The following is a 144,179-nucleotide window of genomic DNA, read 5'->3' on the forward strand; positions in this document are numbered from 1 at the left end:
CGGAGGGACGGACTAGGGAAGAGACAGAAAGGAAAGGAGGACATGGGAGGCGTAGCTGATGGGGAAGGGGCGTGCCAGGCACGTGTGCCACGTCAGAGGAGGCGGAGAATGGAAGAGACGTACCAGAGGGTTTGGGAGTAGAGAGAAGAAGGGGAGGAGCAGAGGGACGGACAGGGGAAGGGTCAGGTGGGGAAGAGGAACCTGGGAGGCGAAGCTGACGGGGCAGAGAAACGCAAGGTGCATGCGCCGCATTAGTGGAGGCGGAGTCAGGCGTCCAGCGGCAACTAATGGCGGCTTGGGTCCGCGCGCGCCCGTAGGGGTGACACGAATGGCTTGGAGGAGCGGGGACAGCGGTCAGCAGTGGGGAACGCCGCCGGGGAGCCTGAACGGCTTATAAAGGAGGCGCTGGACGCGGGCATACTCCCAGCGCGGATCCTTACAGATATATAATAGGAGCATGTGCTGTTGTCTGCTACTGCTGATATTAGGGTGGCTCAACACCCCTATACTACAGAAAAAATACAAGAAAAACAGCGCAATACGCAATAGTGAAGCATGTACAGATAATAAAATTATATTTATAGGGTAATAATTCTGCGTACATCAAGGATTAAAAAACAAGCATTCCGTGTACCAAGACACGGGTTACCATACACTGGAACAGGGCTGATGGAATCACTCTCTCTCCACCCTCGGTATGGCAATCGTCAGCTTCTAGAACTGTGGGATGCACCTCAGGTAGGTGGGTGACCTCTCATATGATGACATCATTCGGCCTCCTTGGTGATTAGTCCCCTTGAGCTTGGTTCCTCTCTGTGATGGCAACAGTCTCTTGTAGTGTGGAAACAACGTCCAAATTCGCAAGTGGGCATGGACCCCCCTTCCTCTAGACAGCGTGCGTGCCGATCGAGGAAACTGCCCGCAAGTCAGGCGTCAGAAGATGACGTCACAGGGGTTGACGTGATAGGTAAACACTCGGTACTGTTTACCATCTGGGTTCACCAGGTATACTGCATATACACAGCGATTCAGTTTTCTCACCTTCTACACGCCCAGCAATGGCGATCGGAGCAAAAGAGATCTAGTTACTACGCTGGTTTGGAGTATATCCTGGAAAAAAGCTTCAGTGGTGCCCAAATATATGGGATTTAAGCCTTTAGGATTCAGTATTAATAAAGGAAAATCCAACGTGTTTCATGGCACAAAGCCACTTCTTCAGGGAATATTCAAAATACAGATGGACTTTCACACCAGGACAGTCCCATTGAACCAATATCCTCAAGACACATGCTAGTTAAACCGCCGGACAAGGTGATCGTAACACAGCCTTCAATTTCAGTAGGGGAGGTGTGATGGTGAATTTGTTAACCAGGCTTTATAATAAAGGTCAAGCCCACTTGGTTAACCCTGACCCGTGTGTTAGGGGCTTAGAGTGTCAGCTCTGGGACCCAGATGTCGAAAATGTATTAATGCAACTGTATACTAATTTTGCGACAATAAAGAATTATGTGATTTTTGCCTTTACTGGGATGCTGGGAGAAAGTCTTTACAGAATGTGTCTATGTAGTGGGGTTCCGGAGTTATGGGATACCCCAAAAGTTATATCTGGAGATTGAGTCATATCTTTGGATACAGCTAAGCACATTACTCCGCCAAACTCGGTCTCTGAAAACGTTCTTATGACTCACCACCAGGATCCCTGCTGCAGCATCTTAGAGACAAGGTAAATGGGTATGAAGGGGTTAAAAGATATCTGCAGGTATACACAGAGTCCTTAGTTTAGCAGGGGTTCCCCAGTATAGCAGAGGTACCACATACATGCCTGGGTATCCTGAACCTAATTTAGGGGTTATGGGGCTGCTCCAGCTAGGTTATAAAGCTGAGCAGGTTTTAAAGTGTTTAAAAGTTTTGAAAGTATTTTTCTCATGTGTGCCAGGAATGAGGCTAGTGAATTTAGGGAATATACACTCACTCCATCCCTGACACCAGGATAGGGACTCATAACTTTTAGCACACAGAAAACAGGACACCATATATTTTATTAAATGGATATAGTTTAATGTGTATATACAGTATATTGATAACTTGTATATGAACTGAGGGCTTTCTAAGTCATAGATTCCAGAAAACCCAGCTGGCGACCTAGCTTGATGGCTCTGTGTCTGTCCAGAGTCCGTACTTGAAAGGCTCAGGGATGCCAAGGTGTTAGAACAGGAGAGGCACTGCAGTTATCCTTGAGTACCCACGTCCTGGCCTAACACATGGCTATCCGATGACCATTTGCCAAAATCCAGACTCTGTGGAGCCTGAGCAGAGGGTGGGCTCAGTATACAAAGAGGCAGAGGGGCCATGTTAGCCCATGCCACCTTGCTACCTGAGAAAAGGTGCCCACTCGCTTTACAATACCGGCAAATTGGTGATTGGCTGTCAGGAGAATTCCCACGCTCTGATAGGCTGGTCAGGTTAGTGAATGAGAGCCTGAAAGCTTAAGAGATCCTGCAGCCAATGGGGAGTGCAGATTCCAAGCGCCAAACCCACAGCTTCGAATTCAAAGATGCTCAGAACTGAATAGATGCGAGCCGGCTTCAAGGATTTTAAAAGCAGAAAAGTTTCAGCTTTTTACAACTTAGCGGTCGCAGCGGGCATTGCATGCAGAAAACAGTTCAAGGACTTTTTTGAGTAACTACCGGTCATTGGAAATTGCTCTAAAAAGGTGATCTTAAGGAATTTCGTTCCGGAAACAGATTTATTTGTTAGCCCCATTCCCAGTAAGTGTGTTAATCTTGAATTGTGTAACTTTGTGTGTCTGTCTTTTACAAGAAATAAATGACCATTTATTTTACCATCTTGTTTTGCTCAATCAAATGATCCCGGTTATAAAAAGGTGTTGTAGAACTTGGTCTCCCGTGACTGAAGAACACTGGCTAGGAAACATAACTTAACACTGCATGAGATTGTGACAGGTAGACCCATGACAACAGGACTATCTAAAGAATTATTAGTTAAAGACCTACAGTTGTTATTTCAGATGAATGCATTCTTAAGTATTGTCCGAGACTAATGATAAATATTCAGTCTCTCCATGCACAGGTGAAAGACATCCAACCGGTACCTAAAGATACCAAAGCACAATAGTTGGAACCAGGAGACTGGGTCTTGACAAAAAACTTACACCACAAACACTGTTTTATAACCTCCGTGGGAAGGACCATTTCAGATTTTACTCACTTCCATTAAAGCAGTGAAAATAGAGGGAAAAGACTTTGGGAAACATGTATCCCAAGGCAAACTTGTCCCAGCTCTTTCTTATGACCTTTGAGCAATGGTTAGCTTGGAGACAGCAAGTTTGAAAACAATTGGGGACAGTGAACTATTCTTTGGTTATATATTTTTGTTATTTTTCTCTGCACACTGATATTCTGTTACAACTCGGCGTGTAAGTGACGAGAATGATGTTGTTTATATATATTTTCTGTCTCTTATTGCTTTCCCCTCTGATATCTTGTTTGAAGAAGGAAATGAATGGAGAATGTTTTCCTCAAACAAGAAATTATGTATGCAAAGCAACTGAACTGAAGTAATTATTGGATATGCAGCGTCATATCTATTAGTGAAGGTTACTTTATTCCTTTTATAGGTGTTCCATGGATAGTGAGAAGTAGATCAATAACACCAGTAGTTTCCAGTCTTTTTGACGTAAACGAGAGACATCATATTATTGAGAATAAAATAAGTAATGATTTCTTTATTACAAGCAATTGCATGGAGACCAAATTGACAAAATCTCACAGGCTTGGTCTGAACACTCAAAACATTAAACAATTTGCATGTATCTAAATCACCAGATATATTACCATAAAACTAAACAAATGTAATGCCCATATAAGGATTATGAAAAACACCTATATGCCAAGCTAAACAGAATGAGCTTTTCACCCACTAATCCTATGATAACAACTGTAATCTTGTTATTGGCATATGACCCTGAAGTAGCTCACAGTAACCCTTCTGTTTTGGTAAACAATCTTGTCTAGAGTCTCCACACAATCTCATGCTCCCCGACCTCCTCATACATTCCTTACTAACTGTTCAAAACTGATTAACCCTTTATTCACCATTGTCACCAGTGTAGTCTTAGTATACCATAATGTCTGTGAGACCCCATACCATAATTCAATTCTCAGGCCCAATTTCAACACTACCAAACACCTCTTTGCTGCTAGCAGATAGTCTAATGCCATCCTATTTTTAAGGGCCACCATGCGGATTTGTTGTTGATCACTAGATCGCCACTGTTTAACTCTAGTAGTATGATTTAAAACACTTATAAAAGGTCTGTGAGGAGACCTCATGGTCTCAACAAACAAACATTTGACAAACAACATTAGTTACAATGTTCCCTCCTGCTGAGGCCATGAGGTCCTTACAAAAGATACAGGATGTCCCGAGTCGCAGACTAGCTGCAGTCTTATCGCCTCCGTGGATTGTGGTGCCCCACTTGATGCTCTTGTCCGCACTTCCAGTATCGTCCATCAGGCAACAGTAGAATCAGAAACGCCTCTCACTCACGATTTCTGTACTTAATGCGTTTCCCTGCAAAGTAGCTTCCTCACATTGACTCCTCACATAATGTAGGTTGCATATACTCTACCAAGTTTCTATGAGTTAAGTGCATTGTTATTTTGTTCTTGTTTGAGAATAGTAACTATTCAATTACTGCCCTTGTTGTAAAAATGCAATTTAATTCACTGAATTCTGTTGTTCCTTACTGTGGCGGTGAGAGGGTCCTCAGCTCTCTAATGAACGTTAAGCCCTGCTGCGGGCCATTAACCGTGTGTCCCCAGTAAAATAAAGTGTCTCATAAACTGGGGAAAAATGGTCGTATATATTACAATGCCTGAAAAAGAATATAAGTGTCGCTTGTTTCCCTTTTCTCTGTTCCCTGGCCAGTGAGATTGCTGGGGATTTATATTATTATAATTATTATAATATTATTATTATTGAAGTATTTAAACTTTATACTGATTACTTTATGTGTTTTGTCAATTGGATGTACCATTGGGCACCCCTGTCTTTTGTTGTATACATTTGCCACGCTCAGTAGCATTCTTTTTGACATAAATATATATTCATGATGTGGTGGGTGTGGGAGTTTGAGCTAGCTGGGAATGTATGTTAATCAATTTCTGACTGGTAGCAGTTGTAATGGAGGTAATGGCACCTCCCCCCAGAGCTCACTCCTCCTGACCTTTTTCACTTTGCTGCAAGAACATGATCTACTATGGTTGCTTCCCCTCATACAGAGGTAAAGGGAAGGGTTCACAGTGTAGTGTAGGACCTGCATTCATTTTGGTTATACCTTGACGTGGTATGCAGGCTTACGACGCTTTGGCGAAAGAGTTTAACTAAATAACCAAGTACATATTATTATTATTATTGAAGTATTTAAACTTTATACTTATTACTCTATATGTTTTGTCAATTGGATGTAGCATTGGGCACCCCCGTCTTTTGTTGTATACATTTGCCACGCCCAGTAGCACTCTTTTTGACATAAATATATATTCATGATGTGGTGGGTGTAGGAGTTTGAGCTAGCTGGGAATGTGTGTTTAACAGACCAAAAGGTTTTTTTCAAATGCTCCAAGTGTAAAGCATGCCAATTTTACAAAGGCAAGACAGATTCTTTCTGCTCAAATAATACCAAGAGACAATTTAAAATCGAACGATCTATTAATTGCAAAACTAACTTTGTGGTCTACCTATTATATCCTTGTGGTTTACAATATGTGGACCAAACTACACAAACTCTAAGAGTTCGGATTTTAGAACATATTTGTAACATAATTGTGGGACTTAAAACCCATAATGTTTCTTTACATCTTAAGAAATTCCACAAATTCGATTCTACCGGCTTATCTTACATTGGGTTAGAGTTGGCATCTCCCAACATGAGAGGGGGTAACAGAGTTATGGATCTTTTTTGGAGAGAGTCCTTTTGGATTTATACTTTAAACACCCTCCATCCAAAATGACTTAATATCAATATAGATGTCAACTCTTCCATTAACTAATATATGTTTTTACTTCTTCTCTCATTAATTCATTCATTTGGAATTTGTATCTGTATTTTTCTGTATATTTATATATTGATTTTCATCTGTATATTTATACATTGATTAAGTTTGGTATTACATTACATTATAATATCCTTTCTGTTATGATATCTCTGCTCTCTACCACCATCGTGTGGCTATTTGTCTAACTACTTTAAGTGATCTTTTTACCTTTTTAATATCTATTATCTAATATCTATTCTTATATAGTTTTAATATATATATATATATATATATTATGTATAAATGTAATAAATGGTAGCTGTTTACTTCCATTGCGCTCTATGCCAACCTCAAGGTCATTAATAAATAAAGGAAAAGGGGAGTGGACTGGGCGCTTCTAACGTGATACAAAAGTGATATTAAATAAATGTGATAAAATGCAAAGTGCAAGGTGAATAAAGTTTAAATGCGTGATCAATCAATATCTTTCACCAACCCATAGTGAAAAGTGATAATGAAACAACATATATAATGAAAAATAAACTTGCTCAACATTCAAGTGGGACTGTTCTTTGTCCCAAGGGTAACAGATTTCTTCTTTGGGTAGAGGAAGCAAACAAGTGAAACGCGTAGAGTCAGAGTGTTAGTTTGGGAGAACTGGACCTTGGAAGCATGGGCATTCGGAGCTTTACGCAGAGGCAAGATATCCTTCCGCCCACACGTGTGACATCGTCCGGAAGTGACGTATGCGGAAGGGTTAGCTGAAACGCGAGCGGGTTACACAGCTGTCTCCACTGTGCAGTGCTCCATGATATCGGTGGTTCTCTCCCATGAATTTTTTTTTTTTTTTTAACAATCTTTTTTCCTTTATTGGAGACAGATAAAAGTTGGTACATTCAGGGGTTACAATCAGTACAGTATTTAACAATCGGATAGGATTAAGTTGACTTGGTTGTGTTCTATGGAGACAGTCTCAATAAAGCCTTTTCTCAGTTTTGTGTCAAAAAAGAGATGGGAAGGGGGAGACTCAGGTTGGGGGGGGATAGATGGGAATGACAAAAGATGGGTTGGGGGGGGGCAAGTTTCGGGGAGGGTCGGAGGAGGGGGGGGGGAGGCGATAGGGAGTTCCTCTCTTATTATCAGTGCCGGGGGGTAAGTGAGTGGAGATGGGTTATTTTTTGTAATTGGGTCTAGTCTGGTGTCGAGATTCCTAGACTTATCCATGGTTCCCAGGTGTTGTGGAATTGTGGCATTTTTTGCCTGAGCATTGCTGTTAGCCTTTCCATACTCATGACTAGGTTTATTCTGTTTACTACTGTCCTTCGTGAGGGTGCTTTCAGTTGTTTCCAGGCTGCTGCAACTGTACATCTCGCGGCCGTGAGTATGGCCGACATCAGTCTGGCTTCGGGGGCCGGGATGTCCTCCATTGGGCTGCCCAGCACGTATGTCAGAGGGTCCAGCGGGACCTCCAGGCCCAGGGTCTCGTCCAGCAAGCTCTGGATTCTAGTCCAGAATTTCTGGATTTCGGGGCATGTCCACCATATGTGGGCCATGTCCCCTTTCTGTCCACATCCCCTCCAGCACAGGTCCGATGCGCCGGGGAAGATCTGGCTCAATCTACTCGGGGTCCGGTACCATTGAAATAGTATTTTGTATATGTTTTCTTTTGTTACTGTGCAGATTGAAGTTTTGGGGGCTGCCTCCCAGATGTCCTCCCACTCCTCGAGGTCTAGGGGTACGCCCAGGTCTATACACCATTTTTGCATATAGGCATGTGTGGGCGAGGGGAGGGAATTTTCGAATATTCTGTAAATTGACGTAATTAGTCCCTTCTGGTATTCTCTCACTTGGCAGAGGGACTCAAATTTGGTTATGGGGGGGAATTTTGAGGACGCGGACAGAGCTCTGAGAAAGTGTCGTAGCTGTAGGAATGCAAAAATGGGGAGGTGGGGGGCCGCTAATTTGTTTTTGAGCTCCTGGAAGGACAGAGCTTCATTATTCTCCAGCAGATCCGCTACCGTGCTAATATGAAGGTCCTGAAATAGACCGATTTGGGCTTGGGTGCATCCCGGAGGGAATTCAGGGTTCCCAAGTATGGGGGTGAGATGGGAGGGGGGAGAAGTTAGGCCATATTTCCCTCTGTTTTTGGACCAGATAGACCACGTGCATTTCATTGCTCCTAACTCAAATTTCTGGGGAGGTTTTCCTTTATATTCTGGGGACCATAGCAATATAGGGAGGGGGAGAGGGGATATATAGCTAGCCTCCATTTCTAACCAGCAGGTTGTACTCGGGGAGCTGTTCCAGACTACTGCTTGTCTGAGCTGGGTCGCGTGGTAATATCTGACCACATCTGGTACTCCTAGTCCACCCCTCGTTTTAGCTGCTAAGAGCACTGACCTCGGGACTCGGGGTTTCCGATACTTCCATATAAATTGCATTATTTGCTTTTGAATATCTTTTAGGTCGGCTAACGGTATTGGGATTGGAAGGGTTTGGAAATAGTATAACAGTCGGGGAAGGATATTCATTTTAGCGGAGACGATTCTGCCGAACCAGGAGATCTGGTATGTATTCCATGTCTCTAGGTCTCTCTTGATTTGACTAAATAGGGGGGGATAGTTTGTTTTATATATCATGGAGTACTTTTTAGTGATTTTTATTCCTAGGTATTTTATATGGGACAAGTTCCATCTATATTTGTAGTTTGATTGGAGAAGTTTCCATGTGGCTTCGGGGAGGGATATATTCAGTGCCTCAGATTTGTCCCTGTTTATCTTGTAGTCTGAGGCCTGAGTAAATTCATCTAATAATTTGTGGAGATTGGGCAGGGAGATATGAGGGTTAGCTAGGGTCAGAATGACGTCGTCCGCGAAAAGGGATATTTTGTAGTTTTTGTCAGCTATAGTTACACCTGTGATGTTCGGGTCTGCTCTAACTTGGGCCGCCAGTGGTTCTATTGATATTGCGAATAGCAAGGGGGATAGGGGGCAGCCCTGTCTGGTTCCGTTTCTAATGTGGATCGGACTGGATTGTCCTCCCGGTAATTTTAAGTATGCCGTGGGGTTCTGGTAGAGTGCTCTGACCCCCTCTAGAAACGGGCCTGAGAAGCCGAATTTGAGCAGGGTTTTGTCTAGGAAGGTCCATTTGATCCGATCAAAGGCCTTCTCGGCGTCTAGACTGAGGATCATGGCTTGGAGTTTGTTGAGATGCACGTGGTCAATGATATTAATAATCTTGCGGGTGTTGTCAGAGGCCTGTCTTCCTGACACAAATCCCACTTGGTCTATATGAATTAGTCTGGGGAGAATAGGATTTAACCGGTTTGCTAGGATCTTGCTAAAGAGTTTCAGGTCTGTGTTAAGCAGGGAGATTGGTCTGTAGCTACCGCATTGCAGCGGGTCCCTTCCTTCCTTGTGTATAATTGCTAGGTTGGCAGCTGTAATTGTGCCTGGGATCGGGGCTCCTTCTAGGAAAGAGTTGAACATATCGAGTAGAAAGGGGGAGAGCGGCATGCTAAATTTTTTATAATAGGCGTTTGAGAAACCGTCTGGACCAGGGGTTTTGGCTATCTTAAGGGTGCTTATGGCTTGTGCCAATTCCTCCTGGGTGATCTTACCATTTAGGGCTTTGAGTTCCTCTTCCGTGAGAGATGGTAGATTACATCTTGCTAAAAATTGCGAGATATAGTCTACGTCTACTGGGTCTTGGTTGGGGGGGTGGAGATTGTAGAGATCTGTATAATATTTTGCAAATTCTTGGGCTATTTCTTTTTCGATATAAGTGGTGTGGCCTCCTTTAGTGTGGATTCTAGGAATTTGGCCCCTTGTTTTTATGCCCCGAAGTTTTGATGCTAATAGTTTATCAGCTTTGTTGCCTTTGTCATAAAACTTCTGGTTGGACCATTTAAGTTTTCTCTCCACCTCCTCTAATTGGGACTGTCTTAGTTCGGTCCTAGTTTTTTCAAGTATTCTGAGTAGTTTCTTGGAAGGTGACTTTTTATGCTGGTGTTCCAAGGTAGTTATTTTTTCAGTTAGCTCTTTTTGCAATTTTAGTTTCTGCTTTTTTTTATAAGATGCTAGGGAGATTAGATCCCCTCTGATTTGAGCTTTGTGGGCTTCCCACAGTGTTGACGCTAGGGGGACTGACCCTTTGTTTTGTTCAAAGAACATATTTAGTTTGTGTCGAATCGTATCTACTGTTTGGGGGTCGTTCAGTAAGGTATCATTAAGTTTCCAATTATAGGAGGTGTGTTTCACAAACGGGAGAGTTAGGGTCAAATCTATCGGGGCATGGTCAGACCACGTTATTGGTCCTATATTGGAGTGGGAGGACGCCTGGAGGACATTTGTGGAACCTATGAAATAGTCGATCCGCGAGTATGATTGGTGCGGGGCCGAGAAGAACGTATAGTCCCTCTGGCCGACGTGCTGGGCCCTCCAAATATCTGTGAGGGAGAAACTTTTTAAGACCTCTCTAAGTTTCGTCGCTTTTTGTTGGGTCTGGGCTACATATTGGGTGGACGGTTGGGTGGTTCTATCCTGATCAGGGGATAGGGCCATGTTGAAATCGCCAACTATGAGCAACGAAGCTAAAGCTGATTGATCAAGGGAGTCTAGCAGGACTTGGATAAATTGAACTTGATTTTCGTTTGGGGCGTATATATTTATTATAGAAATAGGGTTTCCAGAGAGGGAACCTTGTATGTGCAGGTATCGGCCATCTGGGTCTCGGTTAATCTTGGAGAGGGCAAATGAAACACTGTTCCTTATTAGAATGGCTACTCCTCTTTTTTTAACCTGGGAGGAGGCGTAGTAGGCCTGGGGAAAGGTCTGCTTGAATGTGTTTGGGGGATCATTAGAGTTGAAATGTGTCTCTTGTAAGCATATGATATCGCTCCGGAGTTTTTTAAGTTCCTGGAGTGCTAACTTACGTTTTTTAGTTGAGTTGAGTCCTTTAACATTTAGGGAAGTGATTTTAATTGATGACATTATTGTGGGGTCGTGCTTCCAGGATTGAGAGGCCTGGACCCCGTATTTATCCCATGACGGGGGTTGATTTGTTTATTATTGGGGGGGGGTTGGTTGGGGCGCAGCTTGGTTCGTGAGTCATTGTGTCCTGAGGAGCTCGGGAGGGGTTGGGTGGGAGGGAGTTGGACGGGGAGAGGAAAGGGGGAAGGGGGTGGGGGCACACAAGAGGAAAGTAAGAAGTGGGCTTTCTGAGGGCCCATTTGTTTTCCCCTGTGGCACCTTCGTGTCCAGTGGTTGAAGGGGGAGTCCCCGGGAGATCCTTCCGTGACGTCGATCGTGGAAGACTTCCTGGATTGGAGGTCCGGCACCCTCCTCTTAAAGGTTGGCAGGTGGGGGTGAGGAGGAGGGGGGGGAAGGGGGGTATTGAGGTTGGGTATGGCCTTGGGGAGAGATTTGTGTTCTCTAGTTTGAAGAGCTTTGTGGAGGTGTGGGGGGGGGACAGGGAAGGGTGGGGGAGGTGAGACGGTTGGGGAGGAGGGAGGGGGAGGGGGGGGGAAAGTGGGGTGGGTGTGAGGGGGAGGGGAGGGGAAGGAGGAGGATGGGGCAGGTGAATGGGACGTTAGGGTGCAGAGGAGATCAGGGATATCTCCCATGACCTCCTCGCAGTTCCCTTCGTAGTGATATATCCTTTATAGGTTTGCATTACTAGGCACCTATGTTTAAAGTACTTATCAGACGTCTGTTTCACTCTGTCTTAGCCATTGCCATGATGGAGTGAGATTTCGGGTACCAAGCGCGTGTGTAGGTTTTCTACTGTGCTTTATCTGGGCAGGGGGTGGGTAGGGTGTATGTGTGGAGGGAAGGGGGGAGGGGGTGGGGTAAGGGGGGGGGAGGGGGAGAAGGTAGGGGGGAGAGGATGTGGAGTAGGCGGGCTGGGTGGGGAATGGTGGGGGGAAGGGGAGTGAGGGGTTGGAGAGGGGGGAGAAGAGAGCTTTGGGTTTAATGATCCGTCTTATTACATCGACACTTTTCATTGCAGTACAATATACAGATTACTGGATTACATTGTTAGGCAAAAGCATAAGAAAAAAGGAAAATCACAGCAGTGTGTATCTCCAGACACTCATTCCCTCGTTATTCCTCTTGGTAAGCTAGGGGAGATCATGGGTACCTTTAATGAGAGCGGTTCTCTCTTCGGTGTGTTAGTCGGGGGGGGCAGGAGGTTGAGGGGGGGGATGGGAGGTTGGGGGGGAGGGGGGGAGGGGGTGGGGAAGGGGGGGGTAGGGGGGGAGGGGAGGGGGTGGGGTAGGGGGGGGAGTGGAGGGAGGGGGGAAAGGCTGTGAAGTAGGCAGGCTGGGTGGGGGGTGATGGGGGGTAGGGGGGATGAGGAGGAGTGTGGGGGGGAGGGGGAGAAGGGAGGGGGGAGAGGATGTGGAGTAGGTGGGCTGGGTGGGGGGTGGTGGGGGGTAAGGGGGGAGGGGTTGGGGGGGGGGAGGAGAGAGCTTGGGGTTTAATGACCTGTTCCATTTCATCTACACATTTCACTGCAGTGCACTATACAGACTACTGGGTTACATTTCTAGACACAGGTAAGCGCAGAAAGGAAAATCACAACCATGTTTATCTCCAGACTCTCATTCCCTCGTTATCTCTCTTTTTTTGTCAGAGAGGAACTTCAATCTCACAATATTTGAGAAATACATTTTGACCGGGTGTGGGTGTGCATATGCTGTATTTAAGAGCCCGTTGCTCTGAATGCTTATCCTGAGAGGGGAACCGGGGGGAGTAGGAGGGGGGGGGAAAGGCAAGGAAGGGTGTAGGTGGGGGGGGGAGCTGGCTTATCTCTCTAGGCGCAGGTAAATTTTTCAACTTATGGGAAATCTTTTTGGTCGTTTGTGAGTGCTGTAAACCCTTGTTATGAGTGTTTATTACTCATTATTTAACCAACTATGGGTCTTTGTCGCCCATTACTAGGCATTATATCGGTTGCGAATTCTGTTCTTTCAGGGGGCGGGGGGGGGGGGGGGGGGCAAGGGGAGACATCTGGTTACACATTTGGGTTTGCATATCATGTTGTTAGGGCATCTCCTATATGCGGCAGTTCGCGACCCCATGAGGGGTGAATTGAGTTCTTGCCGTTGATCGGGGCTTCAGCAGTTCTAGGGTCCCAGGTGTATCGGGGGGGGGGGAAAGGGGGGGAGGGGCGCTTGGGTGAACATCCGCGGTACCTTAAGGGGTTGTCGGGGGGGGGGGGGAGTGGGGGGGAGGAGGTGAGGGTGTTATTTTCATACGACCTGTCTCTTGGTGGTTTCAGCTTGGGAGGGAGGAGAGGGGGAGGATTCCAGTGCCCAAAAGGAGTTCAGGGGGCCCTGTCCGCGCGGGCGCCTCGGTGCTGAGTCTCCTGGCTTTCGGGATGAATGGCCGGGGGGGAGAAATAGTATGAGGGGGGGAGGTTTTTTTTTCCCCTCCTTTTTTCCCCCCCTCGGTGGAATTGCGCCATTGCGCACTTGCGGGCCTTGCCGTCCTGTTCTTGGGACTCGTTCCTTGGAGCTGATGACGTTAGCGACTTCTCCCCGGCCCATGGTGGGCCCGTTGGCGGATGAATCTACTTTGCTATCTCAGCGGAGATAGGCCCGTCCTCTGCTGGCTTGTGGTGGGGCTCCATACGGCTCGGGGCGGACAAGGTAAGGATAGGGGAGGGGGGGGGAGTGGGGGGTGGGGGGGGAGTGAGGGGTGGGGGGGGAGGGCAATAGGGAGTGGGGGGAGGGGGAGGCTTGGGGGGAGGGGGATGCTTGGGGGGGGGGAAAGTGGAGGGGGGGGGGAGCGGGGGGGACTGGGTTCTAGGGGGGAGGGGGATGGGGGAAATTCCCGGTGCTTGTGGTAAGGAGGGTTGAGGGAGGGTAGTGCTGGAGGGATAGACCAAGTGGGGCGAGAGGTCAGTGTGGTGTGGAGGTTTGGTTGAAGCACGCGGGTCAGCCATCTTGTTCTTGCGAGGCAGGCTTTGTTGCTCCCTGGGTCTTTTGGCTGGCGATTCGTTCCGACGCTCTTGGTGTTTCCGCCGGGTCTGCTCGTAGTGCTCTGGGGGGGCTTCTCTCTCTCTCCCAGTCTCTTCGGCTGGGGACTCCTATCGCCTCGAGGAACTCCTTGATGTCATCAGGATCGGTGATGGTGAAGAACCGCCCGTTCCTCGGGACAACGAGCTTGAAGGGGAAGCCCCAGCGGTAGGGGATTCCGCGATCCCTGAGAACTGTCGTGAGGGGTTTCATCCCTTGTCTTTTCAGGACGGTCCATCTGGAGAGGTCGTTGAATACTTGAATCGTGTAAGTATCCGTTTTGATGCCGCCATCCCTTCTCGCAGCTGCAGAGATCTTTTCTTTCACCGTGTATGTGTGGAACTTCATAATGACATCCCTTGGGCGCTTTGGGTCTGGCGATTTAGGGCCAAGGGCTCTGTGCGCCCTGTCGAGTTGGAGCTCGTGTTCTGTGAGGTCAGGAACCAGCTTTAAGAAGACGTTTTTGAGGTAAGTTGGTAGTGATTCTGGGGGGACCGTCTCGGGGATACCTCTGAACCGCAGGTTCTGCCTGCGGTCCCTATTTTCGTGATCTTCAATGGTGGATTTTAGCTCGGCAATTTCGTGGCCCATTCGCGCCATGTCATCCTCCAAGGGGAGATGTGCCTTTAAGATGGCCGCTTCCTCCTCTGCAGCCACGTGGTGGGACGAGCAGCACCTTCAGTGAGAGGGTACTCTCCCAGTGCTCTCCCCTGCCGGGATCGCCTGATGGGGTGTGGAGGTAAGTTTATTGATTATTTGTCTCGGGGGGGGGGGCACGCGGGGACCGCAGCGGAGCGATGCTGCTCAGGCTTCCTCGCGGGGCTACGGGAGGCTGCCGCAGACGCGCCTCAGGCACCGCTCACGGGGGGAGGGGGGGAGGTTTCCCCGAACACCTCAGTGAGACCGGGCACCACGGGACACCCGGAGCTTAGCTCCACCGCCCCTCCTACCTCCCGCTCCGCTTCTCCCGACGGCTCCTCCGATTTTGTGTGTGGGGCAGGGGGAGACTTCCACCGGGGGTCTGGGCTCCCAGGAGGCCTCCCAGAGCGCCGGCAAGCCCACTCCAAATCGCAGGAAAAGCTGAGTCCTGTGTGCAGCTAGTCTTTGGGGTTCTGGGGTGTAAGGTTTGGGGGGGGATTTGTTTATTTAAATGCTTTTTAAAGGTTATTCGTTGGAGGGGCCCTGGAGCAAGTCTCTCAGGCAGCCATTCCTCGTGACGTCACAGGAAGTCTGACCTCCCATGAATTTTTTAATATGGAAAATATGAGTTTGTTACTCTTTATCTTATATCTTTGAATATATCTGGTGAAACATTACACACGATTGTGGCATCTTTCTCTCATTGTATATCTGATGACTACAAACCATATACACTGAGGGATATCCTGTGACTACACCTTCTCTAAACAAAAGGGCTCCAGTCAGAGAGATAAGTATCTCTGACATACTCTCTTTATCTGGAAATATTGTGAGTGCAATCTCATCAGAGCTTTATTATCTTCCCAATCACTGGCATATACAATCTGCACTATTGTGTTTTCTTTCATTTCACATTTCATTGGATATATTCAGCGCTCCTCCACCCAAATAAGACATCCATTAATAAACAAGTTAGAATGCATGGGTTCCAGTACCATCCTTAAGTTACTCCACACACAACTTTAGCCCAACCTGAAAAGGTTCCATTTATTCCAACTCTCTGTTGTCCAATTTCCTTTATTTTATACACTAACGTTGTGGGGCATTGTATCAAAAGCCTTTGCAAAATCTAAATAGACCACATCAACGGGATTAACCTAGTCTAAAATCCTGCTTACATCCACAAAGAAACGAATAAGTTTAGTTTGGCACAAACTATCCTTCGGAAATCCATGCTATTACTAATAATTTTGTTATATTGAATATTATCCCATACTAAACCTTCAAGTAGTTTCCCCACTATTGATGTCAGGCTTACAGGTCTGTTATTCCCCGGTTGTGATAGAACTCTTTATAAATATAGACAACACGTCTGTTTTATTACAAACTTGTGGTAATGAGCCTGTCGAAATGGAGACCTTAAATATTAAATGTAATGGATTGGCTATTACAGAACTTAGCTAGTTAAGAACACTAGGGTGCATGCCATCAGGGCCAGGTGCTTTATGTATTATAATTGTATCATGCCGCCTATGCACTTCTTCCTCAGTTAACCAATTGTTTGTTAATATAGAGTTGGTGATGTCTCAGAGGCCGGCACCTTTTCAGGGACGGGCAGGCTGTAATGGTGGTAGAGCTACACTGGCAGCCGCTTTTATTCTTCTGCGGCCTTTTCCCCGCGATTTTAAAAATCGCGGGCAAATCGGGGCAAATCGCGGGATGATGCGGCCCGTTGCCATTGTTTAGCGCTAAGCGCTTTCTTTGTCTAGCGCTATTAGCGCTATCAGCTGTTATGAGCTGTTCCCGGGCCGCTTTCGGGCCGCGCGTAGGAAAAGGCCCGTGACCATCAGCAAACATGCCCGAAAATTTTCGGGTATGTTGTAGGATAAACGTGGTCGTAGCAGAATGGGAGGGCCAGTTGCCCAACCAGGAAGTTAGGTTCTTGACAGATAATAAGGGCGTGGTGGAAAAATCACCCAAGTTGTTGCACTGTTAGAATTTGTGTTGTGGTTTTTCTAGATGAACTTTGTTTTTTATTCTAGGCATGTATCAGGGGTGGCTAATTAGATTGTGGATTCCTTGTTTTGCCTGCAGTTTGCTGAATTCAGTTGACTGGCTCTGGAAGCATATCAATGTGGTCAACGTTGCCCTCCAGCACTGTGGGATCGGGAAGTGGTTAATGGATCTTATGCAGACTCCAATTTCTCCTTGGTACATGGGTGACATAGGTTGCGGCATAGAGGGAATATGTTGGTTTTGTTTAATAGAGCGGTGAGAGGTTGAATAACACAGGGGCAATGATGTATGTTGTATTGCAGCTAAGGGACAGTGGATTGGCAAATGATGTGGTTGAAAGAAAGTTGACTGTGGTGTCATTTTTTCAAAGGTTGCTCGGGTTGGTGGATATATCAAGGATTTTCATGGTTCGAGCCTTGACAGGGTTGAAAAGATTGTAGCTTCTGGGGATGGGAAGAGGCCAATAACTCAAGTTTTGAATGGCTGGTGAGGCCTACAGAGCAGGTTAGTTTATCTCAGTTTTAGAATGAGCTATTTAGTTTAGCTTTCGCGCTGGCATTTTATGATGCGTTTACAGCAGCAAATTGGTTTGTGAATCAAAGAGTGGGTGGTGATTTGGTACTGTGGATGTGGTGCTGGGATCTGATCAGGTAAGGATGCTGATCAGATGGTCCAAGACGGATCAGTTGGAGAAAGGGTGTTGGCTAAAGATACATGGCTTAAAGCAAAGTAGCATTTGTCCAGTCAAGGTATTATGAGCCTTTTTGCAGATAAGAAATTTGTTCGTTAGTCCTTTCTTTGTCCATCAGTAAGCTGAGCCACGTTCCAATTTTGAAGGTGTTCCGTAATGACGGGGGCAAATTGGCCTGGGTAAAAAAAGTTTGAATGCACTTATCCTGTTAAGGGCTGAGTCCGATAAGTCTAGGCCGGTGGGTGTCCAATCTCTATCAAAGCTACTGTATGGGTAGCTGGGGTGATTGTAATACTTGTTAGTGGTGTGTAATGGTTTATGTTATTTTTAGGTGGCACAGACTTGGACATATGGATAATTGGAGCTTTGTACTGTATATGCACTGGACTGCAAAGTGGGCTGAGGTTTGCCCGCATGGAAATAATATGATTGAGCATAGCAGAAGTAAAATTAATAAAGAGGTGGTTACATTTGTTAAGTGGGGGGTCGGGTCATTTGCCATACATATTTCGATGCAAGCAATGTGAGCCTCTATAGGATACATAAAGAGCATCTTTCAGATTTTGGGTTGTGTTCAGTGTGATGCTATAAGACGCGTTGGAAAAGGTGCTGGTGATGTTGGGTGCACAGGAGCTATTTAAAGGGGATTGAATTGCCCCAGTTCTAGTGGCAATTTGGTTCAGGTTTTGGGATAAAATCCTCCCTGAGTGATTATTGGTACATTGTGCGGTCAATGCTAGGCAGTAGGTGAGTGGGATATGTATCCACTGTACAGGGTGGTACATGGTTCTCCATCAGTTGGATATGGTTATTTAGAAAGCAGCAGAGTGGTGGATGTGACTGTGTTGATAGGACCATGATAGTGCGCCACTGGCCTGTTAACATGGATGGGTACAATACAAGAAAAAGCGAGTCAAAAACAGTTTGTGTATTTCAATTTATGGTTTCATAAGAACTGCGGCCATTTAACTTCCAGCTCAGTGTTGTGTGTTTACTGTATATTATGGGTTTGTTGATTGTTAGTATGTTGTGGAGGAAGATAGTGTGGAGTAGCTTTACTGAAATGTACTTTAGCAACGTCTACTCTGGAATGGTACATTTGGTGTGCCATTTCACTGTGACCAAATTACCACCAGGGTTCGACCGCAAAGATCCTCCGCCACGGCAGAGTAACCATTGGGACCTCCACGATTGAATGCTTTTACAATAAGGTCAGTTTGAGGAGTTTTATCGGTTAGAGTACGGGGTAGTATTCGTATTGGGGGTTAACATTTGGAGGATTTCGGTTAAGGTTAGGGACTTAACTTTGCTTCGAAGCAGCCGGCGCCTAATGGTCCTGGGGGTGAGGTGACTGGCTGCCAATCACCGGTGGTCATTTGGTTGTGCGGAAAAGCCACAACCAAATGTCCTAGGCCACATCTACTGCTACACATTAACTTAACCTAATGCCATTGCCACAATCAAAGTTATCGGTTTTACAAGATCTCAATAAATACATACTGTCTTGGATCTTGGTGTGATGCTGTGTTTAATAGCTCTTTTCATCAGCCGTGTTTCATTACAGTAGATGCATATACAGTATGCTCTCTGTTGTCGTCTGAAAACATAGCTGATAGTAGAATAGTGTTACCAGCTTGAATGGAACAAAAGGAAGAGTAGAGGCTCCACAGATTTTGAAAAAAGGTAAATATTTAGTTGGCTGAAATGTTGGAACATTCTGGCTATCTAAGCATCTTTTGTCAATGTATGCAACTCCTTGACAAAGGCTGCCTGAACAGCCGAAATGTTGGAACATTCTGGCTAAATAAATATTTGAATTTTTCAACGTTTGTGGAGCCTCTACTCTTCCTCTTGTTCGGAACGCAGCAGGTCCTCCTATACTGATTAGAGTGCCGGTAGAAGTAGATGTTATATATTTTTACTGCTGGTGTGCAACATTTATCTTTGTTGTACCAACCCGAATGGGACAACAATCGCGACCAGATGGCCACTGATGCTTTGCCGCAGATGAACCCTCTGCCACAAACAATTCGCTGCCGCCGCCAGCCGCTTCTAAGGTAAGTTTTATTACTGGTTAGGGTAGGGAGTTAATTTAATGGTTTTAGCGGTTAGGGTAGGAATTGATTCAAGTGTTTTAGCAATTAGGCTAGGAGGTTTTATCATAAGGACTTAAGGTTGGCAGATTTTAGGGTAAGGGCTTAGGGTAGGTGGGTTTACTTACCTTAGTGGCAGGCGGAAATGTGACCAGCGGCAGCAGCTTCTGGCAGCAGAGTGAGACACGGCAAAGCACCGGCAGCCATTTGGTCATGGTGAAACGGTCACAACCAAATGTCCTAAACCGTTACCAGCGCCTTCCTAGCCAATTTTAGTATCCGCTGACCTATTTCATACGAGTTATTCACTTTGTTTGACGTAACCTTTAGTTCTAGTGAATTGCCCATGTGTGTTGGATTCTACACATTTCATCAACTAAAAAACAATAGATTCCAAATCATTCAATGATTACTTACTGTAAGTAATATGGACCATGTTGTAACCAGTTTGATACTAAATATGAAATACCATACTACTGTTAATGTACATGATATAGCTGTTGTGGACTATGTATAATAACTAACAACAATATATTATCAGAATTCTTTTTAAAAATACAATGCAATACATTTCTTTTTTGCTTCTTTTTTTATAGTAAATACAGTACATCAAAACTATACAGAAATGGTGCTGAATAATAGTAAACTAGTATTACAATTATTATCTCTTACAGCAAAATACTGTATGTTTGATTGGCCAATGATTATTGTTTTTTTTTTTACTAAGAAATAACAGTAAAAGACACTTTATTTGACAGAAGATTCCATAAGAGCCTTAAACTTTTCCATATCACATCCACTCATGACAAAAGCCTTATTTTTCTTTTTCAGTTCATCAATGATATCCAACACCATCATCCCCCGAGTGAACTTGCCACTGATCTCCACAGTTACTGCACACTCAATGACATCTGTAACAGTGGTCTCATCAATGGCAGCGGCCATAGCGTAAGAGTCACAGGAGACGAATCCGGGTCCACCCACCAAGACCTTCAACTCCTTCTCACTTCTAGAGTACTGCAAGCTGTGAGCGTAAATCTCCTTCATGAAGTTTGCTTTCTTTGTCCCCACATTAAGCCACTGATCATACCATTCCTGGATGTACAAAGTCACATGGGGTGTCATTTAATTGCATCACCGCTGGGTATATTTGTCACACAGATACATTGTGTATGAGTCACTTTTTATACACTCTACCAAATAAACTGTGGGTGTGGGGGTGTATTATGTGGGTATGCTGGTATGGGTTGGGGGATATTGTGTGGGTAGTGGTATTGGGCGTATGGTGTGGGTATTGTGATGGTGTTACTGTGGTTTGGGTGGTGTAGTGTAATTGTGTGGGTTTTGTGTTTGTGTGTGGGGGGGGGGGGAATTGTGTGTGTGGGGGAGGAGTAGAGGGGGAGGGGGGAGAATTGTGAGTGTGTGCCAGTACTGCAAAGGGTTTAAGAGAGAGAAGGGGGCAGTAAGAAAGAGAAGGGGGCAGTGAGAGAGCAAGAAGGAAGAGGAGGGAGGGAGAGAAGGGAGGAGAGGAGAGGAGGAGTGAGGGAAAGAAGGAGTGATGGAGAGAGGGGAGTGAGAGGAAGTGTGTGAGATGGGGTGAGTAATCAAGAGAGGGGGAGAGTGAGAGGAGAGTGAGCGAGATAGTGAGAAAGTCTGAAAGAGGGTTGGCCTCGCATGGCTGTTGATGGGGTGGGGGGGGTAGTGGAAACTAGCTCTGGGGCCTTGGAAAGCTGTCGGCGGCCCTACCTGTATTGATATTTTTACACATGCCTTCACCTCTGTCCCTCCTGGTAATGTTGGGAGTACACCAACCAAAACTATATATCTTATTTTTACTTCATGCAGAAAAGCGCAAGGCATTTACTTGTTATATGCTTTCTGAAGTTGTAAATCCTAAAAGATTAAAATGTGCAAGAAATGTTTCCTTTAAAGTGTGATGAGCTGGGTCTTATTGTACGTGTAAAGTAGCAGTTTAGAATTTTGTACAGAAATGTTAATGCAGAGACAGTGTACATGTGCATGCACATTAAAAGTTAAAGTGTTACAAGGAAGTTATAATTCATAATGAATGTTCTCAGAACGTACTGTAAAACGCCTATACATACCCATGAGAGTTTGTGGCGGCATGAATGCTCCCAAGTTGCAATGTAGGTTTTACAATGAAAGTCATTCAGAACAATGTAGGCGGCTTCTGGATCTGCTAGGAAGTTAAACTCCCCACAAGCTGTGGTGTTTCCTCTTGCTAGAAAACAAAATGGGCTAAATTAATGTAATGTCAAAGACAATATGGCAATGAATAATATAAGGTTTTTTTTTTTTAGACATTTACCATATGGACAGATAGAACATACAATGTTAACCGGAAAGTTTTGGTAATCTGCCACATTCATGCAATTTTACTGTGAAACCTTCGGGGGGTTTTGATCACGTTTTTTGGTTTAAAGTTTTGTACTTGCACAGTACAAGAAACAAGTAGCATACACACAGTTTATATTCATGAGTAAGTGCGAGAAGAGAAAGGGGTGAATGCAAAAAAAGAGTAAAGGGAGAGGGATAAGGGGAGGGACGATGGACACCGTGGTTATTACATTCATGTAAGGTGTACATACTGTATCCATTGTTACATAGTTACTGCCTGGAAGATTTTGAACAGTACTATTCATTCATACTGTATATGCTAGCATGGTATTGTCTATTTCTAATTTCAGATCAACAAAGGTTCCCATGTTCTATACAACGTAGACATTGTCATTCACATAACCAGTCTCTACATCTCCAATACAAAGAAAATCTGTTTTTAACATTAGTGAAAGTTTTCAAAACCTGGCAGTCACACATCTGTGTGGCCAATAATATGAGATATAAGCTGGTTCGTTGCTTTATCTGAGGTTGAAGATATTTTACCTAGAACTAGTCTTAAAGGGGCTCGAGTCAGAGTGATCTCAGTAAGGGAATGTATAGATCTAAAGACCCTATTCCAAACATGGTACATTTTAGGGCACTGTGACCATTTACTGTATACTCATTTTTGTATGTTCTTTTTATGCTGCATTTGGTAGAAAACAATAACATTTAGAGAGGATGCGAGATAAATTGACCCCAAATTATTTTAGAAACCCTTTGTCGCATGAGAAACAAAAATAATAGTACAAATAAAAGGGTGTGCATTATGTTGTATAGTTGTACCAGTTGGAATCTTGTTGCTTAGCAACTCCCAGCTAGTATTTAAGCATTTGGGGCGTGCTCAGGGCTACAAAACAAATTAAGCCGTGAAAGATTTTTATGTGAACGATTTAATAGGCTCCCAAAAAGTTTATCTACCTGCCCAAGGACAAAATTATTTTGGCATGTATCAAAGTTATGGCTTAATAGGTGTCTTATATATGATAAGAGAAAACAATCGGCAGAATGGCGCATTGAGAGGCACAAACTTTAATAACCCCAGGGGGTAAAAACTGAATTAAAAAAGTACACGATAATTTAAACGCTAAAAACAATGCGCAAGGAAGAGGGGAATTAACTGCTGATCATACAAAAAGGGTCCGGACCCAATATAATTACGTACCAAACAGCAGGGAACCCACGTTCTCCAACACAGCCTCCACCGGAGCAAACTCAACAGGGGCAGCTTCACGTGACCTCTACGCGTTTCGCACATAGTGCTTCGTCAGGAGGTCATGTGATAGCTCTGCCCATGGAATTAAATAACAAACTGCAGCCAATAGACGCCAGAATGGAAGGCGTGCACTGTCCAAATACACTACCAGCTGCAGAAAGTTAGTATGACCATGGAGCTGCCAAAGGCAGACTTTAGACACAGGATCAAGTAAATAATTTAACCCTGTCATGATACAATAACAATATCCTGAGTATAATAATACTCAATGTGCCTAAATAATTTAACCCTGTCATGATACAATAACAATATCCTGAGTATAATAATACTCAATGTGCCTAAATAATTTAACCCTGTCATGATACAATAACAATATCCTGAGTATAATAACACTCAATGTGCCTAAATAATTTAACCCTGTCATGATACAATAACAATATCCTGAGTATAATAACACTCAATGTGCCTAAATAATTTAACCCTGTCATGATACAATAACAATATCCTGAGTATAATAACACTCAATGTGCCTAAATAATTTAACCCTGTCATGATACAATAACAATATCCTGAGTATAATAATACTCAATGTGCCATTCTGCCTGTTGTTTTCTCTTGTCTGTGAGCTCCCATCCAGGAGCTCACGCTTTTAGGGGGTGTGGAGTCCCTTAGGCAGACGGCAGCAAGAGGGCTCATTTTCCATTCAAACAGCACCAGCGTGGAGTGACTATCCTGTAGTCTTATATATGATGTCGTTTCTTAGTAATTGTACTACGAAATATATACTGATACATGTTATTATAATTTATGTAAATTATCTCCTCACAGCTGTAGTCACTCTACAAATCACAAACGTACACAGATGATCAAAGTGGATGAAAAATACATTGGTCATTATTTGAGACATGTTCAAAATATCTCTGGAAGTGTTCATTTTACAGCACAATAGACATCAGGATTCCCTTGATAATTTGGTTTCAGGTTTGCTGGCTACACAGGTACGGTAGACAGACACTGCATAATGGTTTCATAACAAAACATACAGTACACATACTGTAGAAATATACAATACATACATTCCATATTTCCTCCCATTATGTACAAGCACCGAAGTTTCTCAGGGAAAGTTGGATCCATTCTTACAGCCATAGCCAAGTTGGTCAGTGGGCCTGTAGCTACCAAAGATATCTAGAAGGTAAGACGACCGGTTTGTTTTTACCCCACTTAATACTTCGTTCTCAATTGATTAAAATTATACTAAAATTAACACATTTAGAAATACAGAGTTATTGATCTCTGTCTAACAGTCCTGTCAGCTTGCACTATCTCATTTAACCATTTGAGTGCAGGAAGACTGGTGGCACCCCAGAGCCACCAGTCTTCCAAATCACTACCAAATTCACAACAACAACAACAAAATCAGATTGATGGCAACATAATTTTCAAGTGTAATGCCTATGGTATGACTATTTAGCCCACAATATAACAAATCACAGTTTACTGTTTACATACACTTACAATAGCACTATACATACTGTAATGTAAAGTTCCAAAGGCATTTAAATATATAAAAATGTCTAATTGACATACAGTATATGTACAGTATACAATATAAATCTAGAAAATAAAAGTTGTTTTAACTATTTAGATACACTGTACATTAACAGCAGTACTACTGTACAGCAGATATCTAGCTGTCATTTGTATGGATGCTATCCGTTGACGTCGGGACTACATCAGAAGTGCTTGTCAGTAAAGGATTGACTGGGTTTATCTGACTTGTGTTTCTATTTTATCCCAGTCCGTCGTGCTGTATAACCAGTTACTTATCTGTAATTGTTCTTCTCTGTCCATATAAGGACAAAGCAGTACGCACAAATACTGGTTGTGCTGTTTCATCAACTTACAACGCTCTGAATATTTTAGCCCCTAAGTGGACTAATGCTCGACGTGCTATAATTTGTAACTAAACTTCTACTGTAACTATCTGGTTCCAATTCATTTTAACTTATACCAATAAATGGATTTTAAGTTAATCAGTTTCCAATACATATACTGTAGGACCAGTACTTTGCTTCATACTGCACATTGGCTACTCAGTTAGGTACTATCTCCCCACAGACACAGAGTGCATTTACACTGGCGACACACTTTATTCGAGCTTGGCTAGTCCCACGAATTCGGGTATACCCGGGTGTATTGAGGTTTGTGACTGTTTTCTGCCCGAGTGCATTGAGTTATTTTCCAAGCAGGGATTGAAGCATTTTATTCCCGCTGGCTGCAATACTGCACAGTATATATATATATACTGCATTACAATTCATGAATTTATGCCATCTGGTAGACACGCGAAGCATTGCAGCCTATTAAATCCTAATCATTATCATTTAACAGATCAGCCGCCCGTCAGCCAGGCATGAACCCAGGCTGGGAAGGCAAACGCAACGGGGCTTGTCAGAGGTGAGGAGTGGCGCATTCCAGGTATCTGCCAGGTACATACCGGGTATTTGCTCGAATAAAGTGTGTCGGTGCAGTATATGGACTTATCCAGATGGTAGTGCCTTTGCTCCATCTGGTGTTTTTTCTTTCTCCCATTGTTCAGTCATTTGCCCTTTTTGCAGCTGTCTGTATTTCTGACCTTTGGTCATAATAGGTAGAGCGGGCTCAGTCTTCTTTTGCTCTAAATCTGTATGTACACAATCAATATTACGAATAAACAGAGCTCTTATAAGATACTGATATTACACCCTAGATTTCTTGTTTTTGAATACATTTAAAGCTTACATACAGCACTGCATCACATGTTTTCTAAAATGCAGGGGCTATTATCCCCACACTAAGTTAAATGTTACCTGGCTAGGATACTGACATGCCAATCTCCTCATGGCATCTACTGCATGTTCTTTTTGAATACATTCCACTCCTGGAGCATCTAGATCTGGAACATCCCCCAGACCATCTACTCCATGGAAATATGATGCATTTCTACGATCTCCAAGTATTGATGTGGAAGCGCCTCGATACACAGGAATCTAAAATGCAAGGGAGGTTAATTAATTATGAAACCGGTTTAAAAACAAATGTAGATTCACTGTAAATAGCTGGATTAAGATCAGACTTGATATTGGATGTTATTTTGTACACAGCTTTAGAAACTTGACAGGTGCGGGTCTTCCTCAAGTCTACTGAATAGTACATTATACTTTTTTTTTAACTCAAAAGTCTCTTCTTTAAGTGTCATTTCATGTATGAGGTTCCATGCTCCCATGTTGGTCCCCTAAAAGGTATCTCAACATATAACCAGTCTACACTTCTCCAGGACCAACACGGCTTCTACTGTAGAAATGTAACTATTTTAAGAGCAGAGACACAGTGCCACCTAGTCTAGTTATTTCTCGACTTGACAAGAGTACACTTTCATCTTTCCAAAGATCATATTTTTTTTTACAAGTTTTGCTCATGAAATGTATAACCAGGGTTCCAGGTAGTTATTTAATGAGAACAGTCTAGACAAAAATGAGGTAATGTAACACAGAAAGACAATCAAAACATTTGGCACCTGTGAAACCCTTTGAGAGGGGTTATGACTTTATTAATAAAGTTCATACTAAGGGATAAGTACAATAGTTTTGTTCGTTCAAAGTTAACACCAACACCATTTTTCAACAGGTAATTATTTTTTTACATTACACCATAGAACCAAATTTCAGGTCAGAAGCCCCAATATTCTCCAGCATTAACCAAAATACTTTTAAAAGAGCTACTCCTACTCCCACAAAAGTATAATGCAGTGCTCACTTGAGGAAAGTTCGTACTGTTGGACCAAAACGTTAGTGTAATGAGGAAATAAATCACAACTAAAGATGTATTATCTTTGACAGTAATACATTTACCTGATCATTGTTCATACCTGGTGTTTACTCAAACTGAAGGAGAGAAGCTTATCCTATGTTGCCATCTGTTGTATAAGCAACACAAGAGCAAAATTTGAATTAACAGGAATAGGAGAAACAGAAAGGATGATACGAGAAGAAAGAAAAAGGACAATGTGAAGACAAAACCCTTTATTCAATATAGTGAGAATGGGACTAAGGGCTCTATGCAGTAAGCGCCGAAAAAGTGCAATCGCAAAGGGTTGCCGATAGGCCTTATTTTGGCGATTTGCCCTCGCAGTATTCAGTAAGGGCCGAATCCATGCCGATCCCTGCCGAATCACTGCGAAAGCAAAACTGCCGATGAGCCTGTGCCGAAACAGCCTGGCTCCCGATAACCTGCCGATAGGCCGTTTCTGCCGATAAGTGTTTGCAGCAGAGAGAGACCAGCCGCTCTCTCAGCGCAAACATCGGCAAAATAAAAATTATTTATTAACAACTTTGACTCCTAGTGTACATGTGCAAGTGGTCTCCGGAGCTGAACCGCATTGGTTTCAGGTCCAGGGACCCCCTGCTTCCCGTGAAACAGGCCCCTTTATGAGGTGTCGGAATCCCTCTGCATTTAAAGGTCCCGATCACGTGACCGCGGAATGTAAACAAAGCAGAGGGATACCGGCACCCTATAAAGTGGCCTGTATCTCGGGAAGCAGGGGGTCCCCGGACCTAAAACCAAAGTGGTTCAGCTCCAGAGACCCTCTGCACATCTACACTATGAGTAAAACACATATATCAATAAACACTCGTTCCTTACCTTTGCGGCTATGTGCTACGGTAACGAAGCAGCATGAATGTATTTTTAATAATAGTGTACTGTGAGCAGGGGGTCCCCTGAGCTGAACTGCTTTGCTTTGTGGACCAGGGACCCCTGCTTCCCGAGTTACAGGCCCCAGTATGTGTCATCGGGTGGCAGTGTCGCCGCCATCTTTATAGCGTCCCATTCGCGCTGTGTCCGCTATAAATATGGCAGCGACACTGTAACCGATGCCCCAAACCGGGGCCTATAACTCGGGAAGCAGGGGCTTTCATTGCCTTTAAGTGACGTCATCATTTTTTTTTTCTCGGCCAAAACACATGGTTTTTACGGCCCAATCAGGGCCATGGGAACCGTGTCGAAAATATGACGTCATAGGCCTTTAAAAGCCTATGTCGTCTCATTTTGAAGCAAGACGCCGAGGAGGAAGGACCTCCTACAGAAGAAGAAATCCAGGGCGTGGCCGTAGAAGACATGAAGACCCCGGAAGAGAGCCGCAGAGAGAAGAAAGAAGAATACAGATGAAGATGGATTACAAATAGAAGACCAGTGGATTGTTTTGGATTTTTATTTTAATGTTTATTATTTTATGGTTTGTTATTTTATGGGTTCCTGTGCCTGGTGGATTGGTTTGAGAGTAAGCTGTTCAACGGGAGTTGGTGAGTGGGTCAAGTAATGGTAAGTGAACTAAAGAAATGTATTTTAATGAACTTGTTCATTTTTTTAAAAGCTTTTTTAACATGTGTATTTATTTATTTTTGGTATATCATTTCTTGCCACTGTATGTATGTATGTATGTATGTCTAGATCGATATATACATACAGGGTAAGAAATGATGTTGTTTTAAAAGCTTGATTTGCTGTGTTTTAAATTTATTTGGCTATGCTGCTATGCATAAATGTGTGTATAATGTATCGTAAAATTAGATAGATGTAATTGTTGCTATTGTATGATGTACTTTAGGTCAGGGTGAGGCTTGCTTTTGTATATTGTATTCTTGTTGGGACTTATATTTTTTCACAGGATAACTTGTTCTGTTCAACGCTTGAATTAGTTAATTGTTTAATTGTTAGGGATGGAATGTAAATGCTTTAGGGATGTAATTAATGAATGCTAATTGATTTATGTTGACTGGATTGGTTTAAATAGTATACTTGTTTGGATGTATTGGTATTTTGTTTTGAATATGTTATTGTTAACATTCATTTGCAGAATGTATATGGTGCATAGATTGTATGCATCATATATACAATGTAAATGCAATGTTTTATTGTCATTTGAGGTTTTTGATTGCCATTTGAGGATTTTGATTGGAAGAAGATCAGATTGGATTATTAAAGGTAATGGATTTTACTGTAGTGTGTCTGTATGGAGAAGTGTTATTTGTTGTACGGCATGTTTTTGATAACCCTTCTACATTTATTTGTATATTGGTTCATCATGTGTGTGTCTATATATATATATATATATATATATATATATATATATATATATATATATATATATATATGAACAATATTAAAGACAGCGCCCTTTTCACACCACACCCAAATTGCTGCAGTACTGGTAACGTGTGGCAGATACTGGATTCAAAACCATCCTGGATATCGTAGAGCGGAGGTGACCGTGGAGTCTTCAGTTGGTGCATGGGCTGGTCCCATAATATGCCTTATTTTATCAGACAAATTGTAAGTGTGCAATTGTCTTGTCCGTGATTTATTAAATTGTTCATCAGATTTTACACAAGGATCGGGCGCTTTTTCTCTTTTTTTCTCTAAAATATATATATATATATATATATATATATATATATATATATATATATATATATATATATATATATATATAGTTGCATGATGAAGCCACTGTACAAATGAATGGGTGAAGGGTGGGTATCGGGCCAGTGTGGCTTAACCCCTTAATTACCTTTGCAGTATTATCCGATAAGGTGTTTAAGAGGTTAATTGATATCTGAATGTAATTGCAATGTATTGGCTTTGTATTGGCTATGTATTTGGTGGGCAACGAAAGACAAGGATGTTGCTGGCGACGGGGCTTCTTATTGATGAGGTCAGTAGTACTTTATTTATTTTAATATGCTAGTTAATGTGTTTGATAATGGGCAAATAATCTATTATCCGTATCTGGATAATAGTTATTTTGCACATTATTGTACTTTTGGTGTTGGGGGGGGATGTATGTATTGAATGTATAGGCCAGGTTTATTTTTTTTACATTCACGGTTGGTTTCTTGGTTCTGCGTGAGACCTCTGGAGACCACCTGCGGTCTCCTCGGGTATCTCACGGGTATGGTGGTTCCACGGGTGACACCTGCGGGGATGAAGCAGTGGCCTCACATCTGTGGGGGCACCGCGGACCCGTAGTCTGCGGGGATGAAGCGGTGGTCCCACATCCGTGGGGGCACCGCGGACCCATAGTGTGCACTCGTGAGTTTCCCAGACCCCCGTGGGAACCACCCGAGGCCCCGCAGACACCTGTGGGTCTGACCCGGGGCTCCCAGACATCCGCGGGCCTACCGTGGGGACCCAATTGTGGCCCACGGTGCCCCAAGGAGACCACCTGAGGGCCATGGCGCTTGGTGGGACCCACCAACAGGCCTCCAGAACCTGTGTGAAACAAGTTGCTGGTACCCTGTAGGTCTAGCAGGTGCCCTGCCAGCCCGCCGGGACTCGCGTGGGGCTGGTTTATGAACCCTGTATGTAAAAGGATAAATCATGTATTTATGGGGGGGGGCACAGGGGGTGGGTAATGTATTTAATAAATAGAATAATGTTTATTGTGGGGCTGTGGATTGTTTTTATTGTGGGTACTGGGGTGGGGGGAGGGGGTATTGGCCCCAATGGTATGTGGGTAGGCCTCCCTTGTGGGTAGTGGGTGAGCGTGGTTAGGCCTCACGGGGTGGGGGGTTAGTGGGGGAGGGTATGTAGGTGTCCCAAGTGGTGGGTGAGGGTGGGTTAACCCCTTAATGACTGTAGCGGTTAATAACCGCTATGGTGATTAAGGGGTTAGGGGACATTACATTGGATGTTTTCATTCTTGTGTCTGTTTTGCTGCAGTGGATGGGGCATGGCCAGGATGAAGATGAGGATGGCTTTCATCGTGGCAGCCGGACATGGGTGAGTACTATATGTATTTTATGTATTTATTGGTGTTTATGTATTTAAAATGGGCACATTCACTATTATCCATTTGTGGATAATAGTAATTGTGGCCATTACTATACTTTATGTGTTAAGGGGGGGGGGTTATTTCTTTAGAAGTATGTATGTGTTTTGACATTAATTTGGGGGGGGGGCACATAATTGGTACTGCAGGCCTGCGGGTAACACCCGAGGGCCCCCGCCAGCCTATAGTATCATTGATGTGCATATATGTGTATGTTGGTATGGGGTTGTTGGGGTTATATATATATATTTATTTATTTATTTATTTATATTCATTTATTTATTTATTTATGTCGATATATTTATTTATTTATTTAGTGTGGGGCTGGTGTGTGTGATTATTTTTTATTGCGGGTAGCGGGTTTGGGTGAAGGGGGTATTAGCCACAACGGTGGTTGCTTAGGGCTTGCGGGTGGGTAGCGGGAGGGCTTAACCCTTTCATGACCGTAGCGGTATTAACTGCTACGGTCGTGAAGGGGTTAAGTGCACCCGCAACCCCCCCCCCCCCCCCCCGCAAGCCCTAAACAAACAACAAGGGCCAAATACCCCCTTCACCCACCCCTGCTACCCACAATAAAGCTGGCACGGTGGGTTAACCCCTTCATTACCTTAGCGGTTAGCCGCTAAGGTAATGAAGTGGGCTGTACATGTATTTTTCCTGCCTCGGGCATGCCGGGGGGCTCCGGTGCAGGTATCAGCTCCAAAGACCCCCGGCATCAATCACAGACAGGAAAAAGGGCTGATTTTTTCTAAGTGTCGCCCTTGCCGATGCTTCTCCTCCACCAACTTGCCAACTTTAGTTGGCGGGCTGGATTGCCGAAAAACTCTCCATTCTGGAGTGCCGATCAGCAGCGAAAAGCTGATCGGGCCTACCTGAATTCAGCCGAGTTCAAAAAGTGCCGATAAGTGGCTTAACGGTACCCGGTTGCCGATAAGTTTTTATCGGCAACAAAAATTGCCGATTTTTCCCACTTATCGGCGCTTACTGAATCGGGAGGGCAAATTTGGCGAAAAAATGGCAAAAAACGGCTTATCGGCGCTTACTGCATGAGGCTCTAAGACTATTATCAATACAGGCATACCCCGTTTTACGTACACCCGCTTTACGTACACTCGCAAGTACGTATATTTATTTTTAGTTGCACCGTGCTTCGCGAGTACGGACACCAGGGGGCAGCGTGCGCACCTCAACAATCCCGCAACCTCCTTCATACTTGTCTTTATTATGGTGCGCTCGATCTCCCTGTTCCCTCTGCCCTTCCATCTGTCTCCGTTCCCCCTGCACTCATGCTCCATAAATCAGCAGCTAAACAAGTGATTCTGCCCGCACGCCTCGGAGCCCGTTACTCTGCTTCCTCTGCTCTCCTCCTCTTCCCCCCTCCTCCTCCCCCCTCCTCCCTCCTCAGAGCTCGCTCCTGTCTGCTGCGAAACTTTCCATGTGATGTGAACTACGAGCAACAGTGAGGGGGAGAAGATCTTCTGCTGCAATCTTTCCGTGTGTGTGTGTGTGTGTGTGTGTGTGTGTGTGTGTGTGTGTGTGTGTGTGTGTGTGTGTGTGTGTGTGTGTGTGTGTGTGTGTGTGTGTGTGTGTCTGAGTGACTGTGTGTGTGTGTGTGTGTGTGTGTGTGTGTGTGTGTGTGTGTGTGTGTGTGTGTGTGTGTGTGTGTGTGTGTGTGTGTGTGTGTGTGTGTGTGTGTGTGTGTGTGTGTGTGTGTGTGTGTGTGTGACTGAGTGACAATATGTGTGTGTGTGTGTGTGTCTTTGTGTGTGTGTGTGTGACTGAGTGAGTGACAATGTGTGTGTGTGTGTGTGTGTGTGTGTGTGTGTGTGTGTGTGTGTGTGTGTGTGTGTGTGTGTGTGTGTGTGTGTGTGTGTGTGTGTGTGTGTGTGTGTGTGTGTGTGTGTGTGTGTCTGAGTGACAGTGTGTGTGTGTGTGTGTGTGTGTGTGTGTGTGTGTGTGTGTGTGTGTGTGTGTGTGTGTGTGTGTGTGTGTGTGTGTGTGTGTGTGTGTGTGTGTGTGTGTGTGTGTGTGTGTGTGTGTGTGACTGAGTGAGTGACAATGTGTGTGTGTGTGTGTGTGTGTGTGTGTGTGTGTGTGTGTGTGTGTGTGTGTGTGTGTGTGTGTGTGTGTGTGTGTGTGTGTGTGTGTCTGAGTGACAGTGTGTGTGTGTGTGTGTGTGTGTGTGTGTGTGTGTGTGTGTGTGTGTGTGTGTGTGTGTGTGTGTGTGTGTGTGTGTGTGTGTGTGTGTGTGTGTGTGTGTGTGTGTGTGTGTGTGTGTGTGTGTGTGTGTGTGTGTGACTGAGTGACAATATGTGTGTGTGTGTGTGTGTGTGTGTGTGTGTGTGTGTGTGTGTGTGTGTGTGTGTGTGTGTGTGTGTGTGTGTGTGTGTGTGTGTGTGTGTGTGTGTGTCTGAGTGACAGTGTGTGTGACTGAGTGAGTGACAATGTGTGTGTGTGTGTGTGTGTGTGTGTGTGTGTGTGTGTGTGTGTGTGTGTGTGTGTGTGTGTGTGTGTGTGTGTGTGTGTGTGTGTGTGTGTGTGTGTGTGTGTGTGTGTGTGTGTGTGTGTGTGTGTGACAGTGTGTGACTGAGTGACTGTGTGTGACTGTGTGACTGAGTGACTGTGTGTGACTGAGTGACTGTGTGTGACTGAGTGACTGTGTGTGGCTGAGTGACTGTGTGTGACTGAGTGACTGTGTGTGACTGAGTGACTGTGTGTGACTGAGTGACTGTGTGTGACTGAGTGACTGAGTGTGACTGAGTGACTGAGTGACAGTGTGTGTGTGTGTGACTGTGTGTGACTGAGTGACTGTGTGTGTGACTGAGTAACTGTGTGTGACTGAGTGACTGTGTGTTACTGAGTGACTGTGTGTGACTGAGTGACAGTGTGTCTGAGTGTGACTGAGTGACTGTCTGTGACTGAGTGACTGTGTGTGACTGTGTGTGACAGTGTGTGACTGAGTGACAGTGTGTGACTGAGTGCGTGTGCATGTGTGCGTGACTGAATGCGTGTGTGTGTGACTGAGTGTGTGACTGACTGAGTAAGAGTGCGTGACTGACTGAGTGAGAAAGAGTGCGTTACTGACTGAGTGACAGACAGACTGAGTGAGAAAAAGAGAGAGAATGAGTGAGAGAGAGACTGAGTGAGTGAGAGAGACTGCAAGAAGGAAAGAGAAAGACTGCGGTAAGGAGAGAGAGACTGCGAGAAGGAGGGAGAGACTGCGAGAAGGAGGGAGAGACTGCGAGAATGAGGGAGAGACTGCGAGGAGGGAGAGACTGCGAGGAGGGAGAGACTGTGAGAAGGAGAGAGCTGCTATACAGTACTGACCCGCATGCGCACCTCTCATCTCCTTGCTTGCTCCCATTCATTTTATTTGAATAAAACCTAATGTATTTATTTTGGTTACAAATGTGTTATTTACATCAGTTATGCACGTATATGACGATTGCAGTACAGAACATGCATTGTAAAGTGGAAAAAAGGCAGTGCTTCACTTTAAGTACATTTTCACTTTACATACATGCTCCGTTCCCATTGCGTATGTTAAAGCGGGGTATGCCTGTACACCCCATTTCATTCACTTGAATAGAAGTTAATGAATTGTTAACTGTACATTTACACACATTCCCCATATATTGAAAGGGGAGCCAGAGAGAAAAGAGGACATAATATGGTGTAATAAGGGGAGAGAAAGTGGCAAGCAATGATGAATGTAGAAGGCAAGCATTGAGGGTCACGGTTCAGCTGCCTTTTGGTCGGGGCTGGTCTGGCTGGGCTTGCAAATTGTGTTTACCAAGCAGTGCAGAAATCAGTTACAGCTTCATTTATAATGCAGGAAACGGTAAGGGGTTTTGCAACAAAAAATTTAAATAAATGACATTATTTTGTAGGGGGTTGATGAATTTCAAGGTCCTCTGCGCCACCATAAAAAATTCTTCAGTTACGTACATTCTATACAGTGTAATTGTTTTGTTTTTTTGTATATTTATTTTCAAATCTTTTATATAACCCCATAAAAGTGTCAAGCTAATTATATGAAACTTCAATTTCTCCACCTAGTGGTGGAAACAGTAAAAACATGAATACAAACCATATCTGACAAATGAAAAACTAAATTGAAGGATTAGAATATAAACTCAAACTTATTTGCCACATTGGTTAATATTTTGGGGGCAGTATCTACAATATTTTTAAGAATTGTAGCAGGACCAACTGTTCAACAACTAAGAAGGTTACTTGTGTCGTGAGTAATGAACAAGGGGAGCCCCAGTTACAGACAAGCGTACTGAAGGCTTTCCTATAGGAAATAGAATAGGTTGGCCACGTGTTATGTCCACAGTTACCAAGAGCTCCAACATTGTCCTGGCACCAACCCACGGGCTCATCATAACATATGGACTTGGGAGAGACATTGGGACACGAGTGCGTAATGTTTAATAAATACAGAAATAATGTGAATATGATCCTACGATTAAGGATCACTGTTATGTCTGTATATCTGTGGCAATAAGGGGTTTCGGTAAATACGTTTTAGATACAGGGTTCCCTGCACTCATGGTATAAAAAGTCAGTGCAAAAGAATTCTTTGTAGAAAAAGTATATTTTACAATGAACAATTGTATTATAAATATAATTTACTAATAAACACATACTGTGTGCAAAAAAAACTCGATCAATAAAATAAAACAGATATACACAGTGTCAAAGATTGGTGTCCCCCAAGTATCCAGACACAGTATATGGTATATGTGGATAAAGAGCCCTCTTAATGTTATGAACAAAATCTAGGTCTCCATAATGATAGTATCAAATGTTAACATAATCCATGATCTGAAGAACGAAGCAACATGAGAAATATTCATATACCACATACTCAATGGGGGGAAAATAAACCCCATTGACACAGAAAGATGGTACGAAGAATTGTGTGAAAAAACCTACCACAAAAAGGGCAGCAAAGGACAGAAAAATAGTCCATAGGTCTGTAAGGGGGGCAACATTTCAGGGGTATCCCCTTTCTCCAGGCCCGTTCCCATAAAGACAAATAGAAATGTGGTACTTCCGTTAAAATAAAAAATGATTGAAATGAAGCTCCTACAATCAGGCTCTCAGCAGATACTGTAGCTTGCACTCCGTGTTATGATACATGGATGCAGAGAGGTGCCCCGTGTATATGGCCATGTGACATCTGACATCACTAATATCCATCCATTTGAGGTTCCTCCTCCCAGTAAAGGTAGCCTAGGAGGATCAAAAAAAGAACAAGGCAGAGACAATAGTGTATCAACTTGATATTTGTGTCGGATATGTTGGGCACATGGGAGAGACTACTCAACTGGTAATGGACAGGATTGAAATGCACAAGGCGCCTATATGCAGGGGATTGGGGGGGATCTGGAAGCACCAGTGGCCCATTACTCACTTGATATCCAAGGACCACAATGCTAGTCAGATGATGTTTCAGGTAATGGATGGGGTGGAGAGGCCAGAAGGTAGGGGGGGGGGAATAGGCTGAGACTATTGCTTCAATGAGAGGCGTAGTGGATTAAAAAATAATAAACACTATAGACTCCTATTAATATGAACATAGAGCTTGTTCTCAGTTGATTTTTCCAAATTCTGACACACTTTGAGATCATGGGCATGTGGGCGCCATAACCCCACTATATGTACTCTATATTACATGCACTTCAAAGGGGGAGTATAGATATTTGATGCTCCTCGGAATTTACTTCTAACACACCGTGACACCAGAGAAGTCTGTGTGCCTGGTACTTTATACATATTAGCAGGGCTCAACAAATTATAAAAAATGCTACTCGCCAAATAGAAAAGGGACTCAATGAAGAGGAGGACTGAAGAGCGGAGCGGCACCGAAGAAGATAGCTGGCGGCGCGAGACGATGACCACCATGTCAGCAGATCAGACAGCATAGGCTTTACATGGCGGGCGGTGGCAGCAGGAGGAGAATAGCATTGGCACCATGTGAAAGACAGGAGAACAGCCGGAAGGAGTGCCCCCTAACAGTCCGACCCGAAAGTCTCTACTGACTTCCAGTGTCTGCTGCTGCAACAGCACAGCTCCTACCCAGCTGTTCTCCTGTCTCTCACATGGTATCAATGCTGTTTTCCTCCTGCTGACACCGCCGCCCATCTGTGCAGTCTGATCCATGTGTGTCCTCTCTTACAGGTACTCCCTCATTGCTCCCCATCCTACGATGGCTTCTGCCGTGACTTGCTGGAAAAAACATGCATTCTGTTGCGTTATTCCACACCTGGATTTCTCCACTGTGATCCTGCCCTTCTCTCCATCTGGTTTCTAGCCACCTCTGGGTGGATTCCTGTGGATGGTGCCATAATAAACAAAATTGGAACAATGATTGTATATATAGCAATAATCAAATGCATGCGATCATAAACAAAATGAATAAAATACAATACTATCCAATGGTCATCTGCTGCTCGACCCAAAAGGGAATCTTCCCAAGAATCCCGTGGAAATGTTGCAGTAGAGTGCGGGGAGCGCAGATTTGTTCATGGAAGATATAGAAATAAAAGAAGAAATATATGGGCAAAGTATACAGACATGCACATCAGATATACATGTGCAAATGGTGTTCCATGCTACAAGGTGCAGCGTAACACCGAATATTGTTGGGTGATGGATATGGATAACTATATATGTATGCTACTCACACATATGAGAGCAGGTGCCCTGAGAGGTATCTTTGAATGAGAGTTTCTCTGTTCCTCGTTCGTTCAGGCATCCCCTGTGGTGGAGTGGATGTTGTTCTCCTTATAGAGGTGCCAGGTGCAGTAAGATAACAAACACGGAAAAGTATATTGTGAAAAATAGTATTTATTTAACTTAAACAAGTGCAACAATGCACTTACATCAAAGGCTGGACTGCGAAGGCAACAGCTCTGACTCCTGTGGCACAGTTGGATCCCTTCCTTGTCCAGCATGCAAGGCTTGGTCCCAGCTCATTCGGAGGGCTACAGCAGCCGTCGAGGGTCAGAAAAGTACACGTCTGTGCTGGAACAATGCGTTATGCATCAGCTGATGCTTCATCATGTTCAGGCCTGGTTGTATTGTTATGTATGTGTTAACTAATAAAGTTCAGGATTAACCTGGTATTACAAGAGGGGACTATGATGATAGGAGGCGGCTTACAAGCCACTCCCCTGGGAAGGAGGGGGTTTCCCTCTAGAGGTTAGAGCAAGGGTTTTGGGAGTTAGTTCTGTGCTGCACTCCCTGCTATGAGGAAGCAGCAGTACAGCTCTCTGAATAGGAGTTGGCAGAGGCCTTGCCCTGTTATGGGGTAAGGTATGATGAGGAGGGGTGCTCAGGGCCTCAAGCCTGGGGTACTGCCTTCAGGGCATGGAGCCTGTATGCTGTATTCAATAAAACCCAGTTATATCATCCCTGGTGTGATGTCTGGAGTGTGAACACTAAGAAGAGTTGCCTATGAGGTTTATCCTGGATTCACCAGGATTCTCTTGGGCTTGAGTTGCTGAACTGATTACAGAAGAACCATCTCTGAGAGCCTATTTTGATGCCTCCCCATACAACCGCAGAGTTCTCTGGCCTCCTGTTCTACCAAACAGGTATGCACCAGCACCAGAGTACACCAGTAGCTACATATCTCACTTAGGGTGGGGGGAAATGTGCTACACACATATTCAGTATACAAAAAGGAACTTATGGTTGATCTGCTCCCATATTTTGTGCTCAAACGACATTCTAGATCAGGGGTCCTATGATTGCTAGTGTAGCGATCACGATTCTCATCTGACCCTTGATAGGATTGCGACCTTCTCATACTGAGAATTGATGTCTCTATATATCCCCTAGATACAAACAAACATTCCATTATGTTGGGGCAATGTCATTATGCCACCAGAATTGTACCAACTATGGCACTGAATATACATCATCAAGGGGCAGTTGCAGGGTTACATTCTTGTATTTTAAATTACTTGAAGAGATCCTAAATGGAATCAAATTTGGTATTCAATAAAGAGATTCAGAGCATATCAGCTCTGATGGTCCTTAAAAACCAAAACGTTGACAGTCACAGTATGTAATAAACTTCCATCTATTTTTTATCTCCATGGTGTACTCTTAATCCATGTATATAGTATTTTCCTTTATACATAGTTGGTATGAACATATAAATGCAGATACTGGTAACCATTTTTTGTATTTTTTGGTTGCTTGAGTGCTACTTGTAAGTTAATTAAATTTGTTATTCCTCATTGTGGTAAGGTTATACTGATGTGGCTGAGACTCTCAATCCTTCAATTAATCATTTTTTTTAGTGCAATGACTACCCAAGTGATTTATTGAAACTTTGGAAGTTGGGATCTTTGATAGGGAATTTGTTCCAAAGACTAGGACATTCAGACAAGATGCTCTTTTTCCAATACTTGTGCATTTAAATTGAGGAATACAGAGCAGAGCAATGTTGGTTGATCTGAGTTGTCTGGTTGGCTAATATGGGTAATGAGCTCAGAAATGTATGTTGGTGGTAGGCCGTGTGTGAGCTCATAGATGACTTTAAACAGATTGGTAGTCAGTCAAGTTAGGTGTCCACAGATGTTGTCATGCCTTTGCATGTTCATGATAATTCTAGCTGTAACATTCTGAATTGCTTGCAAACGATTGATCTAGTTGTTTGGCAAGCCAAGATAGAGTGAGTTGCTATAGTCAAGTCTACAGGTAACCAGAATGTGGTTGACCTGCCCTAATGAGAAACTTAAAATCGCCTGATGGAGCAGAGGTAATAGAGGACAAAGTTTGTTTGTTTGTTTAACTTATTCTTCCATTATGGGATTATTGTGAATGGTGATGCGCAGGTTTTTCACTCTTAGTGGGTTCTGTGGAGTGGTCTTAGAATTTGTATGTTTTACATGTCCTTCAGTTTTTTTATCTTGGATCTAGCATCGGGCTATAATGATAGTCTCAATCTTGTCTATGTTTAGTCTAACCCAACTGTCATCCATCCATCTTAGTCATCCACAGTGGCGAGAAAATGTTTGCTAACCCCAATGATAATTAAGAAAATTCCATGATAATCTTCTTGAATCAAAACCAGTATTTTCTTAAATATCCCATAATGTTTATATTTACCAATTCCGTGTCTTTTGAAAATAAATGATGTTTGAATTAGACAAACAATGAGTATTTAAGTGTCGAGGTATGTGCAAAAGTAAGTGAATCCTTAGTTTAATCAGCTAAATTTAAGGGGATAATTAGAATCAGGTATTTAAATAATTAGGTAGATCTTCAGGGGTGAGAAACTTTGTAAATTTGGTCTTCACCATACAGGTGTGTGGAAACACATCATGCCATGATCAAAAGAAAGCTGAGGACCTCAAAAAAGCCGTTATCAATGCTCATCAGTCTAGAAAAGGTTACTGTCCTAGAATAAGATTGGACGTTTCCCTGTTCTGAGGCTGCCAGCACTCCTCAGTCTAAGTTTGCTACAAATATTTCTTCCCTTGTGGATTCTCAGCCAGTTGCCTTGGTAACGCCCCTTCTCTCAGCTAGTTGAGCTGTTCCTTGCTCCCACTGCTATGCTTTCACATTTGGCATAATCCTTTGCTTGTTCCTACCTGAATGTTACGCCGGAGTAGCCCGCAGACCAGACCTGTCCCTAGAACTGAGGTGGCAGGTATGAATACACAGACAGAGCGAGGGACGTGTCCGGGTTGTGGTATTAGATGGGGCCAGGCCAGATGGAGAGTATTGCGTGTATACTTGCCGGTACTGTTTTTTCTAGAAGAATGGTCGTTGTCGTTGCCGAGATTAGGGGTGGGAGAAGTACGGAAGGATCGAGGTGAGAGCCGTGGTCGAATGGAGCCAGAAGGTACTGTGACATAGTCCAAAGATGTTAGGCAGCTTTCTGCCCCGTTTTAGGTCAGAAAGTGCAGGAATAGTTAAAAATGATCCATTCCACAGCTTCACATTAACTCAGGCTGCTGGATGGAAAATCCAGACCACAGATTACAATGGGTCTAGTTCTCCCTCACCTGCTCTTCTAATCACTTGCACAGGTATTTAGAGCAGAGCGGTTTGCATTTCAGTCTCTCTCCTTAGAGCCTGGAGGCTGGGGATATCGCTGCTCCCCGGAATCCAGTTCGGGGTGGACGGCACCTCCAAGTATCACAGTACCAGAGGATTTGCCTTGACACTTGGGACCATGTTCCCATCACGAACAGACAAGACAAAACAAATGTTTATTGCTGTTGCTAAAAGACTGTGCTGTATCTAGTGACCCTAAATGAGAGGGCATTGTTTTAAGCTGGGGAACCAGGTTAGTTGGTCCAGTTAGTTCGCAGTTAGAGGCTGATTCTGATGTGTAGTTAGTTCCCTGAAAGGGATAGGATTTCTTTATATGATTTGGTTTTTATTTCTTAAAAGTGACACTGTGTGAAATGCTATAACACTGATATGAGTAAACCGCTGAAGGTTAAATGTCTGAGTACCTCGTGCCTACACATGTTAAAGCTGCAGTACCTTACTTGGATGAAAATAAAGCAGGCAGAAGCCTGAGTTAAGCAACGTAATACTTTGCATGTTCCTGTTGTATAAATAACCCTAGAAGACTGTGTCGGGAAGAACCCAGACAGACGTCAGCGCTACAAAAGAGGGGCGTTTGTCACATATGGTGAAGAAAGCGGGTCGACACTAAAAAGTCTGTGGGTTTGCAAATAAATGCGGGGGTTTAAAATGGCCGCCCAGCTGAACTAAAGTACAGATGCTATGAGTGAAGTCTGTCCCACTGTGTATATCAGTTGTGCTTCTAGCATACACAGAGAATGTGCGAAGTGTGGATGCAATAGCACCCTGAACCCAAACAGAAAACCAAAATGTTTTGCTGAAGAAAAAAAATTTGCATCTAGCAAGTGCTGTTTGTAAAGCTAATGCCTTTTGCTGAAGTGAGCGAATTTGCATCTAGCAAATTGTCTCTGCCGGGTTTCTAAAATGGCCAACGTGGAATGTTTGTTTTGCAATGCACGTAATCTTGAAAAACAGTGTCCCTTCAGGCCATACGATGATGATGACGACGACTCGTATGTGGCCCCGGGAGGAGAGCCGTACCCACAGATGAATTTAGTATGCTGGGCCTGTCGTGAAGTAGGTCACATGGAAGATGTGTGTCCCAAAATTTTCAAAGACAAACAGCTGCAAAAGCAAGCAACGCCCTGTGAGTGCAAGCAAGATGTGGAAGCTACCAGTGAGTGTGTGCCCAGTACCACTAATATCTCTGGAGCTAATAAAGCAAAAAGAAAGAAGAAGAAAAAGAAAACTGTTCCTCTAGTCACAGGGGAAGTGACCGAGCCACTTGAACCTGCGCTGTCAGGACATGCGTCAGAAAGGCGCCGAGATGAGCTGCAGACCTGAGTGACCTGCAGAATTGTCACGGGAACAGTGGCAAAGGAAAAGGAGGAACAAAGGGAAGCTGAATCCTTGAACCAGGATAAAGAGGCTTTGGTTTCTGCACTCTAAGCTGCCCGCCATAATTATGAAGTCCTGTGGCAGGATTTGGTGAAGGAGCGAGAATGGAGCAAGAAGGAGCGAGAATGTTGGATGAAAGAGCGAGAATCGAACGCCGAGTTACAGAGGTGTATACTTCCAGCTTTACAGGAGTACGAGGCTTTGAAGAAAACAGAGTCTCTCCCACGGAGTGAGATGGAAGAGGTGACGACTAGTCTGGAAAAGGCCAACACCGTAATTGCCACCATGGATGGAAAACAGATTAAGTCTGACAAATCGATTGCTATCCTAAAACAGAAATAGGGGAAGGCTCTATAAGAGGTTCACGCGCTCAGCACAGAGGTGCAAAACTCATGCCTGGAGGGCCACGGTCTGAACACAGAGCTGGGAATGTTGAAGCAAACCCATGAGATTGCCCTGAGTGAGTTAGAGACAGTAAAGCAAGAAAATGAGACTCTGAAATTGAAAAATTCAGATTTGACTGACCAAGCAGAAAAAGTAAAGAAACAGTTGACTCAGGAAAAATTAGAAGTGCAGGAAGCTCTACAGAATGCATTGATGCACACTCAGAGCCAGCACCAGGAAGACATGAAGGCTCTGAGAACAGAATTGCGACATGTGTGCACAAAACAGAATTTTCTCGTGGAGGAACTTAACGTTTTGAAAAAGGAGAACAGCATTAGAATAATTCAGAAGCACTGCAAAGCTCTTATCCAAGGAAGAAGGGAAAGAGAAAATTATCGGCGTAAACGCGCCGTAACTATCATCCTACAGGCTGCCTACAGAGGGATGAAAATTCGTCAGTTTAATCGCCAGAATAAAGCAGCCTGTGTTTTTCAATCATTCTACCGTGCCCGCATGTTCCGTAACAGGTTCCTCATTATGAAAGGAGCAACTATAAAAATTCAGTCTCTGACTAGGATGACACAGAACAGGATTCGCTATCAACCCCTGAGAAAGGCGTCACTGGTTATCCAGCGGTACTTTCGCCTGAATAAATGTAGGCCTCAGGAAAGAGAGGCCCAAGGCTACATGCCTGCCGGCTGCAAAGGTAAAATGCCACACGGTACAGCCAGAGTTATTGAGAGCCCCATCAAGGTGAAGGTGCTCCAGGTAATTAGCGCTTCATCTTCTAAGTACCATATAATTGCCCCAAAGGGAAAATCCCAAATCTCTAAGAGTGAAGATGGTTGTGAGAAAATACATGGCAGTAAGAAGTACCATAAAGGTTCAAAGGTTGCAAAGCAAAAGCAACGAAGGTCAACGCTGGCCTTGAATTTATCCAGATCTCGCCACTCTGGGCCACAATATAAAGACAAAGACTATCTGGCCCCAGAGTTCCGTCAGAAGCTAAAGAGACAGTGTGACCATGTGCAAGAGACAGAAAGCGTTAAAATTAACTCTGAGGATATAATGGACTGGAAGTCAAGAGAAAAAAAAAGTAGTGGAACTAGCCAATTGGGTTACACGTGCGGACTATCTCACTTAACTTCGCAAATAAGCTAGTGTAGTTATGCTATATTAGGACTCTAGAATAAGTGTTGAAATATTGCAATGTTATTTTTTCTCTTCATTGAAAATGTAGGTAAAACTACAAATTAATATACAGGGTTGATGGCCCTTAAGATTACAAGGCTGTAGTATAAAAAAAACAAAAAAAAAACAATTTTGGTAGCTTACAATATAAAAAACAAATGCCCTTTTCGGTTGGTAAATATATAATGAGGTTCATATTATAGAGTAGAAAAACCCAGGGAGGTAATAGAAACTGTCTGGTTTTGTGAGTATATTTAGCATATCCTGGGTTATAAGAATGTATGCTAGACATTTATTTTTCAAAATAGTGCCCTAATAGAGAGCAACAAAATATGTTTGCCAAGTATAGTCTCTTATGACAAAAACTATTTTTCCATAATTGCCGTGAAAAAAAAAGTTAATATTCGTGTCGTGAATGCTTAATATTGTGCTGGGGAGATAGCTCAAGTATTTCAGGTAGGACGCTCACCCCAGTGAGGTCCATGGCCGCTCACCCCAGTAGGTGTGAGCTGGGGAGGGGGATATGTGACATAGTCCAAAGATGTTAGGCAGCTTTCTGCCCCGTTTTAGGTCAGAAAGTGCAGGAATAGTTAAAAATGATCCATTCCACAGCTTCACATTAACTCAGGCTGCTGGATGGAAAATCCAGACCACAGATTACAATGGGTCTAGTTCTCCCTCACCTGCTCTTCTAATCGCTTGCACAGGTATTTAGAGCAGAGAGGTTTGCATTTCAGTCTCTCTCCTTAGAGCCTGGAGGCTGGGGGTATCGCTGCTCCCCGGAATCCAGTTCGGGGTGGACGGCCCCTCCAAGTATTACACAATACTAGGCAGTTTAACTTGTTCCCTTTTAAATGCACATAGAGTCCTTCTATTCTCTGCTACTTTACTGGAAGGGAGTATACAGAACATAGAATAGCTGGGGGGTGACACTTGTGAGTGGAAGGTAAAATATCAATGCCTTGTTCTGGAAGCAGTGAGAAAGGGATGTTTCTCACAGGTTGTTGATGACAAAAGGATGCATCCTTTCCTGTTCAGTGTTAGGAATGTGAGCACACAGCGCCACAGGCGGAGATCACGACTCTCTCCTTACACTGCTCAGACAGAATTTTATATTGTATCATTATTTTATTGTTACAATATGATTTCAGTTCCCTATAGGCCTGTGTCTAAGGAAGTAGGGTTAGGTTTTCAGTACCTGCTTCATTTTGTTTTGTTGTTTTCATTTTTATATGGATGTTCATTTATTAAAGTTTTCCTTATTTATTGAATGTTTTTCTGTGCTGGAATCTACATCCAGACACAGAATTTAGTTTTGTTGAAAACCGGTTCCGTGGGAATGGTGACGTCAGCAAGGTCCCACTCGCGCAAGTGCTTTGTGCCATTGGGCTCAACTGAGGGAAGATAGGGAGTTTCTGATTCTGCCCTTGGTGGATTCGTTCAATACGCAGTCGCGGTTCAGCATGACGTCCTCGCGCATGTGCAGGACGCCATGACGTTGCCACGTTTTGGCATAAAATGGGGATTTTTTAATGTTTATTTAAAGATTGTTTGTATACTCTATGTGAACTCCTAGATAAAGTGCAACGCGCACGAAATGTGTAGGAGGGTTGCTTCACCTTCGTTTTTTTAATATGGACCAATAAAGTAATATTTTTTATATCTATTTCGTGACCCACTCTCTTGGCTGTGCAACATATTCCTATTTTTGTCTATCCTGATCAAACTACTGGCAGCACGTTCATTTAAAAGGAGGCACAGGACAGAGGTGCATCATTATGTGAATGTATCATTATATACATTACCAAGTAATCTCTTTTTATTATAGTGGTCCTGGGACTATCCCAACAAGGTTTTGAGGAGTGGGTTCCAAACCACTAACTCTTACCTTCAGGGTATATATGTCCCTTCATGGACCTCATACTTTCTGAGAATACCTATTGTTATCTTTACTGATTATACATCACTAGCCTCATGCTCTGTGCCTCTGCTTATGCATAGTATTAAGTTTATTTACATTTACAGATCAGGCGCTGGAGCACTTAAATCATCTCAAACCCCTTTTCTCTACCTGCACTCTGGGAAAAAGCCCAGCCGGGCGAAACGCATCGAGTGGGTCAGACGGGGACCTCGTTTTATGATTATGGACATTGTTTACTCCTAAAGGACTTTTCACTGTGCTAGACCAGCACCAACACTCCATCCAGGAAGTAATATCCCTACCAGGGATTTTCACGTTTCAATGGCTGAGTATTGCTTTACCCATACAACTATTTGAGCTTTATTCAGGACATTTCATTCAGGACTTTGTACCGTATACTTCCATCCTAGGGTCTAACATCTACTTATATGCATACTCTTCTTTATATGAGCCTAATTTGGGTTCAGTTCCCTGTGATTACATTTTTGCAATCTATAGACCTGTAGGGATATATAGACTCAGACATTTGCCTATTTTGTATCCATCATGCTGTACATTTGTGCTATGTTATTTACTTCTTGTAGCATTTCTATAGATACTGGTTTATATTATAATATGGTCTGCCAGTAGTAGTATATCAGGGATCTGTTCACCTTGTGTGACTATTTGTCTACATGACCGGCTGGTCGTGATTTCATTGGGTACCTTGTCCCCAATGTTATCTTCTATTCATGTGCAATTCCCTTGATAGTTACATTTTTTCTAGTACCTTTATGTAATTGTCTGTTATTTATATTGTATTCAGGAGGTCTTTTTTGTTCTGGTTCCATGTGTATGTTATTTTAGTTTTTATGTTACAGTTAGATGTGTTTGATTAGAATTAAAATTATTTTATACTATTTTGGACACATTTGTAGTTATATATTCATTTGATACATCCGAGTGCTTGTTTAGAGGGTTTCTTTGTTTCTTGGGTTTCTATACAGCAATATGAGTGCATCATCATTTACTTTCTAAGTGCATAGAGGCTGCTAGGGGCTACAAGTCTATTTATTGAAGAAGCATGTTGCAGACAAACACTGGAACTTACAGTAACACGCCCCCATAAGGGAGATCACTTAGCTGCATGATTGGTTCTTTTTTAGATCAAAATGTAAATTACTTACATCTAAAATAGAAACTTATTCGATATTGGGATTTTCTTGGAGCATACTACGGGGCAGATTTACTAAGGTCCGATGCAAGATATCGCAGCCCGATCCAGTGTTAACTGCCACTCTATTTAATGGAAATAAACCACAGATTGTGGTGCAATTCCCCAGTATCGGACAATAGTAACTCCAAGCTTATATTTGTGGCCTGTGATGGTGGAAGATAAATGAGTGGAAATATAACCAAAATGAAGAGGTGTATAGAGGTATAATTTATTTTAAATAAAGGACGACTCCCAGTTGCTGGTAAATTATATAGACAATATTTATGGACTACAGTAATTCTGTGATCATAATTTATTTTCCCTCCCCCTCCTCCTTCCCCTTGGAGGTTCGAACCTCCCACAAGAGAACACCTACCCCACCCCCTCACACCTAAACAAAAAAAACCTCTAGATGAATAACATACAGCCCTATTGGCCAAACCCCTGTTAAATGTAAATTGTAGGGACCATTCAGTATCAGCCCTTGTATCAGCGTTGGCAGGGTTAAAATGTATTTCTACTGCTTGGAATAAAAGTGACATACTTGTTTATTTTGGAGTGGAAGTTTATCTGGAATTGTGCCAGCTCTTTAACAGATGTATTCCTTCAATTTCCTGCGGCCTCACATAAACCATTGCAGAAATACATTTATTTTAAAAGTGGGTTAAACAGGGTGAAAATATTTTACTGCACATGGTCTATATGAACATCTGCTTTTAAATATTTTTTTCCCTCTAATATGTTCCTTCTCGTTTGAGTAGTTTTATTCATTTTAAGCTTTATTTGCTTCCTGAATGTTTTTCATATTTCAGCGATCACTGAAACTATAACAATATTGAAGTGATGTAGCAAAATACTGTACTTGTATGTGTATGGTATATTTCATTAAACTTTTACTCATGTGTAATAGTCCAATCTTTTTCCTAAAGAGGTTCCCTCCTAAGGAAAGATTACTGATGCAGAAACTAAACTAGAAAGTAGCGACACTCCAGAAGTCTTTGCAAAAAAATCAGTTTACATTTATTGTTGGTGGATTTTGGGTGTACCACGTGGTATACCTCACAATCCAATTGGTGGAAGTACCATGGGATGGCAGCCATTTTTTTTTAAAGGATGTGACATCATCCCTTTAAGATGATGTCAGATCCTTTTAAAAAAATTGGAAGTTGTCACATAGTGCTTCAACCAATCCGATTGGGGATGTACCATGTGATGCTTGTATATCTCACAATTCGATTGGTTGTAATACATGTATGACAACCGTTTTGTTTTAAGGATGTGACGTATCTCCCTTGAAGAAGACATCATATCCTTAAAAAAAATCCCTGTCACATGGTACAGCATCCAATCGGATTGGGGCTGTACCATCTGACACTCAAATGTGACATCACAGGCCTTACATAAGGCCTGTCTCATCTCATTTGACTTTAAGATGAGATGGGACAGCATCCACATATTGGATTACAATGTACAAATGAAGATTAAGATAAAGAAGAAGGGCACCTGCTGCTGAGGAGCATTGCGCCGTGTCAAGAGGTTCCTGCTGGACTCGGAATCTGAGGCTGAAGACGTCAAAAGTAAGAAAAACATTGATTGTATTTTTTTGTGTGTTCTTTTGATGCTTGATTTTTGTAATTGTGTTTTTTTGGGTGATTGTTTTATTTATTAATTGTTGTGTATTATTGGTGCTGTTTTTTTTTCCATTGACTGCCAATGAATGGGTAGGGGGGGGGTAGTTGCCCTGGGGAGGGTGGTTAGTGGGGAAGGGGGTTAACCCCTTAATTACTATAGTGGTTACTAACCGCTAAGGTGATTAGGGGGTTAGTGGCCATTAGTTTGTTTTTTATTCTACTGTTGCTGCCCACGGAGGACGGTAATGAGGATGGCCTTCATACTTGCAGGGGTAAGTAGAATTTTTATTTACTTTATGCTGGCTGGATAATGTTTTATTTTTAATGGGCAAATTAGCTCTTATCCAGATCTGGATAATAGTAATTTTGCCCATTTTTGTACTGTATGTGTTGAGTGGGGTTGTTGGGGTTAGAGAAGGTGGGTAGTAGGGTTGTTGTATTTTAATGTTCCTATGGGGTAGAGGCATTGGGTGAAGGGGGTAGTTACCCCAAGGGTGGGTGGTTAGGCCTGTCAGGTGGGAAGCGGAGTGGTTAACCCCTTCATTACCCTAGCGGTTACCACCGCTATGGTAGTGAAGAGGTTAACTCCTCCCTCAACCTTCCCGGAAGGCCTAAACATCCACCCTGGGGCAACTACCCCTTTCATCCACCCCCTTTACCCCCAACAAACCGGGTATTCATTTTTAACCCCTTCATTGCCTTAGCGGTTAGCCACTAAAGGTAATGAAGCTGTTTTTATTTAAATTGTGATTCTAGTGTACAGGAGCAAGGGGTCTCCGTAGCTGAACCGCATTAATTTCAGGTCCAGGGACCCCTGCTTCCTGAGTTACAGGTCCCAGTATGAGGTGCCAGTATCCCCCTACAATGTTTAAATCTTCCACATCACATGACCGGGACATTTAAATGCATAGGAGATACCGGCACCAAATACCGGTGCCTGTATCTCGGGAAGCAGAGGGTCACCGGACCTAAAATCAATGAGGTTCTGCTCTATAAACTCCCTGCTCCTGTATACTAGTATTAAAATGTAATTACAAAAAGTGTGATCGCCTCTGAAAGCTGTGCAGGGAGATGCGGCTCTCTCTGTGCAGCTCTCTATGAAGCTCTTACAGACTGCGGCCAGATCAAACGGGGGAGAACTTTGAGAGAGACTTAGGTTAAAACGCTGCTACGCCGAGAGGTATTAGCATTTTCCTGCCTCACGGTTTGAGACTTGGGGAAATGGTTTCAGATTCTTTCTAAATTCTGTGATAGCCCAAATGACAAACTGTTCGGTGGGAACATGCCACATCATTCGAGATGGCAGCAAAGTTATCAAACCTACTAGAATAGGCCCCTATGTCTCATGACAGCAGATTTAAAAAATAAAATAGAAATAAAAAAAAGTCCTGCTGTATTGATTTTTTTTTTAAAGAAAGAAACGGAGTGAAGAAAGCTGAGCACTACAAGTGGAAAAAGGTGAAAAGAGAATAAAGATAGAGATGCGCTACCATAAAAAAGTGAGCACTTATTGGTCATCAAACGGAGGTGTATACAATCCACCAATGCCTTTCATGCCATGGCGCTTTATCAAGGGTAAAATATTATTCTATTTAAGGGCTCCTGCCACCTATCGATCTCAAACAGGATGACGTAGGGCGTGTGACATCAGCTTGCCAACCTACACATCCACTTTAACAGACTACAAAATACAAAAGTCCTCAAGTAATGACAAAGGAATAAAATAGCGCTAATGTCACAAGCCCTATGTCATCACGGGGCTTCACTTGTTTGAGATGTATAGGTGGTGTCAGCGGGCGGGAGACCTTAAATTGACTCATTTTACCTTTGATAAAGTGCTACGGCATGAAACGCATAGGTGGGCTCTATACCTCCGTTTTTAAGATAACCCAATACATTTCACTTTTTTATGGGAGCGCATCTCTCTGTATTCTTTTTGTCACTTTTTTCCCCCACTCGTAGTGCTCCGCTTTCTTTACTCAGTTTTGTGCTTTAATATCAAGTGAGTTGCACACACAATACCCTAGGACCCATGGGATGGATGTTCGACACTGTACTATGGAAGTAAGTCCATCTGTGGTTACTCCACAGCCTACCCGGTCTCCCTAGATGGCTAAAGGAAGGTATGGTAATTTGATGTGTGCGGTTATATCTGGACACTGGATGTGTTAACCTCTATAACTGTGATATGAGAGAGTCTCCAGGCAAGCATTTCCTCCCTTCCTACATAAGCCTACATATAATGTATGTACATAAGTACATACATTAAGGATATTTCTGGTTGGAAATGCATATATGTTTTTTTACATGTCTATTATTCATTGTTTTGAGTATCACACAGTTTCCGAACATTTAATCTTTTTAGTTTAATTATTCTCCCACAGAGAATCTAACTCAAAGCTTTATTCACTAAAACTTAAAGCAGGTAAAATATACAGTATGCATTTTTGTCATGCTTGTAGCATGACATGCTAATTTGCATACAGTATATTTCAATCTGTATTTATAAAGCACAAAATACAAAGTCAGTGTGTTATGCTGTAGGAAATCCTAACATAGCCAAGTTGTCAGAGGCTTGCTTGTAGATTCTGAGTAGAGATGTGAGCATGTTTTTACATGTGCTTCGCAAAATGTCAGACTTTTTTTTTTAATATATGAGTTATGCATTTTGCAAAATGTTGATTGCTCGGAATTTCATTAATATTTTGCAAAAATGTCAGCACTTTGTGACTGAATTTAGTGAAAATAGCAGCCTATGAAGGGACCTTGTACATTTTTTTTTGTCATGCATTAAAAATTCAAAGTGTGAAGAATGCAGGTTTTCACTTTTGTTTCCTAAAAAAGAGCAAATTTGCCTGGTTCATGAACTTCACTCGGGCTATCAATATGGCGGCTTTAAATTTCCCACATCCTGTGGGCCAATAGGGTAATTTAACAAATAACATTTCAGGGTAGCAGCCCTTTCTTCAGATCAACCCTCAGTGGTCATTATTTGTTCCTTTTTGTTAGCTAAGCTTCATTAAAAAGCCTATAATTTTGTAGCTTATTTTACCTCCTCTGTATAAGGAATATCCGAAACGCACGTCAGGAATATCATAATAGTGATACCACGTGATCGGGCTGAGCTGTGGCTCAGAGAGGCAATGCAGACAGGTTGCAGGCTACAAACAGCTTCCCAGTTGGAAGAAACAAGATTTTGAATCAGCTACAAACAGGTTTTTTTCAGCCATCTTTAAATTCTCTCACGTCACGGCCCACGTGACTGGGACATTTAAACAATGCAAGGGATACCAGCACCCCATAATAGGGCCTGTAACGTAGGAAGCAGGGGGTCCCCAGGGCTGAAATTAATGTGGTTCAGCTCCAGAGACCCCTGCTACAATACTGTATTATCAAAATAAAAGCACATTCAATACCTTAGCAGCTAGCCACTTGGGGTAGAGGGGATGGGTAAAGGGGGTAGTTGCACAAGGGTGGGTGGTTGGGCCTACCGTGAAGGTTGTGGGATGGTTTAACCCCTTCATTACCTTAGTGACAGTAACCTCTAAGTTAACCCCTCCCACTTCCCACTCTGGGGAAACTACCCCCTTCACTCACCCCCTCTACCAGAAATAAACATTACAATACAAACACCAATACATTGAATAACAAGCCCCACTCTCCTCAACACATGCATTAATGGGCAAAATCCCTCTTATCCATGTCAAGGGAGACCATGTATTTACACCTTTATACTGGGATCATATCACTGAGCAAAACCAAATGGTAAAACGAATTGTAATTTATTCCATAGAAACCGATGGTAGGGGTGGTCCGGGACCGCCATTCATCCCAGGACGTGGGTACTTGAGCATAACTCCGGTGCCCAAATGACTTTCACACTTGGCAACCTCTGAGGCTTATATAAACAAAAGAAAAAAACTCCTCCAGAATGCACTCAGTATATAGTGTTGATGTAATAATTATCAATCAGATTAAAAAATAACTTTTATTAATAGTAATAATTAAAATTAAAAAAGAATTGGCGAAATCAAATCCATGACCAAGTCTAAAGACAACACACTAAACATTCAAACACACCAATTTCAAGCAGTAGTAGAACTCTATTAGTTCTTAGTCACTATTGAATAGTTTATTTGAGATTAGCAGGACTTAAAACCTGATCGATTGAATAAACTGCTAAGTGCTGTTTATAAAGAGGCACATATAATATGTCCTTAAGCCTCGAGACACAGGTCTAATGCCCATATCCAGTTATAGCCTGAGTTGTAAACCAAGTGGATACCGCATGCATTATCACATAACATATAGTATTCACTTAATGCTGTTATGGTACTTTATTGTGTAACTCCATTTTAGTACCCTACTGCCTTGCTATAGTTCGTTATCATGTCGTGACATTTACTGTTAAAGTCAATCGTGGCTTCAGTATTTAAGTATATTTATCTGCTGCTTAGGTGAATCATAGCCATAATCGGGCTTAAATGTTAAATAGCCAGCCAGCAGCACATTGTGCCATGTATCTGTGTACCGAGTTTCAAACCTGCTCCTGTCGTCCCGCCCCTGTGTTTTCAAGGGAAGATTTTGACCGGGGTGGTGTGTCTATATGTCCGTGGGAATCTGACCTGATTCCCGGACACATTTTTGGGGTGGCCAGCAACTCTGGGCTCTGGTTATCTAAGAGACAACAAAGGGTAGGGAGTGATCACAGGACCATACTAATTGAATAGAGTATTTTAGTACATAAGTGAGGTAATCAAATGGTGGGTGCAAACTGTGAACTGAAAAGTGAATCAGAAAAAAGGGGGGGGAAAAGGGAAGGGGAAACACAAAATGGATGTGCCCCCTAAAAGAATTCACTTAAATGCACACGAGCAAAGTGTAAAAATTAACTTTTAATAAATTCCTTAAAACATATATTACCAAAGTAATGTGTAATGTGAATTAAAAATGTATTAAATCATCGCTATCAAGCAACCGTGTCATTAATTATAGAGTCATACTATCCCAGTAAACCAGTAAATATTGGTGGGATGTAGAAGACAGGGGATGCTATGAGTCAGGGTATTAACCCCTCTGGAGCAACGGTGAGACCAGATAATAATGTGCTATTATCCAGATATATATCATAAGAATGTTGCCCATTACTGCCCATTTGCCCAGTATGTGTTGGGGGGCACGGCGGAGGGGTGGAGTTTGTTCAATGTATTTTATTTGTGTTTGTATTGAAATGTTTATTGGGGGTAGGGGGGGGTGAGTGAAGGGGGTACTTGCCCAAGGTTGGGTGGTTAGGCCCCAAGGGGGTAGTGGGAAGGGTTAACCCTTTCATTACCATAGCAGTTACTAAGGTTATAAAGGGGTTAAACCATCCTGCAACCTTCCCTATTGGCCCAACATCCACTCTGTTACCCAACCTACCACCTTCACCCCCAATAAACCAGGTACTCTGGCTTAACTCCTTCATTGCCTTAACGGCTAGCCGCTAAGGTAATGAAGCTACTTTTATTTTGATAACACAGTATTGAAGCATGGGGTCTTGGTAGTGGAACCGCATTAATTTAAGCCCCCGTGACATAGGAGAATTTAAACAATGCATGAGATGCAGGTACCCCATACTGGGGCCTGTAAATCAGGAATCGGGAGTACTCGGGCTGAAATAAATGTGGTTCAGCTCAAGAGACCCCGCTATTAAATTAAAATAAAAGCTGCACAATCACCTGTTAGAGACGTGCACAGGTAGAGTGACTGATTCAGTCTCACTGTTACTGCAGGTCTCCTGCAGACAGGAGCAGCCCAGTAGGATTCACACAGCCCGAGTCCCATTCAGACGCAGGGACCCCAGCTGTGTTAATCCCAAGGGGCTCTTAACTCTCAGTACTTGCACTGCAAGCGTGACCGTGGGAGCTGCAAGGAGGAAATTCCAGAACCAGAGACTTCATCTGTAAACAACTCCCTCTCCAGATCTGTCTCTTCTGTAGTTTCTCTGTCCCTAGTGAGATGTCCCAATCTCTGAAACAGCAGGTGGATGATTTTTCTTCCTGTGTGACAAAGCTCTAGGCAATTTAAAGTCAGGAAATTGCCCACCATGCCAGAGCATGGTATGAGAACCATATAATGGGTGTCATATGCATTATAGGTCACACGCTTTAATAAACACAATCATTACCTCTATGTTTATTCCTGTAATATTCATACACACACACACACACAAACCAATTATCATCACAACATACATTTAAACCCCTGAACACCATTCCTTCCTCTCTACCCCGATTCTCACCCTAAATGACATTGCCATAGATCTTTATTAAAAATGCCCCACCTGTAAGAGAAACATTAGACTCATCAGGACTGGAAACAGGGGGATGTATGCTGTCCTGGCTCTTGCATATGCTCAGTTGATGACCTTTTGCAGTGAAATATTGAAAAATGTGTGCAAAACCCTTTGCAAAACTACTTGAAAAAATATGTACAAATGTTCATGAGCCAAACTGTGAGACAGTCACAAATCTCTAGCACAGTAAGTAAGTATTTGAGTCATATGATATTGAAGTATGAATACTCACATCGGATCTCCCACAGACTTTGAGGACACGCAGGACATTCTTGCAAACATTGTCCAATGCAGTGTTGCCCCCCACACATGTAATCCCCAGAATTGTAACATTGGGAGCAGCAATGGCCATCATTATTGCCTGGGCATCATCAGTACCACAATCCACATCTATAAGTAGGAGCTTCTTCGTCTTAGACATTACTAAAGAAGAAAAACAAGAAGTCAGAATAAGGGTCCCTGCTGCTAAAAAAATACTTTGGGGATTGTGTCTGTCTTTCATAAATCTAATGGTATTGATCATTTACAGTATAGAGTGTAATCAACACAACCATAGCCCTAGTGTAATCTTTGTCAAAGTATTACATACTTACTTAATGAATACAATGCCAATAATATATCATGTACAGTGGCCTGCAGCCTAGAGTTGATTGCGCATGAGCGGTTGTGAGCTGAGCCAAGGACTCGAGCCTATCGCATTACGCTCTATGCCACAACAAAGGAGGAGGTCTGAGGAGAACCCCGATGGATTGGTACTGCATAGGGGGAGTGTCAAAGGACACAGACCAAGGTGGACCCACATAGGCACGTGACCAACGTCATACCAGGCGAACGCGGAAGTGGACACGGACACCAAACACATGAGGAGCGTTCTGAGGAATCCCCAGGCAGGATGGAGGATACATCAAGGCTCTAACTCAGCTGTTCCAGTCTCCACACCAACCAAAGAAAGGGGCTGGTGACGGCCTTAAAATTCACACCGCACATTTTTTTGTGGAAATTCGTGAGTGCATTTCCAATTATCCTTGTTATCTGTTTTTATATTTAAAACCAGAGACAGACATAAAACACAGACAGAGCTCAGTGCACATCCAGTGAAACCTATACACGGTACAGTGCCTAAATATATATGTATAGATATCTATTAAATAAAATGGTCTTTTAGTTTAACATTTTGGACAAATTGTTGTAAGCTCCTGAGCCACTACACGGCAGACCACATCTCAAGGGTCCCAAACACTAATATAAATTCTTAATAACCTGTGCATTACCAGGAAGAATGATTTATAATAAAATATATATATGTTGTGGTTATTTTGGGGGTTCAATATGAGCTTGTAGGTGTCCTGTATGTTTTACATTTCTTGTTCAGCTAGTCTTAGCTGATTGGAGGGTGGCAACCTCCTACCTAATTGAAGCTCAACCCCTCCCACATTTAAATGGTTAAAAGCTCACTCCATAGCATCTCCCACTCTCAGGGGAACTTGCTTGCTTGCAGTATGATTGTGACATATCTAATACAGAGTGCTTTTCCTGGTAATGTACAGGTTAATAAAAGCTTCAATCAGACTTAGAACTATGCAACTAATTTTGACAGATTTATTATAAATCATTCTTCCTGGTAATGTACAGGTTATTAAGAATTTATATTAGTGTTAGGGACCCTTGGTCTGCCGTGTAGTGGCTCAGGGGCTTACAACAATTTGGCCAAAATGTTAAACTAAAAGAACATTTTATTTAATAGATATCTATACATATGTATTTAGGCACTGTACCTTGTATAGGTTTTACTAGATGTGCACTGAGCTCTGTCTGTGTTTTATGTTTGTCTCTGGTTTTAAATATATATTGCCATGCTCAGTAGCACTCCTCTGTGACACTTATATGCTTATATATGTATTGTGGTTATTTTGGGGGTTCAATATGAGCTTGTAGGTGGCCTGTATGTTTTAAATGTTTTTATAGTAAAGATTTTATATACATTCTTGTTCTATGGCTATTCTCTTTTTCTTTTTCATATGACACATGAGGCATCTGTAGACCAGCCAACTTAACACATCATATACAACAAACGACAGAGAAGTCCAATGCTACATCCAACATGGAAAAAATACACAGTAAAATACTTATATATTCTCTTGAAAAAGGGTCACTTAGTTTAACCCTTTGGCCAAAGCGTTGTAAGCTTGCGAGCCACATCAAGGCAGACCCTGTTCGGAAGTCCTAACACTACCAGATAAAATACTAATATACCTCTATTAGTATTAAAATTCTAATTTACCTCTATTAGAAGGGAGAAAGACCACATTGGATCTATGGGCCTCATGCAGTAAGCGTTGATAAGGGAAATATGGCCATGTTATAGCCAAAATTGGGTTTGAGATTCAGTAAGCGCCGATAAGTGCTTCATATCGCCAGGTTTCGGAGCCGATAATTTGGTTATGGCCAGTCGCCTGCCGATAAGCCTGTTTTCGACACTGATCGCCACTTTTTTAAATCGGCTGGATTCAACAAAAAAAAACAGCTTATCGGGGCTGATCGGCACTACGAAATTGAGATGTTATGGCCGATTTCTCCCGCCAACTAAAGTTGGCATTTTGGACGGGAGAACGATCGCTAAGGCTGCCGGAACGGCACTTAGAAAAAAAAAAACTTCTGTACATCAATGGAAGTCAATGGAGCGGGGACGTATAACAGTATAGTACTGTTTACGTTTCATTGCTCACAATACAAGGGGGATTTGCATTACAGTGTGGGGGCATTCCCTGCATTGTGTCACAGCTGATGTGTCTTATTTGCATAACATTCGACTTTTACATGTTTGCAGCATTTGCGGGTCACATTACTCATCATGTGATGATGTGGCAAGGGAAAATACTATACTACACTCTTAAAGGAGAACCTCACATCATATCACACATTTTACTCAACTCAGCGACAATTATTTACATGATGTTACACATGTCACACATGTCACACATACACAGTATATTCATCTTCCTTTACATTACACAATGCTTGTAATGTGACACGCATCTTTAAACGTTCATGTACATCTGTCTTCTCATGTTTACATATACTTTTGGGTCCTCCCTATTTTCATGACGTCACTTATTGGACGCTCAATCACATTGCATGTTTACATTGTAACCGTTGCATTACAAGCACTTCAACCTAACTTATACACACATGTACAGTAATTCATCATTGGGACACCTTGTAAACTCATTCTATACCAACTATCCTCCTTACACAAATGCATGCATATGCACACGACTATTCATTGTTGCCAACATGTCACAATAACATGGATAATTACACATGTTACACAAAACTTTTCCCACGTCAATCTCAGCCTTTTTGTCTCATTACATGACTGACTCTTGCGTTCACAAGTGTTACATGCATTGCACATGCAACTATTTATTTGCAAGCAATCTTTGTACAAAGCTTCACGTCACATCATTGCCAAATATCATCATTCCCTGCAGAATACACACAACAAATACTTAGAACAACAAGTGCACACAGCTTGCCACAGAAGTACTTTATTATGTTAATGTAACACCTTGCATTTTACTATGTCACCTGACATCATCACATACCTATTTAAAGGACGCACATTACCTGCTCATTCACAGCTACTCATTTCAAAATGTTGCGAATGTTTAGGAGACGGAGGAACATTCTTTTCTATGACATGCTTGATGATGAAGACAATCATATAGGGCAAGGGAGGGACACACCGAGGGACAGTGACAGTGACGCGGATACGACAGGGACAGGGAGAGGGACAGGCCGAGGGACAGGTAGAGGGACAGGAGATCAGAGGAGAAGACAGAGGAGACAACTTGTGCCTCGTCCGCGTCTGTACAGGGAGAGAACCCTGTTAGATGGGATGAGTGAGGAGGAGATTGTAAGTCGCTATCGTTTGAGTTCAGCAGCAATCTTAGCTCTTTATGAGGAGATAAGGGGAGATTTAGATTTTTTCACAGCCAGAGGTCGTGCAGTCCCTGGGCTTGTTAAAATGCTGTGCTCATTACATTATCTTGCTTCCGCGTCATACCAGACAACTGTGGGCATAGTGGGCGGGGTCTCGCAATCTACATTCTCGCGGGCCTTGACCCAGTTTCTCTATGCACTCAATAGACGCGCTAGGAATTATATTCATTTTCCTACAGAGGCGACAGAGTGGCTGGAAGTCAGGACTGGCTTTTATAATATAGCAGGGATACCATGTGTGCTGGGTGCAATCGATTGCACACATGTTGCTTTGATTGCACCTAGTCAGAGTGAGCATGTGTACCGCAATCGGAAGCACTACCATTCACTCAATGTACAGGTGGTATGTGATGCCACGATGAGGATAATGCATGTGGTACCCAAGTTCCCTGGTTCCAGTCACGATTCCTCTATCCTGAGGAACTCTTCAGTCTTCCATGCGTTCGAAGAGGGACATTTTGAACCTGGTTGGCTGCTGGGTGAGTACATATTTACATGTTCTAACACAAAACACATGTTGATTTAGGAATGTTGGCATTGTACAATTTGATCACTAATGTCAGCTTATGTGTGCTCCATTCATTATAGGTGACTCAGGATACGGAATTAGGCCGTGGCTCTTGACTCCGGTGCTAAACCCTCAAACTGAAGCAGAGGACAGGTACAATGCAGCCCATATATCTACAAGATCTGTTATAGAGAGGACATTTGGCCTACTCAAGACCAGGTTTAGGTGTCTGGACAGAACTGGTGGGGCTCTTCTATACAAGCCTCAAAAAGTGTCTGATATTATCCTTGCCTGTTGCATTTTGCACAATGTTGCACTCAGGCACAATGTACAGTCAGACCTAGCTGAGGCTTTGGTAGACGAGCATCCCACCCATGTAGCTGCTGAAAATGAACAAACAGCCAGTGGTGGCCAGACACGACAGAATCTCATCAATTCATTTTTTTCTTGTAAGTACAAACTCATATGTTCCTAGTACTACTTTTATAGTTTAATTATGTTATATTAACAATAATGTTTCTTTATATAACCTTCTGTTAGGACACAGATGAATATGGGTTGCACACCTTTCTTTTCTCTGCTGTGTGCACAAAGGGATGTGGCACCGGTATGTTATTGTTGCACAGGTTATATAATCCCTCTTCAATTGTACTTTAGTTGTGTGTATGTGAATACAACTTGGGTAACAAAGCAATAATATTTTAGCATTGTGTTATTCCTTATGCTAAGACAAAACACATATTATGCCCATAATCATTCATGCTTCTAGTATGCTTACATACAATGTTATTGGTGCAGTGTAACATGTACATCCATATGATGTGTACACCAGGCTGATTTACATTTTGAATGTCATGAAATATACATGGTGTTGTACATTTAACACCAAATACACACTTTGCTGTGTTGTTTACGGTACTGAAGATGGCATGTCAATGTTTGCAATTTATATATTGTTCCTTTGCATTATAGGTATATCTCCAGTATGACTGATCATGGTATGTATATTTGCTGACATCTCTCATAAGATGTGGCTACCTCAATCTTCCTATAATTATTGGAACTAAAAACCCAACATATTGGTTTAAACACAAATGTTACATATATGTACTTTCTGTATCATGTATATGCATTTAGCTACTCTTGAGCTTTCATGTGCATTGTATTACAAAATGATTACTCACATTTCATCACATTTTATGTAGGTTTCCTTATAATTTCCATTAATGTAATATAGAGGTGGTTGGAGAAAAGGGGATAACTGTACTTATTTGTTTACTTACGGGAGCACATTCATCACTAGCATAGACACACTTTTTAAGACAACTGTTTGTGTCTCTATCAATTGGTGTAGGATCCATGTATAACACCGACAAATGATAACACCAGCTTTATTATGGTAGCTTATATCATCATATTGACTATACTATGTATTTCTAAACGATTAATAAACACAGTAAACTATAGTTAGTTAGGTTAATGAAATATACACAGAAACGTACTTCATAACATGATGGTGATGTCATATTCAGAACATCATGCATTGGAGGGGACCATAACATCTGGCCACTAACATTATTTGCTACAGTCCCAAACCATTTTATCTACATACCCATGTAACAAGAGATTTTAAAAATAAATGGCTACTTGGTTGTAAGTGTCCTTTACATTGGGAGAAGGAGTGGCTCACTGAGTAAAGACACACACTGGCACTGATAGTTTGAAGCAGGGGAGTCTGGTTCAATTCCCGGTGTGGGCTCCTTGTGACCTTGGCCAAGTCACTTTATCTCCCTGTGCCTCATGCGGCAAAAAAACATTTGTACGTTCCACGGGCCAGGGACCTCAGGCTGAAACATGTGTCTGTAAATCGCTGCGTACAACTAGCAGCCCTATACATGAACATGCTCATATTATTATTATTATTGTTACATAGTTTCGACAGTCATACGTTCCATTACATATTAGAATACACAAATGTGTTAGCAGAGTGGGAATGGTTGTTATATATAAAACACACCATGTCATAAAATGTTAGTAGTCATTAAAGAACACTCAATAAAAATTCATGAGGCACTCTTTTGCAACATCATTATGTTAATTAAGTGCTTATGCAATATAGGCATAAGGGTATCACATTTTTAATTGTTTGTTAATAAGCGCTGCAAGCAATATAAAATTAGTTCCATATGTAGTATAGTAGTCGGTGGCTCCTCCTCACAATCATCTCATATAAAGGTAGACTCTTCTGAAATCATACATTGATCCGATTGTATCTTCCCCGACATCTCTGAAATACAGCAAACACATGATGGTCAAAGATGGCACCTTACTAGATATGCATCCGTGACAACGCGTTACGCAGCTCTATATGATTGTGTAGATACACACGTCACTCACTTATATGTTAGAAGTAAAACTGTTCATCAGTATGTAATGTTTCTTTAAATTTGTAGCAGGCATAACTATGTATAAGAAGTGAACGTTGCCTGTATACTGAAAGATGTGCGCGCACATCTTTGTGTGCGCACGCACTTCACGCTTGGCTCCACTAACTGTTAGCGCATGCGCAAAACAAAGCGTACGTTGTGCGTTCAATACATGTTGAAAATACCAGTAAACATAACATCTTTATTTCAAATACAATGAAGACGAAACTACATTCGTTCTAAACGAGTACATCTGTATTCTTTTTAAACAGACGTGTTTGAACAGAAAGCACGGCCGATAACACAATGCGCAAATGCAATACGTGTGACGTCATGTTAAGCCAGCGTGAAACGCACGCTAACACTCCTCCCACTCAATTAACATTCGGCTAACGCCCAGGGTACGCCTACAAACACTGAGCCGCACGCATCACACACTGCAGTTACCGTTACTATAACAAAACATGACAGCCAATAGGCTTTGAGGCGCGCACGTCGCTTGGGGGCGGGACTTACATCACTAATCCTTTTTAAGGACGCCTTGGCCCATGACAAGGGTCCCACGTCATACGTGGTGGACCCGGTTTTCAATGTTGTAGATGTTGCATGATAACAAAACAGGTATGTGTTAGAGTAATGGTAAAATGTTGCTAATATGTTTAAAGGGATAGGAAAGTACGTATATTTATTCCGTCAGCAATGTGTACTACTCTTTCAGGTCCTACTATATTGTATTAGGAAACAATTTGTTTGTGATCGCTACATGTTATGCAGTCTGCAATGTTACGCTGTATCCACGCATTGAAAGTGAAAATGGTGGTTACAAAAAAAAAAAAAATTTAAACGCAGAGTCAACGCATAACGATTGTTATATTTACCATTCTTCTAGAATTAACTCTTCGCCTGGCTGCAACTGGTCGCTCCAGAAATGCAAGCCATTTTCATCCACGCTTAACCCAACCGCTGAATCCAGTATGGCACATATCTCCTCCAGGATGCGCTCATAGGAATCGCCACTGCTTTCTTCAAATAATTGGTCGGGAGGTAGGTTCATTTCTTCCGGTTCCCATTCCAATGCAATTTCAGCTGAAAGGCTTGGTACATAATCATAGTACTTTTGTTCTTGTACAATGTGGGTTTCAGGAATGGAGGCTGCAGATATTGCAGCACGTATCGATTCAAACGGATCAGTAGTAGCGGATACATTGCTATTGCCATTAGGAATAAATATGCCTTTCACGACAATATAAGTGCCGTCTTTCAGGATAAATTGTTTTTCCGGGGCAATCTTCCAGAAACCATAGGTGTGTTGTAGCTTATCCTGGTCACGTTCAAAAAAGTCATTACTTGATAAAGTGAATCTTATTGAGGAATTAAAATTCCGTGCATGCTTACGGTCTTGGTAATAAGGATATTTTGCTCGAATGAAATCATCGATTTGGCGTGTGCTTGCTTTCTGTCCGCGACTGTTCAAGATGGCTTCACAGATCATGTACTTATACCCTAAAAGGGGATTAATATTGTTAACGAATTCATCAGCCATGTCTGAGTAGCACAAAAGCTGTGTGCAGGTCTGTGTTATTTGCTCATCAAAATGAATGTGCTGAATGGCTAACAAACTCCTGTTTTTCCTTGTCAAGGTCAACAAAAGTAACTACTTTGACTCCTTATTTCAAACGCCAATTGGATTTGTTTGTCTAATTGGGTTAACAGTTGTGGTTCGTGATATGGGACTGTGGGAGAAACATTTCTCCTTCTTTTATCTCGTTTGTGAAAAACATCCCTAGACTGTGAATGCGTTCACATAGTGTTTTTTTGAAAACTAACAAAGACCAGTGTGTGAAAATATTTCTTAGCCAGGCATATCAGTAAAAACACACCTGCAAAAAGAAATGTTTTTTCCCCGCTTACATTTCTGTGTGTATGTGAAAGTCTGGTTAACTCCCTGTCTGCATGAGTTTAAATACGTGTGTATATATATATATATATATATATATATATATATATATATATATATATATATATATATAAATATATCTCTTATAAAAATATATATATATTTATATATAATATTTTTTTTTTTTTTATATTGCAGGAGTACACACAACATTGATGGCATTAAGTATACCTTGTATGAAACCTATTTAAATGGTGAGAAACATGATTGAATGAAGTAATAAACATTTGTTTAAGCACAATACTGTTAGAGTCTCATACTTAGGATATTTCTCAAACATTAGGCCTGTATTATTAAAATAGTGTTTTCACAAGGAAGCATGAAGTGTATTAGTTTGTGTATACCAGTTTATATAGTACTATATATATATATATATATATATATATATATATATATATATACACACATATATACACACATATATACACACATATATACACACATATATACACATATATATACACATATATATACACATATATATACACATATATATACACATATATATACACATATATATATACATATATATACACATATATATACACATATATATACACATATATATATACATATATACATATATATATATATATATATACACACACTCACACACTCACACTCACACTCACTCAGTGTGTGTGTGTGTGTGTGTGTGTGTGTATATATATTATTATACATTCTGAGATGTTATAGAAACGAACACACAACTGATTAAAGGACAAAATTACAATGGCCAAGCAAGGCAAAGGTAAGTAATAATTTACACATAATCCTGCTGTACACGTACAAGAAAGATGTTTGCACTTACTTAGGTGTTTTAATAATTGCATGTGACTAATATGCATATGCAATTCTTACATCAATTAACACACCCAAATGCAATGTTTTGCTGCAAAGTCAATGGCAGCTTCTCTAAACTTAGCAACTGGCTCCTGGTGGACCATTACTGAACAGACGATTACAACATAAATATTTATAACACAATTAATTATGAGTGTTAACATTTCCAAAACTTCACGTGTACAAGAACATAGTTGAAAGTTTGGAAACAACACAGTCTTCAGCATACATACAATAGTAATTAGATAATCTGAAGTCAACAAAACAAGGCCAAAGACATATTTTCTGAATTATAACATTTATTTTTTTTGTTCCTTTTGCGAGCGAGTAACAGGCCTGCTTGTTGTCTCTTGAATTTTCCTTTTTCTTTTGCCACCAACTTTAGGCACAACAGAGCCACTTTGAGTGGCCTCTGGCACTTCACGGGCAGGGCTTGTGGCCAGTGACTGTTCACCTACGGGGCTTGTGGCCAGTGACTCACCTACAGGGCTTGTGGCCAGTGACTCACCTACAGGGCTTGTGGGCAGTGATTCACCTACAGGGCTTTTGGGCAGCGATTCACCTACAGGGCTTTTGGGCAGCGATTCACCTACAGGGCTTTTGGGCAGCGACTCACCTACAGGGCTTTTGGGCAGCGATTCACCTACAGGGCTTTTGGGCAGCGACTCACCTACAGGGCTTTTGGGTAGTGACTGTTCACGGACAGGGCTTGTGCCCAGTGACACATGTGAGCAAGTTGGTAGACACTGCACAAGTGATGGTTGGTCTGTTTCATGTGTGTCTTGTTTTGTTTTTGTCGCCTCCTTTGTAGGTGTCTGCTGCTGAATTTGTACAGATGGCAGCGGTAGGATGTCATCAGGAACCTGCACAGCAATGTCTGCTACTTGACCGGTAACATTTGGGCCTGGTGAATGAATATCAGATGAATGTGGTGAAAACTGACCTGCATGAACAGATCCTGGCTGGGAGGTGTTGAATTGTGGTACATTAGTCATTCTCCAGTAATTAGCTTGTGTTTGCTGAACAACTAATGCTTCGAATGAGGTGTTGATTTTTTGCAACTGTTTAGGCACTTCAATGAAGACTCTGTGGAGATGTGCCAATTGTGATACTGTTTCTTCCTGCAGTCCAATCATCCTTTCCAGCACTGTCATCATGTCTGAATGGCGACGATTTTCTGCGTCCACTATTTTTCCCTCTGAAGCTACAATTGCATCGTATGTGGAAGTTGATGGACGATTTGGCGGTACAACAGTTTCTATTGGCACCTCTTCATGGTCACATGATTGTATTTCAGTCTCTTCTGTGGCGTCATCCTCATCATACTCATCATCCTCATCACCATGATGTTCTAAAAAGAAATGTACACATTATTAAATGGCATGTTAATGTATGCTGTGTTACTATGTAATTGTACTGTGTCCTAAGTAACACCTAACATGTTAGCATACGTTTTATAACCTCATTAAAAACTACCTTGACTTACGAATAATGTTTGGACTCAGTATGAAATATGAATGAATGAAAAGTTGCTCTAAACTCAGAAGTCCTACATGATAATTAACATCACTAACACAATACATGTTGCCTTACACTTAATTTTCACTGACACTAAGTAATCCTATTTAAAGAAGATGTGCAAAACAAATAATGCACATGACAACATAACATATAGAAGAGCACATATTATATGGCCAGCAAATGATACACTCACCTTCTAGTAGTGTTGAGCTGGCTGACCCAGGTGAAGACACTTGTTCCATCTCAGGTGACACATGTCCTCCAGGGGCAACTATATATAACAATAACTTAAGTTTTACATTTACATGTGTAAATATTGAACAAACACTTATTGTATGTTCTGTATTTATGATTAACTAACAACATCAGTTCCTTAACCGAAAATGTGTGTGAAAGTGAACATAAATAGTTGTAATAACACTGTACATGCCTGTGTACTTAGAATTTTTGAGTTCCCTAACATACAACATACTATGTTTCTGCAGTAATGCGTGAGGATAAATAGATTAAATGAGTACATAAAAATCATATGTTGTGTAGTGATATCAGTATCATAATGTACATAACTATCATGAGATGACCATTCACAATGGTTATCATGAAGGTGGTCATATTGCAAAAAGTGTTGTTTTTGGTAGAGGATATGTGTGGTACATTAATCGAAGATGTGGCACACCTGAATGTGGCTGTGACTCAACAAGACAACACATGCAGTGTGTGATAATGTGTCTTTCATAGTAGTTCAACTATAGATATGAGTGAACTAATGTGTGACGTACGCTTTGATAAGTAATGAGTTGTTGGGGCATTTAGTAGCTAGAGTTAAGCTTTCAAATGAGTGTGATTAACTTCAGTTGTGCTATTCAGGTTGTAAGAAAGGTATTCCCTTCCCCAAAAAGCCTAATCAGCCACACCTTTCAATGACTTGAAACAGGTGCAAATGGTGTGAACTAAGTTGACCGTGAAATGAGGCTGTAATTAGTGTGTGTGCTGAACCCCACCCCCTCTGTTGAAGTGTATGCTGTGATGAGATATTAATTGCAGCTGCTTTAACACAATGGTAGATGAGCTAAGTAGTCATCTGCAGTGTTAAAGTTATGAAAACAATGACATAACATATGATACGTGTGCCTCATTATGCTGTCTGTATATGACATAAAGCAAAAATGGACCTTTTCATAAGCAACTATAGATGTGTTAGTGCCAGTGATGTTTGTAGGCCGTTACATGCAATTTCTTTGATGCATGCTTAAAATAGGCAGTAATGTCATGTTTGTCGGAGTAAAATCAATAAAATACACAATAATATGATACATATTTCTGTTCTGTACCTGTAGCTACTAATAATTTCTCATGAACATGTGTTACACATGTGTACTACCCTGTTGTTCCCCATCTTCGCCCACCATCAATTGCTTCCACTGCAGCTATGCATTTTGGGAATTCACATGTAAATGAGCACGCAATGGCACGTGCTATATTAGTTACTGCTTTTAGTAGGACTACTACATATATGTCTATTTTGAGATATATATATACAGAATCAGACATATACATATATAGATGCAGGTATGCTTATATTGTGAAGACAGTATAAAAAGCAGTGTAAATATGCAAAATAACTGTAAGCAACGACACGCCTAGTACAGTAATATTTATCACCTGCTGGAAATTGTGACGGATAAATTCCAATGTCACGGTCACCAGCCAAGCCTTCCACGACGACGGTAAGTAATTTTGGCCGAAGCAGCTCCTCCAATGGAGTCAATATGAGACGTTGTGGTGTGGGCCCACCTCCAGTGCCAGTAGCATGCACGCGTTGGTCTTGTATTTTCTTTTTCAATTTGGACCTAATATCATCAAATCTTTTCCGACAATGATACTTGTCCCTGACACTATTCCCACAGGCATTGACACCAATGACTATTGTGTCCCACATTTCTTTTTTGCTTGCTGCACTTGTCCGCCCTTGAAAAACATATAAAAGATATGAGGTAAATGAATAATAATATAAGCACCAGTTTCCTACACTGCTAGCTGTTCCAAGAGATATCAAACATGCTGTTTTATGTGTAATATGTGCAGCACATGAGCATTCACTACTAAACCTATACATGTAAGCAAGGTTGCATTCATATTGTATGCAGTTCTGGCAAATTGACCGGCTGTGTTTATTTGTCCTTGTAAGGCATGATAAAAAGCTGTGTTTCCACACTAATGAACATAGAAAGATATTGTGTACCCATATTTGCATATGAACAAAACTCAGATGACCTAGGATCACATGTATTTGAATAATAAATGTAAAGTTACACTTACCTACTAAATGTCCATAGAGACTGTCATAGTGCTCCAGAATGCCAGTGACAAGAGCCCTATTTTCCTGGTCATTGAAGCGAGGATTACGTGGCTTCTCCACACGTTTTTTCCGAGCAGGTTTAGGGTCAGAGCTTGGCTGGTGCTGACTGGACTCTCCTTCTTCCAATGGAAGAGCCTCCAAAAGCTGGCCACCAGCAAGCACGCCACCACCAGACACCCCATCAGCAACTGCGCCACCAGCAGCACTCCCAGCACCAGCACTCCCACTCCTAGCACCAGCACTCCCACTCCTAGCACCAGCACTCACACTCCTAGCACCAGCACTCACACTCCTAGCACCAGCACTCCCAGCACCAGCACTCCCACTCACAGCACCAGCACTCCCACTCACAGCAACAGCACTCCCACTCCCAACAACAGCACTCCCACTCACAGCAACAGCACTCCCACTCCCAACAACAGCACTCCCACTCCCAGCAACACCACTCGGTGCACCAGCAACATCACTCCCCTGAACAGAACGTTCACTCCGACGCGTACTCGCACGAGTAGCACTCCCACTCCCACCAGCATCACTCTTCCCACGCTTTGCGGGCATACTTCCAGCACTCACAAAAAACAGACAAGAAATGTACAGGCAATCACACGACCCACTTCCACATATAAAACAAGACAAAGATGTAAACAAAACAACAAAGGACAAAGCTCACCCAATACACAACAAGTCTCTCAGTCAATATGCAAATGTTCAATCGTCCAGCTCTGTGCGTCTCTCTCTCTCTCACTCCCAACAACACAGAGAATGATTAGCAGTACACGTTGCCTTTAAATATGGCGCGCAATCAAAAACATGCTTGTTTCGCCTGATTCAGCAAGATTTGTGATTGTGCAACCTAACAGCACCCCGCCACGCACGCCGATACACCTGTGTGTGATCGGCTCATCATCGTGAGAGTGGGCGGATTTGTTTTCTGGTTGATTTTGAATGTATTCGGCACTTACTGCATACGGAGAGGGAAAAACGCCAATAACATGACTAATCGATAAGCTTGCCGATTTCACATAATCGTCGCTTACTGCATGAGGCCCTATATCCAGTAAAATGAAAGGACCTACTAACTTGGGAAGTGGGGAGGGGCGTCTTAAAACCTGGGACATCATATCAAAGGTTTTATAAGCTAAGTAAATGAAGAATCTTTTTTCACTACATATTCAAGCATTAAGAGCTAGAGTATATATGTAATACACTGACATTAATATTCGGCAAAGAGTGGATCCAATAATAATACTAACATATTATATTTGATCAGTACTAGAGATTGTATTAAAGTGCAATCTTTAAGGAACACGGGGTGCTATATTCATATGGATTAAGTGAATTTACATCAAAATGTGTGCGCAGTGAGGTGATAAGAAATCACAGTTTGTTTGTACAAATTTATTGAAGCAATATTGTATTGTTTTCTTTCTATATCCATTGGAGAGCATCCGCATCACCATCCAGAGTTCAAGCGCCCAGGAGGACTTTTTCTTTTCGCGTTGTGATCATTTATATTCTTTCAACTTTTTGTACTATTAATGATTATAGTGAGTCGTCCTTCCATGAAGAGGACACAATAATGAGTGCAACACCATAAAAACAAAGAAAATAATTGCTGCAAAGTGCGCATATTTTAAAATGTACCATAAATCAGGGGTGCTCAACTCCAGTCCCCAACCCAACCCAACAGGTCTTCAGGATATCCCTGTTTCAGCACAGGTGACTCAGAGGCTCAGGCGAAGACTGCACCCCCTGTTCTCAAGCAGTGAATGTCAATATCACGAGAAATGTCATTGTGCTATATTTATTACAAAATACTCAAGAGTGTAAACCGTGCAAAAATGTGATTTAACTGGTTTCAGGAAACATTGACACACTATTCCTTGAAGTGAAAGTAAATCAGAGCAATAGTTCAACGCCTTCAAATTAATGAACAAAAATTATTCAATCCAAAATTATCACTATGTATAAAATGGATTTCCATGCATTTCTTGTGACAAACGTGCTCTCTATTTCTGTGATTTATCATGGTGCCCAAGAGACAGAGAGAATAATCACGGCAAGGAGTTACAGTATACCACAACTTTTTCAGACCGTCTTTTACTGAATTACAGTTAAAATCACAAAATAATCCACAGATGTGTTGCAAAAATAGTAGTGTTTCCATGCACCCAAAAACCTCCCAAATATCTACAGTAGACCCATAATGTTAGAAGCACAGCAATGGAGGGGGGGGGGGGAAGTGAAACTCATTTTAAAATACTTTGTTCCATTATTTCGAGAAAGCAGACACAATACTACTATTTGTACAGATTGAGACTACTGCTCCAGACTTACAATTTTGCAGCATTTTCTTTCCTGAAAAGTTATAAAGTATTTGAGGTAGAATTTTCCTAGACAATTTCCTGTATGTTTAATGACCGAGTACAGTATATTTGTGGTCAAAGTCTGTCAACAACCAGCACAGTGCAATCTTACAATGAGTGGCTTCAGATTCAATTATTAACTACAGTATATCACAAAGTGTTCAAAGGGTAAAATATACTAAACAATGAAACATGATTAGTTGCAAATTCCACTCATTTATTTTACACCAGTTTAACTTTCTGCTATGTTCTGTACAAAACATTAATCTGCAATATATGTCTAAATGGGATTTACATGTATGCCTTTTATAAACATTTGTTCGATTCAGAATACACATATGGTTTTAATAGAAGCAGAACAAACACACTTCTCTGATACGTACCTTTTCTGTAAGCTTCAGCACTTAAAAGTCCACACAGAAAGGGGTTGTACTGTATCTCTATGGTGAACACTTCCAGCGGAGAAGAATTTCAGTGTAGCCACAGTTTCCCTTTCACAGCTGATAGCTCCCAAGCATCCCCTTTTCCTTTATTTCCCTCTCTTTCAAACGCCTCTGTTTCTTTTGCCCAATGCTCTTTGTCTATTAATTTCTCTGTCTCTCTTTCTCTAGTCTTTCCTATTTCTCTCTTTTTGATACTCTAACAGACACTGGGGGTGATTCACTAAGCAGTGAGCTTTTGCGCCCGATTGTGAAATTTGTAATCCAACGATAAAAAATTAAGCCAGATATGGAATTCACTAAGAAGTGAGTGGGTGCGGGCAAAAACATGCCCAATCGCACAAGCTGTTTTCTCTTCCCCCTGCTTTCATGCTTAAAAATCTAAAGCACAATAGCTGATAGAAAAAAAAGCAGCCTGTAAGAGCTTCATGGTGACAAAGTTGAGACATTAGGGGGTCTGACGTAACAGCATTAGGATCTAAGAAGCCATTTTATTTGACTATTTTAGTCCGCCATCTTGTCTTGTCTTTGTAAGTTTTTATGTCATCTTTCTACGTGAAGAAATCTGTGTGAACGAATGTGTGAAACAGAGAATGGAATGTTTTCGCTCCTAGCTGATTTTATTGATCTTTCCTCATCCAATCAGCTCCAAATGAAAGTGTAAACAGGCCAAAAGTTATGAGAAGCCTTGTTAGCGCAGTCTAAGATAAGCTCAGATTCTTAAAGTGAAACTGTTTCTCATACTCATATGCCAGGTGGCAGAACAGAAACATCACATTTAACCCCATAATGATTTTTAGCTTACGTACATTTATCTAATATTGTTATGTATTACAAAATGATGTCATATTTAGTGACGTGCAAGCCCCCCCATAAAGGGGTGGAGCTTTAGTTTTTAGGGTATAAATATATGGCATACTTTGTTAACGCACTACCGTCTTTTCTCAGAGACACAAAAGATGTGCTCCTGAGGTTGGAGGACATGGTGGTAGCCCCTGACACGCTTTTAGTAGGACTGGACGTGGAGGGGTTATACACCAGTATACCCCACCATGTGGGACTTATGGCTGTGACACACTTTCTCTCTCAACGTGACACACACTGCAACAAACATAATGAGTTTATTGTTCAATTACTGGACTTCGTACTGACACGAAATTACTTCCTGTTTGACCAAAAAGTCTACCATCAAATCCAGGGTACCGCGATGGGAACCACCTGTGCTCCCACATATGCCAATCTATATCTGGGCTGGTGGGAGGAAACGGTGGTTTTCAGTGATGCCCTGGAAGAGTACACTGGACACGTTGAGTGGTGGGGCCGCTACATTGATGAAATCATCATGCTGTGGAGCGGTCCCAAACCAATGTTGAAAGAGTTCATCAGTGTACTCAACAATAATAACCATAATCTCAGGTTGACCATGGAAGTGAATGAGAGCGCCCTTAACTTTTTAGACCTAACCATCTCCAAAGAGAGTGATGGCAGGCTGTCCACAACCATTTTTCGAAAAACTACAGCGACTAATAGTCTCTTACGTGCGGATAGCCACCATCCACTACACATAACCAGGAACATACCTATGGGACAATTCCTGAGGCTACGCAGGAATTGTAGTACGGTACAAGAATTTGAAAATCAAGCAGTGGACATGAAGCGAAGATTTACAAATCGTTGGTACTCTAAGAATTCCATTCGGAAAGCATATACACGAGCTAGAGACACGTCACGCACACCTCTACTCGCTGAGAGACAAAATACCATTACACAAGAAACAAAAATCATACGGTTTATTGGTAATTTTAATAAACAGTGGAATGATCTGAAAGGCATCTTCGGAAAACACTGGCATGTCTTGATGAATGACCCTGACTTGAGGCATGTACTGCAGGACAGACCAACCATGACCTGCAGGAGGGCTAGGAACCTTAAAGATAGGTTAGTACATAGCCACTACCGAACTGTAACACCCCGTACATGGCTAGGTGACAGGAGACCAGTGGGATCTTACCCGTGTGGACGCTGCAGGGCGTGCCCCTTTATGGGGGTCACGAAAAGCATCCCGGACAAGATAGATACCACAGAACACACTATCACTAGCTTCATCAATTGCCTTACAGTAGGAGTCATATACCTTATCACCTGTAGATGTGGCATGCGGTACGTAGGGAAAACCCACAGGGCTCTGACGATGAGGGTCCTGGAACATCTGGGGGCGATAAGAAATATTACAGACACCCCGGTCACACGCCACATCAATGAACTCCACAATGGGGACCCGAAATATCTAACATTCTGTGGGATAGAACATCTCCCGTGGGGCCCCCGGAAGGGCAATTGGGATAAGCGTCTCTTACAACGCGAATGCCAGTATATATTCACCTTCCAGACCCTTCAGCCACATGGACTTAATGAGGGATATATTTACTCCCCGTTTCTATAGCACTATACGACTATATCCCCCCATTAGTATATGTTTAGCATCTCGGTCTTGCATATACACAGATTACTGAGTGTACCTTAACATTCTGGGGCTCGGGGTATACAGCATGAGTATTAAACTCACTATAGCCGTATTGACTGCTAGAGGCGGCAATTTTAAGATCACACACTCCTACATGCGTACACTACGATGTACATGCTCTCATTTATGTTTTTTGATTTTTGGGGCTCGGGGTATACAGTTGGAGTTTTTAAAACTCCCTTCGGTCGTTTTGACTACTAGAGGCGGCCGTTTAAGGATCATACATTCCTACAACCCACACATTCCATCATAAGTGTGTGCATATGTATACATAGAGATTCATTCATCAACAGTGTTGGTTTAATACTATCATAGCCTCATTTAGTTCGTTACCTGTGCATATACCTCGCAATTCTTTAGCTGACTTCATGGCATACCACTTCTGACTATCTAAACATGGGTGTACTTACACCTATGAGGTTCATTTAAAACGATATAATAATTGGACCACATTATGGACTATCCCTTTAAGAGGGCATTAAGAGCATCACAAACTCTATACTAATTAATAGTAAGGTCTCCAGATGCCCGCGTCATGTTTCCCTGCCGAATATGATTGGCTTCTTTGAAAGGCGTACCCCCAGCCAACGAAGATAAAATACCAGGGAAATGACGCTTCAGCAGTGCCTGCATTACCTTGAGAAAGCGCCAGGTGGCGCGAAACGTACGTCGGTTTCTTTTAAGATGTCTCAACGATGACGTCATCAGGCGACGCGGGGTCGGAGTGGTAACAGATAGACGGCGAAACCAGGTTGTATAATAACCTCCCCAGCAGGACCGCAAGCCTGCGATCAAGCCTTTAGAAGGCTTATATTGAGATTCGGCTGTGCATTGTTAGTACAGTTTGGCGCAGCTAGTTACATACAGCTACATGGAGGCGATCAGTTTCCCTGCTCCACAGTAGACGGCGAGACCAGGTTGTGTTACCTCCCCAGCAGGATCGCAAGCTTGCGATCGAGCCTATAGAAGGCTTATTCTGATACTGGACTGTGTTTATTGCTAATACAGGTTGACTCAACTAGCTGCATATAGCTGCATGGAGGAGGTCTGTTTCCCTGCTTCACAGCAAATTAGGGATTACATCTGTACATACGTAATACACACCGAATACAGGACATGTGCAAAAGTGTACAGCATAACTATCAGTTGGTGAATAATATCGCATGGTAGCATTTAGAGTGTAAACTGATGACTGATAGGTTTGCACAGTATCTGTATCCTATAACAGGTTATATGTGTTTTCGTGTGCAGTGTATGCATGAGCAGCAGTAGACATTACACGCTCGCTCCTCTGTTTCATGTGAGCAATAGGGAGTCATACGTATCCCATTGAGGGAATAGATACAGTGTCATATCGACCAGACTCCATTTTTTGTTCCACTTGATCACCTGTGTGATATCACTGCAGGTGCACATCAGAGGCACCCAATACGTTACCCTCCATCCCCACCAACCCCCTGATCAATTTTTAACCTACTAGTTGTTATGTGTCTTTGCATAGATGTTGAATAAAATGTTTTAATATGTTTTTGTAAATGGTGTATGGGCTCCACCCAAGGATTAAATTGTTCCTAATCATTTATTTGAGATAGCGAGTGCAAATAGGTTCTTGTTAGGTTACTCTCTCTGTACCCTCCTCCCTCTATATGACCCCAGATGAAGCAATAACCTGAAATTAGTTTTTTTTTCTTCTGGGACTCCAACTAGTCTCAGATTTCTCCTTCTGATGCGATATTCTACTGTAGCACATCAAGTTTACTCTGTGTTACTTTTTGCTCTCTTTTTGCATCTGCAATTGGCTTTTTACATTTTGCAATATCTTCAGTAGTTTCCCAAATTCTATTGCATTTTGTAAAATTCTTGTACTTAATCATGTAATATGCACTTTTACTTCATTAATTTCCTTTAAATTGCATTGTTTGTGCTACAAAAAAAGGATCAATCCTTTGTTTCACGGCTCTTCCCAGACCTTATTTTTTAGAGGCTGTGGAATTCACTCCTTCAGAGTGTAACGCCTGTATGCCCGCAGACCTGGCCAGTCCCCAGTACTGAGGTGGGTAAGGGTATAACACGCACCCACAGCTGTGAGGGCGTGCCCGGAGTGTGGTAAGATGCGTTGCCGGGCCTGGTGAGAAAGGGTTAACGAGATGCTTGCTGCGTCCGGGGTACCAGAAGTCCGAGGGTTAATATCCAAGAGCCGTGGGTCAGGGGCAGGAGATAGCAGCGTAGTGAGGTCCAAAGCCGAGTCCAGGGGTAGCGAGGTACACGTAGTCAAACAAGAGCCGAGATCAAATCCAAAGGTATCCAACAGGGGCAGGGACAGGAACAAGAGCTGTAACAGAGAACAGAGCTTGGCATAGACACCTGCACAACATGAGTCACGGAAGAACTATGCAGAGCAAGGAAGGAGAGGGCAGACTGGGGTTATACATGCTGGAGGACCAATGGTAGCAAGGGGTGGAGCGGAGGCCTGTCTGAGTAAGCCCAGGGATAGGTCCAGGTGTGCAGGGAGGGAGTCAGATAGGTGAGTAGTGGAAATCACCTGCAGCCTATGGGGGCGGAGCCAGCGGCACGGGAGGACGGCCAAGAGGATTGGGTGCGCGCGCACTCTGTAAGATTGCCGTGCGCGTGCCCCGGCCGCGTGTGAAGGGATGTGGCGTGCGCCGCGGAGGAGCGGCATGGCACCCGAGAAGAAGGGGTGAGGAACCGCCAGGGAGGGGGACCGAAACTGACAGGCGTACTGGTAGCAGAGGTGACAGGGACCCGCTGAGAGGCGCTTTCCCCCGATCCCTTACAGTACTCCCCCCCCCCCTTGAGGATCGGACTCCGGACGATCCTCCCAAGGTTTGTAAGAACATTTCTGACGAAATTGTTTAAGAAGAGGTGGAGCGTGAATATGATGACAGGGTACCCAGGAGCGTTCCTCCAGACCATATCCTTTCCAATGAACGAGGAACTGAAGTCTGCCCCTGGAAAAACGTGAATCGAGAATGGAATGGACCTCAAATTCCTGTTGCCCTTGTATTACGACGGGATTGGGTCTCCGAGGACGGTCCGGAAAATGTACATTTGGAATGAAGGGTTTCAAGAGGGACACGTGGAACACAGAGGGTATCTTCATGGTGGGAAGTAGCGAGAGTCGGTACACTACAGGATTGATCCGTTCAAGGACCTTGAAGGGACCCAAGAATCTGGGAGCCAGCTTCTGGGAAGGAGTTTTAAGCTTGATATTTTTTGAAGAAAGCCAAATTTTGACTCCGGGCTTGTATTCCGGCCCCACTTGACGTCGCCGATCTGCTTTAGTTTTTTGTTTTTGGACGGCACCATGTAAGGCTTTTTGAATCTTCTTGCACAAGGTTTGTAAACTAGACACCTGAGAATCTGCTGCAGGTACACCAGAGGGGAGGGAGGAGAGGGGAAGACTGCTGGTGTGGAACCCATAATTAATGAAGAAGGGCGACTCTTGCGTGGACTCATTCTTCAGTGAATTAATGGCGAACTCTGCCCAGGGTAATAAGTCCACCCAGTTATCTTGAGATTCTGATGCAAAGCATCTGAGATACTGCTCCAAGGTCTGATTCATTCTCTCCGTCTGACCGTTGGTCTACGGGTGGTAACCCGAGGAGAAAAGGAGGGAAATGCCAAGTCTCTGAGAGAAAGCTCGCCAAAACTTAGAGATGAATTGAGTACCCCTGTCTGAGACAATGGAAATTCACTCCGTTGTAGCCTGAAAATTTCTTTAGAAAAAATGTCAGCCAAAGTAGCTGAGTTGAGGGGTATAAAGTGTGTGTGCTTGGAAAATCTGTCCACAACTACAAGGATCGTATTCATCCCCTTAGAAGTTGGGAGTTCCACAATAAAGTCCATGGAAATATGCTTCAAAGGCCGTTCCGGAATAGGCAGAGGCAGGAGAAGACCGGAAGGTTTGTGTCGGGCGGACTTGCTCTGAGCACAGACTGGACAAGCTCTGGTGAAATCAAAAATGTCTTTGTTCATTTTAGGCCACCAAAAGGTCCGTTTAATAAGATCCACTGTCCTCTTGAAGCCTGGATGACCAGCAGATCTGGAAGAATGCCCCCACTCTAAGATCTTGTGGCAAAAACGTGGAGCAGCATACAGACATCCCTCTGGCACCCTAAATCTCCCAGGGATATGGGCCAGGGCTTTATTGATCTCATCCAGGATATCAAAAGTATTGGCAGAAATAATATACTTTGCGGGAAGAATAGTCTCCAAAGATTCGTTAGATCCTTCCTCCGTAGAAAATTGTCGAGAAAGAGCATCGGCTTTGATATTCTTGGTACCCGGAATATAGGAAATCGTGTAATTGAAATGAGAGAAGACAAGTGCCCAACGTGCTTGACGAGATCCAAGGCGACGAGCCCCCTCAATATACAGTGGCGGATGCCTTTATTCTCCTGCGGCCACCACCGCGGGATTTTTAAAAACGCGGCAGCGCGCGGCTTTGTTTCTTTAGGTTTCCCGCACCACGGGCGCTTTCAATGATAAGCGCCATTAGCGCTTATCTGATGATGCGGCCACTGCGCGGGAAACTCCGTGAGAAACGGAGAAAATCCTCGCATTTATCCGGGTAAGTAGGAGAATAAATGCGGCCGCAACAGTATAGTAAGTTTTTGTGATCGGTGAGAATAGCTACTGGCTCTTTGGTACCCACGAGAAGATGTCTCCATTCTTGCAAAGCTAACTTGATAGACAAAAGTTCACAGTTCCCGACATCATAATTTCTCTCGGCCTGAGAGAATTTCCTAGAAAAGAATCCACAAGGATTGAGTCTTTCTTGGGGAAAAGATCTTTGCGAGAGTACTGCTCCAGCCCCCACATCAGAAGCATCAACCTCTAGGGTGAAAGGAAGGGATGTATCCGGGTGCCGGAGGATGGGGGCGGAGACGAAAGTCGATACAGGGTCGTGGGGAGCCATCCTTCTTTTTCACGAAGAAGAAACCTGCCTCGGCGGGAGAGGTGGAATTCCGAATAAACCCTTTCTTAAGATTCTCCTGGATGTAGGTTGCCATAGCCTCGGTCTCGGGCACAGATAGGGGATATGACTTAGACTTGGGGAGTGTGGTACCAGGAATTAATTCGATGGGGCAGTTGTATGAACGATGAGGCAGTAGGACTTCTGTCTGTGTCTTGTTAAAGACATCCAAAAAGTCATGGTACGCCTACGGCAGGGTAGAGAGAGAAGGTGAAGAAGTGTAGAGAAACCGCGAGCATGGTAACGGGGGAGTGACCGTCTACTCCAAGGTAGGCACCCACTGGGTCGGTAGTTCGTCTGTCCAATCAACACGCGGGTTGTGAAGCTGAAGCTACGGCAATCCCAAAATGACCTGGACAGTAGGGGAGTGGAAAACATCAAAGATGATGACTTCAGTGTGACCATCCGCAGTGGTCATGGTGAGAGGAACAGACTCCCAAATAATGAAGGCTGGTTGGAGCGGTTGACCGTCGATGGCCGATGGGTGACTTCTTCTTGACTAACGGGATTTGGTTGTTGCAGGCATAGTCGTGATCCAAGAAGTTACCACCAGACCTGGAGTCGATGAAGGCTTCAACCTCTACCCGAACATTGGGACCCTCAAGAGTTATGGGGAGAAGAATTCTCTTCGGTAGCTGTTTGGGGGAAGAGGGGCAAGGAGAAATGGTACCCAGTCAGACCTGGAGTCGATGAAGGCTTCAACCTCTACCCGAACATTGGGACCCTCAAGAGTTATGGGGAGAAGAATTCTCTTCGGTAGCTGTTTGGGGGAAGAGGGGCAAGGAGAAATGGTACCCAGTAAAAGCCCTTCTACCTTTACTGGGCATTCTCGTTTCCTGGTTTGAGTCGACAGTGACGTAGTTGGTGTTCTGGGGAGCCGCAGTAGTAGCAGAGACCCTCATTTCGGCGGCGTGTTCTCTTAGCGGTCCGAAGCTGTTGGCTACCGATTTGCATTGGTTCGGGAGCGTCCAACGCAGGAAGAGCCAAGGGAGGAGACCTAGGAGAAACAGGCAAGAGTGACATAAAACGGGGACGCTGGCGCTCGTGGCCTCGCTCTTGAATGCGCTGGTCCATCCGGATCCTGAGGGCAATGAGATCCTCTAGAGATGAGGGGCGAACATGAGCTGCGAGATCGTCCTTGAGGGATTTGGACAAACCCTGCCAGTATGCCGTGGCGAGAGCTTCGTCATTCCACTGAGTCTCTGCAGCGATGGTGCGGAACTCCACCGCGTATCTTGCAGCCGACTGCGACCCTGGGAGAGATAAAACAAGGAAGAAGCGGCAGTCTCCCTACGCGCTGGCGTGTCAAAGACCTGCTGGAGCTCTCACTGGAATCTGGGATTGTCTTGTGTTAAGTCAGGTCTGTGCTCCCAGAGGGGAGAAGCCCAAGCGAGAGCATCGCCCGTGAGCAGGGCATAGACATAAGCCACTTTAGAATGACCTGAGGGAAACCGAGATGGGGACATCTCAAACTGGACATCACATTGGTTCAAGAATCCCCGGCAAGTAAGGGGGTCTCCAGCATATCGGTTGGGAGGTGGAATACGTGGCTCAGAGTTGCCCATAGGTACTGGGGCAGAAGGGGATGGTGCAGCTGGAGATTCCCGCAGGGAGAGTTTAGAAAGTTCTTGCGCCACGGCCGTGACTTGGTCGCTTAAAAATTGCCAGTGATCCATAGTGACACTTTGGCCCACCTCAGGGGGGTCTGCATTTGTTGGGCTCTGCATAATGTAATGCCTGTATGCCCGCAGACCTAGCCAGTCCCCAGTACTGAGGTGGGTAAGGGAATAACACGCATCCACAGCAGTGAGGGCGTGCCCAGAGTGTGGTAAGATAGGGTTACTTGCTGCGTCCGGGGTACAAGAAGTCCGAGGGTTAATATCCAAGAGCCATGGGTCAGGGGCAGGAGATAGCAGCATAGTGAGGTCTAAAGCCGAGTCCAGGGGTAGCGAGGTACACGTAGTCAAACAAGAGCCGAGATCAAATCCAAAGGTATCCAACAGGGTCAGGGACAGGAACAAGAGCTGTAACAGAGAACAGAGCTTGGCATAGCCAACTGCACAACAGGAGTCACGGAAGAACTATGCAGAGCAAGGAAGGAGAGGGCAGACTGGGATTATACATGCTGGAGGACCAATGGTAGCAAGGGGTGGAGCGGAGGCCTGTCTGAGTAAGCCCAGGGATAGGTCCAGGTGTGCAGGGAGGTAGTCAGATAGGTGAGTAGTGGAAATTGCCTTCAGCCTATGGGGGGCGGAGCCAGCGGCACGGGAGGACGGCCAAGAGGATTGGGTGTGCGCGCACTCTGTAAGATTGCCGTGCGCGTGCCCCGGCCGCGTGTGAAGGGATGTGGCGTGCACCGCGGAGGAGCGGCATGGCGCCTGAGAAGAAGGGGTGAGGAGCCGACGGGGAGGGGGACCGAAACTGACAGGCGTACTGGTAGCAGAGGTGACGGGGACCCGCTGAGAGGCGCGTTTCCCCCGATCCCTTACACAGAGCTCAGGCTTTTGTTCAGGCTCCCATACTTCTTCTCTGCCCTTTCTTTGATGTTCCGGGGGCATGCTGGGGCCTGGTATACTCAGGACTTTGTCTATCAACAAATTTCTCCTCAATCAAGGATGCTCTCTTACTTGTCTGCCAGGTTTATATGTGGTTCTGTTTTAAGCTCTGGCTCTTTTGACCTTCAAATTGCTAGGGGATCCCTGGAGCCTTAGTGAAGTGTAACTTTTCATCCGCACGCCATACCGGAAGTCTAATTTTGATTATTACATACATTTCTAAACAAAATAAAATCTTAACCCATTGAATGCCTGTTAAGTTCAATATAGAAGAACCCCGCTTCAGCTAAGTACAAAGTAATAATGTGGGGGTAGGGTGCTAATGGGTGACGTATAAGGTAAGTAATAAAGAGGCAAGAACCCACTATAAGCACTCAATACCCCCTGATGTATAATGTGAATGTTAAAAATAATTTTTAATGCTATACTAATTAAAATAATGGGTGTTAAAATTCAACAAATGTCACACATACATGATACCCTATGATGAATATATATGATATTCCGGGTAACTAAGTAAGGCGACAATTTGAGGTTAATTGGATCAAACTGTCCCAGGGAGCCGGTATACAGTAATCCCTATTAGTGGTTAATTAGGTGTACGCTGGTATCAGTGAGGGGCAGTTCAATACCTGTCTCAGGTGTCAGACAGGTCCCAGATGGTGAAGGTGAAATGTGAAATGGATCATAATATGCTAGGTACAGACAAAAAGATCAGTATTTCAAACCAGTGTGTGCTCACTTTGCAAATCACTAATCCATAAATGGAAAGTGTAGATTCTCTCTACAATCCAACATGTAGCCACCTAACAGCAACTGGTTGACTCCTGAATAGTAAAGAGTGGGCTGATAAACACAGAACACAATGTGCAGAGGCTCATAGACTCCTATAGGCAGTGTGGTTGTCAGTATACCTGTGCACATATTCATGAATGTGCTTCCACTGTCAGGAGTGCTAATGCCACTATAAAACTGTGTATGATCAAAAGAAACCTATCTAGTATGCAGAAAAAGGTTTCATGGTGGATACATATAGTCACTTAACAGCAGCTAATTAGCTCCAAAATATTAAAGGAGTAGGCTGTTAAACACAGAACACAATGTGCAGAGGCTCAAAGACTCCTATAGGCAGTGTGGTTATTGGTATACCTGTGCACATATTAATGAATGTGCTTCCACTGTCAGGAGTGCTAATGCCACTATAAAGCTGTGTATGGTGGAAAGAAACCTGTCTAATGTGCTGGAAAAGGTTCCTTAGTGCAGCGGTGCGCAAACTGTGGGGCGCGACCCCCAGGGGGGGCGCGAGACTGCCGACGCTTCCCGAAGGCACTTAAATCAAGTGCCAGGGGAGCTGCAGAGCCTCTGTAAACCTAACTTACCGTGGCTCTGGCGGCTTCCTCCCTGCGTCGCCATGGCAACGCGGCGTCAAAATGACGCTGCGAGGTCATGTGACGTCACGTTGCTATGGCAACGTGACGTCATTACGCCGGAGCGCGGGTAAGATGGGGTTGGGGGGGGCATGGGAGTGAGGGGACAGCCGGCAGGGGGGCGCAGGGAAAAAAGTTTGCGCCCCCCTGCCTTAGTGGATACTGAGTGAGAAAGAGACACTGTTATAATACTGCCACAAAGCAGCACTGAACACACTGTTAGTAAACTGCTCAATGAGCTTATGGTATACAGATCCAGTGAAGGTAAATCAGTCACATATGTACCATATAAATTCACATATAAATCACCTGTGTACTAGCTAATGAAGTCCATGAATACATAGAGCTAATACCACTCATAAATGCAAACGCCGTGGCTTATATACCCCTAGAAACGGTGTGGCTTTTGGTATGCCTATGCACATATTAATGAATGTGCTACCACCGTTAGGAGTACTGGTTACACTAATGCAACAAAATAACAAGGAAAATCAAGCAGCCCTCACCTCACCATGCGTCACCGAGTCACCACAAAGACTGCTGCCCAACATTGAAGGGAGTACACGTTAGCCGTCTGGTAGCCGTTTGCTCTGCAACTCAATAATGCTACCACGTGAGTACTGACGGCGCGCGTGCACATGACAGAAGCCGACATGCGTGTTTCGCAATAGGAAACGCTTTCTCAAGGCTATAAGTGTGAGGGGGAAGTCCCATAGATCCTAGTAAAACTTATATATGCATTGCAGTGTTTCTATTGGCTTGAAGTTTCTTCCTGGAGGTGTTTCCATGCAGTGCTATTGAAAAGTCACTAATACAGCACTAACTGATAAACCTAGACTCTCCTTAAATAAATGCAGTTGATGTAGTCACAATCTTAACTGCAGCAGTGCATAAATTAAAATAAACTGCACCGCAGCACTTGATCTCTGCAATCAGTGTTTAATACTCCTGATAGTCAGCAAATTGTGAACATGGTAATGGGGTAAAGATACAGTATTAACCCCTGAGATGAAATATAATGAAAAATCTCTATCAACATGGATGAAACTTGTAAAGTACATTTAATCAGGTTATAGCATACTCATCTTCTGTAAATGATGCATACAGAGTTCAGATATTGAGGAATTCATATCTAACCTGTTATAAGGGATATTAAATACAACTAATAAAAATGGCAGGTGGAATTAGCCCTGTGGTATAATGTAGATAGGTGTATCATACACTTGATGTAGCTTAGCTGTGTGACACTGTGTACTATGTAATTGACCGACAGTTAAAAATATACAGTATGGAGTCACGGTGTAACAAAATGTGATTGCTGGGTAACAAATTTCTGTGCAGCATAGAGCAGTAGCAGTAGGTATATATACAAGAGATGGAATATATACCCCTATTTATAAAGGGGGAGACACTCCAATGCCGCTGACAGTATATTCAATTATACTCATATGTGCTCTGGGTCAGTTGACGTGATCTTAAATGAACGGGGTAAACACAAATCCCTCATTCAAACCTTTGGGCGATAGTGTCTGTAATGTATATATCCATCTTGCCTCTTTTTGTAACAGAACTGTGTCCCAGTCCCCATGTCTACGGTCCATTGAGAAATGGTCGATACCAATAAACTTTACAGTTGTTTGTTTATCTTGGTGCACAGAATTAATATGTCGCGCTAGAGGTTTATCCGTTTTATTGCGTATGAAACCCATATGTTCCAAGACCCTTACCTTAAATGGACGGCGGGTCTTACCAACATATACTTTGCCACAGTCGCAAATGGCTTGATATATAACGCCTGTGGTCTGACAATTAATAAACTTTCTGATGTTATAAGTCTGGGTTCCATTCCAATTAGAATATGTACTGGTGGTAAGTATGTGATCACACGCCTTACATTTGCCACATTTGAATGACCCTTGTGGTTTCGGGGGTATCCAGGTCCTCTTGACCTCTTCATCAAAGTGGCTAGGAACCAAAACATCGTTCAAATTTCTTGCCCTCCTGCTGACCATAGATGGATGGTCCTGCAAAAATTCACCAATAATATTGTCTGCCCTCAAAATATGCCAATGTTTACATATAATATCCCTAGCATGTTTCCATTGGTTATTAAAGGAGCCAATAAATCTTACTGTTTTGTCGTCCGTTTCTGTAATCTTATCTTGTAACAATGAACAGCGTGGAGTGTACTTGGCCCTTTTGTATGCCAACTTCACTATTCGCTTGCTATAGCCACGTTCATAGAACCTCTCGGCCATCAAGCCTGCCTGTATCTCAAAATCGGCATAGTTACTACAGTTGCGTTTTAATCTCAAAAACTGGCCAACTGGGATACCGTTAATGAGAGATCTAGGATGATGACTGCTGGCAGTAAGAAGGCTGTTTGTAGTTGTGGCCTTGCGGTGAATCATGGTAGCAATGGTGTTGTCAATACCCTAGAGATGCACACATCTAAGAACATCACTTTGTCATGATCATGTTCTAAAGTCAAAAACAGATTGAGTTCGTTACTATTAAGAATGTCAACGAACTCCAGGAGTTCATCAATGGTGCCATTCCATAACATCATCACATCATCGATATAGCGATATATTCTTTTTTATTTCCTCGCTAAAATCCACGAGGACTTAACTAAACCTCTAAGGTGACCGATTATTTCAGGCATCAATTCTGTTGCATCCAATTTGTTTTTATACATAGATAGGGGTTAACCCACCCTCCCCCACTACCCACCCGGGAGGCCTAACCACCCACCCTTGAGGACAATACCCCTTTTACCCACAATAAAAACACTACACATAACAGCCCCACTACCCACCTCCTAGGCCTCTCAATAAACATTACAATATTTAATAAACAATACATAACCCACCCACATGATTTATTATTTTACATACAGGCTTAATACCCCAGGCCAATGGGGGTCCCCAGTGGTCCCGATGGGTGTCCGCAGGCCCCACAGTGCACCCCGGAGGGTACCCACAGGTGTCTGCGGGTCTCCGGGTGTTCCCTGCTAGGCGCTGTGGGTCTCCAGGTGATACTCGTGTGTCAACGCGGACCCCAATGGGGTCCATGAGTGGTCCCACGAGTGTTAGGGGCCCTTGGGTCATCCCCACAGGTGTCTGGGGGCCCTCAGGTGGTTCCCACGGGAGTCTGGGGCCCTTGGGTGGTTCCCAGGTGGTCCCTGTGGGTCAGGTGGTCCCTGCTGGTCCACAGGGCCCCTGGTTCTTCCCCACAGGTGTCCCCAGTGTGTCCGCAGGTGGTACCTTTGGGCATCCAGGGGTCCTCGGGTGGTACCCGTGGGCGTCCGGGGATCCTCAGGTGCCCCTGTATTTATGTATGTCCCTATGGATATACATACAGGAACAATCAATGGTTGTTTGTGCAAATGCTTGTTTGGCTTGTTTTGATGTATTTTAAATGTATTTTGCTTGTTTGTTTAGAAATGTTTGTGCAATGTAATTTTTATTTTTATTTAGTTCGATGTAATTTTTTGTGCTGTTTTCATTAGTTTATTTCAAGGGGGCTTGTTTTTGGTAGTTAGATTTTGGCTGATGGTGGTTACTTTGAACTTTCCTTTATTTCATAATGGTTTAGTTTTGGTGTTTTAATAGTGAATTGTGTAATTTATTTTGGATTGGATTAATTGATTGTTGGTCATTTATTTCTGTTCACTTCTTGCTTTGTTTTTATTTTATTATTGTTTGGATGGCATTGGATCTTGTTTGTAATTGTTTCTTTTAGTTTGAGCATTGACTGGCAAAGTGTTACATGATGCACAGATTATTTGCATCATGTACCCACTGTACCATTCAATTGTTTGATTGGCATTTGTTATATATTTAATTGGCTATGTGCTGTGTTTTATTTTGCGATGTGCTGTGTTTGATGTTGCTATGTGATCTTTTTATTTGGGCCTGTTTTTTTAATCCTTAAACATTTCTTTGTATATTGGTTAATTATGCCCATATTATATATATTATATATGGGCATAATCTATCCACTGTACAAATTAATTGGTGAATGGTGGGGGTAGTTGCGTGGGGACGGTGGTTAGGCCTCCTGGGTGGGTATTAATAACCCCTTAATTACTTTTGCGGTTATTAACCACAAAGGTGATTAAGGGGCTAGGGAACATTAGATTGTATTTTGCTATGTATTTTCTGGCAACGGAGGACAGGGACCTTACAGATCCTGATGAGGACGCCATCATATTGGCTGGGGTAAGTAGAACTGTATTTATTTACTTTATTTATGCTGGTTAATGTGTTTAATACTGGGCAAATAATCTATTATCCATATCTGGATAATAGTTATTTCGACCATTACTGTACTGTATATACAGTATGTATGTGGTGGTGGTGGTGGTGGTGGTGGTGGGGGTGGTGGTGGTGGTGGTGATGGTGGTGGTGGTGGTGGTGATGGTGGTGGTGGATTTATTTATTTAAATATATGACATGTTTATTTTTTTACATACAGGGTTGGTACCGCAGGGCTGCAGGGATCTATGGAGACCACCTGAGGACCCCCAGATGCCCAAGGGTACCACCCGAGGACCCCTGGAAGCCCACAAGTACCACATGCGGACCCTCGTGGGCCACCTGCGGGGAAGAACCGGGGGCCCCACAGCTGGGGCCCCGCAGACACGCAGAGACCACCTGAAGGCCCCAGACCCCCGTGGGAACCACTTGAGGGCCCCCATACACCTGTGGGGGCGACTCAGGGACCCCCAGACACTCGCTGGACCACCTGTGGACCACATTGGGGCCCACAGTTACCTGCGAGGACCACCTGGAGGCCCACGGTGCCTAGCGGGGACCAACCGGAGGCCCCAAGACACTCATGGGCACACCCGTCGGGACCACCGGGGACCCCCATTGGCCTGGGGTATTAAGCCTGTATGTAAAACAATAAACCATGTTTTTTATGGGGGGCACAGGAGGTGGGTGGGTTATGTATTGTTTATTAAATATTGTAATGTTTATTGTGGGGCCTAGTAGGTGGGTAGTGGGGCTGTTCTGTGTAGTTTTTTTTATTGTGGGTAGCAGGGGTGGGTGAAGGGGTTATTTTCCCAAAGGGTGGGTGGTGAGTCCTCCCGGGTGGGTAGTGGGGGAGGGGAGGTTAACCCCTTAATTACTCTAGCGGTTACTAACCGCTAATCTGATTAAGGGGTTAGGGGACATTAGATTGTCTCTTTTTATTCTTCTGTATTGTTTACAGCACCGGAAGGCTTGGACGGGATGAGGATGAGGACAGCCTTCATCGTGGCAGCCTGGCAGGGGTGAGTGCAAGATTTATTCACTTTATTTATTCTGATTAATGTATTTTAAATGGGCAAATGCATTATTATCCATATGTGGATAATAGTAATTTTGCCCAGTACTGTATGTGTTAGAATGCGGGGAGGGGGTGTATTTATTTAAAAGTATTTATGTATTTTTTATATTTTTGGGGGGCACATGATTGGTACCACAGGCTGCGGGGACCAGTGACCCCTGTGGCGCCCTCGGACACCACCCGAGGACCACCGCCGGCCTGCAGTATAATTCCTGTGCATAAAAAAATTCAACTATTTGATGCATGTTAGGGTGGTAGAGGGGGTGTGTTGTGTATTGCAATGTTTATTGGGGTCAATTGTCCCCAATAAACATGCTATTGTGCCTTAACCCCTTCATTGCCTTAGCGGTGTGCGGGAGCAAGGTGTCTCCTGAGCTGAACCGCATTGATTTCTTGCTCAGGGACCCCCTGCTTCCCGAGTTACAGGCCCCAGTATGGGACATCGGATGCCTGTGTCACCGCCATTTTAAAAGCGTCCACGTCGCGTGACGTGAGACATGTAAATAATTGGATACTGCCACCCCATATCTGGGCCTGTAACTCTGGAAGAAGGGGGTCCCCAAGGCTGAAATCAATGTGAGTCATCTCAGGAGACCCCCTGCTCCCGCATACTATTAATAACAATTACAATCATGCAACTTCATTACCATAGCAGATAGCCGCTACTGTAATGAATTATTATTTATTGTTATGTGTGTTTTGATCATAGTCTACCTGAGCATTTTTAATGATTAATTAATTAATTATTCATTTCAAAGAAAAATAAGAAAATAAGAAATTAATAATTAAAAATGCCGATAAAGGGGGAGCAGTCGGAGTGCAGCATAGGGATGACTATCACAGGGAGTCCTTGAGACAACTGAGTGATATTTGTTCCTATGCTGTACTGCGATCTGACCATACTAGGAAGTTCCAGGAGGAACTAAGGGAACTCCTTGATGAGGGCACGATGCTGGGCGTCCTCAATGACAATGACAGAAAATATCTTTTCAATGTTACACCAACCACTGCCGTGTTTCACCATCTCCCGAAGATTCATAAATCATTGGTCTTCCCTCCTGGGAGGCCGATTATTTCCAGTATTGAATCTTTGGGAGATGGTGTCTCGCGATATGTGGATCAGTTTCTTCAGCCCCTGATGAGGTGTCTACCTTCGTTCATCCTTGATAGCGGAGATCTCCTGAAATACATTGGGGAAATAACCTGGAGACCTGACCTGATTTGGGTTACTCTGGATGTTGTGTCGTTGTATACAGTGATTGCACATCAGCAAGGATTGACAGTTGTTCGCCACTTTCTCACACGCACTGACATTTCACCTGCACAAATCACTTTTCTGTTAGATTCTATTAATTTTCTTTTAACTCACAATTATTTCCTTTATGATGGGGTGTATTATCTCCAAACACGTGGAACGGCTATGGGAACAAGTTTTGCTCCTTCCTACATTAACCTCTTTATGGGGTGGTGGGAGTCGTTCCACGTGTTTGGAGATAATAACACTTATAGGGAGCAAATTTTTTTCTATAAACGATTTATTGATGATTTGCTTTTGATTTGGGAGGGTGACACTTCTTTCCTTCATTAATACACTTAACACAAATTATTATAATCTTAAATTCACATACACATTTAATCACCATAACGTACATTATTTGGATCTTCACCTTTATGTGGATATCTCAATTAAAGTACAATCTGATATTTTTCAGATGCCCAATTCCTGAAATACTTTTCTGCGAGCAAACAGTTGTCACCCAAGGGCCCTCATTAAGGATATACCAAAAGGTCAATTTATGCATCTTTGGCATAACTGTTCCACCAGAGAAGACTATGATCACCAGGTTATGGACCTCTATAATCGTTTTATACCGCGGGTTTACAACCCATTAGATTTGTCTAAGTCTATTCAGGAGGTCTCTGCTATCAATAGGGAGGAATTGTTTCAGCAATCACCTCGGAGGTCCTCAATGAACGATTCACCTTTGTTTATTACATCTTTTAGTGCTCAGGCTGAACAAATTAAATTTATTCTAAAAAAACACTGGCCAGTACTTTCCCTAGATCCTATCTTGAAACCTTTTGTATCATCGGGCCCCAATGTGGTTTATAGGAAGGCTAAAACACTAGCCACCACATTATTCCCCCAGCCTCTTTGCCTCAGAGATCAAAAATCAAATCGACCTTACCCAAGGGTACTTTCCCATGTCAAAATTGTAAGATTTGCAAAAAGATGAATTAATCGAAATCATTTGTGTCAAGTAACATGAGGGTAGTGCATAATATCACATCCTTCATGAATTGCAACTCATCCGATATTATCTACCTCATCACATGTGGTTGTGGTAGCCAATATGTTGGAAGGACAGTTAGGAATCTTAAGATTAGGATGATGGAACATCTGCGACTGATCACCAAAGGTGATATGAATCACCCCATCCCAAAACCCTTTACACACTGTTCCAAAGATGGAGTTAAAAACTTTAGGTTACAGGTCATTGAGTCAATTTCACCCCAAGTTAGGGGAGGGAATAGAAACAGACGTTTGGATCAACGTGAGGCATTCTGGATCTTTACGTTGAGGACCCGGATTCATCACGGTATAAACTTTGACTGGGATCTTACTCACTTTCGATAATGTATTGTATATAGAGAGCTCTGATCATTTATTATGTATGGTTAATTTAATATGTTATATTAAGAATGTCATATATAGGCAAAATTATTCTAACTTCCATAAATATATATTCTGATTATATACAATGTTTGTGTCATGTGGATTTATATGATACTTCTTATGATATACCTACAGTATTCATGGTTACTAATTATGTCTATACTTATCTTAATCATATACATTTCTATATCATCCTATGCACATTATATAACATTTTGTATAACAAGTGTGTTATTAATATGTTAGTTTTACCCTGGATTACTGGGGAGAGTCACTATATTATGTATCACATACAATATATTATGGTTCACGTATCATTTAAGAATTTTTTATGAGTTTATTAATAATGTTTTAATTATATTATTTTATGCACATATTTACTTATTTGTAAAGTTTCACTACTAAATGAATTGTTTGTGGTTTGTCAATAAGGATTTTTCATATATCATTTATATAGTCTCATAATTTCACTTTGAAGAGAAACAATGGGAAAAAGCACGCACTAAAAACTCAGGAAACAAAAAATAAAAGATATCCAAGAGAGCGTGTGCCCATTAAAATGAATTTAATGGAAACTACAAAAAAACAGCTACATTACGGGGTACACAGACCCCCACCAACGCGTTTCGAGCGTGAGCTCTTTCTCAAGGTGATTGTATAAAGTACTCACCAATCTGTTTATATACCCACGAGGCGCGCTGCTGTCCACACGCCGTTCACTTCCTGAAACCCTCAGGAGTGACGCGAGCGTGATGACGTCAGCGCGTGCCGTAGGGGATACAAAATACTACAACTTTATTAATCACAAAACATTAAAAACAATCGCAATATAAAGAATACAGATGTGAATACTCGGTATAACTTTCAAGAGTGAAAAAACACTGAAAAAGAAAAATGAATACATGATTAAAAAGAAACATCATAAAAAAAGCATGAATATCTCTATTAAAAGAAAGAAGATACCTAACAAATGGATGGACTAGATGACTGATATATAAATATATATAAGCACACAATGGTATAGATTGAAACCATTGTAAATATGTACACAAATGTATAAAGCGTCAACATCCATTTGGAAAAACAAAAAATTGTATAATGAGCTGTAATGAACCTGGGAATTAAATAACTGGGGCCAAAAAGTATATTTAGGAATATAATAAATGGAAATATATATATATATATATATATATATATATATATATATATATATATATATATATATATATATATATATCAATTCATCATAAACACTATAATAGAATATTGTATATCAATTAATAGACTATTGGCATGGAAAAACCTTATGCTTGAACCAAAATTGTATTTATATTCTAAGTTATTAATAGAGCAATATAAATGTAGCACACCTGTAGTAAATGTGAATGAGGGCAGTGTAATAAACTTCATATAGAAATTGAACAATTATATGTATAAACATTTATGAAAAATAGATGGATAATATAATTAATTAATATAAAGAGAGATGATATATGATCATAACTTTCCCTTCTCAGGATTAAACCTGCATGAAATGTAGGACACCCCAAAAAGATATGAGGAAATAGGGCAAAGAATTATGGCAGAAAATTAATCAATTAGTAAATTAATAAATGAATAAACAAATGTATAAACAAATGTAGCAGAGAAAGACAATTATTAATCAATGTAGATAGGGTGCCAAGTCCCAATCGGAGTTAAGGCCGTAGGGTATTCTATTTTTTATTGTGAAGATCCAATAAAGTTCTCGTTTATCTAGAAGTTCAACCCTATTGCCACCTCTGATGGGATTTGGCACTTGCTCTATCCCCATGTAAGTAAATGTGTCAATACTTCTCAGTCTGCAGTTGGTAAAATGCTGTGCCACCGGATGGGTGAGATCTCCCTTTCTAATGAGTCTCATATGCTCCCTAATACGTACCTTCAGGTCACGTGTAGTACGGCCCACATACTGTTTACCACATCCGCAATTTTAAATATAAATTGCGGATGTGGTATCACAGTTAATAAAGGACGTAATAGGGAACTCACCCAGTGACAAAAGATGTAAATGATGAATTGGAAAGCATATATTTACATGAAATACATTTAAGACATTTGAAACTCCCTTTAGGTAACCGTCTAGTATTGTTATTTTGTTTGCTAGAGAAAAGACTAAGGGAGACTGAATTAGCAATGGTTCTGGCCCTCTTAAAAACAAACTGGGGACCTAACGCATAAACATGTTTCAAAACAGAATCCCCCGAAAGGATCTCCCAATGTTTTTTAATAATGTGTTTAATTTGACCTATTTGAGTGTTGTATTGAGTAATGAATAAGGGCTGATTGATAGCCCTAGTATCATGTTTGGGAGACTTATTCCTTTGTTTAAGCAATAAATCTTCCCTGGTAATTTTATTCACTTCCTCTAGTGATTTTTTTCAGATCTGTGGGTGAGTAGCCCCTATCCTGGAACCTTATAAGAAGTTCAATTGATTGTTTGATAAAATCTTCATTGTTGGAGCAAATTCTTTTTAATCTTATCAATTGTCCCTTTGGAATATTTCTCAGAAGGGACTTCGGATGGCAGCTGTCAGCTCTGGGAAAAGTGTTGCCTGAATTAGGTTTCCTATAAACATCTGAACTAATAAACATATTAATGTCAATAAATACGTCCAGATAATGTATGTGATGAAAATTATATGTGTGAGTGAAGTATAAATTTAAATTGTTATCATTAAGATAATCTATAATTAATAAAAGTGAATCTACACCCCCGTGCCAAATAAAAATGAGATCATCTATATAACGTTTGTAAAAAGTAATAAACTGTTGATAGGGGTTTCTATCACCAAACACGTGGTCCGACTCCCACAAACCTAAAAATAGGTTTGCATACGAGGGGGCAAAACTAGCGCCCATAGCGGTTCCACGTGTTTGGAGATAGAAAACCCCATCAAACATAAAATAATTGTGGGTGGGAAGAAAGTGAATACAATCTAAATAAAAGTTATCTGTACAAGTGATAAAGTGGAGTGTTCAAGAAAATGTCTGACAGCTGCCATCCCCTGATAATGGCCTATAACCGTTTACAGGGATGTGATGTCCAACGTTACCCATATAAAACCTTTTTTCCAAATGATTGAATCCAACTGTTCCAGTAGGTCACTACTATCCCTGATGTAAGAGGGAAGTTCTCTTACAAAACTCTGTAAATAGATGGTGTTTCCAGATATGTGGATCATTATTTACAGAGTTTTCACTCGAGCGCCAGTATTACTGGTTGGCTTGGATGGCTGTCGCACTGACGCGACGGACCTCTGGCACGTGGTAATGACGTCACACTGGTCCGGTTTTTGGCGCAAAATGTCTACACTACAGTATATAGGTAAGAATGTTTATTGCTGTAATCACACCCTGACAAAGTCCCACGGGATGAAACGCCTTGGTGCGTTTGTTGCTCTATTTTTTCTGTGATGAGAAGCTGATACATTAAATATCTTTGCTCCATTGTTGCTGTTACCTTCACTCTACAGGATTGCACGCGACCCATGGAACTCTGCAACTTGGATTTGTTCTGGATACCCCCAGGGACAGGTAAAGGGCAGTTACCCTCATATGCTTACCGTTGTCCTGTTATAGGGGATGCTTTATGCTTTTGAGAGGTTCACCCACTATAACCATTGGCTGTGATAGTCCTAGGGACACCACTAGGTTATTTTGTCCCCGGCATTTACATTGATTGATGGGTGCAGTTTAATTATCGTGGTTTCAAAGACATTATAAATACTACAATTGACAGTGCACACATTTATATCTGAGCAGCACTTTTTCTTCTATTCTACGTATTGCAAAAGGTTTTTTCAAATGCTCCAAGTGTAAAGCATGCCAATTTTGCAAAGGCAAGACAGATTCTTTCTGCTCAAATAATACCAAGAGACAAATTAAAATCAAATAATTTATTAATTGCAAAACTGAATTTGTGGTCAACCTATTAGGTCCTTGTGGTTTACAATATGTGGGTCGTACCACACAACCCCTAAGAGTTCGGGTTTTAGAACATATTCGTAACATTATTATGGAACATGAAACCCATAATGTTTCTTTACATTTTAAGAAATTCCACAAATTCGATCCTACCGGCTTACCTTATGTAACGGGTATTCCACCCCACCCAATCTCATATATAGTGTGGGTGAGTAGAACATGCAGTGTTACCGGTGTGGTGCGTATACCTGCAGGCTCACAGGAGATCTGAGCCTCCGCTAGTGAGAGCCTGGGGTGAATCCTCTGGAACGTTTCTTGGTTCAGCGCCTCCACCTATGTAGGATTCTATGGAAATGTAGAATGACCCTACATAGGAACCCAATCAGAAACCACACACACAGTGATTATATATAACTACTTTACTTACAAATAATATAATAATAACCAGTGTCTCTCTCACGAGGAGACACTGACAGTGACAAATGCCCCCAATAAACATAGCAGCAATACACAACATACACAAGATGGTGGGTTAACCCTTAATGACTGTAGCGGTTAATAACCGCTATGGTGATTAAGGGGTTAGGGGACATTACATTGGATGTTTTTATTCTTGTGTCTGTTTTGCAGAAGCGGATGGGCATGGGCAGGATGAAGATGAGGATGGCCTTCATCGTGGCAGCCACACATGGGTGAGTGCTATATGTATTTTATGTCTTTATTGTTCTGTATGTATTTTAAATGGACAACTGCACTATTATCCATTTGTGGATAATAGTAATGTTGCCCATTACTGTATTGTATGTTGTGTATTGCTGCTATGTTTATTGGGGGCATTTGTTCCCAATAAACATGCTATTATGCGTTAACCCCTTCATTGCCTTAGCTGCTATCCGCTATGGTAATGAAGCAGCATTAATGTATTTTAATATTATTGTGCGGGAGCAGGGGCCCCCCCGGGGCTGAACCGCATTGATTTGTGGCTCAGAGACCCCCTGCTTCCCGAGTTACAGGCCCCAGTTTGGGGCATCGATACAGTGTCGACGCCATGTTTATTGCGGGCACGTAGCGTATTGGACGCTATAAACATGGCGGCGACACTGCCCATCCGATCACACATACCGGGGCCTGTAACTCGGGAAGCAGGGGGTCCCTGGTGCACAAAGTGATGCGGTTCAGCTCGGGGGACCCCCTGCTCACCGTACAGTATTATTAAATAAATATTAATGCTGCTATGCTACCATAGCAGATACCCTCTAAGGTAAGGAACGAGTCTTTATTGATATGTGAGTTTTATTCATAGTGTAGATGTGCAGAGGGTCTCTGGAGCTGAACCGCTTTGGTTTTAGGTCCGGCGACCCCCTGCTTCCCGAGATACAGACCCCTTTATGGGGTGCCGGTATCCCTCTGCTTTGTTTACATTCCGCGGTCACGTGATCGGGACCTTTAAATGCAGAGAGATACCGGCACCTCATAAAGGGGCCTGTATCTCGGGAAGCAGGGGGTCCCCGGACCTCAAACCAATGCGGTTCAGCTCCGGAGACGCCCTGCACATGTACACTATGAATAAAAATGGTTTAAAAAATAATTTTTATTGTGCTGATGTTTGCGCCGAGAGAGCAGCGGATTTCTCTCTGCTGCAAACACAACTCGGCAGGGGACGGCTTCTCGGCAGCTTCTCGCCAGGCAGCCGTCCCGCCACCGGTTACTCGCCATTTCATCAAATGGTGGTGGCGCATTCATTCGCCAGGGATTTGCCCCTTACAGCATACAGCCAGTTTAACACGCCAAAAACATGCCTAATTGCTAAACTGGCTAATGCATTTTTTCGCTGCTTACTGCATGATACCCTATGTCTTTTCCTGAAATAAATTACAATTTATTTTACCGCCTTGCTTTGCTCAATCAATGATCCCGGTATAAAAAGGTGTTGATAAACGTGGTCTCCTGTGACAATGACTAACCTTAAAATTCGCCCCACAAATCATGCATACCAGTAGCCTGCACTCATGGCTATTGTCCCACACCTACAGTCACTCCTACCAACCATTGTGGCCAAGCACTGCCATCTACAGCACTTATTCCCTCACCTGCTGTCTCTTTAAGTCTCCTATCATACCCCTTAGATTGTAAGCTCTTCCGGGCAGGGATTTCCTTTTCTATTGTCTCGTTTTGCTACGCTTATTGTATTATTATAATTCCCTGTACTGTATTCTTTGTGAAGCGCTGAGTACACTTTTGGCGCTATAGAAATAAAGACATACAATACAACAAATATATGTTTTTACTTCTTTCATTAATTCATTAATTTAGAATTTGTATCTGTATTTTTATCTGCATATTTACATATTTATTTTCATCTGTATTTTTATACATTGATTATGTTTGGTATTACATTATATTATGCTTTCTGTTATGATATCTCTGCTCCCTACCACCATCTTGTGGCCATTTCAGTAACTACTTTAAGGGATCTTTTTAACTTTTTTTATTGATCTATTCTTATATAGTTTTTATATATTTGTTTATTTTATGAATAATTTAATAAATGGTTGCTAGTCATTATGTTATATACTTTAAGTGTTGTATATTTTAAGTGTATTTATTATTGAATGTTGGGTCACATAAGTAATATCATTGTTTCCAAGGTATGTAAAGAACAAGAGTCCTATCATTCCACAATCCCTAAGGAAGCTCTTTGCAGAATGAAACGCTTTGGATTGTGCTTTCATCAATTCATTAATTTAGAATTTGTATCTGTATTTTTATCTGCATATTTACATATTTATTTTCACCTGTATATTTATACATTGATTAAGTTTGGTATTACATTATACAGTATTATGCTTTCTGTTATATCTCTGCTCTCTACCACCATCTTGTGGCCATTTCAGTAACTACTTTAAGGGATCTTTTTACCTTTTTTATTGATCTATTCTTATATAGTTTTATATATTTGTTTATTTTATGAATAATTTAATAAATGGTTGCTAGTCATTATGTTTTATACTTTAAGTGTTGTATATATTAAGTGTATTTATTATTGAATGTTGGGGACACATAAGGGATATCACTGTTTCCAAGGTATATAAAGAACAAGAGAGAGTCCTATCATTCCACAATCTCTAAGGAAGCTCTTTGCAGAATGAAACGCGTTGGATTAATGTCAATTTTCTCTGTCCCACAGCGTCTCCGCGATGTGTATGGCTGCTCTCGGCCTCCAGTACTGAAACAGAGTGATCATTCGGGTCCCAAGTCACGGAGTGTTGTCACTCTAGTCGGAGACTGGATCAGGGCAAAGCACCAAGCAGCTTGCTGTACAAACACAGGAGGTACCACCATAACACAGCTAAAAACCCTGGCTAGGGTACACAGCCACAACTGTTTTGGACATCTACTGGCGATCGCATCTTTGACCAGGAGAGACCAAACTGTAAGATCCTTCACAGCAAGCTCAAGAAACCACAAAACCCACCACATAATACATATATACATACAACTTCCTCACTCGAGACAACATCAACACGAGAAGATCAGCAGTTAACAGAAGAGAAGTAAACAGTGTTGGAATATGTTTTAAGATGTTCAGTTTTACATTACAGGTACTATACTGTACTGTACTTAGGTTTTACACTGGCGACACACTTTATTCGAGCTCGGCTAGTCCCACGAATTCGGGTATACCCGGGTGTATTGAGGTTTGTGACTGTTTTCTGCCCGAGTGCAATGAGTTATTTTCCGGCAGGGATTGAAGCATTTTATTCCCGTTGGCTGCAATACTGCACACTACATATATATATACTGCATTACAATTCATGAATTTATGCCATCTGGTAGACACGCGAAGCATTGCAGCCTATTAAATCCTAATCATTATCATTTAACAGATCAGCCGCCCATCAGCCAGGCATGAACCCAGGCTGGGAAGGCAAATGCAACGGGGCTTGTCAGAGGTGAGGAGCGGCGCATTCCAGGTATCTGCCAGGTACATACCGGGTATTTGCTCGAATAAAGTGTGTCGGTGCAGTATGTATGTTCTGTATGCAAGTTGTTCATTATTTTGAATAAACTGTCAGTATTGACATGTCCGTTTTTAATTTATACCCCCTTATAAAATGAACTCTCTATATAATGGAATATTTGTAATAACGGCACCCACATTTCCCTAAGGGTGCCGTTATATCCAGAGTTTACTGTATGTTGAGAATGGTATAGTACATTTGGGATGATGCTTTTAGAGAAACTGCTGGAGGCCATACCAAGGGGAGGAGTGCATCAAACTTGTATTCTTTGGCTTGAGTCTACATGAAATATGGGAACATGTTCGGTTTCTTAATTTAAACTGCAAGAAGCTTGCAACATCTAAGCCTTATTGAATTATGTGATGCAGAAGAAAGGGAGAAAACAGGAGAAAAAATGAATACGTATTTCAGTATACAATACTGTAGCTCTTCTTTATTGCTCCACATAATCATTCTCCAAGTCATGTCAGACAAAATAGGAGTAAGGTACCTTTAAACTGATAGGCATGTTCAATATACATGTACAGTATTCCTCTGAGAATCATTGTAAAAATTGCTTGGACCACAAAGCATAAAAATGAATGTATATATTGAATTATAAAAAATTAATATGGGCACGTAGGAGATGTGCACAGTGGGTAATAACAGTGTTCACTGTCTTCAGCTCAGTCATCAGGTCTTCGATATCACTACACAAGCAATGCAACATGTTCATCACAATCCCACAGTCAAAGATGTGTGTGAGCTCACCACTCTGTAGCTCGACGTTAGCTTTGATCTCCTTTTCCAACCTTTCACAGAGGAGATCACAGTCATGTCTGGCCTGTTGAAGTGCATCTTCAAGGCTAGTCAAGTGAACAGAATTACTTGTTCAGCCACAGCTTCCTTGGTATTGTTTGAGGGTTTCTCCCTATCAGAACCAGACAGACACTTCTTGAGGGTTCAAGACTTCTGCCTTGGGCCCTCTGAAGATTCCGCAATTCCTGGGACAAATCTTCCATTCCCTCTAGGCTGCTGGGCATCTGTGGCCCCATGTGCTGTTTCAAGGGTCATATGCAGACGTGTCAACAATTTCCAAGGTAGACTGAGAACCTCTTTTCTTTTCCTTCCTCTTTACTTTGGAAGATTTGGGTGCATCGAAGATACTGATGTAGTTGAGTCCCCATTATGCCGTCAGTGTGGGGGGAGAGCTGCCTGGCTGATTGGAGCCGCCAGAGCTCCCCGCTGGATTGAGAGTGTGGCGGTGGCCATTTTGTTCTCACGCATGTGCAGTAAGATGCCTCGCGCTTGCTCAGAGAGTCAGCAGTACGGCGGTCATCTTAGGTGGCTCCGCAAGATGGAGCAAGGGACTACATGTTCCATAGTCCTTTGGGGTAGGGATGCCACATCGGGTGAGCTAGCCAAAAGGGAGGAAGGAAACAGGAGAGGCAGAGAATAAGTTTGGTGCAAAGACAGACAGTGCACCAGTCGGATGGTGGAGGACAACAAGAAAGGTAGTGTCCAGGGAGCAGTGAAAAAACAGTCCACAGGGGTAGCGCTACCTCATACTTGGGTGGGACGGACACTAGGGCTATTGGTGCCACCGCACCCTCAGTACGTTGTGGCATTGGGCTATACTGTGGCTATTGCACTGAGATACTGTTATTGTTTTTGTATTGTGTGTGTGTACAGCAAATATTCGTTATATACCTGTGCGTATATTATTCCTTACTGTTTCCTGTGAAGGGGGTTATGCCACCAACGCTGGCATCCCTCACAGGTGAGGCGCTGCACTATAGGAGAAAGAGCCCACCCCAGGCTCCCGGTGGTGAAGACTTAGGCTTCCTGTGAACAGCAGGTATAGCAGCACTCGTAGATTCTCTTAGTCCTAGGGAAAGGGGGCTACACTGAGGACCTCTTCTTTGCTTGAAATTTCTGCAGTTTCACTGCAACCAACATACTTTTCTTGCAGTTGTTGTAGCAGGTGGAAATATTTGGGGTTCAGCTGATTCTGCTCTTCCTGCAGCCATTTCCATTCATGATGTTATGGACCCTCAGATTCAGGCTGATTATCGATAACTGCAGTCCAGGTTCTTTGAAAGAAAGAGTAAGTTTATTGATACTTACAATACAAACCTGTGCAGGGAGAATCAATTTGTCATGCAAGACTTCAGGCTGATTCTGAAGAAAGGCACTCTTTCTTCAGTTTTTATACAGTTTGCTATACATCACATATTACATTGCCAAGCAAATTATAAACTGACTTTTCATTCCTTAGCAATTCTATATTAAAAGGCTGACTTGTCTTTTGTCAACAATTCTATATCTGTTTTTATCTTGTAAAACAGACCAGAACAGAATGCAGTCTATCACATGCTCTGGAAGATTGACCAACCCTGTTGTTGATTGTAAAACTGCCTAGTGACATTTTTTAACTGAGAGCAGAACCATTAGTCATCCTGACATACATACAGACACATTTATCCCATTCACCAAATGTAGTTATTACATTACAAGCAACTCTGACCCCTCTCTATCAGCAAAAAAACCCTTATAGTCCAAATGTTCATATCAACGGTAATAGGGACATGACTCATCTGGGTGGGACTAACCACATCCAAAACATTTTCATGTTGGGTCTTGTTTCTGGGAGCACATAAGAGACATACTCATCCTCAGCCAAAGGCCTGAAGGGACAAAACAATGTGTGGCTGGGTTCGTTACAGATATTACTAATTTTCCCCTCCATTCTGGCACTTTCAGGTGTATTCTTCACACAAACCTCAAGAGGCGCTATTGAGGTAATATTCTCTGTATATGCTAGAACATATGCTCAGTAATTTTGACTGAGCCACCTGTGGTGGAACAGGGATATTCTTAAGACCTCACCCTACCCACGCAATGGATAAAACGGCTAAGTGCCAAATTGGAGGAATGCCGAGAGGTGTTCTCCACCAGTGATATGAATGTGGGGTGCAGCAAAAGTGCTCAACTCACGATCCGCCAGAATGACACCACACCATTCCAGGAGCATTCCAAATGCATCACTCCAAGAGATGGGGAGGATGTGAGGGACGTCCAGAAGGACATGGAGACGGCGGGTATCGTAACAGAGTCCCATAGCCCCTCTGGCTCTCCTATCGTAGTACTGCAGAAGAAGAATGGGTCTATCCATCTCTGCGTGGACAACCGCTCCCTGAAATGCCGCATGGTACCGTACCAGTATACCCTACCGTGGATCAAAGAGATCCTCAGGGCCTTATCAGGCAGTCAGTGGTTCAGCGTACTGAACCTGAGGTCTGGGTACTACCAAGTACCCATGAGTCACGAAAACCAGGAGAAGACAGTGTTTATCTGCCCCCTTGGGTTCTACAAGTTCACTCGGATGCCCCAAGTCATCTGTGGTGCACCGGCGACCTTCCAGCAGTTGACCTTCCAGCAGAGAAGACCATCACAGATATGAATCCCCACGTTAGAAGTTGACGCCTCGGATGTGGGAGCCAATGCAGTACTCTCTCAGAGATCCTCTCCCCAAGAAAAACTCCATCCCTGTGGTTTTTTTTCTCGGAAATTCTCGTCTGCCGAGAGAAATTATAATATTGGGAATCGTGACCTATTAGCCATTAAATTGGCGCTTCAGGAGTGGAGGCATCTTCTCGAAGGTACCAAGGAGCCTATTGCCATCCTCACTGATCACAAAAATTTACTGTATATCGAGGGGGCTCGACGATTAGGATCTCGTCAGGCCCGTTGGTCTCTTTATTTTTCCCGTTTCAACTATACCATTTCTTATATTACGGGTACCAAAAATATCAAAGCAGACGCTCTCTCTCTCGCCAGTTCGCCATGGAGAATTAATCCAATGAGTCCACTGAATCTACTCTTCCCGCCAAGTGCATAATCTCTGCCAATCATTTTGATGTGTTGGATGAAATCAACAAGGCCTAGGTTCACATTCCCAGGAGATTCAGGGTACCTGAGGGACGCTTATACGCAGCTCCATGATTTCGCCACAAAATTTTACTTTGGGGACATTCTTCTAGATCGGCCGGCCATCCAGGCTTCAAGAGGACAGCGGATCTTATTAAACGGACCTTTTGGTGGTCTAAGATGAACAAGGACATTTTTTATTTCACCAGTGCTTGTCCGGTATGTGCCAGAGTAAATCCGCCCATCACAAACCTTCTGGCCTTCTCATGCCTCTTCCCATTCCGGAGCAACCTTGGAAACACATCTCTATGGACTTCATTGTCGAACTTCCCAATTCTAAAGGAATGAATACCATTCTTGTTTTTGTATACAGATTTTCTAAACACTCAAACTTTTTTCCCCTCAAGGGTCTTCCTAATTCTGCTACTTTGGCCGATATTTTTTCTAAGGCAATTTTCAGATTGCACGGTGTCCCTATTTCGATTATTTCTGACAGAGGTTCTCAATTCATCTCTAAGTTCTGGCGTGCGTTTTCCCAGAGACTTGGGATTTCCCTTCTTTCTTCTTCTGGATATCACCCTCAGACCAATGGTCAGACAGAAAGAATGAATCAGACCTTAGAGCAGTATGCAAAAACAAAATTAAAAACCGGGCGCTTCTAAAACTACAGTGAATAATACTTAATCAATATAATATAAGTGATAATGATGTATAATTTGTAATTAATATCACAAAATGTGTTAAGTGACCTCCACAAATACAAATTGAATTAGAAAAAGTGATGTGAAATACAAAATAAAAAAGCAGCTCTACACCCTTTATGAGGACTGTCCAGGTCCAGGTAGATCTTGTGTAGTTTTCCAATTGAGCGGAGCGCTGTGTTACTCGTGAACATGAAAGAAAAAAAAATATATATATATATATATATATAATGGTGCAGATGGTACAACAATAATTGTGATCAAAAAATAGTCTCTGCAATAGTTGTACTCACAAATGACCAAGTCAAAATAGATGTATCAGAGACCCATCTCTCTCTGATAGGAGCCCTTTAATGGATGCCCCCTCAAAGTGGTATCTTGCTAGAAATTAAGGAAGCTTGTAGTATATAGATGGTCGAATTATCTCCAAGGGATGTATAGAAAGAAAAGAGAGAACGCACAATAGTATAGTACGATCTAAATGTATTTATAGCAGTGAAAAATATATATATAATGCACTCACATTTCAAATATAATATACGTTCGAGGGAGAGGACAGCTGTAGATTGTTGGAGAGTGCCGGTGTCTCCAGGAGCGGTGGAGCACTTCCGCGTGCGTCACGTGTACCCGCGTCACGTCCTGTGACGTCTCAGGTCAGGGCGGAAGCAGCTGCCTGGTGTGTCCGTCTCCGTAGGTTGCCAGCACCTGTCTCCAGTATTCTCCCCAGCTCAGTCACCTCCCACAGCTAATCGATTCAACTGGGTGGATCTGTTACCGTGGACTGAAATGGCTATCAACTCTCTTAAAAATGAATCTACGCAAGAGTCCCCTTTCTTCATTCATTTCGGTTTCCACCCTAGCAGTCTTCCCCTCTCCTCCCTCCCTTCTGGCATTCCCGCAGCGGATTCTCATGTTTCTACCCTTCAGAAGTCTTGGAGGAAGATCCTTAAGACCCTACAAACTGCCGTCTCAAGACAAAAAACAAAGGCAGATCGACGTAGTCAAACGGGCCCTTCGTTCAAACCCGGAGACAGAGTGTGGTTGTCCTCGAAAAATATAAGGCTCAAGACGCCGTCTCCAAAGTTGTCCCCGAGATTTTTGGGACCCTTCAAGATATTAGGGAGGATCAATCCGGTCGCATACCAGTTGGCACTTCCTCCCACCATGAGGATTCCTTCTGTGTTCCATGTATCCCTACTCAAACCATTTATCCAGAGCTCTCACTTCCTGGACCGTTCCTGAAAACCCAACAACCTACAGTTCCTCGTCCATTGGAAGGGGTATGGCCCAGAAGAGCGTTCATGGATTCCGTCACGTCACATCCACGCCCCCAAACACCTCCGGCAATTCCATCAGAAATTCCCCCAGAAACCATGGCAGGATTGCGCAGAGAACGATCCTCAAGGGTGGGATACTGTGACGGTTCAGGGTTCCCCTCTCCATGTGTCCCCGGCATGCGCTTCCCCCTGCATGGGAGGGCGCAAGATTTTTCAGTGTGGGTGCGGCAGTTGCGGCGTTTGCAGAGGCCTTGCACTCTTCTCCAAGGCATTTAAATTAAATGTCGGGGGATCGCGTGAGGCCTTTGCAACTTCTCCTACCGTGTATTCGGTGACGTGGATTCCTATGACGTCTTTTTCCCATGGCAATGTGACGACACGTGACCCCACGGTGTCATTTGACGCCGAAGACAAGGAAGGAGGGGGGCACGAGCCAGGAAGGAGAGCAGCCAGGGGTGTGCAGGGGAGAAGTTTGCGCACCCCTATACTAGAACACAGTTGGTAGTTATATAGGTGGGGCAGACTTCACTTGTAGAGTTTGTACCTCTTGCAGATGCTTCTGTAAACTTTTTCTTTATTTTTTCTGAGAGGCCATTTTTTTTTTTCAACTTAATTGTTTTTTATTTTGTTCAAAGCATAGTATACATACAGTGAATAAGATAGCGACGGCTCACAGTATCAGCTTACTGCATGTGTCAATCTTCCTTGTAAGTGGATAGACATCTTTGGACATACAGGGTAGACAGACAGACAGACTGGGGCGGATCTCCGGCTAGGGGTCGGAGGGGGGGGACAGACAAAGAGAAGGGGGAAAGAAAATAGAAAAAGGAGGGGGAGGGGGGGTGGTATTTGGGGGTCTCCTTCCGTGATTCCGCCTCTGCCTCACCCTTGCTGGTTCTCTGTATCTGAGGAATTTGTGCGTACCCCGTAGGACAGCCGACTCTCAACCAGTTTGTCTCTCTCGCTCTGAGAGGCCATTTTAAAAACCCATGTGTTTTTATTTTCGTTTTATTTCCCAAACACGTAACGGGGTAGAGTTTGATCACAGAATCAGTACCTTGTGTGGGTCACCATCTGTAGCAGTCCCCTCCGTCAGTCTGTACTGTAGCATTTGTGGCTTTATCCAGCGCAGTTTAGCATTTTCTGCCTGGATCTGTAGCCCTTTATTCTGGTGATCTCTGCACAAGGTTCTTCTGCATTTGCTCCTGGTGCCACCTCTCATCCCACTTTGTCACCATATGTAGGAGATGTGCACAGAGGGTAAAACACCGGAGACATTTTAGGGGGAAATTAACATAGGCTTTTAGTAGCCAGCAGCTTTAAGCAGAAAACAAATTGAGAGCATAAAATAATAACCACGCCTAACCACATGAAGGGGTATGACTAGTATTCAGCAGTCCCTACAGCTGTAACTTTTGGTTCAGGCCCTCTCTTTGCGTGTCCCATACAGCATCCTCCCCCACGCCACAGAGTCCCAGCAACCAGATTAAATGGCCAGTCAGGATTAACACTTTGGGGTCCCTGCTTCTGAATAGGACTCGTGCTGTGTTAATCCTACTGGGTTGGATCTGTCTGTAAGAGATGAGCACTAAGAGTGAGACTGAATCAGTCACTCTCCCTGCGCGCCTCTAACAGGCAATCGCAGGGCTTTTATTTTAATTTAATAACACAGTATTGTAGCAGGGGGTTTCCGGAGCTGAATTGCATTAATTTCAGGTCCAGGGACCCCGGCTTCCCAAGTTATAGGCCCTGGTATAGAAAGCCAGTATCCCGGCCATGTTTAAATTCTCCTGCATCATGGCTCACGTGGGAGATCTAAACAAAGCCACCACCCCGTACCGGGGCCTGTAACTCGGGATGCAGAGGTCCCTGGGCTGAAATTTATGTGATTCAGACCACCTACTACAATACTATGTTATCAAAAATAAATAAAAGCAGCTTCATTAAATTAGCGGCTAGCCCTTACGGCAATGAAGGGCTTAATCCAAAATTCATGGTTTATTGGGGTAGAGGGGGTGGGTGAAAGGGGTAGTTGCCCCATGGTGGGTGGTTAGTCCTACCGGGAAGGTTGCGGGAGGAGTTAACCCCTTTATTACATTAGCGGTAGAAACCTCTATGGTAATAAAAGAGTAAAACCCTCCCACTGCCCACCCAAGAAGCCTAACCACCCACCCTGGGGCAACTACCAACTACTTCCTGATTGGCTGGCTTCCCTCACTTTAAGATGACATCACATCCTTTAATAAAATAAAAATAGACCCAGTAAAATGTTACAGGGCTCCTGTGAGTAACAGGTATAGCAGCACGCATTGCTTCCCTTAGTTCAAGGGAAAGGGGGGCTACACTTGGAGGCGCTCCTGAGATTCAGACCTGGGGTGCCCGGGATAGCAGAATCCAAATTTAGAGAACCATGTCCATACTCTCCAAACAAGAGGTCCGTCTGTGGGCCGTGGAGCTCCACGTGTCTCCTCACCACATGGTTGCGGTGGGGGACGTATCAGATGACACACCCCCACTCCAAGTATGCACCTCCCTATGGCGGTTAACCGGATTAGCCGGAGCCAGACCTCAGGGCCGCGATGGAACCCTGCCTGCTGATGGAGCGTAGTCATTGTTACTGCTAGCAACGTGTTGAGTGAAGATGAGAGCACCAGATCCCTGCACTTCCCAGAAGCCTACTTATGGGGTACATTATCTCCAAACATGTGGAATGGCTATGGGAACAAGTTTTGCTACTTCCTACGCTAACCTCTTTATGGGGTGGTGGGAGTCGTTCCACGTGTTTGGAGATAATAACACTTATAGGGAGCAAATTTTTTTCTATAAACGATTTATTGATGATTTGCTTTTGACTTGGGAGGGTGATGTTCTTACACTTCATTCCTTCATAAATACACTTAACATAAATGATTCTAATCTTAAATTCACATAGACATTTAATCACCATCACGTACATTATTTGGATCTTCACCTTTATGTGGAAATCTCACTTAAAGTTCAATCTGATATTTTTCGGAAGCCCAATTCCTGAAATACTTTTCTGCGAGCAAATAGTTGTCATCCAAGAACCCTCATAAAGGATATACCAAAAGGTCAACTTATGCGTCTTCGGCGTAACTGTTCCACCTGAGAGCACTATGATCACCAGGTTATGGACCACTATAATCGTTTTATACAGCGGGGTCACAACCCATTAGATTTGTCTAAGTCTATTCAGGAGGTCTCTGCTATCAATAGGGAGGAATTGTTTCAGCAATCACCTCGGAGGTCCTCAATGAACGATTCACCTTTGTTTATTACATCTTTTAGTGCTCAGGCTGAACAAATTCAATTTATTCTAAAATAACACTGGCCAGTACTTTCCCTAGATCCTATATTGAAACCTTTTGTATCATCGGGCACCAATGTGGTTTATAGGAAGGCTAAAACACCAGCCACCACATTATCTCCCAGCCTCTTTGCCTCAGAGATCAAAAATCAAATCGACCTTACCCAAGAGTACTTCCCCATGTCAAAATTGTAAGATTTGCAATAAGAAGAATTCATCTAAATCGTTTGTGTCAAGTAACGTGAGGGTAGTGCATAATATCACATCCTTCATGAATTGCAACTCATCCGATATTATCTACCTCATCACATGTGGTTGTGGTAGCCAATATGTTGGAAGGACAGTTAGGAATCTTAAGATTAGGATGATGGAAAATCTGCGACTGATCACCAAACGTGATATGAATCACCCTGTCCCAAAACACTTTACACACTGTTCCAAAGGTGGAGTTAAAAACTTTAGGTTACAGGTCATTGAGTCAATTTCACCCCAAGTTAGGGGAGGGAATAGAAACAGACGTTTGGATCAATGTGAGGCATTCTGGATCTTTACGTTGAGGACCAGGATGCCTCACGGTATAAACGCTGACTGGGATCTTACTCACTTTCTATAATGTATTCTATATAGAGAGATCTGATCATTTATTATGTATGGTTAATTTAATATGTTATATTAAGAATGTCATATATAGGCAAAATTATTCTAACATCCATAAATATATATATTGTGATTATATACAATGTCTGTGTCATGTGGATTTATATGATACTTCTTATGGTATACCTATTCAAGGTTACTAATTAAGTCTATACTTATCTTATTCATTAAAAAAAATTATCATCCATTAACTATGCTGTGATCATTTGTTCTCTTCCTATCTTCCAGTAATTGTGAAGTCTCTCCTCCTGCATCTCACTATGCCCTCCCTATTGCTTTTTCTGTTTACTGTTTCCTCACTCCTTTGTGAACGTTTCTGTTCTCTCCAACTTCCCCTATCCCCTCCTATCCACATTTCTTTATTTCTCCTCCACTCGACCTATGCATGTGTCCATACACTGCTCCATTATTTATACACCTCTTTTCAAACTTTTTTACCCTTCAATAAAAAGCACCGACACAAATCCTCTATTCACACCCTCTATATACTCCTTCCTGTTGTTGGGGATCAGTGGTGTGCATTTAAGTGATTTTTTTCTTTTGAGCACACTGTCTTGTGAGCGTATCACTTTACTGATCTCCCCTAAGCCTGTACCCAGACATAAACACATCTGCTCTAACTCACGCCTCACTGTCATCTCTTCCCCTGTAAATTGTGTTAACCTTCTGATTTAATAATGATTATAACAATGAAGGGATACCCAGGCTCACTAATAAAGTTTAAGCCCACTTGGGTACCCTGATCCATGTGTTGAAGTCCTAGAGTGTAAGCTCTTGGATCAAGATGTCGGAAATGCATTGCTGTGACTGTGTGCCAATCATGTGACATTAAAGATTTTTGTGTGTTTTGCTTTTTTCAGGGTGCTGGGACCAGGAGATTTCTAGGCTGTAAGTTTCAGGGTGGGTTTGCCAGAGAAAGTCTTTACAGAATATGGCTATGTATCGGTGTTCCAACGTTACAGGAAACCCCAAAAGATGTATCTGGGAATCAAGTAAGAGTCTCGGATATATCAAAGCACATTGCTCCGGGCAAACTCCTACCCTGAAAACATTCCTGCGCCACACCGCCAGGATTCCTGCTGCAGCATGATCCAGACAAGGTAAACGGGGCATGAAGGGGTTAATGTATACCTGCAACATACAGGGGGTACCTAGTATAAGGAGGGATGACCAGGTACATGCCCAGGTACCCGGAACCTAGTATAAGGGTTCAGGGGATGCTCCAGCAATATGATAAAGCTGGGAGTGATTTTTGTGTGTAAAAAGTTCAAAAGTCATTTCTAGATGCGGCTAGTGAGTGTAGGCAGTATATCCCCTTACTCCATCCCTGACACCAGAACAGGACTTACACATTTTTATCACACAAATACAGGACACAGTATATTTTATTAAAGGGTTATGTTTAATAGGTATATGTACTGATAACCTGTCAATGAACTGTGGGATTTCCGAGTCCTGGATTCCAAGGGACCAGGTGGCTACCACACTTGGTGCCTATGGGTCTGTGCGGAGTCCGGACTTGAAAGTCTCAGGGATACCAAGGTGTTAGAACAGGCGAGGAACTGCAGTTAAACTTGAGTACCTCCATATTGGGTTAACACAGGGCTATCTTTCCACCATTTGCCCAACCCCAGACTCTGTGGAGCCTGGACAGCGGGTGGGCTCAGTATGCTAAGAGGCAGAGGTGCCAGGTTGGCACATGCCCCTTAGCAGAATGAGAAAAGGTGCCCACCCAGCTTTACAATACCGGCAAATCAGTGATTGGCTGGAAGAAGACTTCCCATGCCCTGATAGGCTGTAGCTGTTTGTGAATGGGACAATTAACCCCATAAGAAACCTTGCAGCCAATCAGGAGCGCAGATTCCAAGCGCCAAACCATCAACAGGCAATTCAAAGATGCTCTTAGACGCGAGCCGGCTTCAGAGAGTTTGATTCAGAAAAGTCCCACTTTTTGAGAACGTATCGGTCACGGCTGGCATTGCATGCCGAAATCAGTTTCAGGACTTTCGTGAGTACCTCCCGGTTATTGGATAAGGCTCCTACAAAGGTAATTTTTGAGAATTTCGTTTAAAGGACGATTTTATTCGATAGCCCCGTTTCCAGTGTATGAACTGTGTAAATTGTGTTACATTGTGTGTATGTCTTTTCCTGAAATAAATTACAATTTATTTTACCGCCTTGCTTTGCTCAATCAATGATCCCGGTATAAAAAGGTGTTGATAAACGTGGTCTCCTGTGACAATGACTAACCTTAAAATTCGCCCCACAAATCATGCATACCAGTAGCCTGCACTCATGGCTATTGTCCCACACCTACAGTCACTCCTACCAACCATTGTGGCCAAGCACTGCCATCTACAGCACTTATTCCCTCACCTGCTGTCTCTGTAAGTCTCCTATCATACCCCTTAGATTGTAAGCTCTTCCGGGCAGGAATTTCCTTTCTTATTGTCTCGTTTTGCTGCGCTTATTGTATTATTATAATTCCCTGTACTGTATTCTTTGTGAAGCGCTGAGTACACTTTTGGCGCTATAGAAATAAAGACATACAATACAACAAATATATGTTTTTACTTCTTTCATTAATTCATTAATTTAGAATTTGTATCTGTATTTTTATCTGCATATTTACATATTTATTTTCATCTGTATTTTTATACATTGATTATGTTTGGTATTACATTATATTATGCTTTCTGTTATGATATCTCTGCTCTCTACCACCATCTTGTGGCCATTTCAGTAACTACTTTAAGGGATCTTTTTAACTTTTTTATTGATCTATTCTTATATAGTTTTTATATATTTGTTTATTTTATGAATAATTTAATAAATGGTTGCTAGTCATTATGTTTTATACTTTAAGTGTTGTATATTTTAAGTGTATTTATTATTGAATGTTGGGGACACATAAGTAATATCATTGTTTCCAAGGTATGTAAAGAACAAGAGTCCTATCATTCCACAATCCCTAAGGAAGCTCTTTGCAGAATGAAACGCGTTGGATTAATGTCAATTTTCTCTGTCCCACAGCGTCTCCGCGATGTGTATGGCTGCTCTCTGCCTCCAGTACTGAAACAGAGTGATCATTCGGGTCCCAAGTCACGGAGTGTTGTCACTCTAGTCGGAGACTGGATCGGGGCAAAGCGCCAAGCAGCTTGCTGTACAAATACAGGAGGAACCACCATAACACAGCTAAAAACCCTGGCTAGGGTACACAGCCACAACTGTTTTGGACATCTACTGGCGATCGCATCTTTGACCAGAAGAGACCAAACTGTAAGATCCTTCACAGCAAGCTCAAGAAACCACAAAACCCACCACATAATACATATATGTATATAAGTGTCCAAAAGGAGTGCTACTGAGTGTGGCCAAATGTATACAAGAAGAGACAAAAAATATCAATGCTACATCCAATATGGCAAAAATACATAGTGAAATACTTATATATTCTCTTGAAAAAGGGTCATTTAGTTAAACCCTTTGGCCAAAGCGTTATGAGCCTGGAAGCCACATCAAGGCATGAGCATTAGCAGGTCCTAACACTACCTGATTAAAATTCTCATTTATGTCTATTTGGAGGGCGAATTACCACATTGGTTCTGTCCAAACCCAGTAACATGAAAATGACCTGCAAGCTTAACCACTGGGGAGGAGGGGCCACTAACCTCGAAACAGCTGACACCAGCTGAAAATACAGTAAAAGTTAATAAACACACAAAATCCCAAAAAGCTCAGGGTTTTTATACTTTAAGGCTTTTTTTAAATATTTGTTTGTGAGTTTGCATTTTTATCTTCAATAGTTGTTTGACTATTACACTATTGTGTTTTTTCTTTTCTTTTTTTTTTTTCTTCCCAAGTGAAAATATTTTCAGATATTTCAGATCAAGAGTCCATCCATATTTTTTCACCTACCTGATGTAGGCCAAGTGTGATGTTTCAGGATTCATCTTCTGACGATAAAGATGTCAAAGCTTTTAATGTAAAGAAAAGGCAACAAGATGTTCAATAAATTATTCGAACAGTGCAAGCAGCACTTGCAAATAATCCAGTTAACAACCTAAATTCAGCAGACATTGAAGAATGGATCGCCGTTGATAAAGAACTTGGAATTTTCACAATCCTTTACAGATCAACACATCATTGATAGTGTTGTTAATCCAGAGAAGCCAAAAGAAGCTAGCGATGATTCTGAAGAAGCAGAAGATGTACAAAAAGAGAAAATATCTTGGACTGCTGCGGAACAAGGAATGCAAACTTTTCTATGATTTTTAGAGCAAAATACAAACTTTAGTGTGCAAGACATTATGCATGCTTATGTTTTGCATAACACAATGATTACAAAAAAGCAAGCATGCTTTAAACAGGCTCATATAGGCAAATTTTTCAAGAAATCAATTATGAAATCACAATAAAGTGTTCCATCAAATTCCTCACTTGAGACAACATCAACACGAGAAGATCAGCAGTTAACAGAAGAGAAGTAAACAGTGTTGGAATATGTTTTAAGATGTTCAGTTTTACATTACAGGTACTGTACTGTACTGTAATTAGGTTTTATGTATGTTCTGTATGCAAGTTGTTCATTATTTTGAATAAACTGTCAGTATTGACATGTCCGTTTTTAATTTATACCCCCTTATAAAATGAACTCTCTATATAATGGAACATTTGTAATAACGGCACCCACATTTCCCTAAGGGTGCCGTTATATCCAGAGTTTACTGTATTTTGAGAATGGTATAGTACATTTGGGATGATGCTTTTAGAGAAACTGCTGGAGGCCATACCAAGGGGAGGAGTGCATCAAACTTGTATTCTTTGGCTTGAGTCCACCTGAAATGTAGGAACATGTTCGGTTTCTTAATTTAAACTGCAAGCAGCTTGCAACATCTAAGTCTTATTGAATTATGTGATGCAGAAGAAAGGGAGAAAACAGGAGAAAAAATGAATACGTATTTCAGTATACAATACTGTAGCTCTTCTTTATTGCTCCACATAATCATTCTCCAAGTCATGTCAGACAAAATAGGAGTAAGGTACCTTTAAGCTGATAGGCATGTTCAATATATATGTACAGTATTCCTCTGAGAATCATTGTAAAAATTGCTTGGACCACAAAGCATAAAAATGAATGTAAATATTGAATTATAAAAAAATAATATGGGCATGTAGGAGATGTGCACAGTGGGTAATAACAGTGTTCGCTGTCTTCAGCTCAGTCATCAGGTCTTCGATATCACTACACAAGCAATGCAACATGTTCATCACAATCCCACATTCAAAGATGTGTGTGAGCTCACCACTCTGTAGCTCGACGTTAGCTTCGATCTCCTTTTCCAACCTTTCACAGAGGAGATCACAGTCATGTCTGGCCTGTTGAAGTGCATCTTCAAGGCTAGTCAAGTGAACAGAATTACTTGTTCAGCCACCGCTTCCTTGGTATTGTTTGAGGGTTTCTCCCTATCAGAACCAGACAGACACTTCTTGAGGGTTCCAGACTTCTGCCTTGGGCCCTCTGAAGATTCCGCAATTCCCGGGACAAATCTTCCATTCACTCTAGGCTGCATGGCATCTGTGGCCCCATGTGCTGTTTCAAGGGTCATATGCAGACGTGTCAACAATTTCCAAGGTAGACCGAGATCCTCTTTTCTTATCCTTCCTCTTTACTTTGGAAGATTCGGGTGCATCGAAGATACTGATGTAGTTGAGTCCCCATTATGCCGTCAGTGTGGGGGGAGAGCTGCTTGGCTGATTGGAGCCGCCAGAGCTCCCCGCTGGATTGAGAGTGTGGCGGTGGCCATTTTGTTCTCGCACATGTGCAGTAAGATGCCTCGCGCTTGCTCAGAGAGTCAGCAGTACGGCGGCCATCTCAGGTGGCTCCGCAAGACGGAGCAAGGGACTACATGTTCCATAGTCCTTTGGGGTAGGGATGCCACATGGGGTGAGCTAGCCAAAACGGCGGAAGGAAACAGGAGAGGCAGAGAATAAGTTTGGTGCAAAGACAGACAGTGCGCCAGTCGGATGGTGGAGGACAACAAGAAAGGTAGTGTCCAGGGAGCAGTGAAAAAACAGTCCACAGGGGTAGCGCTACCTCATACTTGGGTGGGACGGACACTAGGGCTATTGGTGCCACCGCACCCTCAGTACGTTGTGGCATTGGGCTATACTGTGGTTATTGCACTGGGATACTGTTATTGTTTTTGTATTGTGTGTCTGTACAGTAAATATTCGTTATATACCTGTGTGTATATTATTCCTTACTTACTGTTTCCTGTGAAGGGGGTTATGCCACCAATGCTGGCATCCCTCACAGGTGGAGGTGCTGCACTATAGGAGAAAGAGCTCACCCCAGGCTCCCGATGGCGAAGGCTTAGGCTTCCTGTGAACAGCAGGTATAGCAGCACTCGTAGATTCTCTTAGTCCTAGGGAATTAGGGTTACACTGAGGACCTCTTCTTTGCTTGAAATTTCAGCAGTTTCACTGCAACCAACATACTTTTCTTGCAGTTGTAGTAGCAGGTGGAAATATTTGGGGTTCAGCTGATTCTGCTCTTCCTGCTGCCATTTCTATTCACGGTGTTTTGGACCCTCAGATTCAGGCTGATTATTGATAACTAACAACAAAATCCAGGATCACTCCTAAGAACAAACTGATGCTACTAAATGAAAACTAGCCAGTCCCACACTAGAACAACAAGTCCATGAAACACAGAATAAATGAACTGTCCATGAGCCTCTCTTCCGTTCACTGAACCACACGTGTATTTGTAATGTAATGATCACACCCCTTAGGAGTACATGGAAGATGACTAACACGGGTAGGGGCTAGTTGTGGTAGGGAGGAATGAATAGCAGTGATACCGCCGCGTCTCCTAAAAGGAAGCGCAGGCTAAGTACACCGCTACCCTCCGCCACTGCCCTCTTATCCCGGTGTCAACCACGGACTCAGAAATCCTCTCACGGAGGTAGGGGAAGGGAGATAACTCACAGTCTTGACTTGCCGGGCTCCGGTCTGCGATGACGTCACTTGGACTGTGAACCGGAAGAGGAAGTCAGCGTGCTCCAGCCAAAGGTAAATAGTACAAAAATAGAAAGTTGCGGGGCGGTTCACTGCTGCCGCCGGAGTATGAATGTAAACACGCAAAGTGCAATAAAAAAGGTATTTATTTGTGCATATTACACAGAGTGCGCTGCAGAGCCAACTCTGACGCGTTTCGTTCCTAGCAGGAACTTTGTCAAAGAGTACCCAGCACTACGCCCCATGATGCATATATACTGCGCTCCCCTCATGCTATTGGATAAAAGGTAAGTAGGTAATTGAACACCCAGTGTGAATGCACCTGGAGACTAATGAACCCACAAAGGTAGGAAGAAAGTTAACCCTATAATCTCCACACTTAGAGCGCACACACATATGCATCAATGGGGCACAAAAATACAGACACAAATTTATCAATGACAAATTGATAGATTAAAAACAAAAAGTTACCACAAGACTAAATGTCTAATAGTATCAATCTACAGCTATGTACCACAAGTGCTGGTAGTTCAGCAGCAGAGTAAAAACTGATAAGCTTAAAAGCATTTCTCTCATTGTGAAATCATTAGATCACTCAATAGGGATTTAGTAACCACATAATAGAAACATAATATTCAATAGACTTATTACACTATGGAGTACATCTAAATGGGAAAACCATCTACATCTATATCATATGCTTTGGTAATACATGCCCTCATAAACAATAATCTGACACTTATCTTATAATTACAAAATTATTAATAAAGAATTAATACAACAAATCTTATTATAATAAACTCATCACCACTAAGTGAATTCATAACATAACCAATTCTCATATATAGAAAACATACACCGCTTGATGAATATAACATTTATAAAAAAGTGAGTAAATATATAAATAATATAACCTATATGCATAAATCATAAATTCAAATCAAAAAATGCTTGAGATCCCACTCGATGTTCATACCTGCGGGATATAAAGTGTTTAGGGCATGTATCCAAAACATTTCTCTGACATTCAGTTTATTCAATCTATCACCCCCTCTAGGGTGAACTGTTACATGTTCTAAAGCGGAGAAGGAGAAGCTTGAAATATCACCGGATCTACAGTTTGCAAAGTGCCTAGACACTGGATGTAACAAATCTTTTTTCAAAATGTGCCTAATGTGTTCTTGCATCCTGACTCTAATACAGTAGGTCTTATGGTTCGACCAACATATGATTTTCTACAGCCACACTGTAATAAATATACCACGTAGTTGGTATGGCAATTCATGAAACTTCTCATATGCAAATTACCCTCACATGTAGTAATTCTTTTCAGGGGTCTTGCATACTTACAGGTAGAACAGCGACCACAGGGAAAAAAACCCTTAGGGTTAGTACTCAACTGTTTTTTGTTTAAATTAGCATTAAAGAGACTAGGTGACAAATGGTTACCAATTGTTTTGTTTTTTTTATAGATGAATCTCGGTCCCTCTTGTACCATGGGCGCAATATCCTGGTCTAATGTTAAAACATTCCAGTGTTTTTTGATAATATCTGTAATGGCCTTTGATTGTTTACTATAGATCGAAATAAAAGAGGGACATAAAGAACCTTCCTGATACCCAAATTGTTTCGGTTTCTTTTTATTATTAGACTTAATGATCTCTTGTCTATCTAGAGACTCGGCATATTTAAATGCTTTAATTATATGATTTTCTTTGTAACCTCTATCCATGAAATTTTGCATCATTTCACAAGATCTTTTTTGAAATATATCATTATTTGAACATATCCTCCTAAGCCGAATGAACTGGGCTTTGGGTATACTCCTAATGAGGGCTTGGGGATGGCAACTAGTCGCACATAATAGTGAATTTTTATACTGTGGTTTGCGATAAATATCTGTCTGAATTTTCTTGTCTAAATCTATAAAAAGTGTCATGTCCAAATAGTTTATGTGTTGAATGTGTTCTGTGTATGTGAAGTGCAAATTATAATCATTAGTGTTAAGTATATTAATAAAAGTGCTCAATGAATCTAAATCGATAATCGATAACTGCAGTCCAGGTTCTTTGAAAGAAAGAGTAAGTTTATTGATACTTACAATACAAACCTGTGCAGGGAGAATCAATTTGTCATGCAAGACTTCAGGCTGATTCTGAAGAAAGGCACTCTTTCTTCAGTTTTTACACAGTTTGCTATACATCACATGTTACATTGCCAAGCAAATTATAAACTGACTTGTCATTCCTTAGCACTTCTATATTAAAAGGCTGACTTGTCTTTTGTCAACAATTCTATATCTGTTTTTATCTTGTAAAACAGACCAGAACAGAATACAGTCTATCACATGCTCTGGAAGATTGACCAACCCTGTTGTTGATTGTAAAACAGCCTAGTGACATTTTTTAACTGAGAGCAGAACCATTAGTCATCCTGACATACATACAGACACATTTATCCCATTCACCACATGTAGTTATTACATTACAAGCAACTCTGACCCCTCTCTATCAGCAAAAAACCCCTTATAGTCCAAATGTTCATATCAACGGTAATAGGGACATGACTCATCTGGGTGGGACTAACCACATCCAAAACATTTTCATGTTGGGTCTTGTTTCTGGGAGCACATAAGAGACATACTCATCCTCAGCCAAAGGCCTGAAGGGACAAAACAATGTGTGGCTGGGTTCGTTACAGATATTACTAATTTTCCCCTCCATTCTGGCACTTTCAGGTGTATTCTTCACACAAACCTCAAGAGGCGCTATTGAGGTAATATTCTCTGTATATGCTAGAACATATGCTCAGTAATTTTGACTGAGCCACCTGTGGTGGAACAGGGATATTCTTAAGACCTCACCCTACCCACGCAATGGATAAAACGGCTAAGTGCCAAATTGGAGGAATGCCGAGAGGTGTTCTCCACCAGTGATATGAATGTGGGGTGCAGCAAAAGTGCTCAACTCACGATCCGCCAGAATGACACCACACCATTCCAGGAGCATTCCAAATGCATCACTCCAAGAGATGGGGAGGATGTGAGGGACGTCCAGAAGGACATGGAGACGGCGGGTATCGTAACAGAGTCCCATAGCCCCTCTGGCTCTCCTATCGTAGTACTGCAGAAGAAGAATGGGTCTATCCATCTCTGCATGGACAACCGCTCCCTGAAATGCCGCATGGTACCGTACCAGTATACCCTACCGTGGATCAAAGAGATCCTCAGGGCCTTATCAGGCAGTCAGTGGTTCAGCGTACTGAACCTGAGGTCTGGGTACTACCAAGTACCCATGAGTCCCGAAAACCAGGAGAAGACAGTGTTTATCTGCCCCCTTGGGTTCTACAAGTTCACTCGGATGCCCCAAGGCATCTGTGGTGCACCGGCGACCTTCCAGCAGTTGACCTTCCAGCAGAGAAGACCATCACAGATATGAATCCCCACGTTAGAAGTTGACGCCTCGGATGTGGGAGCCAATGCAGTACTCTCTCAGAGATCCTCTCCCCAAGAAAAACTCCATCCCTGTGGTTTTTTTTCTCGGAAATTCTCGTCTGCCGAGAGAAATTATAATATTGGGAATCGTGACCTATTAGCCATTAAATTGGCGCTTCAGGAGTGGAGGCATCTTCTCGAAGGTACCAAGGAGCCTATTGCCATCCTCACTGATCACAAAAATTTACTGTATATCGAGGGGGCTCGACGATTAGGATCTCATCAGGCCCGTTGGTCTCTTTATTTTTCCCGTTTCAACTATACCATTTCTTATATTACGGGTACCAAAAATATCAAAGCAGACGCTCTCTCTCTCGCCAGTTCGCCATGGAGAATGATTCCAATGAGTCCACTGAATCTACTCTTCCCGCCAAGTGCATAATCTCTGCCAATCATTTTGATGTGTTGGATGAAATCAACAAGGCCTAGGTTCACATTCCCAGGAGATTCAGGGTACCTGAGGGACGCTTATACGCAGCTCCATGATTTCGCCACAAAATTTTACTTTGGGGACATTCTTCTAGATCGGCCGGCCATCCAGGCTTCAAGAGGACAGCGGATCTTATTAAACGGACCTTTTGGTGGTCTAAGATGAACAAGGACATTTTTTATTTCACCAGTGCTTGTCCGGTATGTGCCAGAGTAAATCCGCCCATCACAAACCTTCTGGCCTTCTCATGCCTCTTCCCATTCCGGAGCAACCTTGGAAACACATCTCTATGGACTTCATTGTCGAACTTCCCAATTCTAAAGGAATGAATACCATTCTTGTTTTTGTATACAGATTTTCTAAACACTCAAACTTTTTTCCCCTCAAGGGTCTTCCTAATTCTGCTACTTTGGCCGATATTTTTTCTAAGGCAATTTTCAGATTGCACGGTGTCCCTATTTCGATTATTTCTGACAGAGGTTCTCAATTCATCTCTAAGTTCTGGCGTGCGTTTTCCCAGAGACTTGGGATTTCCCTTCTTTCTTCTTCTGGATATCACCCTCAGACCAATGGTCAGACAGAAAGAATGAATCAGACCTTAGAGCAGTATGCAAAAACAAAATTAAAAACCGGGCGCTTCTAAAACTACAGTGAATAATACTTAATCAATATAATATAAGTGATAATGATGTATAATTTGTAATTAATATCACAAAATGTGTTAAGTGACCTCCACAAATACAAATTGAATTAGAAAAAGTGATGTGAAATACAAAATAAAAAAGCAGCTCTACACCCTTTATGAGGACTGTCCAGGTCCAGGTAGATCTTGTGTAGTTTTCCAATTGAGCGGAGCGCTGTGTTACTCGTGAACATGAAAGAAAAAAAAAATATATATATATATATATATATAATGGTGCAGATGGTACAACAATAATTGTGATCAAAAAATAGTCTCTGCAATAGTTGTACTCACAAATGACCAAGTCAAAATAGATGTATCAGAGACCCATCTCTCTCTGATAGGAGCCCTTTAATGGATGCCCCCTCAAAGTGGTATCTTGCTAGAAATTAAGGAAGCTTGTAGTATATAGATGGTCGAATTATCTCCCAGGGATGTATAGAAAGAAAAGAGAGAACGCACAATAGTATAGTACGATCTAAATGTATTTATAGCAGTGAAAAATATATATATAATGCACTCACATTTCAAATATAATATACGTTCGAGGGAGAGGACAGCTGTAGATTGTTGGAGAGTGCCGGTGTCTCCAGGAGCGGTGGAGCACTTCCGCGTGCGTCACGTGTACCCGCGTCACGTCCTGTGACGTCTCAGGTCAGGGCGGAAGCAGCTGCCTGGTGTGTCCGTCTCCGTAGGTTGCCAGCACCTGTCTCCAGTATTCTCCCCAGCTCAGTCACCTCCCACAGCTAATCGATTCAACTGGGTGGATCTGTTACCGTGGACTGAAATGGCTATCAACTCTCTTAAAAATGAATCTACGCAAGAGTCCCCTTTCTTCATTCATTTCGGTTTCCACCCTAGCAGTCTTCCCCTCTCCTCCCTCCCTTCTGGCATTCCCGCAGCGGATTCTCATGTTTCTACCCTTCAGAAGTCTTGGAGGAAGATCCTTAAGACCCTACAAACTGCCGTCTCAAGACAAAAAACAAAGGCAGATCGACGTAGTCAAACGGGCCCTTCGTTCAAACCCGGAGACAGAGTGTGGTTGTCCTCGAAAAATATAAGGCTCAAGACGCCGTCTCCAAAGTTGTCCCCGAGATTTTTGGGACCCTTCAAGATATTAGGGAGGATCAATCCGGTCGCATACCAGTTGGCACTTCCTCCCACCATGAGGATTCCTTCTGTGTTCCATGTATCCCTACTCAAACCATTTATCCAGAGCTCTCACTTCCTGGACCGTTCCTGAAAACCCAACAACCTACAGTTCCTCGTCCATTGGAAGGGGTATGGCCCAGAAGAGCGTTCATGGATTCCGTCACGTCACATCCACGCCCCCAAACACCTCCGGCAATTCCATCAGAAATTCCCCCAGAAACCATGGCAGGATTGCGCAGAGAACGATCCTCAAGGGTGGGATACTGTGACGGTTCAGGGTTCCCCTCTCCATGTGTCCCCGGCATGCGCTTCCCCCTGCATGGGAGGGCGCAAGATTTTTCAGTGTGGGTGCGGCAGTTGCGGCGTTTGCAGAGGCCTTGCACTCTTCTCCAAGGCATTTAAATTAAATGTCGGGGGATCGCGTGAGGCCTTTGCAACTTCTCCTACCGTGTATTCGGTGACGTGGATTCCTATGACGTCTTTTTCCCATGGCAACGTGACGACACGTGACCCCACGGTGTCATTTGACGCCGAAGACAAGGAAGGAGGGGGGCACGAGCCAGGAAGGAGAGCAGGCAGGGGTGTGCAGGGGAGAAGTTTGCGCACCCCTATACTAGAACACAGTTGGTAGTTATATAGGTGGGGCAGACTTCACTTGTAGAGTTTGTACCTCTTGCAGATGCTTCTGTAAACTTTTTCTTTATTTTTTCTGAGAGGCCATTTTTTTTTTTTTCAACTTAATTGTTTTTTATTTTGTTCAAAGCATAGTATACATACAGTGAATAAGATAGCGACGGCTCACAGTATCAGCTTACTGCATGTGTCAATCTTCCTTGTAAGTGGATAGACATCTTTGGACATACAGGGTAGACAGACAGACAGACTGGGGCGGATCTCCGGCTAGGGGTCGGAGGGGGGGGACAGACAAAGAGAAGGGGGAAAGAAAATAGAAAAAGGAGGGGGAGGGGGGGTGGTATTTGGGGGTCTCCTTCCGTGATTCCGCCTCTGCCTCACCCTTGCTGGTTCTCTGTATCTGAGGAATTTGTGCGTACCCCGTAGGACAGCCGACTCTCAACCAGTTTGTCTCTCTCGCTCTGAGAGGCCATTTTAAAAACCCATGTGTTTTTATTTTCGTTTTATTTCCCAAACACGTAACGGGGTAGAGTTTGATCACAGAATCAGTACCTTGTGTGGGTCACCATCTGTAGCAGTCCCCTCCGTCAGTCTGTACTGTAGCATTTGTGGCTTTATCCAGCGCAGTTTAGCATTTTCTGCCTGGATCTGTAGCCCTTTATTCTGGTGATCTCTGCACAAGGTTCTTCTGCATTTGCTCCTGGTGCCACCTCTCATCCCACTTTGTCACCATATGTAGGAGATGTGCACAGAGGGTAAAACACCGGAGACATTTTAGGGGGAAATTAACATAGACTTTTAGTAGCCAGCAGCTTTAAGCAGAAAACAAATTGAGAGCATAAAATAATAACCACGCCTAACCACATGAAGGGGTATGACTAGTATTCAGCAGTCCCTACAGCTGTAACTTTTGGTTCAGGCCCTCTCTTTGCGTGTCCCATACAGCATCCTCCCCCACGCCACAGAGTCCCAGCAACCAGATTAAATGGCCAATCAGGATTAACACTTTGGGGTCCCTGCTTCTGAATAGGACTCGTGCTGTGTTAATCCTACTGGGTTGGATCTGTCTGTAAGAGATGAGCACTAAGAGTGAGACTGAATCAGTCCCTCTCCCTGCGCGCCTCTAACAGGCAATCGCAGGGCTTTTATTTTAATTTAATAACACAGTATTGTAGCAGGGGGTTTCCGGAGCTGAATTGCATTAATTTCAGGTACAGGGACCCCGGCTTCCCAAGTTATAGGCCCTGGTATAGAAAGCCAGTATCCCGGCCATGTTTAAATTCTCCTGCATCATGGCTCACGTGGGAGATTTAAACAAAGCCACCACCCCGTACCGGGGCCTGTAACTCGGGATGCAGAGGTCCCTGGGCTGAAATTTATGTGATTCAGACCACCTACTACAATACTATGTTATCAAAAATAAATAAAAGCAGCTTCATTAAATTAGCGGCTAGCCCTTACGGCAATGAAGGGCTTAATCCAAAATTCATGGTTTATTGGGGTAGAGGGGGTGGGTGAAAGGGGTAGTTGCCCCATGGTGGGTGGTTAGTCCTACCGGGAAGGTTGCGGGAGGAGTTAACCCCTTTATTACATTAGCGGTAGAAACCTCTATGGTAATAAAAGAGTAAAACCCTCCCACTGCCCACCCAAGAGGCCTAACCACCCACCCTGGGGCAACTACCAACTACTTCCTGATTGGCTGGCTTCCCTCACTTTAAGATGACATCACATCCTTTAATAAAATAAAAATAGACCCAGTAAAATGTTACAGGGCTCCTGTGAGTAACAGGTATAGCAGCACGCATTGCTTCCCTTAGTTCAAGGGAAAGGGGGGCTACACTTGGAGGCGCTCCTGAGATTCAGACCTGGGGTGCCCGGGATAGCAGAATCCAAATTTAGAGAACCATGTCCATACTCTCCAAACAAGAGGTCCGTCTGTGGGCCGTGGAGCTCCACGTGTCTCCTCACCACATGGTTGCGGTGGGGGACGTATCAGATGACACACCCCCACTCCAAGTATGCACCTCCCTATGGCGGTTAACCGGATTAGCCGGAGCCAGACCTCAGGGCCGCGATGGAACCCTGCCTGCTGATGGAGCGTAGTCATTGTTACTGCTAGCAACGTGTTGAGTGAAGATGAGAGCACCAGATCCCTGCACTTCCCAGAAGCCCTACTTATGGGGTACATTATCTCCAAACATGTGGAATGGCTATGGGAACAAGTTTTGCTACTTCCTACGCTAACCTCTTTATGGGGTGGTGGGAGTCGTTCCACGTGTTTGGAGATAATAACACTTATAGGGAGCACATTTTTTTCTATAAACGATTTATTGATGATTTGCTTTTGACTTGGGAGGGTGATGTTCTTACACTTCATTCCTTCATAAATACACTTAACATAAATGATTCTAATCTTAAATTCACATAGACATTTAATCACCATCACGTACATTATTTGGATCTTCACCTTTATGTGGAAATCTCACTTAAAGTTCAATCTGATATTTTTCGGAAGCCCAATTCCTGAAATACTTTTCTGCGAGCAAATAGTTGTCATCCAAGAACCCTCATTAAGGATATACCAAAAGGTCAACTTATGCGTCTTCGGCGTAACTGTTCCACCTGAGAGCACTATGATCACCAGGTTATGGACCACTATAATCGTTTTATACAGCGGGGTCACAACCCATTAGATTTGTCTAAGTCTATTCAGGAGGTCTCTGCTATCAATAGGGAGGAATTGTTTCAGCAATCACCTCGGAGGTCCTCAATGAACGATTCACCTTTGTTTATTACATCTTTTAGTGCTCAGGCTGAACAAATTCAATTTATTCTAAAATAACACTGGCCAGTACTTTCCCTAGATCCTATATTGAAACCTTTTGTATCATCGGGCACCAATGTGGTTTATAGGAAGGCTAAAACACCAGCCACCACATTATCTCCCAGCCTCTTTGCCTCAGAGATCAAAAATCAAATCGACCTTACCCAAGAGTACTTCCCCATGTCAAAATTGTAAGATTTGCAATAAGAAGAATTCATCTAAATCGTTTGTGTCAAGTAACGTGAGGGTAGTGCATAATATCACATCCTTCATGAATTGCAACTCATCCGATATTATCTACCTCATCACATGTGGTTGTGGTAGCCAATATGTTGGAAGGACAGTTAGGAATCTTAAGATTAGGATGATGGAAAATCTGCGACTGATCACCAAACGTGATATGAATCACCCCGTCCCAAAACACTTTACACACTGTTCCAAAGGTGGAGTTAAAAACTTTAGGTTACAGGTCATTGAGTCAATTTCACCCCAAGTTAGGGGAGGGAATAGAAACAGACGTTTGGATCAATGTGAGGCATTCTGGATCTTTACGTTGAGGACCAGGATGCCTCACGGTATAAACGCTGACTGGGATCTTACTCACTTTCTATAATGTATTCTATATAGAGAGATCTGATCATTTATTATGTATGGTTAATTTAATATGTTATATTAAGAATGTCATATATAGGCAAAATTATTCTAACATCCATAAATATATATATTGTGATTATATACAATGTCTGTGTCATGTGGATTTATATGATACTTCTTATGGTATACCTATTCAAGGTTACTAATTAAGTCTATACTTATCTTATTCATTAAAAAAAATTATCATCCATTAACTATGCTGTGATCATTTGTTCTCTTCCTATCTTCCAGTAATTGTGAAGTCTCTCCTCCTGCATCTCACTATGCCCTCCCTATTGCTTTTTCTGTTTACTGTTTCCTCACTCCTTTGTGAACGTTTCTGTTCTCTCCAACTTCCCCTATCCCCTCCTATCCACATTTCTTTATTTCTCCTCCACTCGACCTATGCATGTGTCCATACACTGCTCCATTATTTATACACCTCTTTTCAAACTTTTTTACCCTTCAATAAAAAGCACCGACACAAATCCTCTATTCACACCCTCTATATACTCCTTCCTGTTGTTGGGGATCAGTGGTGTGCATTTAAGTGATTTTTTTCTTTTGAGCACACTGTCTTGTGAGCGTATCACTTTACTGATCTCCCCTAAGCCTGTACCCAGACATAAACACATCTGCTCTAACTCACGCCTCACTGTCATCTCTTCCCCTGTAAATTGTGTTAACCTTCTGATTTAATAATGATTATAACAATGAAGGGATACCCAGGCTCACTAATAAAGTTTAAGCCCACTTGGGTACCCTGATCCATGTGTTGAAGTCCTAGAGTGTAAGCTCTTGGATCAAGATGTCGGAAATGCATTGCTGTGACTGTGTGCCAATCATGTGACATTAAAGATTTTTGTGTGTTTTGCTTTTTTCAGGGTGCTGGGACCAGGAGATTTCTAGGCTGTAAGTTTCAGGGTGGGTTTGCCAGAGAAAGTCTTTACAGAATATGGCTATGTATCGGTGTTCCAACGTTACAGGAAACCCCAAAAGATGTATCTGGGAATCAAGTAAGAGTCTCGGATATATCAAAGCACATTGCTCCGGGCAAACTCCTACCCTGAAAACATTCCTGCGCCACACCGCCAGGATTCCTGCTGCAGCATGATCCAGACAAGGTAAACGGGGCATGAAGGGGTTAATGTATACCTGCAACATACAGGGGGTACCTAGTATAAGGAGGGATGACCAGGTACATGCCCAGGTACCCGGAACCTAGTATAAGGGTTCAGGGGATGCTCCAGCAATATGATAAAGCTGGGAGTGATTTTTGTGTGTAAAAAGTTCAAAAGTCATTTCTAGATGCGGCTAGTGAGTGTAGGCAGTATATCCCCTTACTCCATCCCTGACACCAGAACAGGACTTACACATTTTTATCACACAAATACAGGACACAGTATATTTTATTAAAGGGTTATGTTTAATAGGTATATGTACTGATAACCTGTCAATGAACTGTGGGATTTCCGAGTCCTGGATTCCAAGGGACCAGGTGGCTACCACACTTGGTGCCTATGGGTCTGTGCGGAGTCCGGACTTGAAAGTCTCAGGGATACCAAGGTGTTAGAACAGGCGAGGAACTGCAGTTAAACTTGAGTACCTCCATATTGGGTTAACACAGGGCTATCTTTCCACCATTTGCCCAACCCCAGACTCTGTGGAGCCTGGACAGCGGGTGGGCTCAGTATGCTAAGAGGCAGAGGTGCCAGGTTGGCACATGCCCCTTAGCAGAATGAGAAAAGGTGCCCACCCAGCTTTACAATACCGGCAAATCAGTGATTGGCTGGAAGAAGACTTCCCATGCCCTGATAGGCTGTAGCTGTTTGTGAATGGGACAATTAACCCCATAAGAAACCTTGCAGCCAATCAGGAGCGCAGATTCCAAGCGCCAAACCATCAACAGGCAATTCAAAGATGCTCTTAGACGCGAGCCGGCTTCAGAGAGTTTGATTCAGAAAAGTCCCACTTTTTGAGAACGTATCGGTCACGGCTGGCATTGCATGCCGAAATCAGTTTCAGGACTTTCGTGAGTACCTCCCGGTTATTGGATAAGGCTCCTACAAAGGTAATTTTTGAGAATTTCGTTTAAAGGACGATTTTATTCGATAGCCCCGTTTCCAGTGTATGAACTGTGTAAATTGTGTTACATTGTGTGTATGTCTTTTCCTGAAATAAATTACAATTTATTTTACCGCCTTGCTTTGCTCAGTCAATGATCCCGGTATAAAAAGGTGTTGATAAACGTGGTCTCCTGTGACAATGACTAACCTTAAAATTCGCCCCACAAATCATGCATACCAGTAGCCTGCACTCATGGCTATTGTCCCACACCTACAGTCACTCCTACCAACCATTGTGGCCAAGCACTGCCATCTACAGCACTTATTCCCTCACCTGCTGTCTCTGTAAGTCTCCTATCATACCCCTTAGATTGTAAGCTCTTCCGGGCAGGGATTTCCTTTCTTATTGTCTCGTTTTGCTGCGCTTATTGTATTATTATAATTCCCTGTACTGTATTCTTTGTGAAGCGCTGAGTACACTTTTGGCGCTATAGAAATAAAGACATACAATACAACAAATATATGTTTTTACTTCTTTCATTAATTCATTAATTTAGAATTTGTATCTGTATTTTTATCTGCATATTTACATATTTATTTTCATCTGTATTTTTATACATTGATTATGTTTGGTATTACATTATATTATGCTTTCTGTTATGATATCTCTGCTCCCTACCACCATCTTGTGGCCATTTCAGTAACTACTTTAAGGGATCTTTTTAACTTTTTTTATTGATCTATTCTTATATAGTTTTTATATATTTGTTTATTTTATGAATAATTTAATAAATGGTTGCTAGTCATTATGTTTTATACTTTAAGTGTTGTATATTTTAAGTGTATTTATTATTGAATGTTGGGGACACATAAGTAATATCATTGTTTCCAAGGTATGTAAAGAACAAGAGTCCTATCATTCCACAATCCCTAAGGATGCTCTTTGCAGAATGAAACGCGTTGGATTAATGTCAATTTTCTCTGTCCCACAGCGTCTCCGCGATGTGTATGGCTGCTCTCTGCCTCCAGTACTGAAACAGAGTGATCATTCGGGTCCCAAGTCATGGAGTGTTGTCACTCTAGTCGGAGACTGGATCGGGGCAAAGCGCCAAGCAGTTTGCTGTACAAACACAGGAGGAACCACCATAACACAGCTAAAAACCCTGGCTAGGGTACACAGCCACAACTGTTTTGGACATCTACTGGCGATCGCATCTTTGACCAGGAGAGACCAAACTGTAAGATCCTTCACAGCAAGCTCAAGAAACCACAAAACCCACCACATAATACATATATGTATATAAGTGTCCAAAAGGAGTGCTACTGAGTGTGGCCAAATGTATACAAGAAGAGACAAAAAATATCAATGCTACATCCAATATGGCAAAAATACATAGTGAAATACTTATATATTCTCTTGAAAAAGGGTCATTTAGTTAAACCCTTTGGCCAAAGCGTTATGAGCCTGCAAGCCACATCAAGGCATGAGCATTAGCAGGTCCTAACACTACCTGATTAAAATTCTCATTTATGTCTATTTGGAGGGCGAATTACCACATTGGTTCTGTCCAAACCCAGTAACATGAAAATGACCTGCAAGCTTAACCACTGGGGAGGAGGGGCCACTAACCTCGAAACAGCTGACACCAGCTGAAAATACAGTAAAAGTTAATAAACACACAAAATCCCAAAAAGCTCCGGGTTTTTATACCTTAAGGCTTTTTTTAAATATTTGTTTGTGAGTTTGCATTTTTATCTTCAATAGTTGTTTGACTATTACACTATTGTGTTTTTTCTTTTCTTTTTTTTTTTTCTTCCCAAGTGAAAATATTTTCAGATATTTCAGATCAAGAGTCCATCCATATTTTTTCACCTACCTGATGTAGGCCAAGTGTGATGTTTCAGGATTCATCTTCTGACGATAAAGATGTCAAAGCTTTTAATGTAAAGAAAAGGCAACAAGATGTTCAATAAATTATTCGAACAGTGGAAGCAGCACTTGCAAATAATCCAGTAAACAACCTAAATTCAGCAGACATTGAAGAATGGATCGCCGTTGATAAAGAACTTGGAATTTTCACAATCCTTTACAGATCAACACATCATTGATAGTGTTGTTAATCCAGAGAAGCCAAAAGAAGCTAGCGATGATTCTGAGGAAGCAGAAGATGTACAAAAAGAGAAAATATCTTGGACTGCTGCGGAACAAGGAATGCAAACTTTTCTATGATTTTTAGAGCAAAATACAAACTTTAGTGTGCAAGACATTATGCATGCTTATGTTTTGCATAACACAATGATTACAAAAAAGCAAGCATGCTTTAAACAGGCTCATATAGGCTAATTTTTCAAGAAATCAATTATGAAATCACAATAAAGTGTTCCATCAAATTCCTCACTTGAGACAACATCAACACGAGAAGATCAGCAGTTAACAGAAGAGAAGTAAACAGTGTTGGAATATGTTTTAAGATGTTCAGTTTTACATTACAGGTACTGTACTGTACTGTAATTAGGTTTTATGTATGTTCTGTATGCAAGTTGTTCATTATTTTGAATAAACTGTCAGTATTGACATGTCCGTTTTTAATTTATACCCCCTTATAAAATGAACTCTCTATATAATGGAACATTTGTAATAACGGCACCCACATTTCCCTAAGGGTGCCGTTATATCCAGAGTTTACTGTATTTTGAGAATGGTATAGTACATTTGGGATGATGCTTTTAGAGAAACTGCTGGAGGCCATACCAAGGGGAGGAATGCATCAAACTTGTATTCTTTGGCTTGAGTCCACCTGAAATGTAGGAACATGTTCGGTTTCTTAATTTAAACTGCAAGCAGCTTGCAACATCTAAGTCTTATTGAATTATGTGATGCAGAAGAAAGGGAGAAAACAGGAGAAAAATGAATACGTATTTCAGTATACAATACTGTAGCTCTTCTTTATTGCTCCACATAATCATTCTCCAAGTCATGTCAGACAAAATAGGAGTAAGGTACCTTTAAGCTGATAGGCATGTTCAATATACATGTACAGTATTCCTCTGAGAATCATTGTAAAAATTGCTTGGACCACAAAGCATAAAAATGAATGTAAATATTGAATTATAAAAAAATAATATGGGCATGTAGGAGATGTGCACAGTGGGTAATAACAGTGTTCGCTGTCTTCAGCTCAGTCATCAGGTCTTCGATATCACTACACAAGCAATGCAACATGTTGTATTGTATTGTATTGTATGTCTTTATTTATATAGCGCCATTAATGTACATAGCGCTTCACAGTAGTAATACATGGGGTAATCAAATAAATAACAGATCATATAAATAACAGATCATGGGAATAAGTGCTTTAGACATAAAAGTAACATTTCGGAAGAGGAGTCCCTGCCCCGAGGAGCTTACAGTCTAATTGGTAGGTAGAACGTACAGAGACAGTAGGAGGGAGTTCTGGTAAGTGCGTCTGCAGGGGGCCAAGCTTTATGTATCGTGTTCAGAATATCCACAGTGCTATTCATATGCTTCTTTAAGCAAGTGTGTCTTAAGGTGGGTCTTAAAGGTGGATAGAGAGGGTGCTAGTCGGGTACTGAGGGGAAGGGCATTCCAGAGGTGTGGGGCAGAAAGTGAGAAAGGTTTAAGGCGGGAGAGGGCTTTAGATACAAAGGGGGTAGAAAGAAGACATCCTTGAGAAGAACGCAAGAGTCTGGATGGTGCATAACGAGAAATTAGGGATGAGATGTAAGGAGGGGCAGAAGAGTGTAAAGCTTTAAAAGTGAGGAGAAGAATGGAATGTGAGATGCGGGATTTGATCGGAAGCCAGGAGAGGGATTTCAGGAGGGGAGATGCTGAGACAGATCTAGGAAAGAGTAGAGTGATTCTGGCAGCAGCGTTTAGGATAGATTGTAGGGGAGACAGGTGAGAGGCAGGAAGGCCGGACAGCAGGAGGTTACAGTAATCAAGACGGGAGAGAATGAGGGCCTGAGTCAGAGTTTTAGCAGTCAAGCAACAGAGGAAAGGGCGTATCTTTGTTATATTGCGGAGGAAAAAGCGACAAATTTTAGAAATGTTTTGAATGTGAGGGGCGAATGTGAGAGAGGAGTCGAGTGTGACCCCTAGGCAGCGTGCCTGGGCTACTGGGTGAATGATTGTAGTTCCAACAGTAATGTGGAAGGAGGTAGTAGGGCCAGGTTTGGGAGGAAGTATAAGGAGCTCTGTTTTAGCCATGTTGAGTTTAAGGCGGCGAAGGGCCATCCAGGATGATATAGCAGAGATGTAACATGTTCATCACAATCCCACATTCAAAGATGTGTGTGAGCTCACCACTCTGTAGCTCGACGTTAGCTTCGATCTCCTTTTCCAACCTTTCACAGAGGAGATCACAGTCATGTCTGGCCTGTTGAAGTGCATCTTCAAGGCTAGTCAAGTGAACAGAATTACTTGTTCAGCCACCGCTTCCTTGGTATTGTTTGAGGGTTTCTCCCTATCAGAACCAGACAGACACTTTTTGAGGGTTCAAGACTTCTGCCTTGGGCCCTCTGAAGATTCCGCAATTCCCGGGACAAATCTTCCATTCACTCTAGGCTGCAGGGCATCTGCTGTTTCAAGGGTCATATGCAGACGTGTCAACAATTTCCAAGGTAGACCGAGATCCTCTTTTCTTATCCTTCCTCTTTACTTTGGAAGATTCGGGTGCATCGAAGATACTGATGTAGTTGAGTCCCCATTATGCCGTCAGTGTGGGGGGAGAGCTGCTTGGCTGATTGGAGCCGCCAGAGCTCCCCGCTGGATTGAGAGTGTGGCGGTGGCCATTTTGTTCTCGCGCATGTGCAGTAAGATGCCTCGCGCTTGCTCAGATAGTCAGCAGTACGGCGGTCATCTTAGGTGGCTCCGCAAGACGGAGCAAGGGACTACATGTTCCATAGTCCTTTGGGGTAGGGATGCCACATGGGGTGAGCTAGCCAAAACGGCGGAAGGAAACAGGAGAGGCAGAGAATAAGTTTGGTGCAAAGACAGACAGTGCGCCAGTCGGATGGTGGAGGACAACAAGAAAGGTAGTGTCCAGGGAGCAGTGAAAAAACAGTCCACAGGGGTAGCGCTACCTCATACTTGGGTGGGACGGACACTAGGGCTATTGGTGCCACCGCACCCTCAGTACGTTGTGGCATTGGGCTATACTGTGGTTATTGCACTGGGATACTGTTATTGTTTTTGTATTGTGTGTGTGTACAGCAAATATTCGTTATATACCTGTGCGTATATTATTCCTTACTGTTTCCTGTGAAGGGGGTTATGCCACCAACGCTGGCATCCCTCACAGGTGAGGCGCTGCACTATAGGAGAAAGAGCCCACCCCAGGCTCCCGGTGGTGAAGACTTAGGCTTCCTGTGAACAGCAGGTATAGCAGCACTCGTAGATTCTCTTAGTCCTAGGGAAAGGGGGCTACACTGAGGACCTCTTCTTTGCTTCAAATTTCTGCAGTTTCACTGCAACCAACATACTTTTCTTGCAGTTGTTGTAGCAGGTGGAAATATTTGGGGTTCAGCTGATTCTGCTCTTCCTGCAGCCATTTCTAATCACGGTGTTTTGGACCCTCAGATTCAGGCTGATTATCGATAACTGCAGTCCAGGTTCTTTGAAAGAAAGAGTAAGTTTATTGATACTTACAATACAAACCTGTGCAGGGAGAATCAATTTGTCATGCAAGACTTCAGGCTGATTCTGAAGAAAGGCACTCTTTCTTCAGTTTTTACACAGTTTGCTATACATCACATGTTACATTACCAAGCAAATTATAAACTGACTTGTCATTCCTTAGCAATTCTATATTAAAAGGCTGACTTGTCTTTTGTCAACAATTCTATATCTGTTTTTATCTTGTAAAACAGACCAGAACAGAATGCAGTCTATCACATGCTCTGGAAAATTGACCAACCCTGTTGTTGATTGTAAAACTGCCTAGTGACATTTTTTAACTGAGAGCAGAACCATTAGTCATCCTGACATACATACAGACACATTTATCCCATTCACCAAATGTAGTTATTACATTTCAAGCAACTCTGACCCCTCTCTATCAGCAAAAAAACCCTTATAGTCCAAATGTTCATATCAACGGTAATAGGGACATGACTCATCTGGGTGGGACTAACCACATCCAAAACATTTTCATGTTGGGTCTTGTTTCTGGGAGCACATAAGAGACATACTCATCCTCAGCCAAAGGCCTGAAGGGACAAAACAATGTGTGGCTGGGTTTGTTACAGATATTACTAATTTTCCCCTCCATTCTGGCACTTTCAGGTGTATTCTTCACACAAACCTCGCGAGTCGCTATTGAGGTAATATTCTCTGTATATGCTTGAACATGGGGGGCGCAAGATTTTTCAGGGTGGGTGCGGCGGTTGCGGCGGTTGCAGAGGCCTTGCACTCTTCTCCTAGACATTTAAATTAAATGTCTGGGGATCGCGTGAGCCTTTGCAACTTCTCCAAACGTGTCATCGGCGATGTGGATTCCTGTAACGTCTTTTTCCCATGGCAACGTGACAACACGTGACCCCACTGTGTCATTTGACGCCGAAGACAAGGAAGGAGGGGGGCACGAGCCAGGAAGGAGAGCCGGCAGGGGTGTGCAGGGGAGAAGTGTGCGCACCCCTATATTAGAACACAGTTGGTAATCATAAAGGTGGGGCAGACTTCACTTGCAGAATTTGTACGTCTTGCAGATGCTTCTGTAGACTTTTTCTTTATTTTTTCTGAGAGGCCATTTTAAAAACCCATGTGTTTTTATTTTCGTTTTATTTCCCAAACACGTAACGGGGTAGAGTTTGATCACAGAATCAGTACCTTGTGTGGGTCACCATCTGTAGCAGTCCCCTCCGTCAGTCTGTAGCATTTGTGGCTTTATCCAGCGCAGTTTAGCATTTTCTGCCTGGATCTGTAGCCCTTTATTCTGGTGATCTCTGCACAAGGTTCTTCTGCATTTGCTCCTGGTGCCACCTCTCATCCCACTCTGTCACCATATGTAGGAGATGTGCACAGAGGGTAAAACACCGGAGACATTTTAGGGGGAAATTAACATAGACTATTAGTAGCCAGCAGCTTTAAGCAGAAAACAAAATGAGAGCATAAAATAATAACCACGCCTAACCACATGTAGGGGTATGACTAATATTCAGCAGTCCCTACAGCTGTAACTTTTGGTTCAGGCCCTCTCTTTGCGTGTCCCATACAGCATCCTCCCCCACGCCACAGAGTCCCAGCAACCAGATTAAATGGCCAATCAGGATTAACACTTTGGGGTCCCTGCTTCTGAATAGGACTCGTGCTGTGTTAATCCTACTGGGTTGGATCTGTCTGTAAGAGATGAGCACTAAGAGTGAGACTGAATCAGTCACTCTCCCTGCGCGCCTCTAACAGGCAATCGCAGGGCTTTTATTTTAATTTAATAACACAGTATTGTAGCAGGGGGTTTCCGGAGCTGAATTGCATTAATTTCAGGTCCAGGGACCCCGGCTTCCCAAGTTATAGGCCCTGGTTTAGAAAGCCAGTATCCCGGCCATGTTTAAATTCTCCTGCATCATGGCTCACGTGGGAGATTTAAACAAAGCCACCACCCCGTACCGGGGCCTGTAACTCGGGATGCAGAGGTCCCTGGGCTGAAATGAATGTGATTCAGACCACCTACTACAATACTATGTTATCAAAAATAAATAAAAGCAGCTTCATTAAATTAGCGGCTAGCCCTTACGGCAATGAAGGGGTTAATCCAGAGTTCCTGGTTTATTGGGATAGAGGGGGTGGGTGAAATGTGTAGTTGCCCCATGGTGGGTGGTTAGTCCTACCGGGAAGGTTGCGGGAGGAGTTAACCCCTTTATTACATTAGCGGTAGAAACCTCTATGGTAATGAAAGAGTAAAACCCTCCCACTACCCACCCAAGAGGCCTAACCACCCACCCTGGGGCAACTACCAACTACTTCCTGATTGTCTGGCTTCCCTCACTTTAAGATGACATCACATCCTTTAATAAAATAAAAATAGACCCAGTAAAATGTTACAGGGCTCCTGTGAGTAACAGGTATAGCAGCACGCATAGTTTCCCTTAGTTCAAGGGAAAGGGGGGCTACACTTGGAGGCGCTCCTGAGATTCAGACCTGGGGTGCCCGAGATAGCAGAATCCAAATTTAGAGAACCATGTCCATACTCTCCAAACAAGAGGTCCGTCTGTGGGCCGTGGAGCTCCACGTGTCTCCTCGCCACGTGGTTGCGGTGGGGGACGTATCAGATGACACACCCCCACTTCAAGTATGCACATCCCTATGGAGGTTAACCGGATTAGCCGGAGCCAGACCTCTGGGCCGCGATGGAACCCTGCCTGCTGATGGAGCGTAGTCATTGTTACTGCTGGCAACGTGTTGAGTGAAGATGAGGGCACCAGATCCCTGCACTTCCCAGAAGCCCTACCTATGGGTTGCCCGTTCATATAGCCGATCTACCCATACAAATGGAAAATTGAAATCCCAAACCAGCATCCGTGGAGGCCTGACCAGCCATTCCCAGAGAATAGCCCTAGACAGGACTAAGCTGATCCAGAGCTGGACCGCAGTGGGCGGTCGGATTGCCGGAGTTGACGCATGTCTGGAAGCACGGACTTTGAGGACGTACTACAGAGACTAGCGGACAAATTTGCGCAGTACTCCCAGGGTCATCACTACCGCAAGCTGAAAGCCTGCTCTGAGGTGCGGCCCATGCCACTGGGAGAAGAGGAGTTTGTGGAATGGAGGGACCATGCGGTGCAAGTACTGCCAGAATGGACTTGCACGGATACTGTCAAGAGACAGAGAATCGTGGAATGCCTACGGCCATCATCTGCCAACATAATACGATAGTATCATGAATGTCATGAAGATGCTGATGCCTAAGACATGATTCAGGCCTTAACCAAGGCCTATGGCACTAAAGATAATCCCATAGGGTTGCTGACCCAGTTTCATGCCCTTAAGCATAAAGAGGGGGAAGACTTAACTGAATTTCTGCGATGGCTGCAGCTGGCGTTGTGGACATTGTTACCCAAGAAGGTCATCTGCGTGGCTGAGCTGGATAGTATAGAACCAAGCAATTCCTGTGGGGAGCGTCACTCACACACCCCCTCGTGGCCAGGATATGCTGTACACTCTCGAGAGCAAATCCAACTAACTTTTAGGACCTGCTGGACCAAATACAAGAGCAAGAGGTCATCTTGCAGTTCCAGACTCCCAAGACATCCTGGGAATCCTCCAAAGGGGAGAATAAGGCCACTCCATCCAAGAAGTCTAGTGCGAAGGAGAATTCTGAGGACAATACCCCCCAGAGTCCTTCATGACAACCCCTTCGACACCTAGGAGACCGGCTCCTAACTTTGGTTTCAGAATGACCCGAAACAACCGTTGTTTCAACTGTCACCAAGAAGGTAATTTCACCTAAGACTGCCCAAAGTCAGATACATCCACCATGGCAACCATGGCCTTCATTGCATTTGTCAGAACAACCGTCCACATCCTTGGATAGTGCACCCGTGCTTAGGCCCGAAGAGGAGGTCCCACCGGATGTCTATAATCAAGTCGGAACTGCGTCCACAGTATGAGTACTAGTGGAGGGCATCTACTCTTCGGCGATGCTGGACACTTGGTCTCAAGTGACCATTATTTACCGGCCATTCTACGACCTGCATTTGAAGCATCTGCCAATTCAGTCGGCCGAAAGGATGAAGTTTGAAGTTATGGGGTCTGAGTAGGGAAGACTAACCCATCGATGGCGTGATCCAAGTACGGTTGGATATACCGCAGCACAATACCAACAAAACCCACCACATGGAAGTGGAAGCCTTGATATGTCCTGAGCCTCGGGAATATCCGAGCTCTCCCGTCATATTGGGGACCAACCAGGTGAGCCCTAATCCAGGCTTATCTACACAAAGATGGTGAATTACCCCTATCTTCTCTGAAGATTCACCCCGTATTCAAGGAGGAATGTGATAGAACCCCTGTCAAAGAAGGATTTGTAAAATTCTTTAACCTGGAGAAGGGGTTGACAGAGATTCCACCAGGAGGAGTGAGACACATGGCCGCGCTACCTAACTACCCGGACCATGATGAGGCTGACTGATGTTTCTCCCTAGAGACCACGCCTGAAGAGGACATCAAGAGAGGGTTCAAGGTGCTGCCAGAGATGAAAGAGTGGAAGTCTTCACTTCCTCAGCGATTCACGGTGACCATCCAGAACAGCCCACCTCATACTAATCGATTTTACGTTGGGCAAGCACTGGGATGGATATACCTGGTTACCCAGATAGTCATTGGCTCATGTAAATGCATCTACCATACGAGAAGCCCCTAAAGCAGTGTTTCCCAACTCCAGTCCTCAGGGATCCCCAACAGGTCAGGTCTTAAGGATATTCCTGCTCCAGCACAGGTGGGTCAATCAGCGGCTCAGGGATATCCCTTCTCCAGCACAGGTGGGTCAATCAGCGGATTAGTAATTTTGTCTGAGCCACCTGTGGTGGACAGGGATATCCTTAAGACCTCACCCTACCCACGGAATGGATAAAATGGTTAAGTGCCAAAATGGAGGAATGCCGAGAGGTGTTCTCCACCAGTGATATGAATGTGGGCTGCAGCAAAAGTGCTCAACTCAAGATCCGCCAAAATGATGCCACATCATTCCAGGAGCATTCCAGATGCATCGCTCCAAGAGATGGGGAGGATGTGAGGGACGTCCAGAAGGACATGGAGACGGCGGGTATCACAACAGAGTCCCATAGCCCCTATGCCTCTCCTATCGTAGTACTGCGGAAGAAGAATTGGTCTATCCATCTATGCGTGGACAACCGCACCCTGAACTGCCGCATGGTACCGTACCAGTATACCCTACCATGGATCGAAGAGATCCTTATCAGGCAGTCAGTGGTTCAGCATACTGAACCTGAGGTCTGGGTACTACCAAGTACCCATGAGCCCCGAAGACCAGGAGAAGACAGTGTTTGTCTGCCCCCTCGGGTTCTACAAGTTCACTCGGATGCCCCAAGGCATCTGTGGTGCACCGGCGACCTTCCAGCGGTTGACCTTCCAGCGGAGAAGACCATCACTGATATGAATCCATAGGAGTGTGTAGTCTACCTGGACGATATCATTGTGTTTGGCAAAACACGTGAAGAACACGAAAAACACCTTCTGAAAGAACTGCATAGACTCGGAAAAGAAGGCCTGAATTTGTCTCTGGACAAATGTCGCTTCTGCCGAACGTCGGTCACCTATGTTGGCCACATAGTGTCCGCAGAAGGAGTGGCTACCGACCCCCCTAAGGTCGAAGCCGTAGTGAATTGGCCCAGGCCAGACAATGTGATGGAGCTGCGATCTTTCCTGGGATTTTGAGGTTACTACCGCAGATTTGTGGAGGGGTACTCAGCAAGGCCAAGGTTCTCAATAACCTACAGAAGATTTACCCAGAGCAGCTTCTGAAAAAAGCCCCAACTCCGCTAGCACTGTTCGGAGACAAATGGACATCCGCTTGCGAGAAGGCATTCACAGGGCTCAAGAAAGGCCTCACGAAAGCCCTGGTCTTGGCCTATGCTGATCCGGAGCAGCCGTACGTCCTATGTGTGTATGCCAGCTTCAATGGGCTGGGGGCCGTTACATCAAAAATACACTGCTGGCCTCCGCCTAGTGGCATATGTGAGTTGCAATTTGACGCAGAGTGAACAAAACTATCCAGTTTACAAACTGGAATTTCTAGCACTAAGTGGTCAGTAGCCGACAAATTACACGATTACCTGTACGGTGTCTTTCAAGGTGAGGACGAGAACAATCCGTTGACCTACATTCTGACCTCCACCAAATTGGATGCCACCGGCCACAGGTGGTTGGCCGCCTTATCCAATTACCAGTTTACACTAAAATACAAGCTGGGGCCGAAGCTCTGACCAGAAGACATGGACTGAGTGCAATGCTAGATGATGGCCCATGGGAAGAAATCCCTGGACCTGGGATTCGGGCAATGTGCTCAACCGCAGCCATAGTGGAGGATAAAATCACCTTCTCCAAGCTCAGAGTAGCCGATTCCATATGATGTCAGCCCAAGGAACTCCCTGCCACCTGCAGCCATCCAGAAGGCATGCCTATCACTCAAGATACAATCATGAGATGGAAGGAGTTTGTGATACACCACATGTGAGACCCGGTGGCTAGAGGCATATGCCGGGCCATCCAGCAAAACAACCTCTCTCTTATGAAGCTAGCTCCTACTGACACGGTCGCTGTCATCATGAGAGAATGAGACAAGCTCCGCATGGATCGTGGCCTTCTCTACAGAGATGTCCCCTATCATAACCATTTCAATAGGAAGCAACTCGTCCTGCCCATGAGCTTGCAGTCAGGGCCGTCTTAACGTATGGGAACGATGGGCAGTTGCCCGAAAGCCCCACAGCATGGGGGGGGCCACACGCGCCCGGCCCATGCATGCCGACCAATGCTTAAAGCTTTACCCCCCCCCCCCCGCCAGGCTCCCCGGTACGCTCTTACTTCGGGTTGCCAGGTGTCCGGTATTTGAGAGATAATACCGGCCATGGGATAGAGCAGGGCTGCTGCTGTTAGGGGGCTGGGCAGCTTTTGATTGGTTGCTGCAGTGTAATTCAGCCAATCGGGAGGTGGCAGGAGCCTGGGGGGGGGGCCAAAGAGCAGAGGAAAAGCATGCAGCAGAGAGGTGAGGCTGTGTGTGTGTCTGTCTATCTGTCTATCTTTGTCCTGTCTGTATATGTGAGTGTGTGTGTATCTGTGTGTATGTGGGTGTCTCAGTGTGTGTGTGTATCTCAGTGTGTCTCAGTGTCCTGCCTGTGTGGGTTTGTCTGAGTGTGTGTCTGTCTATCTGTGTCCTGTCTGTATATGTGTGTGTCTGTCTATCTGTGTGTGTGTGTGTGTGTGTGTGTATGTGTGTGTCTCAGTGCGTCTGTCTTTCTGTATGTGTCCTGCCTGCATATGTTTGTGCCTCAGTGTGTGTGTTTGAGTGAGTGTGTGTGTATATATGTCTCAGTGTGTGTGTGTGTATATATGTCTCAGTGTGTGTGTGTGTGTGTGTGTGTGTGTGTGTGTGTGTGTGTGTGTGTGTGTGTGTGTGTGTGTGTGTGTGTGTGTGTGTGTGTGTGTGTGTGTGTGTGTGTGTGTGTGTGTGTGTGTGTGTGTGTGTGTGTGGTGACACATTACATACAGTACTGGGAACTTTGTTTAATTGCTCACTCACCCTTACTTTTCTGTTACTATACTAACAGTCTTCCCATTTTCAAGATCTATTAAATATAACCACCATTGTAAATTCTCAGATAGGCTCCATAACTCAGATCTCATCACAACAGCATTGCAATCTCTGCAGCACCCTTCTTACTTACAGATCATCCCCAAGAAGGCAGAGCAGGTTACTTATTCAATGGCATGATGTAATATGCAATTTAAAGCTGGATTTTGAAGTCTAAATTTGAAAGCTACTGTACTGATAAAATTTACAAATGACATAACAGTCAGGTCATTTATAAATAACATTCTTCCCCACCAACGATTCACCATTGTGTCCAGTATTTTTGGACAAGCCACCTGGCAACCCTACTCACTCTCCCCCCGCCCGGCACCCCGGCTCCGCTCGCTCTCCCCCCGCCCAGCACCCTGGCTCCGCACGCTCTCCGCCCGCCCGGCACCCCGGCTCGCAGCACAACCGCTCGCAGCCTCGCAGTGCAGCACTTCTGGTGCCTGCTGCTGCTAGTGAGTGCATGGGAGGCTGGGAGCAACAGTGTAGGCAGGGCCCCGTGAACTGCTTTGCCCGGGGGCCCCTAATGTTGTTAAGATGGCCCTGCTTGCAGTACACTGTCCTACGATCCCTGCATGATGATCACGGACACCTGGGCATAGACAAAACCTTCGGCCTAGTGAGAGACAGGTTCTTCTGGCCCAAAATGCGGGAATCAGTAGAGTGCCATTGACGAAAGTGCCTGCGTGCAGACAACGGAAAACACTGCCTACACGCGCAGCCACGATGGGCAATTTAAAGAGCTCCCATCCCATGGACCTGGTCTGCATGGACTTTCTCTGAATTGAGGAGGACTCAAAGTATATCGGGAACGTCCTTTTCATGACCGATCACTACACCTGGTACGCAAAAGCGTTCCCCACCAAGGATCAGAAAGTGCTCACCGTTGCCAAAGTGCGATAGGGGGAAATATTTAATCCATTAATGGTTGCCTAATCGGATGTACTCCGATCAAGGGAGGGACTTTGATGGTAAGTTGATAAAGGAACTTCTAAACATCGAGAAGTCTCACACTACTCCATATCACCCTGAAGGAGACCTGCCGGAAAGGTTCAAACCCTACTAGACATGCTAGGCACTTTGAAGGGCTACAAGAAAGAAAGCTGGAGCAAGCATGTCAAACCATTAGGGCATGCATACCATTGCACCAAACATGAATCCACAGGGTACACAAACTATTTCATGATGTTCAGCAAAGAGGGGCTACTACCTGTGGACATTCGCCTGTTAATGTCCATGGACAGAATACCAAACATGACACATTACAAGTATGTGAGACGGCTCCAGTATAACCTTCATAGAGCGTATCAGTTGGCGGAGAAAGCCACCTCTAAGCTGAACGAAAACAATAAGCGGAGATATGACCACAAGGTCCACCATCGTGAACTTCGGCCTGGAGACGCAGTTCTCCTGCTGGCGAGAAGCTCACGTCGAGGTAGAGTCGCAAATGCCGGGCCTGCCTGTATATCGCATTCGCAGTGCCGATGGAAGGGTAAGGGTCTGGCATAGAAACCACTTGCTACCCATTCCTCATGTGAGGGAAGGCGAACCTGAACCATCTCCAGTAGTACCAACAAGAAATCCAGAGAAGTCCAGTGAAATTCCGGATACCGTAACGGAAAGTACTCAAGACCCTTTGAAAGGAACCTCCGCCAATTCAAATGGAGACTTTCCTAGGGAAAGGGTTACACTGAGGACCCCTACTTTGCTTGAAATTTCTGCAGTTTCACTGCACCCAACATACTTATCTTGCAGTTGTAGTAGCAGGTGGAAATATTTGGGGTTCAGCTGATACTGCTCTTCCTGCTGCCATTTCCATTCACAATGTTATGGACCCTCAGATTCAGGCTGATTATCGATAACTGGAGTCCAGGTTCTTTGAAAGAAAGAGTAAGTTTATTGATACTTACTGTACAATACAAACCTGTGCAGGGAGAATCAATTTGTCACCCAAGACTTCAGGCTGATTCTGAAGAAAGGCACTCCTTCTTCAGTTTTTATACAGTTTGCTATACATCACATATTACATTACCAAGCAAATTATAAAAACTGACTTGTCATTCCTTAGCAATTCTATATTAAAAGGCTGACTTGTCTTTTGTCAACAATTCTATATCTGTTTTTATCTTGTAAAACAGACCAGAACAGAATGCAGTCTATCACATGCTCTGGAAAATTGACCAACCCTGTTTTTGATTGTAAGACTGCCTAGTGACATTTTTTAACTGAGAGCAGAACCATTAATCATCCTGACATACATACAGACACATTTATCCCATTCACCAAATGTAGTTATTACATTTCAAGCAACTCTGACCCCTCTCTATCAACAAAAAGACGCTTATAGGGCCTCATGCAGTAAGCGTCGATTATGTGAAATCGGCAATCTTACCGATTAGTCATGTTATTGGCGATTTTTCCTCTCCGTATGCAGTAAGTGCCGAATACATTCAAAATCAACCCGAAAACAAATCCGCCCACTCTCACGATGATTAGCCGATCACACACAGGTGTATCGGCGTGCGTGGCGCGGTGCTGTTAGGTTGCACAATCACAAATCTTGCTGAATCAGGCGAAACAAGCATGTTTTTGATTGCGCGCCATATTTAAAGGCAACGTGTACTGCTAATCATTCTCTGTGTTGTTGGGAGTGAGAGAGAGAGAGACGCACAGAGCTGGACGATTGAAGATTTGCATATTGACTGAGAGACTTGTTGTGTATTGGGTGAGCTTTGTCTTTTGTTGTTTTGTTTACATCTTTGTCTTGGTTTATATGTGGAAGTGTTTCGTGTGATTGCCTGTACATTTATTGTCTGTTTTTTGTGAGTGCTGGAAGTATGCCCGCAAAGCGTGGGAAGAGTGATGCCGGTGGGAGTGGGAGTGCTACTCGTGCGAGTACGCGTCGGAGTGAACGTACTGTTCAGGGGAGTGATGTTGCTGAGAGTGAGAGTGGTGTTGCAGGGAGTGGGAGTGCTGGTGCTGCGAGTGGTG

At 43.1% G+C, this 144,179-nt stretch overlaps 2 protein-coding genes across 3 annotated transcripts; both read right to left on the reverse strand.

The window, feature by feature from the left end:
* Positions 1-20,251: 20,251 nt before the first annotated feature.
* On the reverse strand, positions 20,252-71,642 carry LOC142488635 (nucleoside hydrolase-like). 2 transcript variants are annotated; one of them, XM_075589066.1, is made up of 6 exons: positions 71,492-71,642; positions 55,359-55,549; positions 25,990-26,169; positions 24,214-24,325; positions 21,627-21,763; positions 20,252-20,616 (listed from the first exon to the last, which is right to left on the reverse strand). In XM_075589066.1, the coding sequence occupies exons 2-6, from the start codon at positions 55,545-55,547 to the stop codon at positions 20,269-20,271; spliced, it is 966 nt and encodes a 321-aa protein (XP_075445181.1). In that variant the 5' UTR covers positions 55,548-55,549; positions 71,492-71,642; the 3' UTR covers positions 20,252-20,268. The 2 variants fall into 2 exon arrangements, with proteins under 2 accessions (XP_075445181.1, XP_075445180.1); XM_075589065.1 differs by lacking the exon at positions 71,492-71,642 and adding an exon at positions 71,080-71,216.
* On the reverse strand, positions 56,031-68,476 carry LOC142488842 (uncharacterized). The gene is made up of 4 exons (XM_075589180.1): positions 68,046-68,476; positions 66,577-66,654; positions 65,479-66,213; positions 56,031-56,092 (listed from the first exon to the last, which is right to left on the reverse strand). Exons 1-4 carry the CDS (start codon positions 68,320-68,322, stop codon positions 56,031-56,033), a joined length of 1,152 nt encoding a protein of 383 aa, XP_075445295.1. The 5' UTR covers positions 68,323-68,476.
* Positions 71,643-144,179: the final 72,537 nt, after the last annotated feature.

Source organism: Ascaphus truei, chromosome 2 (genome assembly GCF_040206685.1).
Source record: "Ascaphus truei isolate aAscTru1 chromosome 2, aAscTru1.hap1, whole genome shotgun sequence".
NCBI classification, from domain to species: Eukaryota; Metazoa; Chordata; class Amphibia; order Anura; family Ascaphidae; genus Ascaphus; species Ascaphus truei.

Coding starts and splice junctions, on each gene's coding strand:
- LOC142488842 (XM_075589180.1), bottom strand. CDS start 68,322: ATGTGGGACACAATAGTCATTGGTGTCAATGCCTGTGGGAATAGTGTC. Junction 66,214..66,576: donor CAGCTCAACACTACTAGAAG/GTGAGTGTATCA, acceptor ATTTCTTTTTAG/AACATCATGGTGATGAGGAT. Junction 56,093..65,478: donor GCTGCCCAAAAGCCCTGTAG/GTGAGTCGCTGC, acceptor GTGAATTTTAAG/GCCGTCACCAGCCCCTTTCT.
- LOC142488635 (XM_075589065.1), bottom strand. Junction 26,170..55,358: donor AAGTCTGTGGGAGATCCGAT/GTGAGTATTCAT, acceptor CTTGCATTTTAG/ATTCCTGTGTATCGAGGCGC. Junction 20,617..21,626: donor GCCGCCACAAACTCTCATGG/GTATGTATAGGC, acceptor TTGTACATCCAG/GAATGGTATGATCAGTGGCT.